General features: G+C 39.7%; 9 protein-coding genes across 15 annotated transcripts in view; 4 read left to right on the top strand and 5 right to left on the bottom strand.

Moving 5' to 3' along the window:
* Nucleotides 1-806: 806 nt before the first annotated feature.
* LOC144063966 (large neutral amino acids transporter small subunit 1-like) lies at nucleotides 807-15,648 on the bottom strand. The gene is made up of 11 exons (XM_077586054.1): nucleotides 15,142-15,648; nucleotides 13,895-14,410; nucleotides 12,538-12,663; nucleotides 11,109-11,214; nucleotides 10,816-10,860; nucleotides 9,598-9,721; nucleotides 9,381-9,484; nucleotides 9,090-9,186; nucleotides 7,547-7,696; nucleotides 5,237-5,411; nucleotides 807-3,551 (listed from the first exon to the last, which is right to left on the bottom strand). Exons 1-11 carry the CDS (start codon nucleotides 15,203-15,205, stop codon nucleotides 3,472-3,474), a joined length of 1,587 nt encoding a protein of 528 aa, XP_077442180.1. The 5' UTR covers nucleotides 15,206-15,648; the 3' UTR covers nucleotides 807-3,471.
* Nucleotides 15,649-20,546: 4,898 nt separating this feature from the next.
* Nucleotides 20,547-39,909, bottom strand: LOC144063971 (N-terminal EF-hand calcium-binding protein 1-like). Its single transcript, XM_077586068.1, has 12 exons — nucleotides 39,640-39,909; nucleotides 36,637-36,661; nucleotides 30,015-30,123; nucleotides 29,527-29,552; nucleotides 28,830-28,927; nucleotides 26,473-26,731; nucleotides 25,884-25,963; nucleotides 23,339-23,392; nucleotides 22,813-22,925; nucleotides 22,658-22,735; nucleotides 22,461-22,552; nucleotides 20,547-21,626 (listed from the first exon to the last, which is right to left on the bottom strand). The coding sequence occupies exons 1-12, from the start codon at nucleotides 39,763-39,765 to the stop codon at nucleotides 21,598-21,600; spliced, it is 1,089 nt and encodes a 362-aa protein (XP_077442194.1). The 5' UTR covers nucleotides 39,766-39,909; the 3' UTR covers nucleotides 20,547-21,597.
* A 761-nt stretch (nucleotides 39,910-40,670) lies between these two features.
* On the top strand, nucleotides 40,671-47,110 carry LOC144063959 (5-aminolevulinate synthase, erythroid-specific, mitochondrial-like). 2 transcript variants are annotated; one of them, XM_077586041.1, is made up of 11 exons: nucleotides 40,672-40,804; nucleotides 41,275-41,500; nucleotides 41,871-42,222; nucleotides 42,303-42,398; nucleotides 42,662-42,884; nucleotides 43,084-43,268; nucleotides 43,771-43,950; nucleotides 44,595-44,759; nucleotides 45,996-46,264; nucleotides 46,410-46,572; nucleotides 46,664-47,110. In XM_077586041.1, the coding sequence occupies exons 3-11, from the start codon at nucleotides 41,892-41,894 to the stop codon at nucleotides 46,825-46,827; spliced, it is 1,776 nt and encodes a 591-aa protein (XP_077442167.1). In that variant the 5' UTR covers nucleotides 40,672-40,804; nucleotides 41,275-41,500; nucleotides 41,871-41,891; the 3' UTR covers nucleotides 46,828-47,110. The 2 variants fall into 2 exon arrangements, with proteins under 2 accessions (XP_077442161.1, XP_077442167.1); XM_077586035.1 differs by lacking the exon at nucleotides 41,275-41,500 and having other exon boundaries at nucleotides 40,671-40,804.
* A 1,999-nt stretch (nucleotides 47,111-49,109) lies between these two features.
* On the bottom strand, nucleotides 49,110-57,030 carry ttc34 (tetratricopeptide repeat domain 34). The gene is made up of 7 exons (XM_077586009.1): nucleotides 55,385-57,030; nucleotides 54,482-54,707; nucleotides 54,005-54,197; nucleotides 53,765-53,931; nucleotides 52,057-52,330; nucleotides 51,722-51,936; nucleotides 49,110-50,539 (listed from the first exon to the last, which is right to left on the bottom strand). Exons 1-7 carry the CDS (start codon nucleotides 57,028-57,030, stop codon nucleotides 49,994-49,996), a joined length of 3,267 nt encoding a protein of 1,088 aa, XP_077442135.1. The 3' UTR covers nucleotides 49,110-49,993.
* A 7,425-nt stretch (nucleotides 57,031-64,455) lies between these two features.
* znf362b (zinc finger protein 362b) lies at nucleotides 64,456-72,575 on the top strand. Of its 3 annotated transcripts, none has more exons than XM_077551282.1 (9): nucleotides 64,456-64,603; nucleotides 65,722-65,785; nucleotides 66,070-66,316; nucleotides 66,445-66,549; nucleotides 67,350-67,668; nucleotides 68,082-68,306; nucleotides 68,383-68,461; nucleotides 68,572-68,730; nucleotides 69,913-72,575. In XM_077551282.1, exons 2-9 carry the CDS (start codon nucleotides 65,723-65,725, stop codon nucleotides 70,027-70,029), a joined length of 1,314 nt encoding a protein of 437 aa, XP_077407408.1. In that variant the 5' UTR covers nucleotides 64,456-64,603; nucleotide 65,722; the 3' UTR covers nucleotides 70,030-72,575. The 3 variants fall into 3 exon arrangements, with proteins under 3 accessions (XP_077407408.1, XP_077407400.1, XP_077407391.1); XM_077551274.1 differs by lacking the exon at nucleotides 64,456-64,603 and adding an exon at nucleotides 64,917-65,015; XM_077551265.1 differs by lacking the exon at nucleotides 64,456-64,603 and adding an exon at nucleotides 65,039-65,582.
* A 64-nt stretch (nucleotides 72,576-72,639) lies between these two features.
* Nucleotides 72,640-88,716, bottom strand: ccdc30 (coiled-coil domain containing 30). 2 transcript variants are annotated; one of them, XM_077579564.1, is made up of 25 exons: nucleotides 88,636-88,716; nucleotides 87,833-88,012; nucleotides 85,988-86,170; nucleotides 85,234-85,354; nucleotides 84,849-85,039; nucleotides 83,331-83,487; nucleotides 83,087-83,158; nucleotides 82,463-82,578; nucleotides 82,267-82,391; nucleotides 81,997-82,189; nucleotides 81,703-81,801; nucleotides 80,709-80,837; nucleotides 80,486-80,623; nucleotides 79,949-80,127; nucleotides 79,578-79,833; nucleotides 79,241-79,411; nucleotides 78,337-78,546; nucleotides 77,325-77,482; nucleotides 77,077-77,221; nucleotides 76,670-76,791; nucleotides 75,495-75,636; nucleotides 75,238-75,374; nucleotides 74,977-75,094; nucleotides 74,782-74,831; nucleotides 72,640-74,697 (listed from the first exon to the last, which is right to left on the bottom strand). In XM_077579564.1, the coding sequence occupies exons 2-25, from the start codon at nucleotides 87,845-87,847 to the stop codon at nucleotides 74,502-74,504; spliced, it is 3,423 nt and encodes a 1,140-aa protein (XP_077435690.1). In that variant the 5' UTR covers nucleotides 87,848-88,012; nucleotides 88,636-88,716; the 3' UTR covers nucleotides 72,640-74,501. The 2 variants fall into 2 exon arrangements, with proteins under 2 accessions (XP_077435690.1, XP_077436523.1); XM_077580397.1 differs by lacking the exons at nucleotides 84,849-85,039; nucleotides 85,234-85,354; nucleotides 85,988-86,170; nucleotides 87,833-88,012; nucleotides 88,636-88,716 and adding an exon at nucleotides 83,912-83,975.
* Nucleotides 88,717-91,581: 2,865 nt separating this feature from the next.
* Nucleotides 91,582-95,057, top strand: emp3b (epithelial membrane protein 3b (MAM blood group)). 2 transcript variants are annotated; one of them, XM_077575540.1, is made up of 5 exons: nucleotides 91,582-91,648; nucleotides 93,517-93,605; nucleotides 93,678-93,780; nucleotides 93,853-93,993; nucleotides 94,518-95,057. In XM_077575540.1, the coding sequence occupies exons 2-5, from the start codon at nucleotides 93,528-93,530 to the stop codon at nucleotides 94,691-94,693; spliced, it is 498 nt and encodes a 165-aa protein (XP_077431666.1). In that variant the 5' UTR covers nucleotides 91,582-91,648; nucleotides 93,517-93,527; the 3' UTR covers nucleotides 94,694-95,057. The 2 variants fall into 2 exon arrangements, with proteins under 2 accessions (XP_077431666.1, XP_077431655.1); XM_077575529.1 differs by lacking the exon at nucleotides 91,582-91,648 and having other exon boundaries at nucleotides 92,248-93,605.
* Nucleotides 95,058-95,562: 505 nt separating this feature from the next.
* On the top strand, nucleotides 95,563-107,612 carry zmynd12 (zinc finger, MYND-type containing 12). 2 transcript variants are annotated; one of them, XM_077576572.1, is made up of 8 exons: nucleotides 95,563-95,865; nucleotides 99,510-99,639; nucleotides 102,703-102,874; nucleotides 102,948-103,117; nucleotides 103,195-103,317; nucleotides 103,390-103,483; nucleotides 104,248-104,393; nucleotides 107,020-107,612. In XM_077576572.1, exons 1-8 carry the CDS (start codon nucleotides 95,726-95,728, stop codon nucleotides 107,140-107,142), a joined length of 1,098 nt encoding a protein of 365 aa, XP_077432698.1. In that variant the 5' UTR covers nucleotides 95,563-95,725; the 3' UTR covers nucleotides 107,143-107,612. The 2 variants fall into 2 exon arrangements, with proteins under 2 accessions (XP_077432698.1, XP_077432707.1); XM_077576581.1 differs by having other exon boundaries at nucleotides 99,478-99,639.
* Nucleotides 107,613-109,289: 1,677 nt separating this feature from the next.
* rimkla (ribosomal modification protein rimK-like family member A) overlaps nucleotides 109,290-117,030 on the bottom strand; it is a 26,147-nt gene continuing 18,406 nt past the window's right edge. The window contains exon 5 of the mRNA XM_077586024.1: nucleotides 109,290-113,690. Coding sequence (XP_077442150.1) covers nucleotides 113,188-113,690 — 503 coding nt within the window. The 3' untranslated portion in view covers nucleotides 109,290-113,187. The remainder of the gene's footprint in view (nucleotides 113,691-117,030) is intronic.

The following is a 117,030-nucleotide window of genomic DNA, read 5'->3' as shown; positions in this document are numbered from 1 at the left end:
AAAAAGGTTTATGGGATTATGGAAGGGCGTCATTTACTCGTGTTCTGAGCTATTTACTGTAACAAGGAACTGAGCCACCTGGCGAATAGCACAAATGTGGGGCATCAATATATCCTGAACAAATAATGATGATCCTCTCTCAGTTTACTCACAAATATACTGTAAGTGTAAAATATTTATTTAATTGTCCATTCGTCATCTATCATTTGTGCTTCCTCACTACTGGACCACTTAAGTAGCATTGGATATAAGAGTGGATGTGTGAATAGTGGCCTTTATGGATTGTCTTTATTATTGTACTTAATAAAATACAATTTAAAAAAAAACCGGTGTATTTACATGCAGTGTGATGTCAACTGGAAGAATTCCAGTTTATTTCCCATGCTGCATTTTCCTTTATGGTTATTGACTGCTACTTCTGGTAACATAAAGCTAGCAAGCCTCCAGTATCCCTGTACTTGAAATAGAAAGTCACAAATAAATACAAGTCCTATGTCCTATTTCTAATATTGTTTCAACCCACAGTGGTACTGCTTCTATCAGCCGCCATCAGATCTTTCATTTCCCCCTCAGGCGGATATGAGTTCTCTTGACAGCTGCAGACACGCACGTAATAAGACGAGACAAGAAAGAAGCAAGCATTTTACACCAGTTGTTGTCTAACACGTGCACAAACAATGGCTCATCAGTCTCTTTTGAATTTAGATATACTGTACAGTAAATCATTTGGAGGGCATTGTATGCAATCAGATATTATAGCCTTCATGTGATTTCCTCTTTTGTGTATGCTTGATAAAACACAAATGTTGCACAAAAATAGCTTTATTGTCACATGTACCTGCCATGGTCACTGCCACACAATCATTGGACAGAAATTGACTGGAGGCATTTTTAAGTCATTCACTGCCATTGACGGTTATAGACGTCATAAATTCATTTGAACTATTTCTATTAGTTTCGCATTTTCCCCCAAATTTGTTAACAAGAGTATGAAAACCTAGAGGGGGGGGGGGGAATGATTGTGCATATAGAACAGATACATAATTTGTGATTAATCTTGAGTTTAAATAAGTAATTAAACAAAAAAGAAAATGTTTAAAAAAAAATTGGGGCATCAGACAATTACATTTTTTTATTGTAATTAAGCGCATGGCTTCAATAGTTAACTCATGATTAATCACAAATTTTATATCTGTTCTAAATGTACAATAAAAATTTCTAGGTTTTCATACTCTTGTTAACAAAAGTGGAAAAAAATGTGACACTAATGATTAAACTAAATGATTTTTTTGACGTTTATAGCTGTCAATGGCAGTGAATGAGTTAATTACGTCTGATTGAGAAATAGTCATCATACAATTACCATCAAAGGCAGTGTCGATAGGGGTTGCTATAGAGGACAGTCAATAATTTACTGTTTTTTTTTAAAAATGTATATTCTCATCCAATTTGTTCACTGAAGACATTCATCATTCCTATTTATCATTATCCAGTTCAAAACGAAAGCTGGCAGTGTTTTTCTGCTCACATTAATGTTGCACTTTCCTTGAAAATTTGACAATGAACCCATGATGGCCAGTACAGGAATACCTAGTAAGCATGTTCAATGCTCATAAGCAGGCCAACAGTGGAATAGCGTAGAAAGTTTGTTTCAGTAGTTCAATTCAAAAAGTGAAGTATTATACAGGTTCATTAAACAACAAAATTAAATGAAGCAATTACTTTTTTTCTCTTTTTTTTTTTAACCCTTGCTCTCACCAGGATTGCATGTGTAGTAGTCGCCAGTCATTTGCACAGCTAATTTCTGTATTTAAAAAAATATTTGAATTGTTTTTTGTGTAGTATTAAATTTCTTGAGATGGTAACTTTGGAGCGTTTGTTAGCTGTATGAAATAATATCAGTACAGAACCGTATATGAAATATTTCCTAGTGTGTTGTGAATCAGATACACTTGAATGAGATAAACTTTTTCAACCAAACTACTGAAATCATCATCTTAATTTATTAAGATGAACTTGTATTTTATAATTATCCATCATATGAGAATATGAGCAAGATGTTGTTTTCAAGCCAAGAACACTTCCTAAGATGCAATAAAAATGTTGCATCTTTTCAAGGCGCTTCATCTTCTTATTTTTTTTTAGAAAAAGAAAGCTAAACAATATGGTAGAATTCTACTCGTTACAAGCGCTTAACTTGTCAAAAAAAATCCCGCTAGATTCCCGTGTGATTTTGCTCAGTTGGGACATTCTGTCAAGTCGGGAAAATATCAGCACACATAATAGGTACATGCGATCCAAAATACAAATACGACAGACTGACATTGATGCAAGTCTTTGTAAAGCCTTCTACACAGAAGCTCGTCCAGCGTCGTCACTCGGGATGGGCATAATAATCCGTTAGTTGAATATTAATTGACTGGCGAATTATTCTTGTATTCATCTTGAAGCAATTGAGGCAAAAAGGCAGCCGGCGCTTGGCATTACATAGAGACAAACAAGCATTCACACGCACATTCACATTCGCACCTTTGGACAATTAAGAGTCTTCACTGAAGCTAACATGTATGTTTTTGGAATGTGGGAGGAAGATGAAGAACTCAACTCCCCCAAAGGAAGGCCAGAGCCAAGATTCAAACCCAGAATCCCTCGGCTGAGCCTGAGAGACAGATGTGCTAACCCGCTAGGGCCATCGTGCACATTCCAAAAATTTCAACTGTAAACTATTTGTTGCTCATTTCATTCAAATGCCCATCCCAAGTGGTCGCGCAGAAAAGCTGTGCCTTTTTCACGCAAAACTTACAGTGAACAAACACAGCACGCGCGCACATTTCATTTCACCGGAAAAGTTTGTGCTTCATGTACAAATGGATACAAAACAAAAAATATGGAAATGTAACACGTACATCAAATTAGTGGCGTGTAAGTACCAGCTAACCACTTTCTTTCCAATTCTTACTACTTGTATTATTCTAGTCACACTAATATTACTGTACAATGTGTGTTTTTGTGTTTTTTATCTAAAGAAAACATTCTGAATATGCTCTCACAAAAATGTAGTAGGAGTTTAAGCATTTTATCGCCACAAACATGGCTGACGGTTATATTTGGCTTTGATTTAAAAGAGAAGAGGGACAAAAAATTAATTCACCTTCATTTTGTGGCAAATACTAAATTTGTGTGAGAGCAGCAACACCGAAACGTAACCGGGTACGTTTGAGGCCACTATAGTGTGTGTTGTATGCAGCTTCTCGCAGTCTACAATGATCACAATTAGTAACGCACATTTGAAGCATGTGTTTTAGCCTATGCACACTTTGAACTCAAGTGCATACGTTTGTGTAAACCCTCCTTGACCAAGATTGCAAAGCTCCACCGCAAAAGAAAAATAAACAAAACGCCACATACAGTACTACCAAAGATGCAAACACGTTCAAGTAAACAAAATGCTGAGTTGATGATCATCCGGCGTTATTCCGATTCCTCGGCTTCCCCCTTCTTCTCCTCGGGGACGGCCAGGAATATCTTCTGGCAGAACATGGTGAAGATTTCTGAGGACAGCGCATCATCATCACCATCATCATCATCATCATCATTAGTAAATGAGCTACAGCAATATTTTGGGGAGAGTGTTAATGAAATGACACAGCTTTTAAATAGTGTATAATTTTTGCTGTCACATGGAATCAGGCTGTGGTAGTAGGAAGAAACTAGTTTTCTGAATGATGTCAAATATTCATTTTCATTATTTCTATTAGTTTAAAAAAAAATCACTTTTACTTAACAACAGTATGAAAACCTACATTTTTTAATTGTACATTTAGAACGTATACAATTTGTGATTAATCGTGAGTTAACTCGTGAAGTCATGCAATTAATTACGATTTAAAAAATGAATCCCGACACTCTTATTTTTTAATAATCTTTTCTTTTCTTTTAAATCGCATTAGGCGATTAAAATATTTTATTGTAATTAATCGCATGACTTAAATTGTTAACTCACAATTATTCATAAATTTTGTATGTTTCTTAACGTACAATAAAAAAATTATACGTTTTCATACTCTTGTTAACAAAAGGGGGGGTGAAAGTAACTAATAGAAATAGTTTAAATGGATTTTTGACGTTAATAGCCGCCAATGGCAGTGAATAAGTTAATTATAATTAATCGCATGACTTCCAGTTAACTCGCGATTAATCGCAAATTTTATATTTGTTCTAAATGTACAATAAAAACATTTTTTCTAGGTTTTCATACTATTGTTAACAAAAGTGGAAAATAATGTTAAAAAGAAATAGTTCAAATAAATTTTTGACGTCTATTGCCGTCAATGGCAGCAAATCAGTTAAAAGTAGTGATATACAAATGAAGCATCAAGAAGCAAATTTTTGACTCCTCTAGACGGCACTCTTGGTTTAGGAATACAGTGGACATTTAATCTTCCATTGCAACTAGCCTTGATCTTTAAACCAAGAACACCATCTAGAGGAGTCAAAAATATCACAAGTGCTTCCTAACACTTCATAAAGCTTCATTTTTCATCACTAAAATGAAAACAATATCAATTCCATGATCAGAACAAAATGCAATGAAGCATTCCGCCTGCTATTCAAGATTCAAGATTTTTATCATAATTTTTTTTTAATGATTTTCCGCTTGCTATTCAAGATTTTTATCATAAAGATTTTTTATGATAAAAATCTTGAATAGCAAGCGTAATGCTTCATTGCATTTTGTTCTGATCTTGGAAGTGATATTGTTTTCAAATTAAGCTTCGTGAAGCACTTGTGATATTTTTTGACTCGTCTAGATGGTGCTCTTGGTTTAAAGATCAAGGCTAGTGCAATTGAATCAATGTCCACTGCATCTTTAAACCGAGAGTGCCATTAGAGGAGCCAAAAAATATCACAAGTGTTTCATGAAGCTTCATTTGTCCATCACTGATTCATTTGTCTCCAAATAAAGTGAAGCAGGTGTCTAAAAACTCCTCGTCCGTTCAGTGAGCTGAGGGACGGCTACACGCCCTGTTGTTGACTTTTGCCCCTTTAGAACCGATGGTGTTGCGAGGTGAAAGCCAACACCAGACTTTGGACTCTACACAAACCCACTAATGGCAACAGAGCCCAGCTGATCTTCCTCGCACTCATCTCATAACAAAGTGTCACTGATGCCTCCCGGCTTACGCCTGGACAAATCCCCTCGTTGTCATTAGATTTCAAAATAAATCCAACTCACCGAGCATCTTCTTGACCACACGCGGCTTCTTCCACTTGTAGCCCAGCAGGTAGGCCGGGATGCCCGTGAGAATGATGCTGCAGCCTATCAAGCACTCGATGGGAGCCGCCCAGAAAGACACGATGATCATGAAGACGCAACCCAGGACAAAAGCCACGGGGATACCCAACCAGATCTGCGCCAAAAGAACACGCTTATTTGAACATGACCAAAAATTGACATATACAGTAAGAAGTATTATTTGATGACTAACTATGTATCCATTTTCTTTAGTGCTTGTCCTTATTTACAGTCATGGGCATAAGTGTAACTCTGTGGCAGACTCCTTAGTTCTAAAAAAAATAAATCAATAATTGATCGGTAAAATATCTCTCACTACATTCAATCTAGATGAGCGATGGGCCTAAACAGGGTTGAATAGTAGTTAGCATGTCTAACTAAATGTTATTGAGACGTATAAGGGGTCACGTAGGCCCCGTCTCAATTCTATCAAGTTTTACACAATGCTTTAAATTTAAATATAAGAAAGTGACTTTTTCATGAACAGTTCCCTCACAAAGAGAGAGGACAAACAAACAACTGGAGAATCATTTCATGAATAAACAGCTTGAGGGGCAATTTGTCTCAAAGCAAAGATGAAAGACGGCACACAAAGAGACAATTCAAGCCATATCCAACCAGAAGCAAGGAGGCTATCATAAAATTTATATTAGCCTACATACACTAAATTAATATGAAATTAAAGCTGTTTCATGAAGGGACTTTTTGAAATGTAGATGTGTCAAGTCTAGACCTGTCACATGGTTTCAGCATTCTCACATGCTCACACATAGGAGTGGTTCTCATAAAACATACTCCGTCCATTTCACAAAGCAGGTTAAGTGACAAACACGAGTCAGTTAACCCTGAAACGTGGGAAACTCTGCGTTTTCCGTTTCAGAAAGCAAGGTAACTGAAACCAGAGAAAGAGAGGTAACTCTAGCCTGTTTCATAAAAACAGGTAACTTAAGCTCTTGGTCAGTTACCGTAGTAACAGACTCTGAACTTAACCAGGTTTATCACGATGAGGTTTATCTCCTCCTCCTTTCAGCTACACATGACTTTTTATTTCCTCATTCATTCAGTCAGCTGGCTAGTTTGGGCGTAAAATAGTTCTGCCGTCAGTTATTTAAACAAAACTAAAAAAAGGGCAGCGCTGCCCTCTGCTTCCTCGTTGCCATGATGACTCGTCAAATCGGGGCTCCATTGATGCGGCCTTTTTATGGTGGTGGTTTATGCGCTTAACTCCAGGTGAAACCACTGTGCATTGATCAAATTGACTCAAATCAGCTGTCCTGGAACCGAAGTTTCCTATCTCAGGGTTGGTCAACTCACAGTTCAGGATTAGTCTCAGAGTTTGTTGAACCTGCTTTGTGAAATGGACCTCAGGTCATGTGAGACCAAAACAGAACTTGTGCCTAAACCAATTAAAACATATATAAGCTTTAAATCAAGCCTACTATCTACCACATAGTGTGTGCAATTAGCGTGGATAAATGTTTCCATCCATTTTATTGTACGCTTGTAACCAATTAAACTGGACACCAAGCTCAATGCATAAACTACTCAGTCGTCGCTGAATAAATAGGAGTTTTTTTTTTTTTATCTAATTACATTGTATTTTAAAGTGAAACCATTGAATTTCCAATTCCAAAGTGGTTCTTGCACAAGCATAAGTTTAAGTACGGTTTTAAATCCTCGGAGGCACCTGGTGGACTCAAAATGTAATGACCGCAATAAAACTTTTGCTGCCAACATATTGTCACATAGCGAAGAGCGTGGAACTCGATTAAACGGCATTGTGTTGTATTCTGTCAGTTATTGGTAGCAAATGCTTTTGAAATTGGTACATTTTAATTGTATAGCAGGCTCTCATTCACACGGGAGTATAGGCATGCCACGAACAGGAAGTAGTCGTGACGGCTGTTTTTCACTGCTCAAAATACATTCACGTACATAAAACTAGCGCAAATCTTAGTTGTTGTTGTACTTTCAGCTTAGTCCCTGTCAGTTAGAGGTTGCCCTGACCGGCTTTTCGAACCCCAACCCCCCGTGTCTGAAGTCAGCGCTGCTATACTCACTGATCCATCCAGCCACCATAAACAGCGCAAATCTCTGTAAGGTTGTTTATTTTATCTCTGTATTATACTGTATATACAATATTGCAATCAGTCAAATATGGCGAAGAAAATATTGAGTCTCAATCTGGGTCACCATCCGCAGCCCCGTCGGAACCTTGTTTTCTGAGAGCCACCCATAGACAAAGTGTACCTTTATCGGCCTTCTGAGGTTGGGCTTTCTAAATCGGAGCCAGACCATCCCGGCGATGGCCATGCCAACGCAGAGCCAAGTGAAGAAGCTGAACAGGTTGATGACAGAGAAGATGTCCGTGGAAATGGCGTAAAGCATGGACAGCAAACACTGCGAGGGAAGACGAAAGATAGATCGGATCAGATTAGTCGGGTAAAAGTAGACAAAAGCAACTGCATTTTGTTTGTGATTTTCTTTGTTTGTTTTGCTTTTAGCCTCTGCCTGCAATTCAACATACATTTAACAGTAACGCCAAATGAGAGCTATCCTTGCTGGTTTAGCAGCAAAGTAGCTGACTGTCGGTCGCCACGGCAACAATAGATTTTTTTTTTTTGTCCATGCTGCAGACAACACTGTTATTTTACGTCTGTTGTTGTTTTGACCTTTTTATGATTATGTGCTGCTACAATTAATGTAGTCATAGTTATTACCACTATAATTGCTCATCATCATAGCATTATTATTTTTGCGAAGACGTCCTTATTAATGGTGCAATTCCTCCATTTGATCCTTCTCAGATGGCAGCCCCGTACCGAGAACCGGTTCTGTTTTTCCTTGTTCATGCAGGGTTGACTTGGTCTCTTACTGTGTTGGGAGCATAGTTCTTGATCCGTTCCAGATGTAAACTAAGTGCCTTAAGATTGCCACTATAGGGATTTGTGCTCTCGAAATAAAATTGAGTTCAATTAATCTGATCCACAGTCAAAATAATGAAACTAAATTAAATGGATTATAGCTTTAATATAGTATGCAGTCACGGTCTTTACATCTATCACATGGTCCCACTCAAATTGGGCAATATATTTATATTTACTGTATGAACACTTTTAGTAGATTTAATTACATTTTCTACCAAAACAAATGAATAGAATTGGACTGAGGCCAACAGATTTGTACTAAATGTTTGATGTGGGTAAATAAGTACATTTTATTTATTGTGTATTGCTGTTTTTTAGTTTTGAATAGTTAGCATATAGAAAACAATTTATATTTTAGTTAATTATGAGAATACGTTTACAAAAAAAATAATAAATCAAAACAAACTAGTTTGACTTGAATGCCTGCCAAAGCAGTTGTGTTTTGAAATGTTTTTTTTTTTTAAAAGGAACAGCTCAGATGGGATAACATGGCTCCAGCACCTTTGAGTTTTTAATTTTGTGTAAGTGTCAATAAGCAAAAGGCAGTTAGCAGACCACAGTGACCTAACAGGACAATCACATGACATCATCACATCCGCCAATATGTTACAATCTGACCATTGTTGGGTCTGCTTTTTTTTTTTTTGTTCTGTGCATTTTGTACTAAAATCCTAAAATGAACACAGCCAGTGCAGTGACAACCTAACGCTACACTGTGGCTAAACCTACAGTATGAGACGTGTATGTTTCCAGTGCAGGTGTTTGGCCTTTACCCTTCAACCTTTCCGCGGGTCAAATTCCACATAATTGGGATTGTTATGACTCGAAAAGCACATAAGCAGCGCTGTTATCCTAGCTGTTCTTACTGTGAAGATGAGGGATGGCACCGGTGTGAAAAGGTCTGTGTGGACCAGGCCCAGAGCAGCAGGAAGCTGACCCTCGCGGGCTCCAGCGTAGAACAAACTGGAACAAATAGTACGAGTTACATTTATTTATTTTCTCACATGATCCACTTGGCCTATATCAAGTGCGCTAGCAATAACAGTCAGTCGGTTGATGGAAGCTCTTGACTGGACATCACATTAAGATTTAGACAGATCTCTCAAATAGTAATAATAATAAGAGCAATAATAATGATAGTAAAATTTTTAGTTTACCGTGCTGAAGTAAAGAGGGATCCATTCACGGCTCCAAAACAAGACAGCCCCACAAACACCGGAATGAGCCAAGACATCACACCGAGATGGTACTCGCCAAAACTCTGCATACAGCCACAGTACACAGGTTACATGTTTATAAGAATAAGGCAACAAGCCAATGGCAGTTATGTTCATTAATAGCAACAAGGCTATTGTTGTGCGGGCAATAACTCACCACGGCGACAGCCTCCGACTCGACCATGTCTTGAGGAGAAATGGTTGTGAAGTAGGCCAAGTTGGTCAGGATGTACACAATCGTCACAATGGGCATAGAGATGATGATTGACAGGGGCAAGTTTCTATGGTGAAGAGGAGAGGAGGTGTTCATTGGAACTTTTCGTATCAGCACACTTCATAGTGGCATAAACAGTCATTATTAAAATATATTATGGTAATTAGGAAAAGTGCAATCTTAAATTGAATAAAGTTGGAATATTGTGAGGAAAAAGTCAAATATTTCATTTCAAGTCATAATCTTATGAGAATAAAACTGTAATTTACAAAATGTCATTTTTTCTTATTTCCTTTGCAAAAAAAATCCCAATATTGCTAGATAAAAAATTGTAATGTCACAAGAAAACAAACAGATTTTTTTTAAGAAAAAAAATCATACATTTATGTGAAAACAGACAAAATGGTATGAAAAAAGGTCTGTTTTTTAATGAAAATGACTCAATCTTCTGACAATAAAGTCAAAATGTTTTGACAAAAAAAATCTGAAGAAACAAATGTGATATTACTAGAAAAGTAATCATATTAAAATGTCAATTTATTTGTGAAAAATTTGCAGTTTATTAAAGTAAAAAATCTAATATTTTAATAATTTTTTAAATGTAATATAAAACAAAAAAGGGCGTCTTTATCAATATGATTCTGTTCTCTTACATTCAAAAAACTAATATCACGAGAATACAATTCTATCAATATGAGCACAATAAGTATTTTGATTTGTAACCTTCTGAGGAAAAAAAAAAAGTTTTTTTAAAAGTCAATTTGTTCTGGAAAGTCAATTTTTTTATGAAAATACTGTTGTAATGTGATGAGGAAAAAATGTCAGATTATTTTCATGACAAAAAGGCATGCGCTTATGCAAATAGCTTTTATGCTATTCAAGAGAAAAAAGTGTGATTTAATCCAAAACATATTTTTTTCAAGAAAAAAATCATAATAGCAATACATTATGATAAACATTAGACAGAGCAATTTTTCATGTACATTTAACATTATATTCATTGTATAATATTTTGTTGTTTGTGTATATGCTGATTGACAGTCTGCATCATGCAAATGAAGGATGACAAGCATGCTCTTTCAGCTCTAAGTGAAGTCATGCTATTGGCAAATACTAACAGGAGGACCCTCCTCAAAACAACCTCCATCACATTTAAATCACCTCTCTGGATTGATCATCTCCTCGGTTACGTAATTCAGGTAATTCCTGAGAAGAAAACAAAGAAAACGCATTGCTTTGAATTTTAAGCATCAGATTTAATGGACAACGTCAGGAAGGTTCACAAAATTCTGGCTATTGTGATGGCATTTTCTGGTGGTGTGGAACTGCATATCATACTGAGAGCAATTTGTAATATTTTGTGATAGTATTTGAAACATGATAGAAAAACACATGTGTACACTAAGAGGAACTGATTCTATTTCTGATCAGTAGTTCCCTCACAAATGACTTACCAGCCTCCAAAAGCAAACAAACCACTGTACAGGGCCAAGACAATATTGTCAACACCCAGTTTGCTGCCTTCAAATGAATTTTCTGGCTTCAGGTAGGGCACATCACCTGCAAACAACACAGAAGACAGAAATGCTTTGACTTGATTCATTGGGTATCTCCATTAGGGGCTGTACAGACTAGTCCACTAGCTAGCTGACTTTACTATCCCATAATAATGTTTTGAGCCAAGTGTCGACTAGATGGACCGATTCTGTCTTCATCCTGTGAGAAATTAGTCTGACTAATGGCTGATCGTATCTTTTTTGGCTTGAACTCTCACTTTGTGATCATCTGTTTGCCTACTCCAGTTGTCATTACCCTAAAGCAAGCATACCCGGTTTAAATGTAATCAAACGGGCGCGTCCATGTGCGTTTTTTGGTTCCAGTTCCCGCCTAAACCCGTCTTCTTCAGATGCTAATGAGGACCACCGCGGTGCACGTGCCTCTCACATTCTGTGCTTTCTTTTGGGCTCTCTGAAAGGGCTCAGTGTGCGCGTGCGATAGCAGCCGGCGAGCTTAGCTAAGTCGTCACCATGGCAACGCAGTGACGAGCACAATGCTTGCGGGCGTGGCCTTGCATAAATGCTGTTTGCCTGCCTGCCTCGTGCTTTATATTACTGTGTTATGAATGGGCCTTGACTGGATGCCAATCAATAGAGAAATAATAATAATAATAATAATAATAATATTTTTTACAAAATATTATTATTTATTGTTGTTTTTATTTATTTATTTTATTTACAACTGTACAGAAGTAGGTGTACATAGTGCTATTTGAAGACAAATTAGCCGCAGTGAAGTCAACATTTGTTTTGTCGACATTAGAGACGCCACATGTTTTTAACATGATTCTTTCATTGTTTAGTTACATGAATCTTTTTTTTTTTTGCTGTAATGCGGCACATTTAAAATGAGGCATGATCTGACATCAGCAATCAATTGCTGAGGCATTCAATCGTGAATTGCTGCATTGCTCATCCGAGCAGCACTTTGTCGCCGTGTACGCAAACATGCACGTCGCAGCGTTCACGCTCGGCATCAGCGCAAACAAGATGAGCTGAGGGTCATCTGCTCGGCTTCACTCGTTAGTGATAGTCAACAGTTTGTGTATCGTTAGACACAAAAGAATGAAGCCTCCCTGATGATGATAAAGTATTAGACCCAGCAGTGGACTTGCATTTGATACCCAAAATATTTAGAATATTTTAGATGCAATAAAAAAGAGAGATCTACTGTGCTTCTTAAGTTCTTTGTTTACCGTACTTGCAAAACATAATGCTACTTGCATTATAAAATCCACCTACAATATTGAATATTATTTCAGATCATGAAAAATGTGTTCCGCTAGACATGTCAAGTCAACGAATAGATTGATGTTGTGGGACTTACCTGTGAAGATCTGTATGAAGCCAAAGAGGATGATGATGATGAGCGCCAGCAACTTGGAGATGGTGAACAAGTCTTGGACCTTGGTGGCGGCTCTTACGCTGATACAGTTGACGAAGGTCAGAGCGGCTGTAAAAAGGGAGCAGCAATGAGAAAATGGAGGCTGAACCAGATGTGCTACAGTTGTCTTCTCCAATGGACAAATACTTTGTGATTTGGAGGTTTTTCAGGTGTCTGTACGAGGAATGGTCGATACCACTTTTTTCTTTTTTTTTAATGCTACCAGTATGAGCAATCAACTCTCGAGTAGTCACCAATACCAGCACCCCTTGTACTTTTGATGTGTAAAGATAATTTAAAGACCTATAGACACCAAAGTAGCATTTTTCCTTTAAAATGCATGAAATCAATGGCAATTTTCTATTATTCTAATTTATAATGTTTATTTCCTGATCATAAAACGACCTTCCATCGCAAGTACCAAAACCTTGAAACAAAACCGGGTATCGGCTCAATACTGCTACCTGGTATTGGTACTTGCCCAAACGCCCATCCCTAATCTGTACTATACTTGAGTATGTATTTTTCTATTAACGTTTTACTCCAATGGTTTTAAACCAGGCTTTGATTGAATCCCAGGGATTTTGTGAGCCAGTCTCAAATCACACAGAGAATTTCATGCGATCAGTAGTTGACTTGTGACTGTTGTGATGGAACGTCGCGTGATTTATTTTTTATTTTAATCCCTTCATACGGTCCATGTCCAGAAAAAAAAGGGAACTTGGTCAGACAAATGGGTGCAATATGAATTGACATGTATAATGGAACATATTGTCCCGCAGGGTTCAATTCTGGGGCCTCTGCAGTTTTTAATGTATCTGCTGCCCCTTAAGAAAACAGCAGTGGTTGTTTTAAAGTGCTCTATAAATATAGTTGAGTTGAGTTTGTAGTCAGCGTACGAACTGCACAAAGAAAGCAAAAAGATTTATTTTATTTTTATTTTATTTTAAAACATATCTGTACTTTATATTTCTTAATTGTCACTGCTTAAATGTATGTCTTATAAGGTGGGAAAATGGGATGAAACTAATTACTGTAATACAGTTGTTTTCAATTTAAAGTAATCATTGGTTTAGTTTTAAACCTACACACTTAATAACATAAAAATGCTTCATTTATCATAACTGTTTTGATGTGTGGAGCGGAAAAGATGAGGCGAGAAGTTCTTGTAAATAACTGACAGTATATAAAAAAAATCTGATTTTTTTTTTACTTTTATTTAGAGTTCAATCAGGACTTCTACCTCACCAGAGGTTTTTTTTTTTACATAGATATCAGTACTTCAATGTAAGATACTCACTGAGACACAGGCAGGCGATGAGCTTTGCGGCACTGTCGGGCACACTACAGCTTGGGTAGATGGGTTTGAGGAGGTACGTGGCAAACACCAGCGACACCACGTACTGCGACGACGGCCGGATGATCAGCATCTCCACCCACAGTTTGAGGAAGGCGGCCAGCTCGCCGTACACCTCCAGTATGTACGTGTAGTCGCCACCGGACTTGGTGATGGTGGTGCCGAGCTCGGCGTAGCAAAGCGCCCCCATGGTGGAGATCACCCCGCAGACGGACCAGATGACCAAGGAGAGTCCGGCAGAGCCCGTTTCTTTCACGACGCCCGTCGGCGTGACGAAGATGCCCGAGCCGATGATGGTGCCGATGATCATGCCCACGCCGTTGAAGAGGGTGATGCTGCGCTTGAGTTCGATCTTCTCCCCTTTGCCGGGTGGTGGCGCGTCGGACGGGTTTGAGGGGCCAGCGACCATGGGGGAGGACGGAGAAACTGTCTCGATCATCTGGCCATCTTGGTCTGAGTCTGGAAAAGGGTGGTGCCCAAGGGTTTGCAGGTAGCACAGGCATTAGTGGGAATGGCAGGGGACAGAAGATGGTGCTGTTTCCTTTTTTTCTAATTTCTTTTTCATATAAACAACAGAGCAATAATACATCTAGAAGTACACTATTCTAGTTCTACATACAATTTGTGTTTTTGGGGGAGAATTTTAATAACCACCTATTATGTGCCTTGGAACAGAAAGACCTACTTCCCTACTGTATAATGTAAATCTCACTGCTCTGTGTCACTAATGTGTGTAATATGTTAATTGCCCTACATTGTGCCATCATATATGCAATGTACATCAAACTAGGGAGGACATTTACGCTTTGCAGTCACTTTGTTTTTCTTTCAGAATCATTTTCAAATGTGAGCATGTGAACAAACTGTAGTAGTCGTCACCCGACTAAATGGCCCTCGCAAAATGATTCAAAGCATCAAATGCCAGCTTTTGTGTACATATTTACAGAGGAACAAAACTGTTATTCAAACGATCTTCTTGTGTGTGTGTGTGTGTATTAAAAGGAGCTCAGAGGAGGAACAAAGTAGAGTTCAGTTAAATGCAAACGAAGCACACTTTGAATCCACCTGCACATACCGCCCTGAGGCATCACCTTCGCCTTGAAACATTGCGTCAGCCCACATGGAGTATTCGTACAGCCCTGTGCCATGTGCAGGAGTGTGTTTTGTGTTATGGTGTGTAATGTACCTACCCCCCATCTTCTCTTTGGCAACGCTCTCGCGACTGCTCCGTAATTTCAGCTCCGGCTCTGCCATTGTTTCCCCTTAATCGGGGTTCCCTTGTTTTATAGATTGCTGCTCCTTCTTTCCTTCTTGCCTTTGCGTCCTCTTCCTCTTTCTGTCGGTCTTTCTTCTCTAACACACACTCAGACACGCGCACTCTCCTCAGTGCTCTCTCCCTCCCTTGTTTGTTCTCGCTCATTCATGTGTACACACACACACGCACACACATTGCCCTTCACTGTAGGCGACTAGACCATCTGACCCTGATCCTCTCTGCCTCACCCCCTGCTCTCCACCTTGTGATGCTGCGGTAGCCTACGGCCACTCCTGCTCAATGATGGCCGAGCACCGACGAAGGAGGATGATGGTGGGGGAAGGTGGGGATTTGGCAGTGGGTGCTAGTTTGGGTGGGCGGAGCAGACACGGTTTATAGGGGGCAACGTGTGACACTTTAATCTATTTGTGCGCTGCTAGCTAATCCAGACGCCCACAATCTGCTGCTGCTGTGTGTGTGTGCGTGCGTGCGTGTGTGTGCGTGCGTGTGCGTGCGTGTGTATAGGAAGGATGCTGCTGGACCAGCGCTTCTTCTTATGGTGCCAACGAGTCATACTTGTTCACCGTTGTCGTCAGAGGAAATGGATACCTACTAGACCTGTTTTTGACACAAAACACAAAATACAGAAATGAATGTGATCTCTCAGTTCCTCCTTGCCACCTACTGTATAATCCTAGTGTTGGAAAATTACATATAAATACTGAACTGTACTATGTCAGCCTCTATTTTTCTATCTATCAATAATCTCTAATGTGAACATTATAAAAATAATCTTTTAATATGTATAATCAAGTTGACTATCACATATTGTATTTTTATTTATATCGTATTGTATTGTACTAAATGAGATAGACAGAACATTTGCTGTCTGGTGTTTGCCTATAATTCCCAGCATGCATTGCAACATTCATGGCTCCATGGTGTTGAAGCATTTCGTCTTAACAAGACACACTTACATAATTAGACACATGCAAGAAAGAACAAATTCACAACAAAGGGAATGATCATTTAAATATATTACGTATACATACACTGGCAAAACGGCACCGTTGCACAAAAATGTTGCTGTATGCGTTAGTGATATATTCATGTGGTGTTCCGTGAATATTTCCGTAGGAGGAAGCTCATTGTAGAGGTCACGTGCTGAGTGCTCATCACTCCACCAATCACCTCGGGGAAGGTCTGAGACAAGAGCCAATTGCCGTCCTTGCAGGGCGTCACCTGACACGGGTGAGCGAGCCAACAGAAAATACTGGTCAATGTGCTGTCGTAGCAGGAGAAGCTAGAGGGCGCTCTTTCCCAGCGTTCCTAGTGGATGTGGCGCACACTTGACTTGGAACGACTCGCGGCTGGCAGATGAGTTCGATGTATGAGGTGGAGCACGACTCCAGAACCCAATTCAGACTACTCTCCTCCCACACTTTTGTGTTTGTTTTAATGCGTCCGGAGGTGAGCTCATGTTAGAAAAATATTTCTTTGCACTTACAAATCGTTTGTAGCATCACATGAACTCTGCTCTAGTGTGGATAAAAAAAATAATAATAAAAACTCTATGGAGGTAAATATGGTGCAAAACTAACTTGTAAAAAAAGTCTAAATTTGTATCTGTAAAAGTCGTGATTTGTACCTCTAAAAAAAAATGTGTACCTGTAAAAAAAAAAATGTATCTGTAATAAAAAATTTTACCTGTAAAAATTTTTGGGGTATCTGTAATAAAAATTTGTACCTGTAAAAAAAATGTCTATGTGTAAAAAAAAATTGTATCTGTAAAAACAAATTTGTACATGTAAAAGTCATGATTTGTACCTGTACAAAAAAAAATTGTACCTGTACTGAAAGTGTAAATTTGTATCTGTAAAAGTTGTGATTTGTACTTGTAGAAATGACAACTTGTAGTCAAAGAAGTCGCCGCTAGGAGTCACAAGTGGTTTTTCTGCTGCTGTCCCGTGACGTGAGTTTTGCACCAAATATATCGCTATTTGGTGCAAAACTACAGGTACAGGTACAATTTTTTTTTGTACAGGTACAAATCATGACTTTTACAGGTACAAATTTGTTTTTACAGATACAATTTTTTTTTACACATACACATTTTTTATTACAGATACAATTTTTTTTTTTACAGGTACACATTTTTTTTACAGGTACAAATCACGACTTTTACAGATACAAATTTAGACTTTTTTTACAAGTTAGTTTTGCACCATATTTACCTCCATAAAACTCACCTTGCTCTACCTCTTTGTGTCTCACACTGATCACAAAACAGACAACACATATCTTTTTCAAGACACCAGTTCTGAAGGGAAAAGATAACAGTCTAAATAATATTCATACTATTCATGTTTGTATATACAGTACTTGCACTTAAAAATTGGTAGGTACTTCTTTGCAGCCACACACCTGTTTGTGATCTTGTTAACTGATTTAATGTAAATGAGATTAAAATGTTAGTAAAATAAACAATATTATTAAACATATTCATTTTGTTTGTCTTGTAGATTTCAATTGATAAATATGGTGTACGTTATTATTATTATTATTATTATTACGTAATGAGAATCATTTTCAAGTAACAGACATGAGCACAAAAGAATGTTGTTGTAATGTGACATTTAAAATGTGCATTCGGAGATTAAGCCCCGTTCAGTCAATGCATAGTAGCACTCTTGCATTCCTATGAAAGGTGACAAGGTCGGCTCGACTTTGCTAAGCTCAGTTCTTTCCGAACGTCTTCGCTGATTCAACGTATCGAGCCAACTGCCGCTTTACGCGGTGCACTTTCTGCTGCGTGTCCGGGGACTTTCCCCTGAGCATATCGATGAGAAACTATGTTCTCTGCTAGTAGCTCAGAGTGCAAGCCTTCTGAATGCCCGGATGATAAACAGGGGGGGCGATAAGTACAAATAGAACGGCAAATCAAGACTAATTTTACTCGCGGTCCTTCATGAACTACTTGGATTATGAAAGTCAAATAACAACTGAAGAAACAAACCGAATCAAATGTGACTTTTAATTGCCCAAAAAAAAATGCCGACAGCTTTGAAAGAGACGTAGTAAAACGCAGAGCTCAAAATTGACCGAAATGCATTGTGGGAAATCAGACACTACTTTTTCGGTTTTCCGTGAGGGGTGTTTGCCATTGTCAACATATACATAGCACCTGAACTCATTACAGTACAGTATAAAGTTAAATACTGCATACAAAGACGCCTCATTGTTGGCCTATATCCGTATATTCAAACCTCGCATGGGGCGCCTCAGCGCATTGCCTCAATACGTCAGCGCGTCCGCCATTTTGAAGGTGGCAGATCTGGAAAAAACTAATGTAGGTCAGTGAGATGATCGATACGAATGACAACCAGGGTTGGGGAATCCAGGTCCCGAGAATGGCTTTAGTCACCGGGTGCTTCTACTCAACTAGCAGGTAAAAGAGCTCGTCTCCACCTGTTGAGTAAAAGAACCTGTGGCTGCAAACTGTTTCAGGGTTTTTATTTTTTTTAAACTGTATACCCCAAAAGCAGGTAGGCACCAAAAGCAACGTATGTAATTTTTTCGATAATCGTCATTGTGGTGACAATTTTAGCCATAACCACGCATGCACATGAGAAAAACACATATCTTGGTTCACTCATATTCTAAACATAAAATTAGAAACATTTATAGGAGGCGAGATAGTATTTTCCTGATGCATTGGTTTGTGTTTACAGTTAACTATATGATGTGGTTTTATAATACAATAAGGTGCATGCAACTGACTTGAATTAATGAATTTTAATGAAATCATTTTGAAATTCAGTGAGACTTTATCTGCAGAAATATGATAAATAAGTAACGCACAAGTACAGAGTAGTTAGTAATTAAGGACAACAAAAGACAAGCTTTGTGTAGCGGCTGCCTTGGCTGAAAGAATTCACAGTATTATGCACATATGGCACTTCATAGTTTCCACCACTAAGTCAGCAAATTCTATTCAAATATTTTTTTTAAAATAATGGACAGATACATTCAATGTTCAGACTATGTACAGAGCTCTGACTTTCGAGTGTTACACTTACACCAAATGATGATGAATGAGGCATCTTCACCAATCTGTATGCTGTGTATTGTTAAGAGTCAAAGAGTGAAGAAGCCCTTAGATGTTACTCTTTTCCTGTGAAAATATAGTATAAATGCACTCAGTAAATTAATTTAATATACTACTACTACTACTAATAATAATAATAATAATAATACACACTCGTGGAATAGTGTGAATAATGTCTATTTTATATTTGTGTATTGTGTAAACAGGATAAAAAAAACACGCCATTCGTTTTAGGATAAAATACAATGTATAATATAATGAATGTATTTTTACTATTTAATTGTGTACTGGTCCAACGTGCTCATAATTCCCAGCATGCATTGTAACATCGACAACTTCTTAGTACTGTATTTAGTATTACGATTAAAAAATAAGACAAGTGTACACAACAAGAGAGACATACATAAACATAAGATACAATGATTATTACAATAATATTGGATGGACACAAACAATACAGTACCGTAGTAGAAAAGCATTGCTGCGTACGCCTGTTATAAATACAGATGGCCAGCCTTCGTCACTTCCGTGGGAGGAAGCTCATTGTAGAGGTCACGTGCTGAGTGCTCGTCACTCCACCAATCACCTCGGGGAAGGTCTGAGACAAGAGCCAATTGCCGTCCTTGCAGGGCGTCACCTGACACGGGTGAGCGAGCCAACAGAAAATACTGGTCAATGTGCTGTCGTAGCAGGAGAAGCTAGAGGACGCTCTTTCCCAGCGTTCCTAGTGGATGTGGCGCACACTTGACTTGGAACGACTCGCGGCTGGCAGATGAGTTCGATGTATGAGGTGGAGCACGACTCCAGAACCCAATTCAGACTACTCTCCTCCCACTTTTGTTACATCTTCATACTACTTGTTAATCTTAATTATAATCTTTGTTATTAAAGCTACAGCTCCAGTTAAAACAGACTCATTCTCAAACCTTTTAGATGCCCTTGCATAATCCTAACACCAATTAAAAGGATCTACTACTTTGTGCACACACTAAATGCCATTGGGATTTTTTTTTACGACCTCTGAACTATGTCGTTTGCATTCCTTTTGCCCATTAATGTGTTTTAAAAGGCAGTATGTCAAAATTAACATTTTATCCATCATTGTAAATATTTAACAGTAAGCATGTGCCCGACTTAAAATAGATTATTTGAAGTATTTCTATAGTGTTGCACGATTGCATCATTAAAAAAACAAAGTACCATTAAAGACAAATAAAGTGACCAGTGAAACATTTTGTGCATGTCATTAATTTTATTGCATGCCAAAAAACAAATATAACACATTACATATACCAAGCTCACATTATTGCTAAAGGGGGAGGGGGGGACAATTTGAGTGAACAATCCGTGCATTACTTGTTTTATGCCACATCACCGTGAGAATGCTTGTTAGTCACATTTAATAGTAGCAACCATTACACTGTACAAGGGACTTGTTGTATCTTCAACTATACTATTTACGTCTGACGACTGTACACGATAGACTTTTGTTGTCTTGCGTCATTACACAGAATACTTCCTGCTCCAAAATATAAACAACACATTTTTGTGTATGTTTCTCCTGCCTGCATGGATGCACACGCAAATGTCAAATACTAACCTTTGACATTCATGATTTTCTATTTCAATTGAAATTCTTCAAAATACATTTACAATCTACAATAAATGTCCAGGTAGGTCCGGGTTTACTAAAGTGCAAGTGTGACACAGAGATGTTTAGAGTTGGACCATTTTAGTATCACATATCAGGTTACATACTTCTATTCTTGAGTCTAGACCAGAGGATGTTTTACTTCCCCCACCAGCAGGACGATGCGAGTTAGTGAAGGAGACAATAGCGCACAACATCACAAAGAGGACAAAAGGAAATTATTAAGTTAATGCGTCATTTACTCTTTCTGTTGTTGCCTGTATTGTGCGGGGAAAGTCATGAATGGTCTGTTTTTGATGCATTGACATTTTGTCTACTTAAATTGTAAGATGAGAACGATAGGTACAGTATAAGAAAATCATGCTATTCTTTTTCCCCCTCCCAATATTTTGTGCTTCTATTAAATCAGGAGTAAGAAAAGTGCCACATCAACATCAGCACAGATACTGATCGCTCCATGGAATATTGCATTGCATTCTATTCAAGTTCTTCTCTTTCTTTGTTTTTTGTACCTTGAACCTCTCTTCCGGCCATTATGCCTTATGGGAAATCAGAATTTACAGAAAAGTGCAACAACAAACAACAATAATCCCCTTATTTCATTCGTGCTGATCTGAAGAAGCCTTGTGCCGTCAGTTGTTGTTCATAATCCACCAGGAAGCTGATAAAGACAACGATATCATTTGTAATATTTGAAATAACTTCAAATAGTTCACATGTCTCCAACATGTCTTTGACATGCTTTTGTTAACTATTTCACTGCCATTGACGGCTATCGACGTAAAAAAATTAATTTGAACTATTTCCATTAGTTTAACATTTTTTCCCACTTTTGTAACAAAAGCATGAAAACCAAGAACTTTTTTTTATTGTACACTTAGAACAGATATAACATTTGTGATTAATCGTGAGTTAACTAGAGAAGTCATGCGATTAAAAATTTTAATTGCCTGACACCCCTAATTTTTAATAATCTTTTCTTTTTTTTCTTAAAAAAAATATATATATATATATATATATATATATATATATTATTTTTTAAAAGAAAAGATTAATAATTAAAAAAGTAAAAAAAAAAAAAGATTATTAAAAAAAAAACAATATTAAAAATTAGGGGCATCAGGCGATTCAATTTTGTAATCGTAATTAATCGCGTGACTTCACTAACTCATGATTAATCACAAATTTCATATCTGTTCTAAATGTCCAATATTTTATTCCCTAGGTTTTCATATTATTGTTAACAAAAGTGGAAAAAAATGTTAAACTAATAGAAATTGTTAAAATGAATTTTTGACATCTATAGCCGTCAATGGCAGCCGTCAATGGCATTAATAGAATTATTTAATTGAACTGAATTGGTCCAACAATTATTATCTATTTGCTACAAAAACACATTTGTTCTTCTATCTATGCCAGTGACATACAGTGACTTTCTATGTCCCTTTGCTTAAGGTTGCTGTCCACGTAAATATTTGTCATTGTTTTGGATTACCTGGGAGGAGCATGGTGGAGACGATCTCTTGCTCCTCCAGCGAGTCGATAATGCAGCGCTGGAACGTCTTGCTGATGGACGACTGCAGGAAGCTATGAGGGAAGACGCCGAAGAGATGTATTGCATTTCTCTTTGAAAAGACCCCCCCTCTTTTTGCACTTCACATTTGACATTTATAACACCTTTTTGCTCCTCACCTCATCCAGGAGAGACGATCCTGCCAAAATTCGTACATGATGAAGCACGATCTGTCAGGCAGGTTCTGGACAGAAATACTTGAAGGAGGAGAAAGACAAGTGAGGAAAGACTGCCGTGTTAAAAGCGAGGTAAGAAAGTCGACAAAGGGACTGACTGCAGGTTGTTTTGCTGTCCGCTGCTGGCCTCGGTGTAGATCTTCAGAGCTTGCTGGAACCGGTCCACATCACACTCCTTCACTGACATTTGTCTTTGGACCAGGAGAATGTTCTAGATGCGAGCAAGCAAAAAAACTAGCATAATTATACACAACACCCTGAACTGCTGTGTGTGTGTGTATTGACGCTATATAATTTAACATCAGTGCTGATTTTTATTAGCATGTCTGGAGTTTACTGTATCTAGCATTTAGGTAGCGGTAGTTTGACAGTAAATTACATCTGGTAGTGACTCGTGTGCGCTCCTTGACATGTGACACAGTGCGGCTGACGAAAAAAAAAAAAACTGCAACACAGAAGGTGAGTGACTTAATAATCGTAATATGAGTTTGCCTTGGCAACAGCAAATATTCTCATTGTCACATCACACGGCAGCATGGTTGTAATTGGAAGGTCAAATTGATGAAAATATTGTTACTTTTAGTATCGTTTAAAAACATCCAGCCAGTGAGCAGGCTAACTCACCGATTTATATGTCCCAGCCAGTGTATCTTCTTTGAGAGGTTCAAGTTGTGGACTCTGAAGGTGTGAGCAGAGATAGGTGAGTCATGCGCAAGCAGCAACACTATTATGACTTGCAAGACAGCCAGACACAAAGATTTTAGCCCTAAAGGAAGAAATCTGCTGAAGTCTGGTACACACATAAAGACAATCGGGCTGTTTTTGTCACGATTTTGCCCCTTCGGACGTCAAACGGCCGACAATCTTATGTTTTATAAGCAGGCTTGGGGAGTAACGGAATACATGTACCGCCATTACATAATCAGATTGAAAAAAAATGGAACAGTATTCCATTACAGTTACAGGAAAAAACATGTATTCAGGTTACAGGTACATTTATTAAAAATGGGGATTACTTCGAGGGATTACAATTACGATGAGAGACAGAGCGAGAGAGAGCAAGTGCACGCCCGCGTGAGTAGGACCGTTGCTACATGTCGGGAACGAACGAACTAACTAGTCGTGTCCTCCACACGCGGGCAGTTTGAAAAAGCTTCACGGACGGGAGGAGGAAATGGCGTCCGGTATTCACTGGAATTTACTCGGAGCGAAAGTTTGAGCTAAGAGTCCAGCGGCATGCTACGCGCTGTAGCTTCTTGCTAGCTAGCCCGCTAGCCTACAACCATAATGTGAGTTACACCTTCCAAACAAATCTTCCTCCCACCAATTTTACTATTTAAACATCTTGCACAACATATACACGGCTAAACTTGTGACTGGGATAAAAGTTCATTTTGCAGTTGATGTCACGCATCATCATCTTCATTGGATCTATCTATCTATCCATCCATCCATCCATCCATCCATCCATCCATCCATCCATCTATCTATCTATCTATCTATCTATCTATCTATCTATCTATCTATCTATCTATCTATCTATCTATCTATCAAACTGTGAGCTGTGTTTGCTTTCAGTGACAGTTCGCAAACAGCAAATGGCCTTCAATCAATCAATTAATCAATCAATCAGTCAATCAATAGCCTACATGCTTTTTAATTACACAAGGATTTTTGCTATTTGTAGGCTGCCCGGGTCGCTATCACCCGCAAATAGCAGGGGCACATTGTACAGAATATATATTGTGGTAATATTTATTTTTATTTTGTCTTCATGAGCATACTCAATTTTGGAGTAATCCAAAAGTAATCCAGTTACATTACTTTAATATTATGGTACTTGGATTACGTTACTAACTACATTTTTTAGCAGGTAACTTGTAACTGTAATGGATTACATTATAAAAGTAACCCTCCCAACCCTGCTTATAAGATTACCTTTGCGTGTGAGCTGTGCTAAGCTGATTTGTCCCGATAATTGGATCCAAAACCTGCTGGGGCCGATAATCTTAAATAATGAACATGTTTAATATTTACGACGAAAATCTTGGGGGATAACGAGGTTCTCCCGAGCCAGCTGACTCCGCAGACTGTGACGTGAACGGAATGTAGCCAAACAAAGAAGCTTTCTGACATGACGAACGAGCGCTCGTACATAAAACATATGTTCATTCACTGCCATTGACGGTTATAAACGTCAAAAATTCATTTGAACTATTTCTATGAGTTAAACATTTTTTTTCCACTTTTGTTAACAAGAGTATAAAAACCTAGATTTTTTAATCGTGAGTTAACTATTGAAGTCATGCGATTAATTACAATTAATAACGCGACATAGAGATTATAAAAAAATCGGGGCGTCGGGCCATTCAATTTTTTTATCGCAATTAATCACGTCTTTACTAGTTAACTCACAATTAATCACACATTTTATATCTGTTCTAAATGTACAACAAAAAAATGTTTTTTATACGCTTGTTAACAAAAGTAGAAAAAATGTTAAACTAATAGAAATAGTTCAAATAAATTTTTGACGTCTATAGCCGTCAATGGCAGTGAATGAGTTAATATCACATACCTGAAGTTCATCCAACCATTTTATGAATACCAAGTGGTTACAACAAGGAACCAGGCTCCTTTGCCGTAAATTGCGTGACGACTACAGGTAGCATTTCTGCTCATAAAATTGCGCCGTACTGTGTGGATGGATGTTAGTGCTTTTACCCCGCAAGCGTGTGGTCACGGGTTCGAGCCCCGCTTTCTGTGTTAGTTTTTTTTTTTTTTTTACAACAGCCTATTTGCCTACCTAATGTCATTTTTGTATAAACGCAATTATTTCCTTGCAGACATGAACACTATTTAAACTGCCCTCGTCTCCTGTCCCTTCGGACACATTCGGCAAACATCAGCGCATACCCGGAAGTGCCTGGTCGTCTTCGTCTTTGTGAAGTCACGCGGGAGTACCCCGCACACAATACGACCAAAACTGTTAAATGCCCAATTTTCTATCTTTATGTGTGAGGTCTAACAAAGTTAAAAAAAAAAATCTTTTAATATTTAAAAAATCCTTAAGTGTTAACCAGGGTTCATGAAAAAAAAAATGCACATAGTAAAGATAAGGAATTATAGGAGAATTTGCATGCAATCCACATTGTAATTCCATACAAACCTCACACTCCAGCTTGTCTAAGAGCTGCTCCAATTGGTCGACCTGGGATCCCCAATGGTAGTCAGACTCCACGCTGACCCCTGAAACACAACATCAACACAGTTCAACACTGAATTAAGTATTCTTATTAGTTTCCCCTGTAGTTGCACATCCTTTTTTTTTTTCTGGAGAGCTCAGTATTGTTCATTCGGTAATTTGACCAATTTGACATGTCATCATCATTGCTCTCTCTTTTTTAAAAAAAAAAAATATTTTATTTTTTTAATTTTTAATTTTTATTTTGTATGTGCATGTGTGTGTGTGTGTGCGTGCGTGTGAGTGTGTATTCATTAGTTCACCTAAAACCTATTAAAAAATCCCATACCGTTCACCTAAACCGAACACTTCAGAACCCAGCCAGAGCCATGAGGCCGTCAGGAGACCCGAGGAAGGACCAAAGAAAAGAAAGGAAAGTGAAATCCAGCACCGACCAGACACCACCCACCACCCACCAGGCCACCAACCAGAGTCCTTCACCAACCCCAGAAACATCCAAATTCCAACAAATCAGGGTAGTTGCACATCTTAATGGGGGGGTGGTGGTACCCACCTGTGGTCAGCATTCCAGAGTAAGGGTCCGTAGGGGAGAGACACATGTTCTTCTGGATGCGTCGGCCCGGACGTTTGGAGAGCCTCTGGATGGGCAGGTCCTCGGGCTTCTTCACTGATCTTCTGCCTGTGCAGCCTTGGTCATGGACTGCCTCCATAGCGCAGTCTAGTGATGATTGCAGGGACTGCAGCTGGGTGGAGGTCTCCCTGAGCAGGAAGCGCGTCACAAACTGGCCTAGCACAGAGGAGCCCTGATACTCCTGCGAGGGGGAAGTGAAAAATGAAGAAAAGGGTTCGATAAAGAATTGGCATCATCACTCTTAATACAGCAGCTTTATTATGGTTGCTAGCACATCTGCCTCACAGTCCATTCAGTTTTGGATTTGAATGTTTTTGTTTTTGTTTGAGTACACCAGCCTCCTCTCTGGTGTTAATCTTCATGTGCTTGACTGATGACCCATCTGTGATGTGCCTTTGCCTCAAAGTCAGCTGAAATCGTCTCTTGCTCCATGACAAAAAGCCTTAACCTTCACAGCAGCGGCAATGCATCATCAGCAGTACTAAATCCTTGTTCCTCCAGACAAGACGAGTTGCAACAATACAGTCAATATTTTTCTTTTTTCTGTTTACAATCTATCTGCTAAAATTGAGACTGAAATCCATATCGCAACGCTCAATGCTGAAGGCCATTACACACTACACTGGGAACATATTGCTAGGATGAAAGAAGTCTTTAGCTAATATCACTGACAGGAAGAAAATGATGTGATAAAGCCTCAAATAGTTCAAGGACAAGGTAGCAAACAAAAAGTGAGGCAGGCAGATGATGGTGGTGGATGAAGGCTGCTCGAAGGAGTAGTAAAACGAAACGGAAAATAAAATAAAAAATTGAAAATATAATCAGAATTAAGTAATGCAAAGTAGTGGGATGAAGTATTATTACAAGAATATACTTGAAAGAAATAATATCACAAAACAAGCTTGAATCTTTAAGAGAATAAAGTCCTAATTGTTGCGGTGCAAGATTGATCGGACCTAAAAAATTTATTCATATTAGTTGTGGGAATCTTTGAATGTCTCACGATTCGATTCCGATTTTTGGGTCTGCGATTCGGTTCAGAATTGATTTTCGATTTTTGATTCAAAATGATTTGATTGACAATGATTTTTGCTTCAATCTATAGATGTGCAAGGAATTGTAATGATCTACTCCAGTCTGACCCGCTAATGCTAATTAGCGCGCTACTCGCGCCACTTTTATCACTCAAAAGAATGGCTCCACACTGCAAAAAAAAAAAAACTTTTATTGGAATAACTTGATCATGACTTTTTCCTTCTACTCTCTAATGTGGCTACAACTTAACAGTGTATCAGACCGCGTGGAACCACACTGCCCCTAAGTGGCCAAATCGGATACAACATGAACAGCGCTCCAAATAAAGGCCCACACAGACAAAGGCAAGACAGTATAAAATAATTGAAATTAAATCGATTCTGAATCGTACTAAATGAAAATCTCGATTCTTATGAGAATTGATTTTTGGGCACACCCCTAATTCATATATTCCAACATTACTCTCGCAACCCATTTAGTGATTGTGTGTTTGTGCATGAGTCGGAACTTTGTCATCTTTTGTTAATGTCATTACGACTGTGGTGCAGAGAATACAGCACACTAGTGCTGCATGATGCATGCATGATCCGCACCCTCTGGCAATGAGTGAAAAAAAAATGTGTGTAATGAACATAGCTTTGCGCTAGGTAAGGAGGACAAGAGTGCTGCGCTATTGATTTTGTTTCAGTCTAAGTTCTTTGAAAGTGTTGCATGTTTATATGATCGGTTTCCTAAATATTTCCATTTGTTTCCTTACTTGTAAATATTTTAATTTGTACACAGTATTTTACAGAAAATATCATGTCTGCTCCAGTGTGACTTTATTAGTTCAGCAGACTAGTCTACTGAATAAAGAAAACCAAGTTGACAGCAGATTCCACCATCCCATTAAAATAGTCACTAAAATTATAATTTAAAGTTTGAAGCAGAACTTTTTAAAAAAATCTCTTGAAGAATTAAAGATACAGTATGGAGGGAAATAATGACCCGACCTATGGTTGCGTCGTTCATTATCACCAATGATTCAGTCTAGGGTGGCATGGATCAGTGGTAGAGTGGTCGTCTCCCAACCCCAAAATTGTGGATTTGATCTTCGACCTTGAGCAAGATATTGAACCTGGACATGGCAGCAGCCTCCCATTGTTGTGTGAATGTGAGCCTTTGTAAAGCGCATGCTATGTACTCCATTTGCCATACGGTATGCACAAACAATTATAATGAGTGCAAAGTTCAAAGTCACCCACCTCTTTAGTTTTATCCATTGCCTTTAAAATCGCCACATTTAGCTTCTCAAGCGCAGACAGCACGTTGATGTACTCTCCCACATGTGGACTGAAGTACTCTGGAAAAAGGACACATGGACACGCGTATACAGTATATAATAGGGGTGTTAGAAAAAAAATGATTTGGCAATATATCGCGATCTTACAGTACACAATTCTCAAATCGATTTGAATCAATTTTTTATGGAAATATTCAACAAAACGTCTTACTTAGGGTTAGGATTCACACATTAAGCATGGAAGAATGTTATATTAATGGAACATTAAGCCTTAATATTTTATTTCAGTGCTGTTCAAACATGAAACAGACTGCAACCTGTTTGTCAAATGCAGAGGCTCAATTACAAGCCAGAATTTTCAGATAAATAAATATATTTTCATACAAATCTTACAGTGTACATGTACAAGTTTACTGATTAGTATTTTCTAAATTTGAGTTTAAAAAAAATCTCAACAATCAATTTATAGTTTTGCATCGGGATTAATTGAATCGAATCGAATCGAATCGAATCGAATCGTGATCTATGAATCGTGATACGAATCGCTAGGTACTAGGCAATTCACGCCCCTAGTATATAATGTTTATGGGGGGAAAAAACACACCAACATCCAGTCAAATAAGATTTGTAGAAACAGAAAGACCACATAAAAATTGTACCTGACAGTTTGTCGATATCCATGTTGCTATGGGGAAACAGTAAAGACAAAAGTCCATTGCAATTGAGCACGCTGATGGAATGAATCTTGTTTAACAGAGCAGACAATTTATTGGGTTAAATGACATCCAGTCGCAGTGCAAAGCTTATGTTTATGAACTGTCTGTTTTGACTGATATTCTTACTTCAATGGTTGTAGTTTGTAATATGACATCAATGTACCTGTAGCTGTCATTCAAAATGACACGTTATCATCGCTGTAAGGACAGTGTTGCTTTACAATCATGTACTCTTATAAATTTGAACCTAGAGATCATTGCCAAAGTGAATCACATCATTTATAAAGCGCAGCGGCAGGCCATTGTTCATCAGTGGGTTTAGCAAGCTGCCGCAAACTTCACATAAGGGAGGCTTACGTATAACATGGACATCATCTTGACTTAATGAATGTGTAAGTGGCAGGCGGGCTGCAAAAACGAGAAGAGCTCACTCTGCATTCTGCCTGTCGATGGAGCGATAAAGCTCCTGCATCTGCTCGTCTGTGAGGACCCCGTCACTGAAGTACGACTGGAACTCCTCCAAGGACAGCTTCCCGTCATCTGAAAGCGCACAAGACCGTGACAATGTCAACAAGAGCTATTTGGTTAACTGAGCGGCACATTCATGAAAACCCAAGTTAATTAAAATGGAGTGAATAAACACAGAGGGAATATGTAAGAGGCAGCGAGCTAAGCAGCATCTCAGGGGAACCAGAGAGCCTTATATGAGTCTCGCTAGCTGGCTAACTACACCATAACACAATCTCGCTGTCATCTTTCTTGTCTCGGGATGCTTGCCAGGCAGTAGAATTCTGTCTGCTGGGTCTGAGCACTCAGCAAATCATCCGCTAGTTGATAAAAGCAGTTTTGACTTTCTGCCAACACGCAAAGTGGACACGATGCCGTTTTGCAAAAAAAGAATAAATGTATTTTTTGTGCGCGTGTGTTTTTTCTCATTCACTGCCAGCCCAGTAAAAATTTATCTTTTCACGTCTATAGCCGTCAATGGCAGCGAATGAAATGAAAAGAAACAATATTGAAAATATTGTTGATGGATGGATGCAACAGGGATGATTCATTTGAGTGAGTTTCATTAAATATGGCTCACATATGGAGATATGTAAGCTACTAAAATAATCCATGACAGACAATGATGAAAGACAATTATTTCAAAAGTGGTTTTTTTTAAGCTACATTTGATATCTACTATGTTTTTTCTCCCATAAAAACGCACGCTTGTTTCCTAAAACTCATTTTGCTATAGGTAATATTCATTGTAGCGTATTTCATTTCTATACCAAAGCTTAAAGTTTAAGGTATGATTTATCACTGGACTGCAGATTTTGACTTGGCTTGAGACCCGCCCACCTTCTTTTCAGTTCACTTTATTTCAGTGTAAAAAATTTTTTTTTAAATAAACCTTTGTGTCTTCAGCCTAAACTTTAAGCTTGAGCATCTGCTCTGTATTTAATGCCGCAAGACGTAGGAGTAAATTGGATGTGACTCATTTGCCGCTTTTCTCCACCATCGGACTCTCGTGAAATTCAACTCTAGACCTGACAATACTTTACACTAGCACGCTAAAACAATTAGCCTATGAATACAATGTTATGCATAATTTGTCAAACCCTTGTGAAGTCTTCATTGTAGTTCATGCATATTGTGAGATCCAACATGCACATTTGATACACACAACACTGTGGCTATTTAAAGAGCCAGCATTCAGGAAGTAAATACATCAAGAGGCAAAAAGACGCATTGAGCTCGCTTCACCGTCTCATGTTACATTCACGCAGAATATAGCTGCAGTCCAGAACATGTATTTTTTTACCAGGAATATGTTTTCTTCAGGGAATCATAAATCATATGCAGCAGCAATTACTCATAAAGAATCTCATCTGGGCGGTCAGGATCTAAAAGTGGGTTGTAGACCCATTATGGGTGGGTCGTGGACAGCTAGTAAGCAATTACAAGAGGGTCCTTGGTTTACGACGGTTTAGAGATTACGAAAGGCACTCAATGAATTACTTGGGAGAAATTGAGCATTTAATTCAACTGTGAAGCAGTGAGTCAATAAAGCCCAACGAGGCAGTTTGCAAACTGGAGAAGAAAATGCCCAGGTTAGCTTAGCATTAGCTAGCAGCTAGTATGACACTAGCGGATAGATTCAAATGTAGTTAAGGAGGTTAAAGTAAGTTATTTTAAACTAAAAAGGAAAACCTTTCTGAAGGTTGAGGCGGCTGCATTAGCCTGACGTTGTACAAGCTAATATGTTGAAAAAAATAAAAATATATATTGGACTTGGCAGAGCGCTTTGGACAATGAAGACATTTAACATTTTCAATTAATATTTTTACTGTTTATGCATTTACTAATAAGTATATAGGTGCCATATAACTGTGTATTGGAATGAATAACACTGATAATGTTGTTGTGAAATGTATTGGAACTTTTACTCCCTTCCAGTTCTCAAGAAGATAAGAGAGAATGTGGAAGTTCTCATGGAGATAAGAAATGTGTGTCTGAAAGGGAGGCAAGTTCTCATGCTATTACTCATTATGTCGTAAAAACTGAAGGTCCAAGATCATTACCTGCCTACATCATATATCCGGGATGGTAGGAGAGCTGGAGTAAACATGTCGGTATATCACATGTCTGCTTATTATAATTACTAACCCTTTGTCCAGCCTGAGAGGGGGAGTATGCTTTTAAAGTATAAAGCAACTGTGTGTTTTCATATTCGGACACACTCGGGGCTTAACATTGCCTTTGAATGTAAGCATTTTCTCCTGTGTCTTTAAGAGCTCTTAAATAAATCTTTGCAAAGGAAACTTCTTCATAAGATCCCAATGCAATTATTTTGAACACGCAAAGATTACACTTAATATAGTAATCAAATAATACCTTCAACAATAAATGGTGTATAAGTGCATTCCATATACCATTATCGTCAAATGGAATTTAAAAAAAATTTAGACTATGACGTGTTTTAAGTATTACCGGTCTGACACTTATTCTCCCATATTAAATATATGTTGGTCAGCCAGTTGGTTTATTTAGATTTTTTTTTTTTAATTAACTCCAGATTTGGTTTCCTCTTACAATTCAGAATGGAATTGAAGTCATCACATCTGTCTGCAGTGATACACTTGGCAAGCGCACAAAAGCTTCCAGCTTGTGTTTTATATGAAACATGCAAGTCCGCAGTCTCAATATTGCAGCGGGGGAGCAGTGCAGTGTGTTGATATGCCGATCAAAACACCTCCTCATTAAGTAGAAAATGTGAACTGCTCCCAGCGACTGACGGGCATCCCACTTAGTACTGACTGGGGGAGGACGAATCTCCCTCTCAGCTCCTCACAGACTGTGTGCACACAAGCTGTGAAGTGGAAGATAGCTCACACAAACTCTCTTGTTTAACCTTCCTTCTGTTCCACACAGCAGGGAACCAAAAGAGGCGAGATGAGGAAACAGACTTGAGGATCCACAAAAGTGTGTCATGTTCTAAGCTACACAAGTGAAGCCAAAATCACTTTCTGGGTGCGCACTCACACTAGGGCTCATTGTACCGTGCCCAAGCACGCTTGCGAGTCCGGTAGTGTGAGCGCAATCCATCCGCGCCTGAGTACGCTTCGGATCCTTAGCACGATTGGGAGAGATGGGCCAGAAAACGCTACGGCGAGTAGTCGCCGCGCGAAGTGTAACCATGACGTATATAGCGAGCGACCTGAACTGTTGACCATACGACAAACAGAGTGTCCCTAGTCGGGAAAGGCGGTCTTAACGCTATTGATTAACGCGGTTGTGGATTCGGGGCAAAAGAAACCACCAGACGCAGCAGATGGCGACAATAACATGGTAATATTCCTGCAGTTAAGGAATATAGCAGCACTGTTGGTCATTTAGTACTCACCTCTGTCCTGGTTTCTCAGTATAATATGGCTGTCAACATTCGACAAGAATAAAAGAACGCAACGTGTCAGTGCCGGTATAAGGTTTAGTATACAATTTGCTCTTACCAGTGGTTAACTTCTTTTAAACTGTATGTTTGTTAAATTGGATAGTTAGCATTTAATAAATTCATGTGTATTAATAACAATGACTAGTGATGGCAGTGCGACACTGAAGCTTCGATACAAGCTTCAAACCCTGAACTACAATTCCATAGAACCACTGCTTCAAAGCTTCTTTTGGTGCGGAAAAAATCACGTGACATATGACGTCCGAAGCAGCGACTGATTCGTTGCCCGAATGAATCACATGCCTGGTTCGCGGTCCAGTCACGTGATTCTCGATTCTGACCGGTGACAGGTTGAAACAGTTTTGAATTTGAGCGTCAACCCTTTATGACCGCTCTAAACAATGTACTATGCGTGGGTTGTCGGTGTGTTGTTGGTGCTGTTGAATTGTCATTGCCTTGCGTTGTTACATTTGGTCATTCATGGAGCCAGCCAGGAAGAGAGGTCGTTCTGAAATGTGGGAACACTTCAATCTGATCACTCCTGATAAGGTAGGTGTGCTGGCTGTTTAAAGTTATGTATATAGATCAGAATCAGAAAAAAACTTTAATTAACCCCGGGGGACAATTATTTATTGATTAATTTTTTCGAAGGGCTTTTTTTTTTTTCGAGGCGCAAATTAAATAAACATTTTGACTTGGACGGGAATGGAACCCAAGTTACCCGAGTGGCAGGTGCCAGGCGCTATAGTGGAGGCGCAGCATTATTTGTCTGAGCCACCCCTGGACCGATCAGCGGACCCACTGGTTTACTGGCGGAACCACCAAAATGTGTATCCTCATCTGTTTCAGCTTGCAATACAATTTTTATGCACGCCAGCATCGTCGGTCCCGTGTGAGCGAGTTTTCTCTAAATGTGGAGAAGTTGTGAGCAAAAAAAGAAACCGGCTCAATCCAAAAACAGTGGAAAAAATAATGTACCTCAATAAAAATCTTTGAGTGTCCCCCATGACCCCCTGTCAGTTACACAAGCACACCCAACCTATGCCATATTTTACCAGCACTTTCTCCTCAATAACAAAATACACACATTCATCAGTCTTTATTTGTCAATAGAACATGCTATTTGGTCTTAGTGTGAGTCCATCAAAGAATTTTCAAAGCAAAGATGCTTTAAATCCACTGCAGCCTTGCAGTTTACCAGTAGAGGTCACTGTAACTGAAGCTTCGAGTAATGAACCTATTTTCAAAACAATTGGCTCAAGTGGTTCAGTGCTTCACAAAAGCTTCATTTGCCCATCACTAACAATGACCATCATTAAAAGGACCGTTTTTTGAAGTCAATTTCTTAACGTGCACATCTAACAGTTTATCCTAAACTGCAAAAGGAAATATCAATGACAGGCTTGTTCAAAATGATTTTTGCTTAAATTAAGGGCACCAACAATTGCTCCACATGAACTCTGCCTATGTTATGTTCAGGAGTTGGATCCCAAAAACTCAGACACAAATAATAGTTTTGACATTTTTTTGTAAAACAAAGCTTCAACTGAAGGTGATGCAATCATCTAGGCTAACAGTTACTTGACAAAGAGAACAAAGGCTCTAGCATCAGTCAGCGCCAAACGCTAAACATGGAATGCCCAGTAAGTCATTAACTAAGCAGTTTGCACGAAAAGTACTCACGACGAGGCAAGGCAATGAAAGCTAGACCAGAAACGGCGAGAAGAGAGCGTGGATCAAGAGACGTGGAGCGAGGTAGCTAACTATCATTCACTGGGCTGTGGAGGCGAGCAGATGAATCGTCCGACAAACGGAATGTGTCTTCCGCTGTTCCCTTTATAGGTTGCGGATGACTCTCATAAGCTGCTGATTACATCAGGCAGTTGCAACACAAAGGACACAGTCAGAGAGCACAAACATGACAGCCTAGCAACAAGTGGTTAGGAAAACGAGCAGAGATGGAAAGTAACTAAGTACAAATACTTTGTTACTGTACTTGAGTAGTTTTTTCCAGTACTTTGTAATTCACGGACTATTTTTTATTATTTTTTTGAATACTTTTTACTTTTATCCGTTACATTTTAAAAACAGTATCTTTACATTTTACCCGATACATTTTCAAAACAGACGGTCGTTACTGGTTACTTTTGTTTTACGTGCACGACAACGATTAAAAAGAGGAGCGCAAAAACTCTGTTTCATGAGGCGATTTAGTCAGTTTTAAGGATTTGTTAAGTGATGATCTTTTGAATGTAATGGTTTGCAAATTATATGACAGGAGGAAACATCCGGTAAAAGTACTTTTTTCTTTTACTCGTGAAGTACATTTTAGAGCCTGTACTTCTTTTTTTTTTTACTTTTACTTGAGTAATTATTTGAATGAGTACTTTTACTTTTGCCAAAGTCATTTTAATGCAAGTAATTGTATTCTTACTCAAGTACAGAATGTCAGTACTTTTCCCATCTCTGAAAATGAATCCAAGTAATTCTGTTGATCTCTGCCATTTATATTGGATGTGTCTGCTTAAAAGCAGAATTCTGAATTTAGGCTTATGACAGTAATGTTCCGTGTGTGTTTGTGTGTGTATGTGTGCAAAGCCAAAAACAACTCATCCATAATTTACAAAGCAATTTCCTCTTCTTATCTGAAGACCCCCCCAAGCCAAAAATATGTGCAACTCATCACAACAATGTGGCACTATTAACACGGGGGGCTGTTATGTAACATAATACATCCTCCTGAGAAGACTAAATGCACAAAACACCCATTTAGCATTCTGAATGTAATTACAAGCATGAATAGAAGATTAAGAGGGAAAACATTTCCCTTTTTGTCAGCATTGTTGTTATCTATCCTTCTGACCCAATGCTATTGTCAAGTTAAAAGGGTGCTCAAATGTAACACGCGTTTCGGGATTCATTAAATTCAAATCACATGCAAGACTTCAGGTGAATTGACAATCTAGGAGGGTTTTTTCTTCCTGAAAATAAAAGAGTGCTAGTTACATTAGTGTGAGCACACCTGTCTGGTTTCCCTAATGAAGTCAAATCATCTTGCAGCATTAACATCTAAACAGGAGCACAAACCAATTATCTGTGCTTTTCTTACTCACCATTTTTGTCCGCCCGGCGGAATATCTGGAACGAAAGGAGAAGATTGAGTTAAAGATACTGATAAGAAAAACAGTAATGAACGTAAAAAAAAGTTCACAAAAAATTTAGATATGGAGGATCTCGTCACAATTTACAGTACTCACAAATTTACTTCCTCACTTGAAGCTGGGCGTGATTAGTTGAACACAAAACTCTGTATTATGTTGTATAAATAGCAACGTGGGTTAATTGTTCTGCCTGTCACTATCATCGTTGGCACAGATAATGTAAATAATTTAAAGATAATATAAAGATATATTATTTTTGTACTTAATAATTACGGACCAATAAACGGAACTGAAGAATAAGACAAGGTAAAGTTACAATCAACGTAGCTTCTTCTATTTCTTGAATTTCTTCTACTACTACTCTTTCCTTTGTACTTCCTGACATGGATACGCTATGGCAAAGTGCTGCCTCTCACAGGTCAGTCCTGGTACTAGTACAAAAATATTTATAGATGTGGCTGCAATGCTGCCTTTCACTTTTGAAAATGTGTTTAAAGATGTTTAAAATCAGTATGAGAAGTGGTGTGGTGCTTTCAACAATGTTTAAGCCACCAAACCACCGTACTGCGGCACATTAATGCGCTGTGAGATATTGTATAATAATAATAATTTGTCATAAAATATTGTTTATTTGCTACAAATAATGTTTATCTTTGTTCATTTATCTATGTGAGCAACATACAGTGACCGGCAGGAAAATTAAATGCTCTTCCACTAGATGGCAGAAGGTGTGTTGAGAATAATAGCATTGTGTTCAACTAACCAGGCGCACATTTTACCACAAGTAAAAAAAAATTGTAGCAAACTGAGATAACATTATCATTATTTCCGAGAATATACGATATATTTCATGCTATTTATGACGTTTCTGTTTGTTGATGTTCTATGACATTTTTCTAACACTGGTTTAAGCGATGTTGGCACTTTCAGAGGATGATGGCGTGATACCTGCAGGTTGCGCCATTTTTGTCAAGTATTGCAAACCTTGAAGTGCCAATCGTAATCTTTTACATCAAAGATGCCTGCAAGGGAGCCAACAGCAAATTGCTCAGTTGAAGAAAAAGCGATAGAAGTGAGCAGCAGCAGCGCCGCACATTCACATGCTCATTTCTCCTCTGTCTACAGAAGCGATGTGCTCCTACAGCCTACAGAGCTTATGAAAATCTTCTAAAAAACTTGCACACTGTCGAAAAAAAAAAAAAATACGCTTCCGCCCCCCCTGGAGACACTGCATGCATCACTACTGAATCCTATTGAAGACAATAAAACCGCAGAAGCAGAAAGGGAGAGAGTATGGGCAACATCTAAGAGGCACGATTCCATCAGCCTATGGAGAAATGAGCGTGCAGTACACTTAATAATATAATAATAATAATTCATCGGATTTATATAGCGCTTTTCTTTCTAATCAGATACTCAAAGACGCTTCACAATGTATACATTATTCATGCACTTACACACCCACACTTGTCGCAGATGTACAGCATAAGCCCTGCACAACTGTGTGAGTCGATTAAAACCAACAACGAAAGACTGCAACCATAAGAGCTGCCAGACTCTACTAATGAGTGTGAAGAATGAGTGAAGAAGACAAAGTGCAGTGTTATAACTTCACAAAGACAGCAGAATGTCATTACATTATTAGATGTGGGTAACCAAAGGCTTCTCCTGGATTAATTTGCGCTTTGACTCTAAATGACACGCCGTCAAGGCCCAACAATGCTAATTTGACACAACTTCTGCACAGCAACTGCATATGCTTACATTTTTTCCAATTAAAAATGACTCAGAACAGGAAAAAGGGCCTAGACATAATGCTCTGTGCGGCACTGTGGCTGAGTAGGTAACACATCAGCAATCACAGTTTTGAGGTTCAAAGTTCAAATCTGTGCTCCAGAGTGAAGTGTGCTTGTTCTCCCTGTGTGGGTTTGCTATGACTTCCTTTGTATTCCAAAAACATGCTTCGTTGAAGACCCTAAATTTGACACATGTGTTAGTTGTTTTCTGTATGTGTCCTACTTTTGACTGGTCAAGAGTCCAGGATGTACTAGTTTGTAGTGTACTCTTGCCGAAAGTCAACTGGGAAGGACTCCAGCCTCCAGGTCACTCTCATTCAAAATGAGGACAAGCACTATAAAAAAAATGAACTGATGGATTTCATGGGCTGTTCAGTTACTAAAAAGAGCTGCGATCACCCATGAAAACATAAGCAACTGTTAGTTACTGTAATATGTGTTTTGTCAAGAGAGTTATGTTAACTTAATAGAAAGATTGCATGCCTCTGGGAGAATTAACATTTTATCGGAGGCTCAAAATCGGTTTGCTTTTTTTGGGGGGGTTTTCATAGAGCATCACCTCCATAAATCACCAGGAGCCATAAAAGCTCCAGAGATGATTTGAAAAACAGTCATGTCAATATGCAGGCATTCACATGCACATTTTTCATCTTACAAAAAGAACAGGGAGCAAGGAAGAATGAATAATGGCAACTGGGAGCTTTTTCTTCCTTTGACGTAGGGATGTGTGTGTGTGTGTGTGTGTGTGTGTGTGTGTGTGTGTGTGTGTGTGTGTGTGTGCGTGTGTGTGTGTGTGTGTGTGTGTGTGTGCGTGTGTGTGTGTGTGTGTGTGTGTGTGTGTGGTTGAGAGAAGGCAGTAATACATTCAATTAAACCACGTTTAAGGGTACTATGACCAATGGTGTGACCCTACCTTCACAATACCTAAAACATTGGGAACAAGCAGCCAACAACTACCTTTCTTACATAACGGGGCTGCTGCTGTGCATGCATCAGCTCCACATCAATGGAGTCTGATGGATTCACCATTTGCACCGTGAGCAGCGTAAATAACCTCCCACCTTCACCTTCCATTTTTACCTATAAATAGTGACCTTGGCTATCACGGAGACATGCAGTGATGGCAGCAAGTACACGAATGAACTCAAAGTGTACTTACGTCGTGGAAAAGGGACGCGGTGCGGTTGTGGTTGTGGTTGTGATCACACTCCTGCTGCTGTTTGCTGAGGTGTTGCAGCTTGGCTGATTGAAGACACATCGTGATCATCTCTGTACACGCCAGCATTCTCACACTCGCCCGCTTAGGTGCTATTTTCCCCGGGATGAATGACTGGATAAATGGATGGATGGGTTTGTGGGTGCTTGGGTGGATGGAGGAGGTCCGCTGTCAGGATGAGATGAGACCGACGGAGCGAGGCTGAGTGTAGACGCATGCGCAGTGCACACTCAATAAGCTCCGCCTTCAGAACGTTCAAGCAAGACGCCCTCTGCTGGTCACGGCACTCGCACACATTATGACCGTGAGTTGGAGTGATCACTTTTCATCTGAATGCAACCGATGTCTGTATATCATTGGTATTTATCTAAGTATGAGCTATCTAACTATCTAGCTTGCTTCAACCAATCAACTAGTCAATCTAATAGATAATAGGCCATGTGTTTATTATTTAAGTTATAATCAAATAACAAATTATTGACATGTTTGTAAACTTTTTCAGAGTTTTCGCAATAAATAATCAATAAATGATTTGTGTTTGGTTATATCAATAACAACAATGCAGCTGTGGCATCTTGCTGATGTAATGTGGGCCGGATTGAAGAACAAAATGAGTCGTATCTAACTAAGGCAACCAAAATATTAGAAACACCTTTCAGTAAGATGTAATACTGTGCTACTTCACTCCAGACAACAATTTAAAACACACTCACTGTTTTATTATTGTTATATTTATTATTTATTTATTTATCTATTATTGCACTAAGTTGCAGTGACAGTAATGTTTTTCCACACATGCAAATACATGCAACATCTATATTTCAAGTGATGAGACACATATCATAATCATGAACATTTAATTGTGTGTGTTGTTGACGGCCACTGTGTCTTTGCGCTGCCACGTGATACACAATTTATTTACTGTGTGTGAGTGTGTGATGTGTTGCTACTCTTGGATGTCATCATCTTTACAGCCCACCCCCCACCCAGTGACAATGTGCATGGGTGGGAGCAGAGGTGATTGCTTAATGCACCAATAAATGTGTGGACACTTTTGACCATCTGCCTACTTGCTCTTTTGAAGTTCGTCCTCAGTGCAGGTCAACAGGTGAGTTTCGAGTAATTATAAAATATTATATTGTGGTCATTGTTTTGATGGGAATCTTAATTATTTTGCATGTCATAACATATTTTGAAAATGAAAAAAAAAGATTCTGCTGGGCTTGATATTTAAAAAAATATATGTTTTACATTGTTTTAATTACTACAGCATACTCTATTAAATATATTGACGAGCAGTAGGAGGCCAAAGGAGCGTAGCAATTTTAAATTCTGTGATGTTTAAACATGCAAAAGTGTACCAAAGAAACAAATAGAATGAGGGTTAAAATAATAGTGTATATGTGTAAAAATGCAAGTAATGAGAAGGTTTTCAATAGGGGCATTGCTTGTCTTAATGCGCTTTTGTGACTTGTATTGTTTGTTTTTCAAGCAACATATTAAGAAGTGCAGCAATTGTTTCATTTACAAGCTAGAACTCACACAAACGCGGGCTAATTTGTTGCTATTGATCCACAGTCTGCGATGATTGGCACCAAGTCCAAATGAATTTTGACCCACTTTGCTGAAAGGCATTTCGTTGACAGCCCAATGTCAAGATAGACATCTCACCACAAGAGGAAGCCTACGATCCTAAGAATGACCTTTTTGACCACAGGCCAGGACAAAGTTATCTGAAAACATTGCAGATGTATAATAAAAGAGCTGCATTAACACGTCAGATGAAGATGTTATTGATCATGTAGTATGTTAATTTCCTGTCATAGAGGGCTTTCTGAGCTATGTCCAATATTTTCTGTATGAAAAAAAAATACAGAATTACGGATAGAAAACTGGGGTGGATTATTTGATAGGAGTCTCTGCTGATGACGTCTGTCGCTCAGCACCAGAGCGGCTGCAGTGAGAAGATAAGCCCCACCCTGAAGGAGGCACCTTCAACTCTCAAAACGTCATGAGTAGAAAATTGGCATCAATAATGTTGATAGCAAAGCTTTACTCCGTCCCCAACTTTTCAACCGTAATTATCTGCTAAAAGTAAATTATCCATACTGTATTGCAGAAGCTGAGCAGATTTCTAACATTGATTAAAACAAATGTCCTCCACCTTCTCACAGAGCAAGAACAGCTGGCTCAACATGGCTGCCTTCCTTCACCACTGCCCTTTTTTCAAGTCTGCCACAAAACCAGCTTTGAGGAGATCAATCCCGTTGCTGTCTCTGGCCAATCAGTGTCCCATCATTGCACGTCAGATCAGCATCTGCCGGTCAGCCGACTTGGATGCCAAGCTAAGCACTTCCTCTGCCAGTCCCGACTGTCACCAGCTTCCCACGCTGCAGCAAAGGAGGACGTTTGCTCAAACGGCTCCTCAGGTGGCGGAGCCGGTGGTGTCGAAGGTTTGCCCTTATGTCACCTCTCGTATTGGGATGGTCAAAGCCAGCCCTGAAGTGCAGGAGGATGTCCAAGAGGGTAGGAAGCAGCATAAAACATTTGGAAATGAGTTTGAAATGATGACACTGAAGTGATTAACCTGCATGTTTCTTTGACAGGCATGATGGTTTCTCTGTTGAAAGATTTAAAGGAGTCCATTTTCCCCAAATCAACTCAAGACATCCCCATCAGCCACCTCCTCAAAGACAACATGGGTGTGTATGCTGATGTTAGTTAGGTTATCGTTAAAACGTCATTTATACTCATGAAACCTAATTATGATTTACAAATTAAGGCACAGATCATGGCATTTATCTTTACCTTTACTGTTACTGTCCACGTGCGTTGGGGCCAGGTGGGCGCAGTGACCCCAGGAGATGAAAAAAGCTTTCTCGCACCTACCTTGTAAAGCACCTGTTTAAAATGGTTGAGCCTTTTGTGCCATCCTAATATACTTCAACTGATCTTACCTATGCAGTTGGGCCCAGCTATGATTACGACTACTTTTTCTCTGAGAAGATCGCAGAGAAGAAGAAGGACCACACTTACAGAGTTTTTAAGACGGTAAACCGGAGCGCCATCTCATTTCCTTTCGCTGAGGATTACTCCGTGTCCGACCGCGAGGGCTCCCAAGTGTCTGTGTGGTGCAGCAACGACTACCTGGGGATGAGTCAGCATCCCCGTGTCCTCGGCGCCATCAGGTAAAATAAAGATCACGAAAAGATGATGTCGTCGAGAGTAGGATCACATATGGAGCACAATGTCTCCTGTTAATTGCGGCGTTAACTACTGCAGCCTGCTATTACACAACTTTTCTTGTCAAACATAACTACTTGAGAAATCCCCATCACATTGTGGAAATCGGTCCTACCTTCTGTGTTATCTTATTTTATTCCTCAGTGATGCCCTATCCAAACATGGTGCAGGAGCAGGAGGCACCAGGAACATCTCAGGTACCAGTAACTTCCACGCTTCTCTGGAGAAGGAGTTGGCCCAGCTCCATCAGAAGGACGCCGCTCTGGTCTTCTCTTCCTGCTTTGTGGCAAATGACTCCACCCTCTTCACTTTGGCCAGACTGCTGCCAGGTATAACATGACCACCATCTTTGATAGATCAAAACAAAAACGCTGCTGATTTTGGATCATAGCCTGCACAAAATGATCATAGTACGATGATGCCGTAGCCGCAGCACTTGATTAATAATAATAATAATAATAAGAAGAAGAAGAATCCAAATTCTTTAATATAAAAATATTTTCTAAAGTAGTGAAAATAGTTACTTTGCCTGGTAATGAGTTACTTTTATTATGAAGTAATTTGATTACTAACTCAATTACTTTTGAGCACGTAATGACTAACTATAACTAATTACTTTTATAAAGTAAGGTTCGCAAGAGTGTTAATTACTGTGGTTCCATTTATCCATTGTTGTCTACAGTACATATGCCATGCGAATGACTGACATGCACTCCAAGGACCTCTCACCCAAAGTCAGCTGGGATTTGATTCAGCTCACCCTCCCTGAAGTGGTAGCAAATGAATGGATGAATGAAGGAACTGATTAAGTGTTTGCTATCCCACACACAGGCTGTGAGATCTACTCTGATGCCGGGAACCACGCCTCAATGATTCAGGGCATCAGAAACAGCGGATCCAAGCGCTTCATCTTTCGCCACAACGACAGTCGACACCTGGAGGAGCTTCTGCAGCGTTCAGACCCGAAGACGCCCAAAATAGTCGCATTTGAGACGGTGCATTCAATGGATGGTGAGGCTCGCAAAATGTTGAAATTGTAGACAGTCACCACTCCCACATCCTATATCTGCACCATATAATTACTAAGTGAATGAGAAATTAGGATGGAAAGGTTGGAAGTTTGTAATTTTCAAACACTTCAACAATCTTTTGTCATCCATCATTGTGTCTCATGGGAGGAAATTGCCATATGCTACATCTCAGTTTCTATATCCATTATCTTTATGCACATAAATGATCTCATTAACTCATTCACTGCCATTGACGGCTATAGACGTCAAAAATTTATTTCAACTATTTCTATTAGTTTAACATTTGTTCCACTTTTGTTAACAAGAGTATGAAAACATAGATTTTTTTAAATTGTACATTTAGAACAGATATAAAATTTGTGATTAATTGTGAGTTAACTACTGAAGTCATGTGATTAATTGCAATTTAAGAAAAATTATCGCACGACGGCCCTAATTTTTTAACCTTTTCTTTTTTTAAATCGCGTCAAGCAATATTTTTTTTTAATTGTAATTAATTACATGACTTCAATAGTAAAAACATGTTAAACAAATAGAAATAGTTCAAATTAATTTTCGTTAAGAGAAATGTTGATTTTTGCTATTCAATTGTTCTTTTGATTTTCTTGTTCTGTGTGATATCAGGTGGCATATGTCCCTTAGAAGAACTGTGTGATGTGTCCCATCGCTACGGAGCTCTGACGTTTGTTGATGAGGTTCACGCCGTGGGCCTGTATGGATCCCATGGAGCCGGAGTTGGGGAGAGGGACAATGTCATGCACAAGATTGATATTGTTTCTGGGACTTTAGGTGAGCGTCTTTTGTGGCGATTCCCGTCCTTTTTATTCACTATTTATATTTATTTTCACTGTCAGTAAATGGATGGATGGATGGCTGCATTCTTCTTGGCTAAAGTCCCGCTCACACCCACTTGGTCTAACTGACACTGTCCTAGTGCCAACTTAGCTATGATAACTCACACCTAAGGGCCTGAAGAGGAGGCGTTCACATCACAGGAATAGGAGGGTTATCAGCAAGACGCTGCCGCTACTCCCACTGTGGCTCTGCTGATAAAATAACATCAGAGGTTGTGTTGACTTTTATGGCAACTTCAAACTTTTAGCTAAAAATGTACTGGCAAAACCACATTTGTAGTCAAATAACGTATACTACAAGTACACAATATTGTACTATATTCTACTCATAACACTGTTGGGAGGTATTCATACATGAGAAGCTTTAAAATACATACTGAAAATCATACATTACATCTTTTGAAATAATCATTCTGTGGTCTGTCGTTTTAAGAAAGTCAAGTAAAAAAAAAAATCATACAATAATTTGTTCTAAACATGTTATTTTGATTGATATTGCGTTAATGGAATATGAATTAAGAAGCAAAATCCAGTTGTTTTTATCTTTCTCAGGAGGCGGCCATTGTGTCACCACTCACAGCTCACCTGTTTTCTGAGTTTGATCATGTGACGTTTGTAAACTGAGCCGTGATTGGTTGTTATCTGAGCCCTGAGCAACTTTGATGTTATTTTCAGTTGACAGCAAGTGGCAAAATGGCTGCCACCTTGAGATAGCTAAAAACAGGTGGATTTTTACTGCTTAATTCATATTCCACAAGCACAATATTAATCAGGAATGCTGTGTTTAGACTAGTGGGGGCACATAGAACACATTATTGTAAAATTGACTTTTTTAACTGAACAGATGAGATTAAAAAAAAATGTTTGTAAAACATATGATATTGATTTGATAATAATTATTGTCTTATTATGATTGTTTAGTATGAATTAACTATTAACTATTTAATCAAATGACATACATGTTAAATGTGTATGTAAAATTGTTTATTCTACTAATGTTTATTTTTTCAATTACTCAATTACCAATTATTTAATGAGGAAAAATGAATTTAAAAAATGATTAAACCCGTTATGGAAATAGAAAATTTTTGCTTCAGTGAAATCTAAATATTGTATCTAAAGAAAAATGTGTCTCTTCACTCCTGACCTCATAAACACTCGGCTGTTCCAGGCAAAGCCTACGGCTGTGTGGGAGGCTACGTCGCCAGCAGCGCCGCCCTGGTGGACACAGTGCGATCCTTCGCGGCCGGCTTCATCTTCACCACCGCCCTACCGCCCATGGTCCTGGCCGGAGCTCTAGAGTCTGTGCGGGTCCTTCAGAGCCCCGAGGGGCAGTCCCTGCGCAGAGCCCACCAGAGGAACGTCAAACACATGAGGCAGCTACTCATGGATAAGGGCCTGCCTGTGGTTCACTGTCCGAGCCACATCATCCCCATACGGGTATGGAGATTTGCAAACAAAATTAAACATCATGTGTCACAAACTAGAGGTAACATGAAACAATGACTCAGTTGAGTAGCTCATCATGGCTGTCCAGCCAGTTCTGATCATCACTGTTGCATTTTGTTGTGGTTTCGTTCTGCAGGTGGGCAATGCAGAGCTCAACACCAAAGTGTGTGACACCCTGCTGGAGAGACACAACATCTACGTGCAGGCCATCAACTACCCTACAGTGCCTCGCGGAGAGGAGCTGCTCCGCCTGGCTCCGTCTCCTCATCACCAGCCCGCCATGATGGAGTACTTTGTGGGTGAGTGACGTGTGCCTAGAAATGCCTCCAGGACCCCACTGCAGATGTTGCTGTCTCTGTGTGAGTATTAATTAATTAATTATATTCACAGAGAAACTGGTGGACGTGTGGCAGGAGGTGGGGCTAAAACTCAGCAACCAGGCGGCCGTTTCCTGCACCTTCTGTGACCGCCCGCTGCATTTTGACCTCATGAGTGAATGGGAGAAGTCCTACTTTGGCAACATGGAGCCCCAATACATTACCGTGTCTGCATAGAGGACATGGAATTTCACCAGCAAAAAAAGCAGGATTTAAATTGTCTTAAATTAACTTCAAACGCATCTTGCTTTCTATGTATCAAGAAGAATATATGTGCTAACCTTCTTACTTGTCACCATTAAAAATGTTTGTTTTATTTGTGACTGCTTGCTGGTTGCTGATGTGTATTTGAAGGGAATTGTGTCTCCTCTAATTTAAAATAAAGTATAAATCCTGCACATTGGGCACTTTCCTATCTAGATGTGTTGGTTTGAATTAAATAAAGTTGTGGTACTTCCTTCGTGTTGTGTGGTCTGTTTGGCTTCCACGTATCAAAACTAAACCAGTCCACATAAGACTTTAAGGTCTTATCTAATTGCTGTTCGTTCATGAATAAATTAAAAGCTGCAGCAAGTCTCTCTAATAAGCTCTATTAATCTGTATTATGCTGCTGCTGTTTTTTTTTTTTCACAGGAGCTTGAATGTGCATAAAATGATGTATTAGAATTTGCAGAAAACAAGATAAATAATCTTCTGCCCAGGGGACATAGAAATCAAGATGTGTTTGAAGTTTAAATTAAAATCCTGCTTATGTTGCTGGTGAAATTCAATGTCCTCTGAAATAGGCCCCGAGTTCCTAAAGGCTCTGGATGTTGTTGGGCTGTCGTGGTTGACCCGCCTCTACAACATCGCGTGGATATCGGGTACAGTGACCCTGGATTGGCAGACCGGGGTGGTGGTCCCCCTTTTTAAGAAGGGGGACCGGAGGGTGTGCTCCAACTATAGAGGGATCACACTCCTTAGCCTCCCTGGTAAGGTCTATTCAGGGGTGCTGGAGAGGAGGCTCCGTCGGGAAGTGGAATCTCGGATACAGGTGGAGCAGTGTGGTTTTCGTCCCGGCCGCGGAACAGTGGACCAGCTCTACACCCTCGGTAGGATCCTCGAGGGTGCATGGAAATTCGCCCAACCTGTCCACATGTGCTTTGTGGACTTGGAGAAGGCGTTTGACCGTTTCCCTCGGGGAGTCCTGTGGGCGGTGCTTCGGGAGTACAGGGTACCGAGCCCCCTGATACGGGCTGTTCGGTCCCTGTACAACCGATGTCAGAGTTTGCTCGCAGTGCCGGCAGTAAGTCGGATTCGTTCTCAGTGAGGGTTGGACTCCGGCAAGGCTGCCCTTTGTCACCGATTCTGTTCATAACTTTTATGGACAGAATTTCTTGAGGGGTTCCGGTTTGGTGGCCTCAGTATAGCATCTCTGCTTTTTGCAGATGATGTGGTGCTGTTGGCTTCTTCAAGCCGTGATCTCCAACTCTCGCTGGAGCGGTTCGCAGCCGAAGCGGTTGGGATGAGGATCAGCACCTCCAAATCCGAGACCATGGACCTCAGTCGGAAAAGGGTGGAGTGCTCTCTCCGGGTCGGGGATGAGATCCTGCCCCAAGCAGAGGAGTTCAAGTATCTCGAGGTCTTGTTCATGAGTGAGGGCAGGTTGAAGCGGGAGATCGACAACCGGATCGGTGCAGCGTCTGCAGTGATGCGGATTCTGTATCGGTCCGGTGTGGCGAAGAAGGAACTGAGTCGAAAGGCGAAGCTCTCAATTTACCGGTTGATCTACATTCCTTCCCTCACCTATGGTCACGAGCTGTGGGTCGTGACCGAAAGAACAAGATCCCGGATACAAGCGGCCGAAATGAGTTTCCTCCGCAAGGTATCCGGGCTCTCCCTTAAAGATAGGGTGAGAAGCTCGGTTATCTGGGAGGGACTCAGGGTCGAACCGCTACTCCTCCGCGTTGAGAGGAGCCAGTTGAGGTGGCTCGGGCGTCTGATTCGTATGCCACCTGGACGCCTGCCTGGAGAGGTGTTCCGGGCATGTCCCACCGGTGGGAGACCCCGGGGACGACCCAGGACACGCTGGAGAGACTTTGTCTCTCGGCTGACCTTGGAGCGCCAGTTGAAGTGGCTGGGGAGAGGGAAGTCTTGGCTTCCCTCCTAAAGCTGTTGCCCCCGTGACCCCACCCCGGATAAGTGGTAGTAAATGGATGGATGGATGGAAGATAAATAATAGTAAAATAATAAATTTTAACCCCAAACATATAATTGCCTTTGAAACTATAGCAATTCACTTTATTTTATGCCAAAATACAAGCATTTTAAGCATTCTTCTACATGGAAAATCAGTCATTTTACCACAACATAAAGCTTAATTTTCATGGGAACACATTTATTTATACTTACCCCCCAAAAATTTTGTGTCCAATCTTTAGACAACTACTGAATTCTTTCTAAATGCTATCCAGATAAATACCATGCACATCATCTCTAAATGTCATGGAGATGTTTTTTTTCTTTCTTTTATTTTTTTTACTTTTAAAGCTAAATATTTATGACCTGTTCAATAGGCAGGCATATCCAAATTTGGTTGAATTAAATTCAATATTTATTCTTGTTAGCTGACATACACCGCTTACTTAGTGCTTATACTCACACCAAGGCTGCAAACAAAAAGGAGTTTACAAAAGCACATCGGTGCCAATTTTTTTGTGCTTTGGTTGTTATATATAGCGACTTCTATGACCACTGTAAGAACTAAAGCGTTTTTCATAAGAAGCGCCTGATGAGCGGAGCAGGGCACTTCCGTTAATCATCACTTCCTGCCTCGAAAAAATACACAGACTGAGCACCGATTGAAGCACGTTTAGGTCCATCAATTGAGGTGAACTCTGCTGATGAGTTTAATTCCCACTAAGAAACAGACAACAAGAGAGGAATCATTTTCACATTTTGTTCCATGACAGGAAATGAGCCTGGTGGAAGGCAATCACTGAGTCATTCTCGCTGAACATGATGTGTGAAAGCAATGACTTATCCACGTTGGAATCTTTTGACTGGAGGCACTGTATGTCCTTTCAAGCTACCAATATTTTGTCAAGGTCGCCTTGTCAAATTCTACATGACAAAAGAACGTGAGAGCGAGAATTGCTGGTCAGATGCATCACAATCATATCAGAACTTTACATTGGCCAAAAGCTCTGGTAGGAAGTTATTAATTGGTTTAGTATAGGCACTTTTTTTTCCCAGTATAATTTATTGCAAATAATTTTGCAGGCCCCAGTTTAAGAACCACTGTCCTGAAAGACACTCCACTGAATCATTGGATCACCATTTTTTTTTACTCTTATTAGTCTCACTAGTTGACATTACAAGGGCTGGCCACTTCTCGTTTGACCTTTGCCCTCAGTCGACGCAGTTCTGCATTGCCGGCGTCCAAAATAAGGCCACACTCTATCAAGGCCCAAGCTTTCCTAAGCTGTTGCTCGCCATAGTTATGCAGCGCACCCCTCAAAAAGCACTCGGAAACACGTGGCCTCCCGAGACCTTCGTCCACACATCGGATGGTCCGCTCCCTGTGGAGCTCAAGGGCTCTGCTGTAGTCCTCCAGAGCAGGTCCTTCCCTGGAACACAGTATCAGGCTTTGGCCGCGACGACACAAGTCTTCCGCCCAGACTTGGGGATCGTCAGAGCAGCTGGCGTCAGAACAGCCGTGCTTCTGGATGACTCCATCGAGGTCGGCTATGGTCTGCTCGTGGAAGCCAAGTCGTGCGAGGCAGGCTGCCCGCTGGCGAAGATACTGAAGTCTGTGTTTGTCTGCTGCTCGTACCGCCACCGTCAGGAGAGGAAGGGCCTGATCCCAGTTTCCATCTGAAGACACGCTGCTGGCTTCCTCTGATGCTGCCTGCCAGAGGAGTAAGATTTACAACATCATGACCATTTTCAAAGAAAATCATTCTCAGGTTTGACTAACACAGTCTGAAAATGATTAGTTTTCCCTTTTCTCATTTACCACAAAAAATAATGGGTAATGGAATAATGCTTAGACAAGCTTGTGTTGAAATCATTTTATTGTATTGTCAAATGTCAAACCTTAAATTTGTTGATCATCTGATTAGATTTTCCTAACCTTATTGAGTGTTATATTAAAATAAGTGTAGGTAGCTTAGTGATATACAGTACGGTACAACAATTCATTATTTAACCTGTGGTTATTTTTTTTATTTATGTTTTTTTTTTTTTTGTAAACTTGTGGTATTTGAGCCCAGAATGGGCTCTCCTCTTGAAATGATATATTTTTACTTTCAACTATTCTAAATGTTCAGTAGCATCTAACCTATCCATACTTATACAGTTGTTTGTTTGTTTGTTTGCTTGATGCCCTCTATAGACAATAAAAGCAGTATTGTTCAATAAACAAAATTAACTATGCTGTATACTGACTGTTGTGTAATATATACATATTTTTTTATTCAAATTGGAATATTCACTATGACATAATTACAAACAATATATCTTAATAGCATATTTGTTTATGCATGTCTGTTTTTTGACAATGCTTACTACAGTATAACAAAAAATAAGATTTATAATGGGAGTCAATGTGACCAAAATGGGCATTTTATAAAGAAACATGGTATAAATCTCCCTCTCCTATTTGCAATAATTTAGAAATGACCACATGGTTCCATTTTTAACCTCTACATGTTATCACAATCTCTTGAATTTTTTAGTTTACTAGTGTGTGTTTTTTAAAACACTATTTCTTTGATATAACATATCATATAAATGTTTTTAATGGCTTGACTTACAACTTAGAAATATATCTTTTACAGCCCTGGGGAAAGAAAAGGTTCAAACAGTCACCTTGAAGTCCAATAATTCTCCTTATGTGGTACTTTAGCAGAGATTGTACATTGATGGGAATAAATTCCACTGCCTAACAAGGAACATCAGTTTAACTTGTGACACAGAGAAATAAGTTTTAGTATTATGTAGTCTATTTCCTAGACTTGGACAAGTGGACAGTATGCCTACTATTGAAAATTCTACAAGTACTGATTATGGATGAATAAAAATGGTGCACCTTTGCTACATGTTTCCTCTGATTGGGTGGGATCAGAGACAACAAGAGGTCCAGACATGAAGGCTCTTTCTCAGCGAGCTTGCAAAGTCTGCGAGCTGCACTGCAATACTTGTGCTGCCAAGACTCCATCACACCTGCCCTGGCCTGGGCCGCGGCATCTCTTGGCTCCTGGCTGAACACCTGGCTCAAATGGGCACCTGCTGCCTTCACTTCACCTGAAGCAGTTGGACCACAACAGAGAGTACTGTATACGAATATCAGTGCAAATCTAAGCAGAACATTTCACGGGAAGCCACACTGCGTATCCAATCAGCAAAGATTTGTCCGAGTCACACCTTTGGCTAAAAGTAGGTCAACACAGAGGAGATGCCATCTGAGGGCTGCGCAGTCGGTCCTCATCAGAGAAGCACAGATTATGGAAGCCTCCCTGAGCCGATCCTCGTGGCAGGGGACAGCATTGGCGACCAGGACGTCTGACAGGCTGCTCCTGCAAAACTCATGCAGCCAATCACAGACCACCTTGCGCGCCCTGTCCTTGAGTGACAGAAGGTCTTTGGTGACCTCATCAGAGTTTATCTTCAGTGCCTCCAGGATGTCATGAGTGCATTCCTGCAGTAGGAAGAAAGGATGACACTTATTTTGCACGAATGGAATCTAAATTTTAGGGAGTAAAAGTAAGATGTAAAATATCATGTGGTTCAATACATTTGAAAATCATGGAAAAGTACATTTGTTTCAGTAGTTCAATTTAAGAATGTGAAAGTCATGTACCGTATACAGAGTGAAATATTTCATGATTTTTATCTTATCACATTTTGAATACTATGGGGTAGCTTTTCATTTCATTCCACTTTTCCTCATTAAGGTCACGGATGAGCTGGAGCCTGCATGAAAATTAGGCAGAAATTATTTTTGTGTACAGCATTTTCTATATTAAATTAATATGTATTATAGGCTATATGAGTTTAATTTTTTTCATTGAACCATTGAAATTCATAAAAAAAAATTACATATTCTAATTCATTAAGAGGTGCTTGTACACTTGGAGAATGAAGAGGTTTGGTGCACTTAGCAATTACACCTATGGTGAGAATGCAAGCATATATGTATGTATGCTTTTACAGACCAGCCGAGGTTATGACAGAAGAGACTTGTTGTTTTTTTTACATTGTCCATAGTGATGTCCAGTGTTGTTCAAGTTATTTTTGAAAAGTAAAGAGTTAGAGTTAGAGTTGCTCACTACTCACTTTACTAGTTATTCAATTATGAAAGTAACTACTTTAAGTGGCTTTACTTTAAAAATAAATAAATACATAAATAATATAAAAAATGATTTAAAAAAAAAGAAGTGTTTTTTGTTGTTCTGTCGTACCGTAAGAGAAAAGACAACTCCCTCCTAGCACTATGAAATGTAATGGAACAATAAAACGTGCAGAAACTTTGACTGGCATCTTTATTTTTTATCAACTTACCTTCAAAACAAAAGTTGCTGTGCAATATGAAATAAATAAAACAATAATACACACTTGCCATTGCAGCAGGTGTTCGTTCTACCGGAGTTTTGTGTGTGTGCGTAAGCTGGGTTTGTGTGTCCGTGTGTTTAGTACAGCTACAGCCATACTAGCAAGACCCGCCTACTCTGTCAGACTTTCTCTGCTTGGCTTACCCTGACATCTTGCCCTATGTTAGCCAATCAATAAACTCTTCTGGGACGTGCTGTGTTCACTTTAGAGTGAGAAGAGCCATGTGGACTCCAAAGATAGCATGAGAGCACAAAGCTGTCAACAGAGAACACCACAGATAGCGCTCTCACGTATGTACTGTACAATGACAAATAGACTCAGGTGCCACGGCGCTCCATGGGGACATTTTTCACTTGGATCACGTAACATAAATAACTTGGGTAACGCTCGTACAATAATTATAGGGCCGTTACAGAATGGGAAAATGTTACGTTAGAAGTTACAGCAAAAAGTAGTTTTGCTATGTGACGTAATGAATGTAATGGCGTTAGTTCCAACACTGGTGATGTCTGAGTCGTACTTTTTGCTGGTTGAGCAGGAGGTATGTGAAGCCTCTTCCACAGAAGGCTTGAACATGTTTGGGGTTCTCCTTCAGAATGGCACTGAAATCAAAGATGGCTGTCTTTCTTTGGCCGAGCAGAGCATAGCACCTTCCTCTCTCCAGCAAAGAGTCTGCTGCTTCACCACCTGAGAACAACGGAATCACTTGGTTACTCCTCATACCACCAGCATAGACTTTTTTTTTCATTTTTTTTTTCACCAGCGATGATGATGGCGATGGAGAGGTAGGCTACAGCCTCCCTGATGGCTTTCTCCTCCGTCGTGCACTCCAGGATGCGTTTGGCAGCTGAGTGGCAGCGTGCCTGCAGCAACGCCCGGTCCTTCTGCTTCGCCACCGTCAACAAGGGGCGCAAGCAACTGGTGTCGCCACATTGAATGAGCTTTTTCAGGAGCTGTATGAAAAAAAAGAAGTAAAATCAAATATAGTCCGTTTTTCTAATCCTATCACAGAACAGCAGTTTTTTTGCTTTATTTCTGTAATAAAGGCTTACAAATAAAAGCAAGCCATTAAAAGGGGTCACTTTAGAACAACCCAGTCTTTTGTAACAATGAAATGAAAACAGCACAGAAAGCTTAGTTAATGCATTTAGATATTGTTGGAAATTCAATGTTGACCAATAAATTACAAAAAGGAAAAATAGTAAGAGAACGCACAACATGTTTCAAGCTTCTCTACCTGATTAGTGTCATAAAGAAACCCTCTGTGCAGCTGCAGCAGTGCGAGTCGGGCCAGGACGGGTGCTCGAGGACCGGCAGGCCCGATGGAAAGCAGCAGCAAGCGATAAGCCTCCTCCACTCGTCCCAGCTGGTACAAGGCGTCTGCTGCTAAGATCTGAGGTCCATCAGTGCCGGGTTGGAGCTCCATGAGCAGCACAGCGAGGGAGTGAACACCAGCAGGAGATCTAATGCCAGAGGGGGAGGAAAAGGCACTATGGAAAGCCATTTGAACCTAGACAAATATTGTGTTATTGTACTTAAGTTGTTTTTCCCCCCAGATATATGTTATATAAAGAACAAGGGATGGGCAAGTACCGATACCAGGTATCGTATTAGGCCGATACCCGGCCTTACTTCAATGTATTGGTACTTGTGATAAGTAAGGTGTATTTTTCAAGTTGTCATTAGCAATTACACATTTTATGTTAATTTACAATGTTAGCAAAGCTATGGGCATGTTGTTTTGATAGCATTTAAGCTACGTTACCTAGCTACCTTTTTCCCAATACATGCGCTAATCAAGCTAATAAAAGAAGAAACTATTTCATGTGCAGATTAGATTTTTTGTCTTATCAAAACAGCTTTTTTTCCCTCTTTTTTTTAAGTACTTAGTGTTTAAGTTGGGGTGACCATTGGACGATTAATTGAGACAGTCCTGGTTTTAAGCCTTGTGTCGCTAGTTCCAGCGTATTTTGCCAGCCCCTTATTGTCACATTTTAACACAGATCCTGTCCCGGCGTCCTGTTGTTTTTTGTTTTTTACAGTAAGCCAATTGTTTTTATTTTGAAACTTTTGCCACGTCTGGACGTTTATCATGAAACTGAGAATGCAGATTTTTGAATGAAAGTGAGACCCATAATACCCTGCTCTGTGCTCGCCTGGCTTTGATGTGGCAGGCAACTGACCCTCCTGCTGGGGTTGCTGCAAGCCTCCGGCGCCCTCCAGCATGACTCGGCCCTGCTCCTGAAGAACAGTCAATAGAAGACCTCGGAGGTTCCACGGCACTAGACAGCGAACGGTCAATGCTGTCTCCTGTGGGTGCAACCTGCTGGCTGTCACATAGTCGAGTGCTGTGAGATAGTTGAAGCCCCCAGTCGTGCGCAGAAGCCCCCTGCCGCAGAGTGCCCGCACACAGCTGGGTGGATGGGGGGCGTTGTGTTCAATAACAGCCTGAAAGTCCTCTAGAGCCCCCTTGTGGTCATCTGTGAGAAGACGAGCATAGCCACAGAGAACCTGCACAGTGTTCTGATAGCTATGCTGATCTTTGGCAGACGCCAGCTGGCTACAAATGGAGAGGGCCTCCTTATGCCTCCCACTGAGAAGAAGACATTCGGCCAGTCGCACCCGCAACTCTCGTCCTCCACCGCAAGGCTCCAAATGGCAAAGGGCTCGTAATTGAGTGATCGCAGGGTCCAGAAGTTCCACTCCCTCCGAGGATCTCAAGTCCGCTCGGATGAGGACCACCTCGCGGAAAGCAGACAGACCCTTTTCAGCCTGCTGACGAAGATGGTTGCGAGCAGCCCCTCCTGTGCCGAGATCAGGGAGGAGCTTTTCGAAGTAAATTCGGGCACAAGCAGGGTGCGCATCGAAGGCTTGGCCCAGATCCGTACAGGCTTCGGGAACCCGGCCGCCCGCCGAGAGGTTGGCGGCTGCTCGGCTGATTAAGATCCTCGCTCGCCTCTCAGGTGTGTCATGCACCACCTTCAAGATAGCCGAATACACATCCGCACTGTCTCCGAAGCGGCCCGCGAAAAACAAATGTGCCGCCTGGAGCTCTTGAACGTGCCTGTCATCTGGTGAAAGCTCCAACAAGAACTCCAGCAGTGCAGAAGCGGCCTCGACGTTCAACTGTGCGCTGCCCTTTTTGGACACTTCACATTTGCTATCCAGCATCAGGGAGGGATGCCAGTGATGCATTTGCTCTGAGAAGGCATTTACTATTTGGGGTATCTGAGAAGCTTGTCTGCTCTTCACCAGTTTGACAGTTTCGCATTTGTTGCTTCTGTACGAGTTGAGGTAAAGCTCCAGACCCTTCGACCGGCGGGGCTCTGACAACAAGCAGGCCAATGCGCGGGTTATCTCCAGTGCCACACAACAATTGCCTTTCGGATTTGGCTTTTGTTTGCCCTCAAGCAGAGCAGTACAGCGAGCAAAAATCTCCTCACAACCTTGCCCGCCACACTGAAGGAGGGACTCCATTTTGAAAACAGTGGCTGACAGGTTATTTGGGCAGAGCGTGGACAGAAAGACGGCGACTAAACCTTTACTGAGACCTTCGGCAGGCTGGATCTCTTGGTGGTGGTCGAGCCAACTTTCTAGAATCGAGATGACCCCCTGGAGGTCGGACAACTCCATTTTGCGCATGTGGGACATGGTTGTTGCTGCGTGAGCACTGAAGGCAGACATGTAGAGGGAGGTAGCCCGCACTGGGTCTCCTGCCTCCAGGAATTTGTCTGCGTCCTCGCAAAGGACTGAAACCTTGACAGCAGGTCTCACCAGGGCAGTCATGATCACTGATTATCTCCTCTCAGATGTCAACTGCCAACACATAAAATAAGATGCCATAGAAAACATGGCTTGTTATGAAATGAAAAAATGACACTAATAATACCACAAAATATAACAAATAGACTAACCTTCTCAACCTTACACCAAATACCATCTCAAAAATACTTACTTACCAAAGTACCACCATAATGACCAACATTTAACAAAACAGTAAAATAGTAGGCCCATAAATGTTAAAAAATAAAAAATAAAAACGATGCTGAGGTAAACATTAACACTGCAATGAAATGTATATAAAAAAAAAAATCTACTTTACAATTAATTTAAAATTGCACATGAATGTTAAATAGACTAACCTTCTCAACCTTACACCAAATACCATCTCAAAAATACTTACTTACCAAAGTACCACCATAATGACCAACATTTAACAAAACAGTAACATAGTAGGCCCATAAATGTTAAAAAATTAAAATAAAAACAATAAAAACGATGCTGAGGTAAACATTAACACTGCAATGAAATGTATACAAAAACAAAAATAATTCTACTTTACAATTAAATTAAAATTGCACATGAATGTTAAATAAAGCCCGTGCTGAAAAAAGAGAAAAATAATAAATATACTAGATAAGAATAAAAGTTTAAATAGGTTATACCTACAAGCTTCAGTAACGTTTACATGTAATTCATGTTTCAAACTTTCTAAATTGTTTTAGGCTTTAATGACTGACTTGAATCTGTCGCATACCACAAGTAATACTCGTAAAACACTTTGACAAGCACTGGATTAATTGGTCAAGGTATGTGTAATTAACTGCATTGGTATTGTGGGAATTTTTGTACCACCCTACCTGTTTCTTCCCCATGCAACTTTAGTTTTCATGTCCAAAAGTGGACCGACGAAAACTCGCAGAATCCCAGACTTATTCAGCGTCTTCTAAAACAACAATAAAATCCGAATAAATATGGCCAGTGTGAGTTCGTGTCTTGCACCAGGCCGCCCAGGGAAAACACGACGTAGGGCCCTTTTGCGGTAATTCAATAGCGCTCCGCTCTGCGTTGCCATGACAACTCAACATGGCCGTTGAGCAACAAAAGCTGTAAATGTTAGCACAGAAAGAAACAAAGACGTTCAAAATAAAGTCAAACATATCGTGTAGCTTTTTGTTTTCTCCTCCTTCCTTTCGAGACTTACCAGCGCGTGAGTTGTGGTCCTCGTGAGCTCCAGGCATGTTGCCATGGTAACAACAACGACAACTTTGCCTGATAACTCACCATTTTACAGCATCTGTTGGGATTTCAAAAATTTCGTTTCACAAAGGTGCAGCACAATAATTGGAAGCTGAGCTGTTCATGTACAAAGTTAAAAAATAATCTTTATTATCAAATATATACAATACTGTTGATGTTTTTGATAAATTGGCACGGGAAAAAAACTTATCCGCAAACAAAATTGCCTCCCCTCTTTTATTAACTTCCAAACCGCTGGTGCTGAGAAGAGTAAGAATGAAAAAAAATCAAGTTACGCCAGCAAGCTTGCCAGCTTTGGCTCGAGTTCTGTGCTATCAAAAAACTGTAAAAATACACATTGCTCACAAATTTTAGGCTGGTACAAGTAAACACTTCTACCAACACCAAACAATTCTCTTAAATAAGGCTACAGATTCTGACTGTACCGCTTCTCCAAATCTGTTTCAATTGTCAATGAATGCTCCCTGGTTCAATCAAGCTCCTCCATGATGTTGTTGTTCCCACAGTTTTCTACAGCCGTATGGAGGCGTGCCCCTTCTCACCAAAAATTTAATGGCAAGATGTAAGTCCACGTCCCTCGCCTTGAAATGATTTGGGATTTGACAAGACTGATGTCAGTCAAAATGACATTATAAGCACGACTACCGCCATTGCCTCAATGTATAAAAGTTGGCCGGATGTTCGATATTTGCTTAACATTTAGTTCTTAGACGCTCATATTATGCATCATACTACATTAGCATGATAGCGGGTACAATTTGCTGCAACTTGTAACAATCCGCAGTATGGCACCACGCCACAAGGTGGCGCCTCTTTGTTTTTGTCATGTCTATGCAGCACTTTTCAGTGTTTTTTGATGCCTTGGACTTGTACTGTATGTAATCGTGATGCGTGGTAGCGCCAAGACCTACCGTCCCCCCCCCCCCCCCTATTAATAAAGTAAGCCAATGGACTTCCAGTCCCTTTGTTTGCTCTCCATTTTTTTTGCTATCCAGCAGCGCCGTCCTTGGCTACACACTTCAAATGTGTATGCAATAACTCCACTAACAGCTGTACTGTATTTATTTATTTTCAGTCTGACTGCTATAGTAGCTGGATTTTTTTTTTTACTTGCATTGTTGAGAATACTTAAGATAAGAACAATTGGCCATTTAATTGGTTGGCCCTACAAATCTGTACTGGTGGCCGTCACATGGTTGTCACGGGCCATCAGGCCACCGTTAATGTTGAACTGAACAGTTCTTAATTCCTTGTGAAAAAAAAATAGAAGAAAGTTGTGATACTGCAATTCCAGTTTGTTGTTCCTCGTTGTGCACTGTGCAAATGCAGTCTTTCCTGTTATTTACCGAATCTGTCTGCGAATTCATCCTTGAGCCGATCCCTCTGCTCAAGTCTCTCCAGCCTCTCCCGCAGCATGTGAGCAAAGCCTGACAAATCCATGTCATGCAAAGCAGAGAAGATGTGTTCAAGGCTGGCTGAGGGGCGCTGGCTCCACAGGCACAGCAACAGGTACAGCAACAGGTACTGCTTCTCCAGGAGGCCGAAGCCGGCCTCCAGATCCATGCGTTCCAGCTGGTGGTCTGCCACCGAGAGCATCCTGAGAAACTCCTTCCAACGACCAAGCGGGACCTCGCTAATGATAGAGTAAAGGACGCTGGGTGTATATATATATATACATAAATATATATATATATAAAACCAATATTTTATTTATAATTTTCAATGTTTCAATAACAAATGGAAAAAACAATACAAAAAAGAAAACAAAACAAATTGTACAAAATAATAATAAATTCGTTTTTTTTTTTTAAACAGCCCTCTCTCCACAAAAAAAAGTTATACAAGTAAAATGATAAATGATAACAAAACACAAAAATCAACAATCTGAAATCATATCAAGCTGGGTCACCATATTCAAAAAAGGAGTCTAAATAGATCCAAAGTCTACTAGTTTTCCTTGAGTTGAAGTTAAACATAAAAAAAATTCTGGTGTATAGTATGATATAGATAATCCAGTGTTTTTCTTTAGGTGGATCAACACATAACAACCAGTTATTAAGTATGCATTTCTTAGCAGCAGTTGCTGCCAATAATACAAAATGTTTTTTTTTAAATTGAATTCAGTTTCTGTAGTTACATCTCCCAGCAACCGGGTACGGGGATCAGGTTCCATGTCTGCCCACAGACCCAAGAAGTTGCTGCAATTAAATAAGTCCAGTATAACTTCAGATGCACACAGCTCCACAACATATGCACAAGAGTTCCCGTAGACATAGTACACCTCTGACATTGGTCAGACAGATCATTTCTCATTTTACTCAACTTATAGGGCATAAAATATGTCCTGTGATAAATGTTAAATTAAATCTGTCTGTGTTTGGTGGACACTAATTTTGTTTGTGCAGAAACCAATAACCTGCCCAAATTGTCCTCTGTATAACTACATCCAAGATCAGCCTCCCATTTAGATTTATTTATATATCCACCATAAGTTGGTAAATGATTAATTATTGTTTTATAAATGGTATCTTAACCATTTTACTCCATTATATCTATCCTCAAAAATACATTTTTCAAGTAAAGATTCCTGAGGTTTACATGGAAATTTGTCTTTGGTTTGACTTCTAATCCAACTCCCAATTTGCAAGTATTTAAAGAAATGACGTTTAAATATACTGTATTATAAGCTTTTGACAAATAAAAATAAATCGGAAAAGTCATTATTAGAATAAAAATCTTCAACAACTCTTGTACCTATTCTCACCCACGTTTGTAAAACACCATCCGTTAAAGGTGCTGGAATATTAGGGTTATTTATTAATGGTGAATTACCGCCGCTACATAAAACATTGATTTTATTATTCATTTTTTTGTTTTTCCAAATTCAGTTTGTTTTACGTAGTGTCGGGTAACATGGACGTTGAGTGACATAGAAATTCAATTTAAAAGCAATGCTTATATATATATATATATATATATATATATATATATATATATACAATGCTTATATATATATATACATATATATATATGGATTTGGAATTATATGTAGAATAAACCTAGTGCCTCAAAAAATAAATAATAATATTAATAATTTTAATAAATTGTTAAAAAATAGTGACCACCCTGCCCCCCGGCTCTATACTAACTGCCTACGAGTTGTATTTGTCTAATCTGTACATATACCATATAGTTTATACAGTAGTCTGCTAGCGACATGGGAGGGACAAGATGGCCGCCCTGTCGCTTCAATGGCTTGCACAGGTGTGTATGGGCTATCGGCTATCCAGTCATATATTCAGATCAGTGGTTTACTGTAATAGATGCAACTTTCTTCTGTCTCAAGTGTGTACTCAATGCATGCATGGCACCACACTGCCCCTATGAGGCCAATGTGCGTATGAACAGTTGGTATTTGTTTGTTTGTTTGTTTGTTTTAAATTGCCACTATGAACTGGTTCATTGTTTGGAATTATGTGCTAAGTTAAAAAATAAAAAAAAATCAATTATGACCTGTGAACTGAACTGGTTCATTTTAAAATTTGTGAGCTGAACTTTGAAGTAGTTCACATAGAAAATGAGCTTTCCCAACACTGACAGTAATTAATAGACAGTTGAATTTGTTCCGTGACCACTCTCATGAATCAAAAGACTTACAAATAGACAGTAATGACATACTCAAATAGAATGTAAAAGCACTTTTGCCCCCCCACTTCCATTCAATGGAAATTGTGCTGCTCCAGCTGGTGTGTGCGCCTTGGCCACCAGGAGGCAGTATTGTACTGAGCTGTAATGAGCATTCTGACCACTTTTGCAAAAACAGACAACCTTTTTTTTTTTTTTTCCTAAGGAGAGCTCAGTATTGTTCATTCGATTTGACATCATCATTGCTCTCCTTTTTAAAAAAAATAAATAAATAAATAAAGTTTTTTTCTCTTTTATTTTATTTTTATTTTTTTTTAATTTCTTAAATATATATACAAATATATATACACACACACACATATATATATATATATATATATATATTTTTTTTTTTGTATGTGGGTGAGTATGTGTATGTGCGTGTGTGTGTGCGTGCGTGCGTGCGTGTGTGTATTCATCAGTTCACCTAAAGCCCATTAAAAAAAATCCCATACTAATAATATAATATAATATAATAATGAATTGCCAAATGCAGAAACATCAATGTAAGTTATCACGATATAGTGGCTCTCGCTAACAGACAGAATTAAGTAACCAGAATTAGGTTAAAAAATTCTATATACTGTACGTAGACCATGTTTCTATAAATTTTGATATTTGGTTTTTATTTGAGGCAGATATTTTTTCCATTAAAATGTGATTTATGAGGAGGTTAGACCATTGGTCGATATTCAGAGTTTGTTTATTTTTCCAGTTAACAAGAATTGTTTTTTTAGCGATAGTAAGGGCTACAAGTGTAGATTGAAATTGTTTATGTGGTAAGTCAGTTGTTGTTAGGTCACCTAGCAAACACAAGTTTGGAGATAAAGGTATCCTACAGTCTAAAATAGCGGAAAGTTTTTCTAAGACTTTAGTCCAGAAATACATAACCGGAGTACATAACCATAAAGCATGAACATAAGTGTCTGTAGTGTTTTGTAAGCATTGGAGACAAATGTCGGAGTCTGAGAGTCCCATTTTCTTCATCATATATTGAGTAATGTATGTTCTGTGAATAATTTTATATTGGAAAAGTTGTAAATTTGTGTGTATTGTCATTTTAAATGCGTTTTCACAAACTTGAATCCAAAAGTCAGATTCCGGTGCTATAGACAAGTCTGTCTCCCATTTCGAGATGGGTAAAGACATTTTATCAGTATATGAAAGTAACTTATATATTTTTTAAAGTTTTTTTGTTGTTGTCGGAGAAAGTTTGTTAATATCTTTAGCTAAAACAGGCGGTTGGAGCATACCCCGAAGTGTTGGAATTTTTTTCTTTATCATATTTTTAACTTGTAGATAATGTAAAAAACTTCCGTTTTTTATATTGTATTTTTGGAGCAAGGATGTATATGATATAAACATATTATCTGAGAAGAGATGGTGGAGATGTGTAATTCCTTTCTGCTCCCACACACCTAAATAAAACGGTTGGTTGTTAAGTTGAAAGTCGGGGTTATGCCATAGGGGAGAAAGCCCACAGGGCTCCACTTGGGCTTTTGTCAATTCTAGTGCCTTCTACTAGGCAGTCACGGTGGCGGAAATCATTGGGTTTTTAAAACAATTATGTCGCTTAATCGATGTTGTAATAAAGAGTAAATCTCGAAGTCTGAGGTTATTACAATCCTTCTGTTCTAGTTCCAGCCAACAGTTAGTCTCTGTTGGGTTGTGCCCATAGAACGATATATTGTAGCTGGTTAGCTATATAGTAGTACATAAAATTTGGTGTCTCTAGACCACCTTTGGATTTACTTTTCTGAAGAGTAGATAGACTAATCTTTGCTTTTTTTTTATTCCAGTAAAATTTTGTACCGGCTGAGTCCAACAACTGAAACCATTTAGCCGTAGGTTTAAATGGAATCATTGAGAAAAAATAGACATACTTAAATAGAATGTAAAAGCACTTTTGCCCCCCCACTTCCATTCAATGGAAATTGTGCTGCTCCAGCTGGTGTGTGCGCCTTGGCCACCAGGAGGCAGTATTGCACATACATACACATACAGTCGGCTACACATGAAGGAAATGGTCAGATATTGCCATATTATCAGTCTACATATCAGTTCATGCAACTGCACCAGCAGTCTAAACTAAGACGTGTAATTTTTCCACTGGAGGTCAGTGAGACAGTGGAAATCCAATGTATGTGCTAAGTAAGCGCTGTCAATAATGAGCATTCTGACCACTTTTGCAAAAACAGACAACCTCTTGACATGGCTCACATTATTAGATGTAAGGGTTGAGTGGGACAGCATATATTTTCTTTGACCAGTTCTTGCTTTTTGCATAATGATTTTAACGACTTTTGGGCATTTGCACATTTCCCGCTGCAATACAACACAAGCCCCCAAACTGTAACAGAAACACACTGGCGGGCTACTCTATTCTAATCTAACGCTATAAAAGTAGGTCAGAGTTAAAAAAAAAAAAAAAAAAAGCCTAAAAATGATTTCCTTAGTCTGCGTGCGTGCGTGCGTGCGTGCAGCTCCGTCGAGGCTGCAGCAGTAGTGGCACCCAGAAGTGAACAAAGCGACCCGGAAGCGTTGCTCGGACTGGAGGCAGGCAGAAAGAACATCCAGCCTTTTTTTGTATATGAAAGCTGTGCTTGCAAGACAATACCTGCAGTCAGGACCAAAGGTATTTATTTGTGCATGTATTTTTGTACGATTGTCTGCTTCAAACGACTGCACCGTGCACGAAAAAAAAGCCAGCAGCCGTCCCTGTCCAAAAGTTGCAGAATTTGAAAAAAAAGAAAAGAAAAAAACAGCACTCAAAGTGGTATTTCGTTAAAATGGCACGTCGCCCTTTCACTGCATAGTCGACGGCGTTGTGTTGAAAAAAGGAGAGGCGTTCGTATATGGACCGTTCTGCTCGAGACCGCATCTTGTCTTCTGTTTCCGCGCTGCTTTTTTTTCTCTCTCCCCCCTCGACGGGGCATGGTTGTTGTAGGAAGTGTCAGTTTTTTTAAGGGGTGGGGAGGCCGGGCTATTCAAAGCTGCAAGGGGCCGTAAACAATCCATCATGCTAACATGGAGGCGATAAACACACGGTACATTCTCTACACGTCCTCGACCACAATGCGCTCACTACATTTTTTGGGAAGGGGGGAGGGAGAAGAAGACTGCAGAATATGGCGTCCCGCCTTATAAAAATAAGGCTGCCATTTTTGTTTCTCTTTTGTCTGGGAATGTTTTAAGATGGACCGTCTGGCTTTGGTCGAAAATGTGAGCCGCGACAAGCTCACACAGACAGATGGGCGTTCAGAGGTGGTCGAACACGGGCCAAAGGCAAAGTTTGGAATAATAAAAAAAAATCCAAAACGTTGACTAACTATTTCCTGCACGGAGGCATGAACATCACAACAGAAAGGACAGATGGGCCAGATGAAAGGACACAAAGGCTACATTTAATATGCTACCCTTACGGCTCAGAAGTGCAGTATTTCTATTTAAATTTGGATGACATCTATGTAGATGTTTGAACTGCAACTCGTGGCGGCAATCTTGCCACACGCACTTAATTAGACGAACTATTATTATAACATGACGCCTCTATTTGTCACGTTTTCATTTGTTTTTGCTCATGAAGATCATAAAAACCTAGAATTTGAACAATGGTGTGTAGACTTTTTATATCCACTGTAAAGCGTAACATCAATAATGTTGCACCCCCTCCGGCTCTCTCGCTCTTTTTATTTAATGTAGAGTTGTATCTCTGATTCCCATTCTTATCTGTTTGAATGTTTTGAATTTTAGGATGGCAGAGCCTCGATTTAACAACCCTTATTTTTGGCCTCCGCCGCCATCCATGCCTGGCCAGGTAAGTCAGCTTTTAACTTGCAATTTGTGACAAAATGCTACTAGATCAAGGGTTGTTTCAGATTTCTGAAAAAAAAATCTGATTCAACAATGAAATGAATGTTTATTATGGAGAGATAAATGTTTTGGGGCTTTTTTTTCATACAAAAAAGTGAGGTTCTATTCTTTTAGAATTGCATATATGGTGGCTGCATCAAATGCTCTTTGTTTGTGTTGTCATTATTTATCGCATGTAGATACCATGTCCGTTTTCAGTTGTGCATGACCTGTTAATAACCCTTTCAGCTGGATAACCTGGTGCTCATAAACAAGATCAAAGAGCAACTGATGGCCGAGAAGATCCGACCCCTGCACATGCCGCCTACCTCCATCGCTTCCCAACAACCTTTGCTGGTGCCCACCTCGTCCCCGGAGGGCGGCGGCTCCCAACATGGCATACCGGTTCAGAAGACGCAACAGGTGCCAGGCCACCACCCGCAGCAGCAGTCGGACATCACTTTGCATGCCCGTTCAGGTTCCAGCTCCGGACCAGGTAGCAAACTTTTCTCCTCTTCTTTAAGAATGTAATCCTTAATTCCTCTCATGGAATTCGCTCGACACAAATCTGTAAATGATCTGTCAAACATATAAGTAACGTCTGGTATCCTCCCTAACTTCCAGATGGAAGTATGGACGACAAGTCTGCTGTGAAGGCCAAAGGATTATGGGAGGACTGGCACATGAGGCAACTGAGCGAGCAGCACGCCCGTGCCAATCATCGCTCAGGTACTGCAAATTTTACCTCTAGAAAATTAAAAAATAAAACTGACACACAAGCTAACATTTGCTTTGTCTCTCCACACTTTTGGTGTTTTGCCCTTACACACATCCTTCAACCTGTAGCTCACACTACACGATGGACATGTGAGCTAGGGCTGGGCGATAAATCGATTTTTTTTTAAATGTTTTAAAAAGTGAGTGTTTTGTTGTGTATAACCACTTTTTTTTTTTTTTTTTTTTCCCCTTTCGTTGCGCCGCGCTCGCGGCTTTCGCCCCCATGGGCTTCCGTAGCTTTAGCTCTGCTAGTCGTGTCCTCACACACTCCAGACTCAACAGCAAACAAACTCCCGCTAAAAAGAAAACAAAAAACAAACAGTGTACCATGTTACCGTGGAGGAGTCATTAACACAAGGAATTAAATATGCATCCTTACGCAGCATAATCTCAAATTTATAAACATATATTTTATTTTAGATAAGTGGGATTGTTAGGGAACTGCTGTTTTGGCTAAAATACTCAACCCAAAATTTATTTTTTAAAAGCAGTCACTATAATGTTAAAAAAATTGACTGCATAAAGAGGTTGATACTTTGCCGTCCTTCAAAATGTAAATTCTGACTTTGGTATCCTTTGATTCTAGTTTAATATATTAATTGAACAAAATGTGCATTGTCTTGTAATCATCCAACCTTAATTTGAAATTACTGATGCTATCCGCCAAGCAAATAGCATTTCAATATCGGCATTTCAGTTTCAGTTTATAGTCCATGCTTGTAATCAAATGGTCCTGCCCGTCACCACCACAGGTCTGGCCCCCACATCCCGACCCGAAAGCCACAGCACCTCTGAGGCGTTAACCCCCACGACGCCAACCTCCAGCAGCCACAACCGCCTGGGCGGCGCCCCCTCTGTCAACATCATCTCTGGCCTGGCAAGTGGTCCGGGCATGGACCACATGAAGGTTGGAGGCTTGGCGGGACTGTTGGGCCCCCCACCCCGGGCGCCGCGGGGACGAAAGAAGATTAAAGCTGAGAACCCGTCAGGTCCTTTGTTGGTGGTCCCCTACTCTCTTCTGGCAGAGCAAGGTTGCATCACCGTGGCACCCAAAGAGGGCAAAACATACAGGTTGGACTCTCAAAGCTGTTGTTCTCTCACCCAAGATAGTTGTCACGTATTTACAGTTGTGCTTAAAAGTTTTTGAGCACTGGCGTTTTGATAACATTTTAAGCAGCAAAATTGCCAAAACAACAAATGCTGCTGCAATGTTTGATAATGCTATCGAACACAACTGCGCGAGTCGATGTCACACACACACACACACACACACACACACACACACACACACACACACACACACACACACAGTCTCAATTGAGGCAGGGCTGAAATCTGTTATTCATCTCCTTGTTTTTGTAAAGCTCACATTCATATTGTCTTTATAATGAAATTCTACAACTGCAATGGTAGAGGCAGAAAATGAACACAGACATTCTAAAAGTGTTCAACAAGCTGACGCAGGCTGGGCCTTCTTGTTCCAGATGCAAAGTGTGCCCACTCACCTTCCTGACCAAGTCGGAGATGCAAATCCACTCCAAGTCCCACACGGAGGCCAAACCGCACAAGTGTCCTCACTGCTCCAAGACATTCGCCAACGCCTCCTACCTGGCCCAGCACCTGCGTATCCACCTGGGCATTAAACCCTACCATTGCTCCTACTGTGACAACTCTTTCCGCCAGCTCTCACATCTGCAGCAGCACACCAGGTCAGTCCGTCGTCAGGGGCCGTTCAAGAGAATGATAGCAAACAAGTTCATAATGACTTACTTGCTCTCGGCGCAGAATCCACACCGGCGACCGGCCTTATAAATGCGCTCACCCCGGATGTGAAAAGGCTTTTACCCAGCTGTCCAATCTCCAGGTCGGTTTATGTGTGCTGCTCTAGCTTCGATACACAGACAGAGATAATAAGTCAAGGGCGCCGATGATGGCGAGCGCTTCTCAAATGCTGATCATCAAATGTCTTTCCAGTCTCACCAGAGGCAGCACAATAAAGACAAGCCGTACAAATGTCCCAATTGCTACCGTGCCTACTCCGACTCGGCATCGTTGCAGATCCACTTGTCGGCGCACGCCGTCAAAAACGCCAAGGCCTACTGCTGTAGCATGTGTGGCCGGGCGTACACCTCAGTAAGTACATGCATACTTGGACCTCTGCGTACCGATGATTCTCATTTAGAAGTGACCAATGTAGTGCAATGTGGAATTAGGTACATTTGAATAGAGTTGTATTGGAAATGCTGTCGACTATTTAGTAAAACCTGTAGCTATGCTAGAGTGGCAAAATTAAATACAGTATGTGTTATGTCAGTCGTTTTTCAAGCTTCGACTTCCACAACAAGAATAGAGCAACAGCAGTCGCGACGTCGGCCATGGTTGCTTGCAAAATGAAGAAAGTGGTTATTTTGTGATATCTGCCTTTTCAAAAAGTGGCAGGAATTTTGGGAATGCTATGATAAGTTGCAAAGTCAGCGACTCAGAGCAGTCTTTATTATTATTATTATTATTATTATTATTATTATTATTATTATTCAGCTGCAGCATCATGTCTTATTTTTATCTTTTAAAGCCATGACGTGTATGAGCTATTGTCCCGAAGTAGTTTAAATTTCTTGTTTTAATCATGGAAAGAAATGTATTGATGTGCTGTACAGTGATTACTACTAGAGATAGATGGATGTTTTTTTTCTGGGGACGATACGGATTAGTAGTCAAGGATGCCGATAACCAATATGTGGAGCCGATATTAATTTTCACTAGAAGGGAAAATATTGGCACCAAAAATTTAAAAAAAAATACAAACTCCAGCTATTTATTTTATTTTTTTAAGTATGTGTTTATTCAACAATGTTTAGGGTTCGTAAAATATTGGAGTTAAAAAAATCTTGTTTTACAAATATAACAGAGTTAGAATCTTCCAGGGGCAGTGGCACGTCTTCAAAAGTTAAATAAAAACTTAAGTAAATAGCTCCCTGTTTGCTACAGTAAATCGTTTTTAAAACATTTTTATTTCAAAATATCTGAAGTATTGAAATTGTACTTATGTTAGTTTTAATGTCAAACAAAGACAAAAGGTGCAGCGAGTTCCCAGTGTCAGAAGCATCTATGAAAATTTAGATAATTAGGTTTTTCCCCTGAACTTTTTTTTTTTGGATCTATTATCGGACATATGATTCTTCAAAATGACCGATGCTGATATTTGTCAAAATGCTGAATATTGACACGGATAATCTGTGTATCCCTAGTAACTACTGTCCGTGTGCTGGTATTGTGTAAAGTGAGGCTCACAATGTATGTCGTGTGTCTTTGCAGGAGACCTACCTAATGAAGCACATGTCCAAACACACCGTGGTGGAACACCTAGTGAGCCACCAGTCCCCCCAGAGGACCGAGTCTCCCACCATCCCCATACGCATCTCCCTCATCTGAGCTGCCCGGCGCCGAGTATCGCTTCTATCAAGAGAGTACGTGTTAGGCGCGGGGCCTGCACCTGCGGTCATCTACATAAGGCTTACATTAGCATTATGACAGCTGACGTAAGCATTCAGCGCTAGAGTTGAGAACGAGGGAACCTTTTTGTGAATGTAACAATCCAGCTTAGATGTTGTCCCGAAGACGGGCTGGCAAAGAATGCCTTGCGTCAGATTGACTAAGCACTTTCGTAAGCATCATGTAAACAGCCTTTTCATAAAGAGTCCTCTCAGAGAGCAGATGATTTTTTATGAATAGGGGCTCAGATAAATTGGCCATCAAATGTTTATCACCCCCCTTCCTCTTCCATTAAATGGGATTTCGACACATACCAGATGATAAATTCCTCTCCGAGAAAAAGAATGGATCAAATGTTTGCTGGGTGTGTTCTAGAGACATCCAAAGAGAATCTTGAAGCACTTTTTAGGCCTCGTTGCTTTGGCTCAAATTGTTGAAATCTTGTTGGTTGGGAAAATGCCAAATGGCGTTATTATCTGTGTGGCAGCTAGGAGCAGTGACGGTGTAGGACACCCCCCCCCCCCCAATTCTGTTTGTGTTTGTTTTACTCACATGGTTGTACAAGAACACGCTTACATTACAGGGTCATCCAAATTTCGAGAGGCAATCGTAGATGACAATGGAAGCATTTAATGATTGTATTGTTGTATTGATGTGAGGAGGGAAGGAGTCGAGACGCATAAAGGGAAGCAAAGTTCTCACCCCCACTTAAATCATTTACTCCCTATTTGATGGCACCTTGGTGATTATGTCATGTGATCGCAGTAACACTGATTTTATAAACGACCCCCCGCCCTGCAAGCTAGTGCCATATGTTGAAAGCCAATCTTGAAATATGAAGCTTTATTTTACAAGTAATTAGTTGCTGCACACTTAAATAGTGCCGGGTCTAATCAGCCATACTTACAATGCCTACTAAAAATTAAAATGACACTTAATTTTACTTGAGTAGTGAGCATTAACTCTAACCATTGGACCAAAATGTGATGTAACTGAAGCTTTATCCATAAGGAATAAACTGCAGTATAAACAGCCACAATAACTTCCGGAGAGTCTTCACAGTGATTCACTTTTTCCCATATTTCATGTTGCACCCTTTTTATAAATTTGAACCGGTTACTTTTTTTTCTTTGATTCTACACCCATAATGATAACAACACAAACAAGTTATTTTGAAATGTTTGCCAATGCATTGACATACTTCTGAAAGATGAGCCATCACCTCAGGACCAAATCAAGAGCACTCCGGAGTAACTTTTCATTCAAATTTCTCTGGGCATTGTTGCATTCATCTTTCGCTCAGTCCTGATTAGTCTCCCAGTTCCTACCACTGAAAAAACATTCAGAATTGTCAAGTAAGATTTGAGAAATGTATTTCCTTTTTTTTTTCTGGAGAGCTCAGTATTGTTCATTCGGTCATTTTACCGATTTGACATGTCATCATCATTGCTCTCCTTTTTTTTTTTTTGAAATGTATTTTCATGAGTGCAATTGTCATAGTCAACCCACCTCTGACGTACTGTACCACATGGCACCACACAATCAACCGGTTTGGCACATTTTCTCTAGGGCCACAATCTTTTTTGCACCACAAACAGGTTTTACTCGATATAATTTGATGACCGTCATAGCCACTGCATAGCACCGAATGGGAAAAGTGAAGTGCAGTGAACACTTTCCAAATGTATCGTACATGCCAAGATTCATGACACTTTCCTCTTTTACGTTCTCTCTTTAGTATTATTTTCACTGCACACAGTATTCTCCGTTGTGTTTCCGTTGTACTTGTAAGCCGCTTGATGGTACTAATAGGATACGCTGTATCCTTCAGGGCACTTGTGGAAAGGCGCCACAGCGAGGCGTCATGTTTGAGAGGGAACTGCAAACAATGTACAAAAGTAAACAAAAAAGTCCAAGTGCAGTCAAGTCAGTGGGCTGGGCAACTTTTGAGATTTACGCCAACAACAAACCCTGCCTCTTCAACTTCACTGTCTTTGGAGATAACGGGCAGAATGTTCATGTTGCTGTACTGTATAACATGTTGCTCATTTATAATATCTATTTTTAAAGGTTTCATAAATATTTTCTGTTTGGAGATTAAAAAAAAAACTATTACCTTTGTATGTTATTAATCTTTTCTATCTGTTATTTTACATGTAAGCCTTAACTGTTTTCATCCCATTTCCATTACTCTGTATTGTGTTCTGCAGTATTCAGTCCTGTAAACATTTTTTTTCTCTCGTTCTCTCCTGCATGGAGCTGTAATCTGTATAACTGTTTAACCTGAGTTCTCTATGGAAAATATTGAGTAGATTTATTAAACATTTTCCTGTCTTGCATTGTGGCTTCATATACAGTTTCTAGACAATTAAATATGCACAACCAAGACTGAAACGTTAACCCATGGGTTCAAACTTTAAAAAATAAAGAAGAAAAAAAAACTTTGTATCTTTACCTTGTTTAATAAAGAGACTGTTATAAATGTAGTGCAGTCTGCTTGTTTTGCTGAAATGGAGATTGTCTGCATGCAGAGCGAGATGCAAAAGCAAATTTGTGTAAGTTCTTTATTTATGACAATATTTGTGTAAAAAAATACTAGTTTCAAGGTTCTTTTGAGTTTCATGCACACATCTATTTATCAACCACATCACACAGCAGCGAGACAAAGTCACACTTTGTCATTTTGGCACATTTAAGACAAAAGTTTCTTTTCATTGTTAATAATAAATGCAAATGGTGATGTGGTAGTACAAAACAAACCTCACTCTTAGTGTTTGGTTTACTGTAAAAACTTTTCTCACAAAGTGTCCCAAGAATGAACAAATAAATCAATCATATGCTTGGAAACGCCGACAAAAAAAAAAAAGCCTCCACTTTATCTTTTGACGATTAAAACAAGCTTAGTGTCAATACTGAAGTGGCAACAGCAGTGGAGAGAGACCTGTTATTTACTGACCAGCCACAACATGACCACCTGCACAATAAAGAGCTACATAAAATATATATTTTTACCAAGCAACTTAAATGTGTCAATTAAAAACATAACTTTACCTGTAGCGTACTGTAATTTGTCTCCTTGACAATCTCCGGCTGCACTGACACCAAAGATCATTTACATGCATCTGATCTGATTCTTGATTTCACGAGAAAATTGCTTGATAACAGGAATGCAATCACACTCATTGGATTTTTTTTTCATAGTTTGGCTGGTTATGCAACTTAGACTCAGATGCAATTTGTGTACTAAAATTAGAGCTTGGACTGGCACCCAAAATTGAATTGTGTTGACTTTTGTTTTGTGGTTGGCAAAAACTTTTGGTGCAGTACTACTGGTGGCCTGAACTGCCAAAAGAAAATAGTAGAAGAAATGGAAGAAATATAAGTAGTGGTAGTAGTAGTCATGGCAACTAATGTGTGATGTATTGTATTGATAGTTGAGCATAAAGCTTTCTTACGCCCCAAGATTTATGGTAGCAAAAAGCTCAAAAACAACCACAATTTTACTTTTGGCGAAGCAGTACTCTAGTTAAGAGCCATTTCAAACAAAAAGAAAAAAAATATCCTTAACACCACTCAGAGTGTGTGTGTGTGTGTGTGTGTTGAGGGTCAGAACGTGCTCCCCTCCCACGAATTTACGAACACAGCCTATGTTAAAGCAAACAGAAGCTCATGCTTGAACTGTTTCCATCTGTACTGCCACAAAGGGCTCTGGCATTCCTTTTTTGGAGCACTCTGAATAACCAAAATGCACATTTGAACAACGCTCTGAGTTTCCAAACAATCAGAGGGAAGCTGTGTGCAATCGGAGCGTACACACCCATGATTATGGAATGGAGATTTTCGGTGCGAGTCCAAGCTCTACTGTTCTTGATCTCAGTATTTGTAAAATTCATTTCCTCCAAAAATGTGACTTCATACTCCGGAGCTGTAAATATGGTAATGACAGATTCACACTACATACATTTGTACACAATATTTGACGTAGCTCTTGTATTGGCTATCATTATATTGTGTACGTTGCTTGGTGCATATTATGGCATTGATAGATAACTATTGACTACACAGACAAAGTCTCCGCAATGCTATTAATAAATGTAATAACATTGGCAAAATAACACAAAATTGCAAATTGTCGTTAAAAACTCAACAAAACAATTTACTCACATCCAACAGCTACATTTCCCTAAATGTAAACATAATGAAACGCTTGATAAAGTGCTGTTTTATATCTCAGTCAAATATCATTTCAACATTCATTGGCCTGATGTACTTTGTCCTATCTTGTAATACCCCCTTTTCACAAACTGCAGTAGAATACCTCTGTTGGTATGCTATCATCATCATCATCATCATCATCATCATCCTAGTCTTTTGATTCCATCTATATTTTACCCTTTGTCTTTTGGTGCCTCTCACGCATCATCACTGCTATTTGGACTCCCCAGGGTAGTGTCAGGAGGAAACAGTGGTGAGACAAGGTTCAGGTAGCCTTGTTCTGATGGCTGCTGCGTGGAGACAGATGCTCGCGTGCCATCCGATACATGCTCAAACTTGGTGCGGGAGACTGCCTCCAATAACTCCCAGGGGTCATAGGAACCGGACGTGAGGCTAGTGGACACAGATGTGAGACGTGTCTGGTGATAGAATCGTGGCAATTACAATAATGATTTCGCTCCCTTTTTACATTCATACCTTACGTTTGATGTTTGCATGATGCTGTCACAAAGAACTTTCTTGGAAGTCTGTTCAATTGAGATCATGAATGTGTTAAAAGTATTTGTAAGCAACGGATAGACACGCTGACACATGCATTTTCGACTGGTCAGAGGTGGGGTGAGGACAGTTAGTTTGTGTGTCTGAGTGTGAGCACACACAAGTGTGTGTTACCTCGTTGTTGTTGAAGGACTGGGCGTTCCTCAAGGCACGCTCCAAGGAGCTGACCTGATTGGACAGCCTCAGCGTTTGATCTTGTAGTCGCACGTTTTCTGCTTCTAAGACGATGACCCTTGGGGAGACACATCATTCAGTGTGTGCTTAACTACTACTACCACCACCACCACCACATAATTGCTCTTTAAGGGAGGTGAAGTCCTTATCAATGGCAAGGACGGTCAATATGTGCATTTGGTTGAAAGGTCAGACTGACACCTGTGTTGAACGGTGGATGCCGCCCTCATGCCATTGCTGCCCACTTCCTCCGCCTCACTTATCTTCAGCAAGAGCCGCCTCCTCTCCTCCAGAAGCTTTTCATTTTCCTCTATCACATTCTGGATGCTCTCCTTTTTCTGTAGGATTTTGTAGGTATTTGTTTGAAGTCTTACACAATTCATGATATACGTTTAAACAAGGACATGCTTCTAAGTTGGCTACACGTGATAGTGGCATGTGACAGCACAACACTTGACCTTGTTTGAGAGACTGCTGGCCAGGGCTAAGTCATTCTCCAGTTTCTGGATGGTGGTGTCCCGCTGTGCAGTGGCTTGGAGATAGACCTGCTTGGCCTGATGTAGTTTCGTCTTGTGTCTACTGTGTTTTTCATTGTACTTCCTAGTTGGAGTTGCAATGACGCTATTAACATGAAGTATTGCCATCTGACATCTCAGATCTATGACTCATCACAGTATGATCTTATATGGCTGTAAAAATGTGCGTGCTGAAAAATCGATCATGTATGGAGGACCAAAACTGCCAAAATAAAAAATGAATGAATGAAGGATTAAATAAATAAATAAATAAATAAATAAAGTGGAAAAAAATCTATCTTGTCAACTGTCACCACATTATTCGCCGACCCGCTCACTCAACCATTGAAAGGCAGTTTGCAACGGCGGAGTCCCACCCAAGACACGCTTTGGACCGCCCCCTCAATTGAGTAATATTTCAACCTGACAGAACGTCTGCAGGATGAAATAAATGAATGTGAGAGCAGAGTTTTTTATTGATTGATTGATATTTATTTCTATTTATATATTTATTTTTGTATTTATTTCCACATTTGTTTTTATATGTATTTTTATTTTTTGAATCTCATTTTTTAATTTATATTACTTTTATTTATTCATTATTATATTATTATTATATTATTATTATATTTAAAGGTGTATTGTTAAAAAGGTAATGTTAAATCTTTTTCTACATCATGCATGCTCTACCAATGCCCAGATGAGTACGAAGAGCCCTGAATGTTTTACTCGGACTTCACCTATCAGCTTTTATCTTCCCTTCCTGTGCGGACCCTCACACTCCACAGTTTCTTTGGGGAGGGGCAGAGTTTTTCTTACCTCGTTTGATGTCATGTCTTCAACTGTGGCTGTTGCTTTAAGATCGTGCACCATGAATGAGCCTGACACAGATGTTGCAGTTACGCTTTGGGCCAGAGGTGGCAGTCGCAAGCAAAAAAAAAAAAAAAAAAAAGGGACAAACTGCACAAAGATTCTTTAATTTTTTAACATTTTTTTTTATATCAGTTTTTATTTTTTCATTCATTTATATATATATTCATTTTTTTAATTTTATTTCGGCAGTTTTGGTCCTCCATAATAATGTTGCATTCCATGTAAGAAGAACATTTTGGTCTCACCTGACGTATGTATTCAGTTGCAGGAAAACCTGCTTGAGCTCTCCCTGCATTCTGTCACATTCCAGCTGACTGGCTGCTAGATCATCCTTCAGTCTGCGACAACAGGCTTGGTCATCTCTTATCTGAAAAACAAATAAGCATTTTTATCAGTCTGAACTGGACGTAAAGCACATTAGGTTTCTCCAAGAAGACACACTCGAGCGCATATATTATGCGGTACAAGAGTAATAAAAAGTGAATCAGGGATCCCGGTATTGAATAAAAACAAAACAGATGAATGAAAAAAAATGAATATGGTGACATTTTGTTTGACTTTTGGACTATAGTTGTCATTAATTGTAGGTCATGTTTTTCAAGCACAGTTCTTTCAAGGGTCCAGTGACCAATAGAATGACGATATTCCGTACCTCCACTCGGGCCTTAATAAGTTCCGCCTCCATCTGTTGTGCACGGTGGCCGAGTTCAGCATTAGTTCTGGTGAGCGAAGCCTCCTTCAACCTCAGGGAGCGTACTTGGTGCTGGAGCTCCTCTTCTCGCTGTTCTAAGAGCTTCCTGAAAAAGACATATGGAGGATGAGCCTGGTCAGTTTAGTTATGGTGATAAATGACATGTTCAAACAAGGCATTATGTTGGCATTCCTGCACTTTGTTAGGACCTTTTGATGTGGTCCTCCTGCTGCTGGGCTCTCAAGGAGGACAAGGTGTCAGATAGATCTCTGCTGTCCCGTTCCAGGCGAATGCTTTCACTGGCTCGAGCTTCCTCCATGCGCAGCTGGTGTTGCGTCGTCTTGAGCTGTTGCTGCAGCTCCACGACCTGACGTTACAATCAAATGCAACTGACAACAAGCCGGTGCTGCTCATAGCCTACCTAAAACTACAAACAACACCAGACAGAAATAGCTTTTTAGATGATGATAACCTATGACATACATTTTAAAATGAGCTCTTAGAGAGCAGAGATATCGACAGTGAAACGCAAGGTTCTGAATAGCTGAAAGGACCCAGATCCAGATCTTCTGGATCCAGGGGAAAAAGTGTAATATAAGTGTAGATATGCCCAGCAAATACGATGATCTGATGAGAGGGATTGAAGCATCTAGATAATATTAAAAATTTGTTTCCCTGTAAAATTAGTGCTAGGCAGCAAGAGTGAAAAAATGGTTAGCATGTGTGCCTCACACTTCTGACGTTTGGATTTGAATCTTGGCATTTGCATGTTCTCACGGTACTTGCGTTGGTTTTCTCCAGGTACTCTGGCATCCTCCCACATTAAAAAATAATAATAATCATATTAGGTTCATTGAAGACTTTATCCTGGATCAGGCCTACTTACCTTGCTTTGTCCATCTCTTTCAAATTGGTAGATTTAACAGAAAGCTTTTTGCCCATTATTAAGGATATTAAGTTAAAAAAAAAAATACCGTACTGATCTTAATTTCCTCTTTTTTTATAATAATGTGTCATGAAAAGTATATGAGAATATTCTTTGAAGAATAACATCACTAGCATCATAAAATAAAATCTAAATTAAAAATTGTGGACAGAAAGTTGAACCAACAAACAAATAGAACAACCCGACACTAGATTTACCCATCATCAGGACAATCACCTTTATTTGTCTTAAAGCAAAATATAGTGATCCAAAAATGGGACGCACACTGCCAGTACCTTTTTGTCAGCAGTAATGACCCGTGCCCTCTCGGCCTGCAACTCCTCTTGCAGACTGTTGGTGACGCTGCGGTTGGCTGAATTGCGTGCCAGCTCCAGCTCCAGCTCTCTGATTCTTTGTTGCTGACGTTCTGAACCGGCCATCTGAGTCTGAAGACTCTGCTCCACCTGGGCCAGCTTGGTCTGCGCCTGGTTCAGCTCTGCAGAAAGCTAAAGGAGACAATTTTATTATTAGCAACATTTCTTTGCATGTGGCATCCTGCATGCTACAGTTTAAGTGTGGGTACACACAAAGAAAATCGGGTTGTATTTGTCCTGATTTTGCCACTTTCCGATGTCCAACATCCGATAATCTTATGCCCTATGAGATGATCCTTAAGATTATCCTTGTCTGAGGTATGTTAAAAGTGGATTTGTCCCGAGAATGGGGCTAAAAATGAATTGGTCCGACAGGCTCAAATATTAAACGTGTTTAATATTTGTGATAAAAAATCTTCACGTATGTATGGTAAGCCAATTACACTACAGCTGTTTCACTCTGTGGATTGTGACATGAACGGAACGTAGCCATCATTTATCATCGCCATTATACAATGTGCCTGCATTCGCTCCTTCAGAAACACTAAGCAACCATCGGAGCCTACCCGGAACTTCAGAAGTGTCTTCTCGTCTTTGCGTTTGTGAGACCAGCTACGGAGGTTGACCGGTGCTTAAGCAGGATCTTTATGCGTGTGGTGCTCTGTGTTGAGATAATCGTATCAGACTACACACAAAATGACCAAAACTGTTCATTGCCTGATTTGCTTTTTTATGTGTGGGGCCTGTCACAGGTAAAAATAACTTTAAATTTGAAAAATCCCAGGCCTAGGGTAAGAAATAGCTGTCCAACAAAAACAAAAACAACCTTAAGTTTTTCATTGTCCAGCAGGGTGTTGTGCCTCTTCAAGTCCACGTTCTTCTCCTTTTCATAGCGCAGTTCTCGTTCTGCGGAGGTGAAAAGGTTCTGTACTCTTTGCAGGTCCTGCTTCAAATGCTTAGCCTCCTCTGCCCTCTGACTCAGGACTATGTTCAGGGACTAATGAGAGAATGATAGACATGGATGCTTGAGATGAAAATCATACAAATGCATTATTAGCGAGATTTTATCAGAGATCAAAGATTTCTTTATGATCTGATATGAATCGTTCATTATCGCATCAAAATAACTATCAGCTTTAGCGGAGGAAATTCAATGCAGTTACCTGATCCAAGCATTTCTCTTTGGTCTTCTCCACTGGACCAAAACCTGAGTCTAATTGAGGTGACTTCAGGTTGCTGCTAAGCGCTTCATTAACCAAACGGAGATGTCCCTGATGCTGCTGAAGTTGTTCTTTGATATGTTGAATCTCAAGCTCCAGTTTCTCTCTTTCAACTTCAACCTCCAGCTTCTTCTGGATGCTGTCGCTCAGTTTGGCTTGCAGCTCAGCAGTCTGCCGCTGCTCAGAGGCCATCTCATCTCTGGGCAAGCCAATATATGTAAGGCAAACAAGAAAGCTTTGCTGAGCCATCCTGTCACGTGCCAGTCCTTTCTCTACTTTCAGCATTTGCGAGCCATACCTAAAATTCCACCAACCTGAGTGTGTTGTGTTCTGTCTGAAGGCTGCTTAGTTCTTTGGTCAGCCGGTCAGCCTGCTCCTGCAGCTGCTCCACCTGTATTCTGTTATCCTGTAGGTCCCTTTGGGTGTGATCGCTGTTTTTGTGACGCTCCACCTCACTCTGGAGTCGACGGTGAGCTCGCTCCATCTGGGCTAACTGACAAATTATAAGCATGGTAATGAAATATATATTATGTTAAATATTCAATGCTAATGCTGATTTGATTGTTTTAAAAGAACTTTGTACTCAATCATAAATTAGTATGTGAATTTTAGCATAGAATGATATCTCAGTCCTGGTGCCCATTTGTTAATTTGTAAAAAATTAATTGGAGGAAGAGCCTGTAAACAGGTTATGCTGTGCTCATGCAACCTCCTGAACAGATGGGTTGGTTATAAAAGTTAGGTGGGAGGCTATGTTCTACTGCAGTTTCTTGTAAAAAAAATAAAAATAAGAATAAGAAAAAAAGCAATACTCAGACCACTCTACAGTACAAAGACAACAGCTGACAAACCTTCTGCTCCAAAACTGCCTTTTCCCCCTTGACCTGGTTGAGACCCTTGATCAGAGTTTTCCCTTGTTGACATTCAGTCGTGAGACTGTTGACCTCAAGTCTTAACTTCTTCAGCTCTCTCTCACCGATTTGCAAAGCCTTGGTTGGAATAAGAAAATGTGTAGTTTCCGTTTCAATTTTTACACAGTAAGAAAAACACAACACATACAACAAAGCCATTTACCTCCTTGTCTTTTTTCAAGGCAGCCTGAGCTGCACTGAGGTCTAGCTCTAGTTGTTTCCTCCAGTCTTTTTCCTCTGTCAGACGAGCTTCCAGCAAAGCCATTCTCTCTGGCCCACTGTCCCGTAGGTGCTTGATATATAGCAAAAAAGGAGCATGACACATTTGCTTTCGTTTTATTACAATATTAACTTTTCTACGCTAAACTGTCTTGATTCAAAGCTTGTACAGTTTCCATAACTTTATGCGAGAGGGTATATTGACATAATCAGTAGTGATTCAACTTTTAACCTTTAATTACAAGTCAGTTCATCACTTTTTACACAAATGTTTACATGTTGTCCCTCCATTAATCTTTGTGAAGGGATGGGGCAGAGGAAGACCCTGTTAAATTTTGGACTTGGATCCAGGATTTTGTTTTTATTTATTTTTTTACACTGTCCACAATTTTTTAGTAAATGATGTTTGCCGCTTTATGCAAAAGTGTCCCGTACAAAGAAACAACCAAATACACTGTATGTACATGCCCTCATTACAGAATGCAATTGTCCATCCATCCATCCATTTTCTTAGCCGCTTTTCCTCACAAGGGTCGCGGGGGGTGCTGGAGCCTATCCCAGCTGGCTTCGGGCAGTAGGCGGGGTACACCCTGAATTGGTTGCCAGCCAATCGCAGGGCACACAGAGACGAACAACCACACTCACAATCACACCTAGGGACAATTTTGGAGTGTTCAATTAACCTGCGATGCATGTCTTTGGAATCTGGGAGGAAACCGGAGTACCCGGTGAAAACCCACGCAAGCACGTGGAGAACATGCAAACTCCACCCAGGAAGGCCGAAGCCCGGACTCGATCTCACGTCCTCTGCACTGGGAGGCGGACGTGCTAACCAGTCAACCACCGTGCTGCCAGAATGCAATTGTAGTATATTTAAAAGCCTCAATGAGACTCATGCTCATGTACCTGTTGTCACACAGACATTAAGTGTTTCTTACCAGCTGTAAGAAGGATTCTGTGGATTTGACCTCTTCGCCATTCTTTAACAGCTTTTCTTGAGTTTCCTGCTTCTTCAGCTCTCCCTCAAGGTTTTTGATCTGCATAATCAATTCACATCTATTACTGACCCTGCAAGGAAAAGGCCCTAGACACCAACCTAAACTCTCTCACATTAACTAAAGGACTTGCATTACTTGGAAAACTGACTACCTTCCACTAAGTCCGTTAAAATATTAACCATCATTCTAACAGTATACAGTATTTTGCAGGTAGGATTTAATGCAGCTTGTTACCCGTCGATGTAATCCCTCCAGTTCTCCGTCATTTCGAAGCCTCTCATCCTTGCTGGCATTCTGGGCCTCGCCGAGCAAAGCCTCCAGCTCCTCGTTCCGTTCCTCAAGCTCCTCCTGCTCTTTGCGTAGCCTTTGGAGTTGACGCTCCAGCTCTCTCACCTGAACTAGTCTGTCCTCCATCACTGCATGACAGCTGACATAGAATGGTGATAGGGTGAGCCAATATAATACTATTGACAGAGAGACATTTGTTAAAGAGTTGATTTTTACCGTTTGTGAGTTGAATCAGATTCTTTAGTTGAAAAGCCAGACATGCTGTGTAGTTCACTGCAACTGTAGTTTTCCCTGACATCCTCTTTCAGGATAGCATTTTGGCCTGTGTCTCTTGTTTCCAGCTGGACAAACACAACCTGCTGTATAATCTCAATTTAAATATATTTATAATACAGTATACTATAATACTAACCTGCTCAAGAAGACTTTTCTTCTCAGACTCTAAAGAACACACCATCTCCCTCAGACTTCGGTTGTCAGCATCTAGTCTGTCACTTTGCTCTTTGGCCCGTTGCAGCTTCATCATATCTGGAAAAAATGACATCACCATGAACACAGCAAGGGTAATTCAAATGAACCAATGTTTTTTTTCTTTCTTCCAAATTTAGTTCCAGGACTGGTATCATCCATCTATTTTCTTCCACTTATCTGGAGTCGGGTTGAGGGGTATAAAAATATTCTTATAAGCGTGCCCTGGGTTGTCCCCGGAGCCTCATGCTCCCTGTGGGACCTGGAATTTTTGTGTCATACCTTGTATACATATTAGTTAGACTGTTGATATACAGTATTACTTCGATAACATTCATTATTTACAAGATCAAAGAATAATCACCCCCCCCCCCCCAAAAACAAACAAACAACAACATCGGTTTGCTGTCTAGTAACATTTACATGAAATAATATTAAACTCTCATGAATACAAACTATACAGTTTAAAACAATTGAGCACCAGATCAATGAAAAATACTCAAGTATAAATAAATGCCTATCTTGTTGCGGTAGCTGAATGTCAGTTACAAAATGTTCACAATCTCACCGCACTGTTTCAGTTTGTCCACTTCTTTCTTCAGAATTTCTAGTTCTTGGAGTGTTTCCTGAAGCTCAGACCCTGAGATGAAAACATTTTAATTTGTAAGGTACAAATACACTTCCTTTGCTTGAAGATGACTATAGAGACAAAACAGTTACAAATAAAAGCAGCCTGGAGAAAGGTACATTTGCTCAGCAGCTGGACAATCCGCACATGATGAAATGCAATTCATAGAGTATTTGCAACACACCACAGGGGTCTAGGCTGTTGCTTTTGGCCACATCCAGCTCATTGTTGAGCCTTCGGATTTCCTGATGAGCCATCCCGAGCCTGCTCGATGCCTCCTCCAAGTCACGCTCCAGCCGCCGGCGTTCATTTTGCTCGTGGCACAGCTCCTCACTGTGTGCCTGTTGTTGGACAAGATAGGCATTGACGAAAGGTGGATTAGACATTAGGCTTGGGAGGAGATGAAGTGGGTGTTGTTCTTAGAGACATGCATTTTGAAGATTGAGTTCATCATCACTGCACGCCTGCAAAGTAGTGAGGGCTATCAGATAACATGTTGTATTAGAATTGACCTGCACAAGTGCAACAACAAACAGTTTTTTCATGCTGGTGATTGCGACGTGCCCCTGCAGCCCATCAGTTTCCATCACTTACAAAATACTTCACAAGGACGTGTTAGTGAGAAAACCATTACTGTGGTCATGCAGGTTCCAGTAGTAACAAGCAATGCCACAGCGAAATAAGCCACAAAAGCTACTGCTCACGTGGATATTTTAAATCATACGTATGTTAGTTGAGTTATTTAGTCTTGAAGGGGGAACCTACAGGAGTAATATTGTTTTTGTTCTGAGCAGACCTGCGCATCCCAAACAGCTTCTTCCATGGAGTCTGGGATGAACCCTGCTGAGAGCAAAGACCAACGTGTACAGCAGCACGCCAAACAATAAATACAATTTAAAAAATGACAAAAGAAGTCCGAGGGAGGCTCCACACTGGTTTCTTTGACCAGCAGAAGAAGTTAGCTAAGTTCACGAGGTATCTGCGCCTGTACACATTGATAAAAAGACATGTGATTCTTGACATACCCACTTAAAAGGATCCAAATCGTGTTTGAATGCTGAGAAATGCTGTTTGAGAGCCTCAAGACAACAGGATATTGTAAAATATGAAGATAAAAAACCTTTTACAATTTATTCTAAGTAAAAGAGGAGACTACATTTAAATGCGTTTTTTTTTTTTTTTTTTTACGCAAGACTAGAACGGGCCCCAGATGACTGCTGGCTACACCTCCACTCATTGGTCAAAGAGGTTTACTTTAACCATAAACGTGACATACACATCTACCCACTTACAGAGATTAACAAGTAATTGTGAATTGAAATTGAGTGTGTGACTACTCAGAGTTGTTGAAATGCAAACAAAAAAAACTAATTTAAGAATAGAAATGCTGGTTAATATATAATCACACATCATAGACATTTTAAGATTTCATGCAAAAAAGCTCCAATCTGACGAGACACTTTGGATTACAGTGAAATGGTGTCATCTGATTGCATGATTTCTTGTCTTTGGTTGTCACGGCTCCATTACTTCAAAACGGATTTGACTGTATTCTAAATGGTACTTCTATTATGCACCATAAAAATAAGATGATGATAACAATAATGTTTTTAGTGCCTGGCAACTGTGTAAGGGTGTGTGTAAGAGAGTCACTAAATATACAGGCCGTTAGCAAAACTTACAAGTAGTGTGTTTTCTTCACCTGTATCGGGACATCCTTTACGTTGCTAGACAAGCTCTGCCTTTCCAGCATTCTTTCGGCAGCCTCGAGCCTCTCCAGGAGTGTTGCCCTCTCCACCAGTAGGTAAGCCACTTGCTCACTTGGGCTGCTCAAGCCTATCTCGCCAAGGTCTTCCTGCGCCAACATCTCTGCCAGCTCCTTGCTCTGAATCTCTAGAAGACAGGTTTTGTCGAACGTGACTGGGAAATAAGACTCACAGAGAACAGCAAGTTCTGCAAATAGTACTGAAACACTGAACAGTTGGACACCAACGTATTTTCAGGCCAATCCAGAAATTTCACCTGAAAGCTGAATATCCCTAAGATTTTTTGTAAAGAGTGTATGTTCACTGAATGAATGGTCTCACCTTGTTGCTGTCTGATGTGGTCGAGCTCTTGTTGCAGTTGTTCATTGTCTCTTTCATAGCCAGCTGTTATGCACTCACGCTGTTGAAGCAGGCCACGTATATGCGCAACATAGTTGTCCACCTCACAAACCAAAGGACACATTTCAACAAAAGTAACAAAAGCACTCAAGAAAAGCAGGCCTCTCACTAATTAAGATTATTTAGGGAATCTGTCCTAAAGTGTCAAACATAACAGCAAATAACTAAACAAAAAAAGTTCCTACAGGAAGAGGTAGGCATTGGTGGTGGTGGGGGGGAGGGGGGGTCAGACTCATTGCTGTTTGGACAAGCGAGACAGTCCTCCTGCTGAGTGGACGAGAGGACCGTCCCTGTTGTAGTCCAGTCAGCGATGAGTCTGATCTCCCTTACCAGTATCTACTTCTTCCACTAGGTTTGCACTTCAAAGCCTTGAACATTAACCTAACCGAAGAGGTAGATAAAATAATCCAACATGAACATTTACATGTGCAAAGTGCATTTCTGAACACAAAAGTGAGTAGGAACATAACTGCAAGTACAAAATGCGTAAAATAAATAAATAAAAATGTTTGTGTATTTGTGATGCGGGAAATCTTTTAATAAGTTACATACTTTCCATTGAAGAACAACGATAATGAAGTAAAATTGAAGAACAGAAGTCAATAATGTGCAACCAATCTGAATTGGTGATAGACTGAGAATGAACATGACAGTAACAAAGTAAGAAGAGTCTCACCTCCTTCATCTCGTTGGCTTGTTGGGAGCGCAAAGTACGCAGCTCCTGGGCAGACAGCTGCAGCTCCGCTTCAGTGTCGAGGAGCCGCCGCCAAAGGTGGTGCTGGCGCTCCTCCGGACTGGCCCCTGGTGGCAAACCATCCTGCTGGAGCCGTGCGGATATCTGGTCCAACTCCGTATGTACCTGACGAAGAAGGATGAAGCTGATTTTTCAGGATTCTTTTACTTAACTTTATAAAAAAAAAAAAAAAAAAAAAAAAAAAAAGCACATAATTCTGGATAAAAACGAATGCAATAACTTGTAACTGTCTAGTTTGTATGTGCATGATTAAAATAGTCAATTAACAAATTCACCCTTTTTTTCTGTACACTGACAAACTCAGCGTATAGACATTTTCTGTGCACTTTTAATGAAACCCTAAGATAGCAAAAGATGCCACCCAAAAGTTATGTCTAATTGTAAAGAAGTAATTGGGGTTAAGGAAGTACTGTATGCTGAAGTGATAAATTGGAATTCTAAGACCTCTGCATATTGGGTAGGAGCTAAGTTTAACCCAAATTGTTAGCGGAAGAAGTTACTTGCATTTTTGCTATGTCTGGTTGCTTTTAGAGCCTATCCCAGCTGCTAGCAACTGACAGAGGTCTTGTTATTTATTGACAAATGCAATTTTATGGGTTGGTAAGAAGAGACATCCTGTCCACATAGGGCTGTGCGATAAATCAATATCAATATGTATCACGATAGAAGACAGATGGTTCATACTAATTTTTTGAAAAAATGCTCGAACAAAATCTGCATAAAAAACCTGAGGGAAAGATTTCTCTCAAAATTATTCACACAAAAATGTTTTTCAAATTCACAAATATATTCGTGATTCACACATTTGTGTGCATTTTACCATGACTTATGAATTGTAAATATTCAATTTTGCTTGTGAATTGTTTAATATGCATTTGTAGATCAGCGGGTGCGCACATTTATTTTTGAGACAAATTTCACGCAGTTTCTCAATATTATTATGATTTTCACATCACACGCAAGTTACAAACATTTATATGTGGAAAGGACCGTCCCTCCTCCGTCCACTAGGAGGCAATGTTGAAAAAGAACAAGCCATCTCCCGTTTTTACATTTAAAAATTGGAAATTTATAAACGGAAAACAAGCTTCTATCTGATCATCTATCATGTGTTTATTTAACAAAAATCTATCATGTGTTTATTTAACAAAAATCGGGAAACTCCTTGATGGTTTGTTGTATATACAGTTTAAACTAACTATTAAGCAGCGCTAAACAGTTTTAGGAGGGTGCTGTGTCATTTACTGACAACTTGGTCTGATTCACGAATAGTGGGGGTTTACTGCACTGTATATTATCTACATCGTGGGGGGGTGGGCGAGTGTTCAACATAAGGCTGTCAGTGTTGTGGGGAGCTGATGCTGCTTTCAGGGAGTACATAGGTGATGACTACAACTTCAGGATGGCGTGCCAACACTAAACACCTGTTGCTGAACTCAATACTGTACTTCACAGGCCTTGTAACGCAAGATGGCCCCTCATGAGGCCCCAGTGACATGCAGCATATTGTCACAAGCTGTGTATCAGGTCTCAGGGGCTTGTTGTACTTAAACACTACACAAACGATTCTATATTACTGGAGGAAGGAACCAAATGACACGATAACAAGAATACAATAGTAACTAGACGGTCATGGAGGTGATGATATTCTTAAAAGTAGTAAAAAGATACAATGAATGTCACAAAAGTTGAATCAGTTACATGCATTACAACAGCCTAGGCAGTTAGGCAGTTAAAAGCAGGCACATCAACAGTTGAAATGTTTACCTCTTCGTGGTGCATCGTGACACATTAAGTTGTATGGAGCAGCATCTGGCAGGGATGGAATTTGGCTTCTGTGGTTGGAGGGGGGTGAAAAGCAAGATGACGATTTTTCCTAGCAAGTCAATTTAATTGGACGTCATGTTCCAAAGTGATCTTCAAAATTCCTCTTCTGCCCCATCGTTGCTGCAAATTATATGAAAGTTAACATTAATGTATGAATATGCGGTCCCAAAACCTGTGATCATTGTTAAAGAGGACTTGATTTAATGCAAAGCCTAAGAAGATTGAGATTAGTCCTGAAAGATCTACCGAAATGCTGAAGTAAAATTTATAGACCCAAGTAATCTCTATGATAAAGGCAACATGTATTGAAAGGCCTCATTTACCATTATGCACTTCTTGCAACCAATATGCTATGGGGTTAATTTATTTACTAACATTTTAGAATTTAGAAACGAGGGGGAGCAGGGTTTTCCCCCCAGCAAACTAACACACCACTTGCATTCCTTTTGCCCACGCAAGCTCAGCCAAGATGTGGTTTCACTCGGAAAGCACATTTTAAAACGTAACATTCCTGTGTTCGGTTTTATGTAGTACTGACACTGTACACGCATTCGGTGTAGTTAAGTGCTAGCAAGACGGTAAAGTGAGTTCCAAAGTTTGAATGCTGAGCTAAAGCTAACCCAGCTAACGACTCAGACTCCCTGGAGTCCGGCTGTCGACCGCCGTGGTAACAGAACACTTGGAAAATAAATACAACACTTGGGAGACGTGTTTTGCTAGCTGATGTGAAACGTTGTACTCACCATTCAGCGACAACTTTGAGCAAACAGTTGACGACAGGCGTGCTAACGTGAAGCGAAGTCAACTGGCTTCCACGAGCACCTTGGCAACGGAGCGTACCATTACTTGTCCGAGGGGAGTACTTGATTTTTTGTAAAAAATAAAAATAAAAAATAAAAATAAAAAAATGGCTCCGGTGCAACATGGCAAAAAATAAATAAAATATAAAATAAAACTATATATATATATATATATATACAGTACACGTAATGTTGATACATTTTGTTACATGTACATTAGTTGATATTTTTATTTATCATATTTATTAATGTGATGAAATATTCAACTGATTTAAATAAATTATATTAAATAAATTCTATAACATAATTCAAATTAAATTTGGAGTATTTTTTTAATCATGTTGCTTCTCAGTTTCTTAATGTGCTCTGAAATTAAAGGGGCAGTAAGCAGTTTTTTTTCTTATGAAATAACCACACCTGAGGTCATCAGAAAAATAAAGCATGATCGATGAGGTGTCATTTATTTGCTGTGCACTCTTTGGCACATGCTGGTCACCAACGCACGTTGATGTAAGCTTGGGTTTAAGGAGCTTTGCTGACTTTTTGGGAATATCCATCTCTGGAAAATAAATGAAATGCCCATCTCTCATTCTAGAATAGCTCGGCAAGACTATCAAACAGAAGGCAAAGAGACCACAGGCAGCTTAGAGGATTCAGAAGTAATGCAGAATTAGCAACATTTCTGTTTCTTTAGATTTTTAATTGTTTGTATTTTCCAAAATATACAACTTTAAATCAATAAATGTAATATTATAGTAACACTTTTATGAATAAATCATGCTACCAACATAACAGCCTTGTTGACATGCTATTGTTAGCTTAGTATTGCTAGTGATGTTATTTTGTTGAAGCTGTACATTTTTTTTTTATACAACTACTGGTACACATTTTCATAGTTGCACCCCATGAATCAAACGCGACAGAGGGATCGGTGAAGTGAAGTGAGGCTAAAGTAAACTCTGTAACCTCCCCCTTTAACGTACTTTGTAGTATAAATATTTACATTTATGATGGACAAAATGGCATACTTCCCATTTTTTGAACACTTAATAATAATAATAATAACTCTTTGACCGCCAAAAACGTTAAATAATGTTTAGTAAAATCCTACGGAGGAGTGCCAAAGACGTTAAAAGACGTTCACCAAGTTTTTTGGGTTTTTTTTTGGAAACGGGTGGAGGAAAGCCTTGGCCAGCTGTGCTGAAAGTATCAAGCAGATCTAGTTCGTATGACTATTTTGGGCCCCTAGATGGCAGCGATGACTCTCTTTGGACAAGATCGGGTAGGCGTCAGTAGTAGAAGACGTGAGGCGGAGCTAGAGTGTTGAGGGGACAATGGCTGAGAAAGCGAAAATGGCGACCGGTAGCAAGCAGCTCACGCTTGATCGTTTTTTTCAAAGAAGAGAAGCATCAACCAGTGCTAAAGATCACATTGATGACGACGATGATGATGATGGTGACTCCGAGGTTGACGCCGAAGTTGGAAGCGTTGACGCGGCGGCTATGATCACGTCATAAAGCCTCACCGGTTAGCGATGCTAACGCCGGAAAACGCGGAGCACAACCGAACACTTCTGCTCAGGCGGACGTTCAATCGGACGACGAAGAGTGCCCCGAGTCCAATGCATATTCATCGGAGGAGTGGGTAGTCTGATCACGGAGAAGACACTGGTTATGGACTACAATGCCACCATGAATGGAGCGGATAAGATGGATCAGAACATCTCTTACCACCCGGTATAGGAACTGAAGGACATGAGGAAGTCAGACGTAACACCACCGTAACGTCACCGTATCATGTTCCTGAGAGTAGAGTTGATGGCAACATGGCCAAACTGCAGTATATACTTGCTATTCCCCGGAAAAAAAAGCCAGCAAGAAAGTGTAGCGTCTGCACGCGAAAGGGCCATCGCAGTGAAACTAATCTGTTATGCAAATCCCGCTGCGTCCCCTTGCATGCAGGGTAGTGTTACAAAAAGAAAAACTGTATTTGAAACATCCACACAATTGTAAATATTACCACGGTTGCACACATTTGTAAATAGTTTGCCAAATTGTTTTGTCAAATTGTTACACTGTTGAATGTAAATAAACGTATTTTGCTATCAAAAAACACTTTTTCATTGTTGGTGGTAGTGTTTTACAGAAGCAAAGCACTGTTTAGGTGTTTGTGGCATCATTCATGGGGAAAAAAGGTGTCAAATTCACTTGAGTGCATGAAATAATATCGTTTCACAAAAAGCTTGATTTCTCCGTATTTTGTTTCAAAACAGAGCATTTGGGTGAAACTAACCATTTTCTATTGTTGATTACTGAAAAACGGAATAGGGTAGAAACAAACTTTTTTTTCTGATGAAAGATGAGAGTCCAATCTTTCATTTGGTAGTATGTGTGTTTCCATAGTCCAAACACAACATTTTCTGTGGACCTTGAAAGATCAGTCAAAATGCTTAAATCGGCTGGCACCCACGGCATCCCTTTTCTGAAAACGTCTGGCAGTCAAAGAGATAATAATAATAATTAACAAAAAACAATTAGTTTAGATTCTGGGCCATTGTAAAATGTGTGAGATAAGTGGATAACCATTTATTAACCAGTTATTGCAGAATATAGTGTACAGTAGATTGAGCGTGATACCCACTGGGCACTATTCTAAATCGAGTTTTGTGTTTTTGTGTCATTTCTACATGCTGCCAAGTGCCAATGGGTGTGTCCAGCTGGAGTCTTTTTTTTAGAGGGCGTTAGAGTTATCCTGTGGTGTATATCGAGGCGGAGAAAAAGGGAGCTCTGTTGTGCACAGAGGAAATGGGCGTTTGCCTTGGAAAGTTTGGATGGAGTGAGTGGGAAAAGAAAATGGGTGTGGCAAGCCCAGAAAAGAGAGGACCACCTACTAGACACAAAATCACAGCAGAAAAGCTGCTCCTAAGGTCTGGTTTAGGGCAAGAGCAATAATCAGGGTAAGGAGGCATGGTTTAGTTTTGTTTTTAAAAACTTTTATTGAATGTTGTTTGTACAATTTGACATATTGATTTTTTTTAAAATTCAATCGAATCGAGGGGCGTTTGTTGCTTTAAGCAAAAATAGTCCCAGTTTTAGCCCAGTTTCAATCTCACTTGTTAGTTTTTTATCATAATTAGTTAACTTCATCTCGTTTTTATTTAGTCATCTCTTTTAGTCAACAAGAGGCCGAGCATTTTAGTCTTTATTTTAGTCTAAGAAAGTATTATTTTATCCGTCTAATTTTAGTCAACAAAAACTGTCAACATTTCAGTCTAGTTTTGTTATTTATAGTTTGATTGTCAGGACAATAATTTGATACTTACATACATTTTTTCTCAGCAGATATTTCCATCTAATTTAAAACTACTTCACATAACATTTTCTCTCATTTTGATGAAAAACAACTTCACACACAATTGCAGTATATCAACAAGTGGCTATTATGACTCTATGCTACAAGCTAGTAAGTATAGCCAGCATGAATTAACGGTTGGATTAATGTTATTTTTGGAATGTTAGTTTATGCTTGGAATGTGTTGGATTAATGTTACGTTATAAACAACCAACACCAAACTTTCTGTGAACTCACCACATTTTTGTGGTGAACTGTGACGTGTCTTTTCAGGTTTGTTGTTATTTTTTGGCTACTTTATGGCCACATACATTCCTTCCAGACTAAAATCAAACATAGAGTTTTTCTCCACTTCAGTGTACGAGAATGTGTTCATATATCAAGTATTCGTTCTTTCAGGCAAAGCAAAGCATGGCTTTTACCTTTTCAGATTTTTTTTAACCTTTCATCCGTGAGTCCACCTCCTGTCTGTCCAAAGTGTTTGTGCACGTTGCTCGCTAGTTGCTGATTTGAAAGGGGGTGTGTCACTGTTTGTTATTGACAGATTAGCAGAGACTTGATTTACAAAATCATAATTTGCGTCTTGTCTTTGTTCATGAACTAACATGCCCCTAGATTTTAGTCCAGTCTTTATTAAGTGAGGTACATTTTCGTCTCGTCATCATTAGTCAACAAAAATGTATACTGATTTAGTCCCAGTTAATTGTTTATTAATAGGGGGTTTATTCTAGTCTAGTCTAGTTTCCATCCGGTGAAAAATGTGTTGACGAAAATATTTGCATTTAGCTTTTGTTGATGAAATTAATACTAGTGTGTTCCCCCATTAAATTAATATTTAATAACCATTTAGCTTTCCTGCATGTTTATTTCTTACAAGGAACCTTTTCATTCCATTACTGTTTATCTGTTCGTTTCAGCCATATTATCACTTTCCATTCCTTGTCCTTTGATGGATGAAATCAGTGTAATGACATAATTTCACTCACCACCCACTCAGAGGGGCCTCTCCTATGATAAAGATCTGCACAAACAATTTCATCCAGTCAGAATGTTTTTCTTTTTCTTTATATTTTCTCTTACTTTTTATTTTGTTTTGTGAAAAGAAAACCAAAGTCATCTATGTCCAGGTTTAATCAAACCCAAATATAAGTCCAGTCAGAGGGGTGGAGGGTTAAACTGGGTAAATATTTTGGCTTCGCATAGAGTTCTATGGGCCTGCCACAGTTTGGCCAACTCACACACCACACACATTGACGTTACAGTAATGAGTGATTGCACTGTTTCCTGCATAGACCTACACAACCACTTCACTATGTTCATCTCTTCACACCTTCCAGTTGATGTTTTTTCCAAAACAGGAAAGTCCCCAAACTGATATTTACTGCAGAATCAACAGGCACGCTACATTGGTCACACTTGTGCATGCCGAATGCTTTTCTCTGCTTGTTGTTATTGAAACGATGCTGTTTGCAGACAAAAACAAAATGGCCCTCCTGCTCATGTTTGTGACTTTGCTGCATCTCGTCACCCTGGCCATGCTGTTCATCGCTACCATGGAGAAGGTAGGTCACAATGTCAATGACTGTTGATGAACCACCAAGTTTGTAAAACTCACCAACTCTTTTCTTTCAAAGTCCTGGTGGGTGTGGGACGGGATGGAGAACTCAGATCTGTGGTATAATTGTCGATACGATAACATCTCAGGAACTTGGTTGTGCGCGTCTTCCAAAGAAACTGGTAACAATATCTATTTTCTTGACCTTGTTCATTTAAAAAGATGAAAACAAAACATCTGTTTGGGTCTCTCAGAGTGGCTTCATGCAGTCCAGGTCTTGATGGTCCTCTCTCTGGTCTTCTCCTCGGTTTCCTTTCTGGTATTTCTCGGTCAGCTTTTCACTATGTCCAGGGGTGGACTCTTTTACTTCACTGGGCTGTGTCAAGTGTTTGCAGGTAAACGTGGAGAGATTGCGTTTTTCTGGGACAAATAATCAATAATGCTTGCATTTTCCACTTTCACAATGGGGACAGTTGATAAGTCTTTGGATGAAAAAAGCAGCTACTGCTCAACGGGAAATAAATAAATAAATAAACAATACATGAGGTCTGTCTGCCATTGTAAATATATGTGTGTGCTTTGTGTGTGATCTTGTTTTTGTTACATAGTGGGGTCAACATTCTGGGATTTCACCCATTTAGATTTAGATTAGATTTAGACCTCTTTTTGAGGGTCAAGACTTGGTTTTAGAGTTTAGGTTTGAATTTGGTTATGGTTGAGGTTAGGGTAAGGAAAAGGGGTAGGCAATCATTTTTGATGGTTGGGGTTAGGGGGAAGGGGCTAGGAAATGCATTATGTCAATGAGATGGCCCCACAAAGATAGTAAAACAAACGTGTGTGTGTGTGTGCCAGGAAACGGGAAACTACTGGTACATGTATAGACACTACATACTTTACTCATATCAATATCTTTTTTCAGGGCTGACGGCTTTGTCTGCAGTACTCATCTACACGTTACACAACAAGGAAATTCTCCAGGACAACAGAGAAGTGACTTTAGGACACTTTGGCTACTGCTTCATCCTGGCCTGGGTGTGTGTGCCTCTCCTGCTGTGCAGCGGCATCATTTACATCCACTTGCGCAAGAAAGAGTGAACAGGCAAAGTAACAGAATGTATGTAATAATAGAGAGTACTGATTGTTCACAAATTTGTATTTTTTGCTTTCTGTGCTTTGGTCAATGGAATTTATTTTTCTGTGACATAAACACAATTATAACTTAAGAGTCTATTATATTAGCAAGGGTCGGGATCATATCCTCAAAATGTAGGCTACTCTTAACAATATTGCAGAAGACTGTTTGAAAGGCTGTTTTTGGGGGGAGGGATAAGTTTTCCATTGATGAACATATACCAATGTGAAAATATCTCATATGTAGCACACTCTTTAGAAAGATGCATGCAAATATCTATTTTTCTACCTATAGATTTTTTTTGGTAGTAATAAATATCACTCAAAGAAACAATGTCTTTAGTGTTCTCTTTTGACAATGTGTTACCACTTACAGACAGTTACGGTCCAAAGTAGATATAAAATAAGGCCACATTTTGATATAATCACAAAAAGGAATGAAAGGAAGGAATGGATTGGGGGAAAATGGAACGTTGTTGATTGTAGTAAATTAAAATAAAACACTATAGTCAATCTGAGATTCCATGCACATATAGTACTATACATGAAATGGATACAGTAAGTTGAAAGAAATAAAGCGTGGTATTTAAGTAATTATTTAGAAGAAGAAGAAGAAAGAAAGAAAATGTAGTAGGACAGCAAAAGGAGAAAGCATCAGTTGGAGCAGGAAAACAGAATCAGACAGACAGTGACACTATAACGTGTTGAGTTGTGTTGATCGTTACCACGACGACCTCAGACAACGCGCCCACTGGTGGCCTGTTCAAATACACAACAAAGAACACGCGTAATGTGATGACGTCAAACGCGAGAGCATTGTGGATTCAGAAGCAGATAAAGCCGCTAAAACAAACCGGCATCATACAAACAAAAGGAATATAATTCGACATCGCATTGACCATTCATTTGCACAGTTCATTTTGGAAATTTAAATTGAACTCGGGGGCTCTCCAAATTGTTGATGTGCGGACGTGTTTTTGGGGTCCTGAACGAATCATGGAGTCCAAACCGCAAGACGTCCTACCTTCAACCGAGATCATCCCCCTCGCCTTGCCCAAAGGAACCGAAAAGTTGTGTGAACTGTGTCAGAAACGAGCATACTTGCAATGCGCCAGGTGTCGAGTCACCTTCTATTGGTAAGACCGGCAACTATCTGAACATCATCACAAGTAGTGCCTGAAAGCGACACTTGAGTACAAATTCAAATATCTTGACAGAAAATATCTTTAGAGAGTGGTTAGAATTGTTTAATGTTTTGAATTAGTTTACTTAAGTGACGCAGTTAAATATAAAATTAACTATTCTGCTCTTTGCTTCAAGGTCAGGCTGATTGTGTAAGTAACATAACGAAGACGATTATAGGGGACACGCACTGGAGTAAAATTAAACATTTTAGTTCGGAAATGTAATGGGCTGAAAAAAATAGTTTATAATAAGACATATAATGACGTAAATTATAGCTACGGGAAATTTATATTTAAGAAGTAAAGAAGCATTATGCATTATCTACTCCGTTACATTACAAGACTGATTACAGCAGGTACAGTAAGGTTGTGACACTAGGTGGCAGTGTTGTCCACGTGGAGATCTTCGTGTCATGTGACTGTCGTTGCCAGAAAACAACTGGAAATGAAATTAGCTCTTCTTCTTTCTTTTTTTTTATCCATGTGACTGCTTGCCTCGCCGAGTTTTATACTGGCATACGCTTCACCCGAATGTAAGAGTCCAACTCTAAACTAATTAAATGCAAGCATGTAAATAAATACATGTGAGGTCACAGTACATTAGCGTAGTTGTTTAGACTTGTACAACGTTGGCAATTATACAAATGAAAGTGTTATGAAAAGCTCGACACATGTAACCCTCTAATTCAGTCATAAACGTAATTTGTTGGATCATTGCATCACATTTTTTTCAAAGATTTACTGTTCTCCCATGGAGGATATAAAAACTTACATGGGCCCTTCGCACCCCACCCCTGCTTTAGTTGTCTCCAGTTGTTATGATGCCCTCAAGTGCACCCTTAACCCTTTAGGGCAAGGTCGCAAAAGTGCTCCCATTCTGTACAAGTGCAGATACTTGCACTTACTCTGTACCACTAACAGTTTGCTGTAGCCTATCCACTGTGATGGACCAAACACAGAGGTCAAATTGCATGTACACACAGTTTTTGCTATGGGCAATGTGGGCGACATCTTGAAAATTTACCATAGCCATTGAGATCTTAGCATCAAATGCCTATTTTGGTTCCTTTAAACTGGAAATTTGAGATTAAATAAAAAATTTAAAAAAAAATGAAACATTTCGGTTATTAATGGATGGATGGATGGTTCATCATGAAACTTAAACCAACCCTGACATGTGGGCATACTGTAGTTCCAACAACTGGAAAATCTGATTTATAACGTCTGAAGAACAATTCTAGCATACGTAAACTGAGTTGCCAGAGGTGCATTTTTCATTGGTCCATTCTTTGCATATGTGACAACAAACCCCAAAATTACTGAGATAGGTCAGGTTTGGACAACTGAACTTCTGGGTGTGTTGGGAGCCATCTTGAATCTAACCTTTACTCTTCTTCCACTACTAAAAGGCAGTATGGACTCCTGGACTGGCACAAAAAAAAAATCGGCCCAGCCCAGCCTGACTCTTGCCTAATATGTACTTCTTTTTTCTTTTCTTTTCTTTTTCCTGAGAGAGAGCTCAGTATTGTTCATTCGGTAATCTTACCGATTCGACATGTCATCATTGCTCTCTCTTTTTTTTCCTTTTCTTTTTTTCTTCTTTTTTTTATGTGCGTGAGTATGTGCGTGTGCGGGTGTGTGTGTGGATATGTGCGTGCGTGTGAGTGTGTACTCATTAATTCACCTAAAACCTATTAAAAATCCCATACTGTTCACCTAAACCGAATACTTCAGAATCCAGCTAGTCGTGAAGTTGTCAGGAGACCCGAGGAAGGATCAAAGAAAAAAAAGGAAAGTGAAATCCAGCACCAACCAGACATCACCTACTAGCCACCGTGTGTGTGTGTGTGTGTGCGCAGTGAACCCCCGCACACCAATCCCCGCACCCCACCATAGTCAAACACACACCGTGGAATTGTGGATAGCGATGAAATGCTTTATAGCTAAGCATTGTTTTTATATTTAGCTTGGAAATGACAGAGCTGTAATTACTTTTCCACTTTATATGTGCTTCAAGCTTGTCAGTAGCACACACTTTCTGTTATTATTTTTTACAACTTTGACCCAAATAAATATTCTATGCTGAGTTTGTTGACATCAAGTCTGCTAGTACCGCAGATGGAGGACACCTGCACAGTCTTCAGTGCTGTCAGCGAATGCTGCTTTTGCAAAGATAGTATTCAGTTTTGACTGGGCCTGCTATGAATGATCAATGTTTCCTGTTGTGAATGCAGTGTTGTGTAACTATGCTGCTGCTGCATCTCGATGTTTTTCAAGTTTGCTTACCTTAAAGGGTGAACTCTAGAGACACTTTTCAGTGATTCAGCCCAGTTCTATACCATTTGACATGTTTTAAATTAGACTTCATTGTCCCTGTTAAGGCAGATTAGGAGTTACTTTTGGATGTGACGTGGCCAAAGTATTTTGCCTGCTGGCTTCTTCTTCTGTCTCCGGCACAGAGACCGCAGCCCATGTGCTCCTCCAGCGGAAAGAAACACGAGACGCCAAGGCTAGTTGCAGCAGCCTGAAGAAAATTACAGCAGCCGTTCGGCAAAAGCATGCAATTTAGTATGATGATACATCTAAAAATGACTCGTGACTCACACCTCGTGACTCTTAAAGGGTTTATGCAAAATTGACTCTTTAATTGCGTTCCCCCGCCCGGGTCTCCCATCAAGGGTCTCCCATCCAGTGTGATTTTTTGATTCTTTATTTTTTTCTTTTAGAGAAAGCTCAGTGTTGTTCATTCGGTAATCTTATCGACACGTCATCATCATTGCTCTCTCTCTTTTTTTCTCTTTTTCTTTTTTGTTTGTTTGTGCGTGAGTGTGTGCATGTGCGGGTGTGTGTGTGCATGTGTGCGTGCGTGTGAGTGTGTACACATTAATTCACCTAAAACCTATTAAAAATGCCATACCGTTCACCTAAACCGAATACTTCAGAATCCAGCTAGAGTCGTGAGGTTGTTAGGAGACCCGAGGAAGGATCAAAGAAAAGAAAGGAAAGTCCAGTGTGATTTTAACAACCAAGTTAATCTTTTGTTATCATCCCATTTCTGAAAATCTGTATGAAAGTTAGCAGTTCTGCCATTTGCTTGCCTGTTCTATAGCCAAGTTTCACCCTGGTTGTCATGGGGGATAGTTTTATACTTGCCGTTTGTCCAGCTGTATTAAATGTGCTCACTTGCATGACACAGGGCCTAAATATTGGCGTTGGAGTTTGCAGTTTGTTTTCACCATGTCCGAGAAAGAACAACCTATCAGAAACCAAAGGCGTGACCTACAAAGTCTTAAGCCTTGCACTCGGGCACACCCTGGTCACCGGCGTGCACCCGCAGCCTCTTGCTAACGTGTTAGCTTGGGCTTCAGGAGATTTTTTTGACGACTTTGAAAAATCCACCTCCATCTTCATAATCGCATGCCCTTATGAATAGTCATAGTGATGTTTGCAGCTCTAGTCAGACTTGAGGAGGTTGGGGACAGCGGTTATTGAGGCAAAGCTAAAAACTGTAAAATTCCTCTTTAAAATGAGCCTTGAGTCATGTTGTACAACCCTAACCTGCAGGTCTCCTCTCCTGGTTTGCTTTCACTTGACAGCGATGAGGAGCACCAGCAATCCGACTGGATTGGAATCCACAAGAGAATATGCCAGTTGCTCGTTCCCATTCGGACCCCATCGCTTTTTAGTATGCAGCGTGCCCGCCGCATTGAAAATCTACTCAAAACGGTGAGCCCATAACATGCACCTTGAAATGTGATCTGATGCCAAGTATTACATCCCTAGGCCATGAAAGATGTAGCATCTCCTGCCAGAAACTAGTTTTCTGTTTTTCTCTACACACACACACACACGCGCACACGCACACACGCACGCACACACACACACACACACACACACACACACACACACACACACACACACACACACACACACACACACACACACACTTTTGTTTTACTATCTTTGTCGGGCCATCTCATTGACATAATGCATCTCCTAGCCCCTTCCCCTAACCCCAACCACCAAAAATGATTGCCTACCCCTATTCCTTACCTTAACCATAACCCAATTCAAACCTAAACTCTAAAACCAAGTCTTGACCCTCAAAAAGAGACTAAACGCTAACTCTAAAACCAAGTCTTGACCCTCAAAAAGAGGTCTGAAGTTGTGGGGCCCAGCAAAATGGCCCCACAACTCTGTGAAATCCCTGAATGTTGGCCCCACTATGTAAGAAAACAAGACAACACACACACACACACACACACACACACACACACACACACGCTTTTCTTCACCTCTGTCCAGTACTGTGGAACCAGTAAATGTCTCCTCACTAGTTTCTCTTGAATTTTTCTGTTTACCTAGAAGTGAAATTTGTAAGGTCACTGTACAAATCATTGATTTTTTTTATAATGGTTCATACACCTGTATGTATGTATGTAAACACTCATTAACCCAAATCATATGTATTTTAATGCTAAAATGTGATTTTCATTGTTAGTAATATTTTTTAACTACCCTCACAAATGAAAAAAAAAAAAGGTAAAGTATATTATTAGGCATTGGTTTGATTGTATTTGTTATTTGCAATTATAATTGCTGTATTTGCAAACTGAACAGAAACTTTTCTTGTTTTGGTTGATTTGTGAGCCAGCTCAAATTTGTGTCGAGAAAGAAACAGAATGTCATTCTGTTTCTAAAATTTTTTTGTGAGAGGTTGTCCGTCACACTTTTTTTTTTTTTAGCATTTCTGCAGCAGGCGACATTAAAACACACACTTTGTGTCCGTTGTCTTGTCAGTATGTACTGTTGAAATATCCTTCCATTCTCTGAAGCGTTAATCCTCACTAAGGTCACTGGTGTGTTCCACCTACCAGTAAGAGGCAGGATACACCCTGAACTGGTCGCCAGACAATTGCAAACTGTTGAAGTAATTATACTGTACTCTCACAAGTTTTTCTTTCTTTAAATAGAAAACTTATTTTCAACGCACTCAAAATGTATTCAGGCCACCTTATATTTCTTTCTCATTTTCGCCACCGGCCTCAACTTTTTCTGCAGTTGTACTGCTTACTCTGCAAATTTAAATGAGAGATAATGAATGGATGTGATAAACAATGACAAAAGGTTTATGGTGGCTGCCTGCCCAATGCTTGCTCCTTTCATAACTAGAGCAAAAGTGAGGTTGACTTGTATCTCTCTGTCTCCATGAGTTGTACCAGTCTAGTTCACTTCCATCACTAAAGCCACTTGACTGTTTTCCACTCTCAACTTCGATTCATTACTTGTGACAGCTTCTCCACCCATCATTGCAATTTATACAGAATTTGGGATGGGCACATACACCTGCTCGACGAGACACGCATTGGCTCATGTTGCTTGTTTTGAAAGGCAACAAGTGACCGTAGATTAGCACTTTTAACTGGTCATAATAAGAACAACAAAAAGTTCAAATGACTCTTAACTTAAAGTTATGTTTAGAAATATGACATGCTTTCAAAGGGTGTTTTTGAATAACACATTAGTGAATAACACTTTATTGCGTTTAACATATTTAAAAGGTGTTCCTAGATGGATGGGCTTTGCTATATTAGGAAGATTTTTTTTTTAAACTCATTCACTGCCATTGACGGCTATAGACGTCAAAAATTGATTTGAACTATTTCTATTAGTTTAAAATTTTTTTCCCACTTTTGCTAACAAGAGTATGAAAACCTAGAACTAAATATATTGTAAATTTAGAACAGATTAATCGTTAATTAACTAGTGAAGTCATGTGATTAATTACAATTAAAAAATTGTATCGCCTGACGGGCCTAATTTAAAATAAATACAAAAAATAAGGGGCATTTAATCGTAATTAATCGTATGATAATTTTATTTCTGTTATAAATGTACAATCAAAAAATTTGCAGTTTTCATAAAAAATGTAATGAAATGAATTTTTTTTTTAACTAATAGAAATACTTCACATGAATTTTTGACGTCTATAGTCGTCAATGGCAGTGGATGAGTTAAAGTTCCTCCGACTAAGCCTGAATTTGGTAAAGCGGGTTTCGGTTTTTCTGCTGTAGGAAAATCCACAATTCCTGTAAAAGTAAGTACCCAAACGAAGCAATCGTATACATCAGCAAGTTATGAATACCCCATGTAGCAGGCCCCCCGAACAAGGATGAAACTTTACTGATGATTTGTCGTTTTATTTTTAGCACTGTGAATCATCATGAGTCACCGTAATAGCTGAAAGATATTTCAAACCCATGCAAACAATAATCAAAACCGTGTACATGTGCAAACATAAGTGCTAATAAACAAACTATAAACATAATGTTCGGAGGGGCTACCAATAAAAAACAGGACATTCCTCGACACTGCGCAACAAACTTTTCCAGCGTACTTACGCTATCAAGTTATCGTATGTACAAACAGCACTGAAACCGGAAGCAACTCTTCAAAATAAAAGTGTTAGCCCAAAACCGGAAGTGAATATTTACAATGCAAATTTCAAAATAAAATATAGCCAATATTCCGGTAAGAAAATATAACTATGTTTATTTACACCCCACTTACTTCACTTTACTGCAATTGGACAAAGATTGATTTAGCCCAACCGAGTTCTCATAGTGGCTCAAATAAATGAGAGTACCGTGAATTCTCGTTTATCTGTAGTGTGCGCGATTGGCTGCCGACCAACCAAAGGTGTGCAATGCCTCTCGTCCAAAGTCAGCTGGAACGAAGAACTATAAAATGATTTGATGGCTGACGAATTGAATTGTACCTCCGTTGCAGAAAGAGCTGATTGAGATTTGCAGGTTGGTGGCGGAGAGCAAGCTCTCTGAGGGGAAGCACGAAGAGGCTGTGCCTGCCGCTCAGGCCTGCCTGCGCTGTTCCGTCGACGTGTACGGACCCAACACGGTGCAGCTGGTGCCTGCTTACCTGCTGCTGGCTGACGCCAACATGGGTGAGGAGTTTGCACCCCTGCTCGTCCCATGTCTCGTACGCCACATTTGTATTTGTGTGATTGTGTCACGCAGGCATGGGTAATGTGGCCCTGGTGGCGGAGCTCCTGTCCCAAGCGGAGTGGGCGGTGTTGAAGAGTCCGGAATGCGGTTATTCCGTCCACCACCGGCTGCACAGGAGCATGGGCTGCCTCCACACGGCTACGGGTCACTTTGAGGCAGCTCTTTTTCACTTTGCAAATGACGTGCGTGTCATGTAAAGTCAGTTGATGCACATTTTCCAATCGTTTCATGCAAGGCTTTATGTCTGACATGTTTTCAGATATATTTTGCCAGTGAGGAGTATGGTCTGGACAGCACTGTGACGCGCGGAGGTTACTTCCTCATGGCTGATGTGTTTGTCAAAAAGGGGGAGCCTTCTATTGTTCATTCCTTGTACACGGAGGTGATATATAAGCCAAATATGGTCAAATTCTGTTCATTTCCTCTACAATTAAATCCAAATGTTTCTCCTTAGGTGGCAGAGACCTGGCACTCTCACCTGGCCAAACTTCTGCAGAGCCACATCCAAATTTTGCAGAAGAACCCCGACATGCTGGAGCCTTCATTTGGTGCGTCAACGTATGCTCATATGACAACATTTATTTACTTGTATTTATTTATTTACGGCCAAAGTCAGCTGGGAGTCAAAGAGGATATGCTGGGAAAAAAAAAAAAATCGTAAATAACACTGCTCTGTATTAAATATAAAATTCATGTAACTAAGAAATAAAAATAGCTTGCAATAATGCTACGTGATGCAAAACAGAAAAACATGTTTTATTTCACCTATGTTGTGAACAACACACAAATTGGATCCATACACGGTCAATGAAATTCAACATATGACATCACAATAACCACACTCCTTGCGATAACCAGCTTCATTGACGTATCACTGAGAAAGAAGGTCAACAGGGGCTAAATTTAGCTGAGCCGACTTGCTGGGCAACCGGAAGGCTAAAGCTCAGCTTCCCGGCACGCATGCTACGAGACCGCCGCTGACACAACTTGGGCTGTGCGGCATCCGCACTACTAGCCTCTATCACAGCTGCTGCCCTACATACTGTATGACGCTAAGCTTGTTAGCTGCCATGCAATTTTGCCAGTGGATGCTTCACATTAGAGCAGGACTTCCCAAACAGTTCAAGACCCCAAGGGGAAAAAAAACACACAATATGAAACGCATTGTGTATTGATTATAGATAGAGCATTGGGCATAACATTTCCTAAATGTAATCCATAACAAAAACAAAGTTTTTAGACCCACTGTATGTGCCCTGTGATTTTTCTGAGAGAACCTAGTAACCTAATAACCTAATCATCCTTTAACCAGATAAAGGTCAGCAAGTGGAAGTGGACAAAATGCTGAGGACCATTTTAGAGTTTGAGCAGGATGAAAGCCAAAATGAACCCGCTCACGTGGCTCTGGTTGCCCACTCGTTGGCCATGCTCTCCTTCCTGGGTGGGGATGCCACCAAGGTGAGTCGCCTGCCAAGGTGAGCGGGGAGTCAACTTACTACTAACACAGTGACACAGTGGCCTATTTAGCCCGTGGCGTACTTCCTTTAGTCGGCCGTCTCCATGTGAGATTATCTGTGATTGTTAAAGCTTTAAAGATGAAGCAGGGATTTAGTGGAAGCTGCACTCATGCGACATACACGTTGGGTTTCATGTGTTTGAAAACAAGCAAGCGATCTTTGCTTGGATACAGCTCAATTGTTGATTTTACATTCTTTATATTATTGTGGTGAAGAGTTTATTCTAATATTTCATTTTGGTTTTGATTTTGTTGTTTATTGACGCTAAATAAAATGGGAAAAAAACCATCCCATGAATGTTTAGTAAGTTTTAACACCTTAACTCATTCACTGCCATTGACGGCTATAAACGTCAAAAATTCATTTTAACTATTTCTATTAGTTTAAAATGTTTTTCACTTTTGTTAGCAAGAGTATGAAAACCTAGATTTTTTTTGTACATTTAGAAAATATATGAAATTTGTGATTAATCGCGAGTTAACTAGTGAAGTCATGCGATTAATTACGATTTAAAAACTTTAACTTTAATTGCCTGACACCCCAAATTTTTTATCATTTTTTAATGATTTTTTATTCATTCACTGCCATTGACGGCTATAAACGTCAAAATTTAATTTGAACTATTTCTATTTTTAAAAAAAATCCCCCACTTTTGTTAACAAGAGTATGAAAACCTAGAATTTTATTATCGTACATTTAGAATTGATATCAAATTTGTGATTAATCGGGAGTTAGCCTCTTGCCCCTAATTTTTTAATGATTAAATTTTTTTTTTTATGTCAGTGAATGAGTTAATGTTCTTGTAACTGTAAGGTAGAATCATAACAAAATTAGTTATATAAGTGCAGGAAAAAATCACGTCGAGTTGCATTTCTTGAATTTAACTGCTGAAATAAATTGTATCCATAATATTCAAATTTATTATTTAAGTGCCCAGTGACTTGGGAAGGAAATTGTTTGTCTGCTAAATGAGGACGTCTACAGAGCTCAGCACACATTAGAAATATCTCGACCAGACGTTTACACCTTGGAAAACCTCGTCTGCATCGCTAATTTCCATTAAGCCTAAGTAAGTGTCTGGCACATCTTGCACACAAGGATATAGATGCCAGCCGCACAAATTGAACACCTACAGTTATCTGTTTGTTGGCTATTACAACACTTTAGTTGAGTGCGATTCACTGGGAATTTAGGGTAATTTAATAGTAAGGTATCATATAACCCTAGGCAGTATTGTGATCCTTTTTGGGCTTTTAAGCCATTTCAAAATAAAATACTACCCACGGGTTAAACCTAAATATATTGTTTTGTTATTAGTCAACATCCATGTGAAATAGATTGATCTCCTCAACCCAAAAGCGAGGGCACTACACTACTGCAATTTTTTCCCATTTCACTCAAGTGGTGGCATATCCAAAGCTTGCTGGGTCATTCTCCCGTCACGTGTGTGATATTTTCAGAACAATTCTGTTGTTCTTCCGGGCTTCAAGCTTAGGCAATAATTGAGACCTTATAAATGATAGGATATTTATTGTGTGTGTCATCATCATATATCAATAGTTATTTCGCTCCCCTTCTCAGTGATACAGCTGTGCTGCGTCACGTGTGACTCACAAACACGTGACATAACCCTAAACTTGCAAAGTGGAGCCCTCGCTAAGTCAAATTTACATTCTCCCTTAATATGGTTCTTTTAGTCAAGATTATGCTTAAATGGAATTTTCTAAACAATATTTAAGATCCTTATAGCCAACCTTCAATTTTGTAAATTTCTTGTTTATTTGCATAAATTCCCATTAATTTACAAAAAGTCACATCATTTCCCATGGAAAGTTTCCAACTTTGAAAATCCTTGTTTCGTGGATGAGGGGGTGCGCACACTCCAACAAAATGTTGAAGTGTGTATGGGACCTAAAAAAGTTGGGAAAGAGTTTTATTAATTTTTTTACACTCCCACACACGTGATTGAAGAAATAGTTATTTGATTACAATTGTGCCACTGGTCTCAGTCTTATTTCCACGTGTCTCTTATTACTCCTCTGCACTGATCTACTTTGGAAAAAACAGATGACATGCTACTGTGCTATAATGACCACTTTTCTCCTTTCCAAGTATGATGACAATGTTGGTCCGAGTGGGACTTAAGACGCCGTGGTCACAGTTTGCCTCCATGTGTAGGCTGCGGTGCAGGAGCTGTCATTTGAAAAGTATAGTGTAGCGAAAAATGATGCAACCAGATTGAGGATTAAAGTCCGAATTTTACTGGACACTGAATCCCCTACAGACATTTGAATCCTGAAGTCTGTCTGTGTGTCTGTCTGTCTGCATACATCCATCCTCTGCGTGGCATGCAACATAAAATTTGTACAGCGGTGTGCATTGTAATTAGTAGCAAGCAACCAAACAAATACATAACTAGCTGAGCAGGTCGTGTCATCTGAAGGGTAAAAAGTGGGCTGAGCAAAGCAGGCTGGGTCGGATTGCAGTTGATATTACATAAATCAGCTTTCCCTTTCTAGAGTGTGACGGTTGCCGCTTGTCTTTGTGTGTGTGTGCGTGTGTGTCAGGCACTGGGATTTGGACGCATGGCGCTGGAAGCCAGCCAGCTGATACCAAACCATGACCTGACGGAGCCCATCCGGGCTCTGCTGCAGCTGCTGAGTAAAGACCCGCAGCTGACTTCTGCCTAGCCTCTACAGCTGACCCGCTCAATTCTTTAACTCGACCCACTGAGAATTGACATTGTCAAGAGCCATGTGCTATATATTGTATGTGTCCCTGAAATTGTTGTCCACCCTGTCAATATGGAGTAACCCCTACTATAAATATGTGGACTTATCTTTCATAATTTTCATCACATTGTGTGTGGCTGTAGTTGGATGTTGTCAAACTTAACATGTTCACTCTGTCATAGTGAAATCTAAATTTATTTATTTAAAAAAAAAAGGGTGTTAGCATGTACATTATCTTTCTTTGCTTGTAGTTAATTTCTTTAAGGAGAAGTCAACCATACACATTTCTTGACATTAATATGTTATATGTGACTTCACTAGTCTAAACATGACATTCTGAATAATATTACATTTGTGGAATATGAGTTATGAAGCAAAATCCAGCCCTTTTTCTCCATCTCAGTGGGCGGCCATTTTGCCACTTGCTGGCGACTAAAGATGACATCATAGTTGCTCAGGTTTCAGGTAACAACCAATCACAGCTCAGCTTAAGAAAACAGGTGAGCTGTGATTGGTCGTTGCTTGAGCCGTGAGCAACTGTGATGTCATCTTCAGTCAGCAGCAAGTGGCAAAATGGCCGCCTTCTGATAGAAAACTGCTAGATTTTGCTGCTTAACTCATATTCCACTAACACAATATTAACCAAAATACCATATTTTGACTAGTGGGGTTGCATAGAACATATTATTGTCAAGAAATTATTGGGGCGCTGAGTTCACCATTAAATAAAAACAGGCTTGAGAAATATGCAAAATATCTACTTACTACAAAGATAATGAAGCTCAATAGAGAATCTCTTGTGTGATATTGGCAAGTCTCATGGCACCTTGTTATGGTATTGACCCATACACATTTGACTTATAACACAAAATATTGTGATTATTAATATAATAGGTGTAAATCCACATCACTGTATATTTTTTAGCAGGTGTTTTCATATTTGCAAACAATTGTTTTGGCGGTAGTTGAAGTGAAAACAGGAGGGACACTTTTTTGGTTCTGAATAATGACTTGTCTTTATTTTCATCTAAAAAAAACAAAAGAAAAAGAAAGAGGGAATTATTTACACCATTTGCAACATTTGTTGACAACTTTTGGGAGCCTTTTGTTGAACATTTTGAGAATGATGGACAGTAAGTTCCGGTGAGGGCTTTCGCTTTACATCTCGTACCAGTGTAGCACTTCCCAACATCACACGACCTTTAGCTTATCTTAAAGTCAGTAATTGTAGACGCTACACACCAACACAAGAGCTCCAGCGTGTCACCCAATCATAAACATTGCATTGTTGTAAACCAAACAGTTCAACTCCAGACGACTATTAATTCCTCCCAATTATTTACATGTAAATCATCATCCTGCCACTATGTACTCGTATTAGTGCTCAATTATACAGCATGTTTTTTTTGGCATTCAAATTCATTTTGAGGAGGCAGTAAAACAATGCAATGAATTTACTCATATTCCCTTTTTCTCTCTCTGTTTGTTTGTGCCAAATACACATATTCATCTGTTGGAATGGAATAATGAACCTTGTGCTCTGCAGTCCTGACACACACTTTTAAACCCTAAATGATTGATAAACTAGCCACATTTTGAGTTCAAATATATTCTGTCTGCTGGAACTGGCAAAAGAAAGTGTCTGTAAAACATGTCTGAAAGATGTTATGCTTGAAAATGTTTGACAATGTCAGTGTTTTTCACATTAGGAAACATTCATGGCTTTGATGATTGTGAGGAACCAATGGTTTAGACTATTTGAAAAGATCCTGATAACTTGCAGTGTTATTTAAAGCAGGGGTGGTGAAAATACAGCCTGTGGTCCAAATGATTAAAAAAAATAAATAAAACATCACAAATGCTCACAATCTATAATAAAAACCCAAATCTAGTTTATCTTAAATATGCCACCAATTGAAACGAATCATAATCCTACTGTAGACCAGCGATTCTCAACTGGTGGAAGGGGACCCAAAAGTAGGCCACGGACCCATTATGGTCGGGTCACGGTATCAACAAATGTTTTGAGATTATGAACAGTGCATCATGAACTATTTTGCGTAATACGTGGCACGTACTGTAAGAATTATGCAACACAATCAGTGTTCATCCCAAGTCAGTGTAGGCCTTTATTTGGGAAATAACAATTTTGACAAGCATGTCTTAAATAGTATACCTCTGTACCCAAACGCAACACAATAATTAACGGACTTTCCTAAAGAAAAATCAGTGCCGAGACATTTTTTGCCCATATTTAATGTAATTGCCATTTTGAATTTTCATGTTTATTCTCAGTTTCTAGTTATGTTTAAAAATATGACATGCTTTCAAAGGCTGTTTTTGAATAACACATTATTGAATAACACTTTATTGCTTTTAACATATTTAAAAGGTGTTCCTAGATGGATGGGCTTTGCTATATTAGGAAGATTTTTTTTTTGTAGTAACTCATTCACTGCCATTGACGGCTATTCATTTGAACTATTTCTATTAGTTTAACATTTTTCCACTTTTGTTAAGAGTATGAAAACCTAGAAAAAAAAATTATACATTTTGAACCGATATAAAATTTGCGATTAATTGTGATTTAACTATTGAAGTCATGCGATTGATTACCAATTACAAATCAAAATCGCCTGACGCAATTTAAAAAAAATAAAAGATTAAAAATCAGGGGTGTCAGGCGATTATTTATTTTTTATTGTAATCAATCGCATGACTTCACTAGTTAACTAACGATTAATCACAAATTTTATAGCTGTTCTAAACGTACAACAATTCCCCCCCCCCAAGGTTTCCATACTCTTGTTAACAAAAGTGAAACAAATGTTAAACTAATAGAAATAGTTCGAAATAATTTTTGACGTCTATCGCCGTCAATGGCAGTGAATGAGTTTTAATATGGGCAATGTTTGATAATCATTTTGAGGATTTGTCAGGAAAAGGTGGTGCTATTCTTACTCTCAACACAGTACCTTTTGCTCGTTTCCAGCATTCAACAAAAAAAGAACTTTGGCCAGCCCATGAATCATTTTACCATTAACTGTATTAAGATATGATTAGCGGACTTGTCAATGAAGGATATGCGCTAACATTTGATGTCAAATGATGGAATGATATGGGCGACATCACGAATCCAAATCAAGAGAACGACAACAAGTGGAGAGAGTTGACTCATACACGTGTGCTGACCCTGGTGATGTGACTCGCTTAATGGACGACATCACAGTAGCGTGTGTGTGGTGTTGTGTGTGTGTGTGGTGATGGAGGATTTGGGGAAAGCTGCGTTTCCTGGTGTCTCATGAGTTGTTAGCTTTGGCTACACTCCACAAACTTGCTTCCGCAAAAAAAATAAAATAAAAAAAACAGGCTTCACATCGGCTTCATTTTTTGTTTTGTTTTTACACATACTTACTTCACACAAACTACTTGTTTTATCTTTTAAAAAAATAGCATAAATTAGGAATAAAACAAGGAACAATACAGAAGAAGCAAGGGGGGCAAAGTGCATGTTAGCCATGATATCCACCACATCCTGCAATACTTTTTCCTCATTGTTGCTTGTGTGATGTTTTTGTCTCGTCTTTTTGGATATGTCTGGTATTTTGAAGGTTAGATCCAGGCTGCTTCCCTGAGTTATCCGCAAAACGCACAACAATGTCAACACCAAGGGTTACTTTAGTGGAACAAAGTCGCAATTTGATCGCTGCTGGGAACGGCCGCTTGGACGGCGGCAATAAACTATCCAAATCCCTGGAAAATTCCTGGGGGGAAAAAACAAACAAGAATGGAAAGTATATTGTATTTTGTGTCTGTTGTAGCCTAAATGATGCTTTTTTAATATTTAACAGAAATAATGGATAGAGAAATGAACACCATAACAGCAATTACCACCAAAGTTACATTTAAAAAGCACAACAGGGGAAGCACAGCAGGCGTGTGAGGTGCAGCATCCTGCCTGATATGTGTTGTATTTTTTTTTCTCCCAACAATTGTGTGTCATTCTGTGGCAGTGACAGGTCACTTGTTCTTGAGGTATATTTTCTCTTGTAAAGACAAAAAAAAAAGAAGGAAACAAATGCATCTGTTCATCATAAAGTGCTAAACACGAGGGGATTTTTCAAACTTGGCAGACTGCTGCTGCTGGTACGGCTAATTAAGACACTACATACAAAAACAAAAAGCTCTGCAAATGTTTTTGAAAATTACAAACAGACAAACGTACTTCATGTACTACTACTTGAAGAACTTCAACATGAGAGTTAAATGCTTATTGCGTCTTGGGCTTTACATACCATGTGTAAATAGTTCTTGTTTCTCCACTTATAGTTTGTTATGCGTGTTGTCTTTTGTACTGAATTGGGGTTTGGGGGTAAACTTATATTCTAAACACATTATAGATATAACTATCCCACAAAATTCTCATTTGTGATTTTTTTTTTTTTGTGCTGGCCCAAACACTTTCTAGGCACTGACCTACATTTACTTTTTTTTTTTTTTTAAAAGGGGAAGTCAACCTTAAACATTTCTTGACAATAATGTGTTATATGTGACCTCATTGGTCTAAACATGACATTCTAATTAATATTACATTTGTGGAATATGAGTTATGAAGCAAAATCCAGTCGTTTTCATTAACTCTTTGACTGCCAGACGTTTTCAGAAAAGGGATGCCGTGGGTGCCAGCCGATTTAAGCATTTTGACTGATCTTTCAAGGTCCATAGAAAATGTTGTGTTTGGACTATGGAAACACACATACTACCAAATGAAAGATTGGACTCTCATCTTTCATCAGAAAAAAAAAAGTTTGTTTCTACCTTATTCCGTTTTTCAGTAATCAACAATATAAAATGGTTAGTTTCACCTCTGTTTTGAAACAAACGTATTTTAACATCTTTGGCACTCCTCCATAGGATTTTACTAAACGTTATTTAACGTTTTTTAGCAGTCAAGTATGAAAGTAGTATGAAAACCTAGAATATTTTATTGTACATTTAGAATCGATATAAAATTTGTGATTAATCGTGAGTTAACTAGTGAAGTCATGCGATTAGTTACAATTTAAAAAAATTAATCGCCTCTTGCCCCAAATTTTTAATAATCTTTTTTAAAAATGAATTTATGGCAGTGAATGAGTTAATTTCAGGGGCGGCCATTTTGCCACTTGGCGTTGACTGAAGATGACATCACAGTTGCTCAGTCAGGCAGCGACCAATCACAGCTCACCTGTTTTCTGAAGCTGAGCTGTGATTGGCTGTTACCTGAGACCTGAGCAATTGTGATGTTTTCACGCGACAGCAAGTGGCAAAATGGCTGCCTTCTGATTTAGATAAAAACTGCTGGATTTTGCTGCTCAACGTGTGTTGCAATGGCAACCTTATCTGCCTTCACAATCTGTACTAGCTATAGGACTGTTGAACCAAGTTTGGATATAGTACTGCACAGTATTTTCAATAGTGAGTACTTCATAAAATGCTTTATTTATTACAGTACAGTACCTCAATATGGTTTTGTCTGTGTTTTGAATGGTGGGTACTGTGTGGCGAATTCATAATGGATTAAGTTGATGCATACCCTCCTACCCCCCTCCTATTGACCTATATTGGGGGTGGGCGAAAAGTGATGGAACACTGTATTTCTCTCCAAAACACTTGGAAAAACTACAACTTCATTCCACCATATCTGACTCATGTCTAAGAAGAAACATCGCCAATCACCCTCCTCCCCCCCCTCCCAAAAAAATAAACAAAAACAAAAAAAAACCGCCGGGCTTGGGTTAATGCAAACTCTAAGCCCATTAGGGTGTTAAAACCAAGCAGAAGCAGAGACGATACTTGAATCACCCCTTAGGACTGAAGGGGAGTCAGGGGAGCAGCCACAGATCTTTTGGAGGGAGAATTTCTGTTTTTGCATTCATCCACATGTATTTGGAAAAGGAATGTGTGTGTGTGTGTGTGTGTGTGTGCGTGTGTGTTTGCTGGTGCGAGCAGGCAGCTTGCATCTCACTCAGTCAATAGCTTGATCTCGTTGGCGAGCAACGTATTGAAGTTGTAGGCCGGGTCGGGGAGGACCGAGCCGGAGGCTTGGCAGGGGGGCGACTGTGAGGGCTCGGCCAGCTCGGGGTCGCTCTCGCTGGAGGTGGAGCCCACGCTCATGTTGCACACAGCCTCGGGCAAGGAGCCCCCGACGGCGGGCACGGGGCACACCTCGGGCTCGCTGCTGGTCTCGCTGGTGCTCGACACCACCGACAGCAAGGACATCTTGCGGGTGAGGCGGTTGGGGAGCATGGACAGGGCGTAGTCGGCGACGATGCCCGCCACGTCCATTCCGCACGCCTGGTCAAAGGCGATGAAGCCCACGTTGGCGTTGGCCTCGCACACCACAAAGGAGCCGTTGTTGAGCTGCAGGAGGTCGATGCCGCACACGTCCATGCCCAGGATGTTTGACACCTCGGTGGCCAGCTGCTTGCCCTGCTCGCTCAACGGGCACATCATCCCCACGCCACCTGGATGACAGCGATAAATCAACAATGATTTTTTTATTTCAATTTCCAAGGATGCCCACTTCTATGCCTTTCTGTTAGTCGTACAGTCGCTATCTGTGTTGCAACGTGGTGATGACACGCTGGAGCTCAGTGGCGATTTCTATACGCTGAAACAACAGCTCACTATTTTTATTTGAATAACCCTGATCTAATAGCTTGTGGAATTTTTTAATTATATGGTGCTAATGTCTCATGGATTAATTTAACAACACTTTTTTATTTTTTTATTGGGATGACCAAGAGGAAAAGAATGATGACAAACATAACTGGAAATGAGTGAGTAAATGTGACAATATTTTGACAATTGCTTTAATATTAACTGTTACACTGAGAAACAATTTGGAGGGGGGGGGGGAGATCTTTTGAGTTAGATTTTTATGCTGATAAAAACTAAAAGTGGCATTCTGATTTCAAAATTGCAGTCAGCCTTTTTTTCTATCACACCAAGTTTTTTTCCGACATCTTACCCTCCAGATACACAGAATTCCACTGATTAGCTGTAGAAAGACTGTAGTAAGAAGAGCTAATTATGATTGGACTCATCTCCACCTGCTTGGCAACTTGTTTGTGAGGTCCATTCGAGACACACAAAGCCAATATAGTAGCAATTAAGATATATTAGTGCAAGTTTTTCTCTTGACCTTGTAGAACTATGGACATACATTGTAAGTTATATTTTAGTTTTCACAGCATGTAACTATTCCATCTTAGTGTTTTATTTACATAAAATATACAATATACACATATATTCATACATTTAAAGAAAATGGGGATCCTATATAACTTGCTGTGATAAAGAAAACTTGACATCAGTTTTGGATTCCTCACCCAAAAATTAAAGGGATACTTGACTCATTGAGCAATTTTCAGCAGTAAAAAGTAAATATTTTGTCCTGAATAATTTTTACAACTTCATTATTTTTCATGTGCAATTAATACCTTTAAAAACACATTTTTCTACTTGATGACATCACCTGTGCTGAGGAAATAGGTAACAACCAATCACGGCTCACCTGTTTTCTGGGTTTGGTCAGTGGACAGCAAGTGGGAAAAAAACTTTTTTTAAAGTATTAATTGATGGATGGTATTAATTGTTCATGAAAAATAATGAAGTTATTAAGTTAATTAGAGACAAAATATTATCTTCTTACTGTTGAAAATTGCTCAATGAGTCAAGTATCCCTTTAGCTGCCAAACGTAACTCAACATGAAATGTGTTCCCTAGTGTTATAGTTGAGTGAGGAAGGTTAAAAATTGTAGCCTTAATGAGGTAACTCATAATAATAATAATAATCCCATATTTCATATACCAACTAAGTATTTTTACATTTGTATGACTGACTGCATGCCTTGTTTGTTAAGAATCTTAGAATTATCACTGAGAAATTACCTCCATAGTTAGCAAAAGTACACTTGAACAGATTAGCAATTTGCTATCAAATCTAAAGTTGCCCATAATGGATTGAGTTTAAAATGTAAGATTCTGCTGTGTACTCAATTCTATGAGACAAGAGGATTGATGCAAGATAGAGTCATTTAGAACTTATATTGAATGTCACCAGATCCTCATGCAGTCAACAAAATGTCTCATGTAAACACTAATAATCTGATGACAAAATGCCCCAAATATGTCACAGCACATTACGACTCCGACTGGATTCCACAAATTCCCCACGCTCTGGCAGCGGAAATCACTTGCGTAGCTAAGAGGCAGCATCTTGTGGGTAGATTCAGGCCAGCCTTGTTGATCTGGCCTTGCTTCCGAAAAACATCATGCAACAGATGGATCATCATGCTTGATACAAGAATTGGAATGGCAGCTTGTAAATAATTTGATTTGGCACTGATGCAGTCACTGAACAAAATCAGATCAATATTCACCAAGCATGAACTATAATCAGAACGGAAGAGTTCTCCAAGTACATTTTTAAACAAATATTTGACTGTGTCAATAATTGATTCGAAGAATTAATTTGTTGAGAGTAACTTTTCCGACCCCTGGGGCGACTATTTTGGAAAAACGAGTGAGTTTGAACACCCGCTAAGAAACAAACAACATGAGCGGAACTATTTTGATAGTTTTCTGCACACAAAGATAACATTTGAAGGGCATTCTGTACAATATTGCCTACCTCTCCCAGAACTATGTCACAATTCATTATCACAACTTGAAACAGAACCCAGTGCATTATAAAAGTAGTCGCGTTTCACTTGAGGCAACATACAGAGAAGATCTAAAATGGAAAAAAGTGCCGAGACTTATGGGCTTGCCATCTTGAAAACACAGAAAAGGTTCCCATATTGGAGCCGGAGAGTAAACAAAAATCCATCATCGTAACAACTGAACAAGATGAGAACAAATGGGATATTTTTTTTATTTACCTCTGTTCAGAAAACTAATTTAACTTCAGTTGTACCACTGACAAAAGGCACTGAGACATGTTAGGGTAGCGAGCGACTGCCCGCATGACATCGCTGGGAAATTTTTGTTGCCGTTGCTCCCAAATTGGCTGAGAAAAAAACCAGAATGAAGATGATCATATGCTAGCAAAAACAATGCATTGCTATTGTTTGTTGTTGGTGCATTTAATTATAGGAACATCCATGCCGGATTGCTTTTGTGGAAAATATTCAGCTTAGCAAAATATCTCTGGCAAAGGCACAAAATTGAATCGCCAGAACAGGAATTGCCTTCAGTTTCTCCTCGACTTCAGCCTCGATCAAAGTTTGAGGAGTACTGCAATTCAGGTTGATAAGAGGGAATTTGAGGCACGTGGATAAGTCATTAGCACAGAATGCACTGCGCACAAGCCATGATACTTAAAACTCCTACACTTGTAGCAGAACTCCAACTTAAACCCACTTCGTGCAATGCATTGTTTTGTGTCAGAAAACCAATGTCTCATTCTTGGATACGCTGATTTTCTTTACAGCAGCTGTCCTGATCACAAGTCCATTAAGTCAACAGCACTTCATCTGACAACAATGCAGATGTTGTCCTCAAGACGCCCTCCGTATATGCATCTTGAATTTTTGTTATTATTATTAAACACAATGACAAGACACAAACCTGGCTGAATTCACCGTAAACTGGGAAGAGTTAGTTTAAATGATGCAGACCAACCTCCAACTCTGTACAGGGCCTGAATGCCTTTGATTCTGGAATGCATCAATGTATCCTCTAGCACCCACAATGGTTGCCCCAAAATCAACAGGAAGTGCCCCGTTAATTCGCCAAAATCAACAGGAAGAGCCCCAATTGAACAGAAGATGACCCTTAACTCATTCACTTCCAGCCATT

Source organism: Vanacampus margaritifer, chromosome 1 (genome assembly GCF_051991255.1).
Source record: "Vanacampus margaritifer isolate UIUO_Vmar chromosome 1, RoL_Vmar_1.0, whole genome shotgun sequence".
NCBI classification, from domain to species: domain Eukaryota; kingdom Metazoa; phylum Chordata; class Actinopteri; order Syngnathiformes; family Syngnathidae; genus Vanacampus; species Vanacampus margaritifer.
The sequence above is the reverse complement of the archived record's forward strand: the minus strand, read 5'-3'. Positions and strand labels throughout refer to the sequence as shown.

Bases quoted from the DNA above. Each gene is read 5' to 3' on its own strand.
- LOC144063966 (XM_077586054.1), bottom strand. From the start codon at position 15,205: ATGGCAGAGCCGGAGCTGAAATTACGGAGCAGTCGCGAGAGCGTTGCC. The intron at 14,411-15,141 runs GTAGGTACATTA...ACCCTTTTCCAG, and splicing joins TGCCAAAGAGAAGATGGGGG to ACTCAGACCAAGATGGCCAG. The intron at 9,187-9,380 runs GTAAACTAAAAA...TATTTGTTCCAG, and splicing joins TCCCTCTTTACTTCAGCACG to TTTGTTCTACGCTGGAGCCC.
- LOC144063971 (XM_077586068.1), bottom strand. From the start codon at position 39,765: ATGCTGGCGTGTACAGAGATGATCACGATGTGTCTTCAATCAGCCAAG. The intron at 25,964-26,472 runs GTGGGTACCACC...GTTGTGTTTCAG, and splicing joins CTCTGGAATGCTGACCACAG to GGGTCAGCGTGGAGTCTGAC. The intron at 22,736-22,812 runs GTCAGTCCCTTT...TCCTCCTTCAAG, and splicing joins GGACAGCAAAACAACCTGCA to TATTTCTGTCCAGAACCTGC.
- LOC144063959 (XM_077586035.1), top strand. From the start codon at position 41,892: ATGGCTGCCTTCCTTCACCACTGCCCTTTTTTCAAGTCTGCCACAAAA. The intron at 42,399-42,661 runs GTGTGTATGCTG...TTACCTATGCAG, and splicing joins CCTCCTCAAAGACAACATGG to TTGGGCCCAGCTATGATTAC. The intron at 46,265-46,409 runs GTATGGAGATTT...TTCGTTCTGCAG, and splicing joins GCCACATCATCCCCATACGG to GTGGGCAATGCAGAGCTCAA.
- ttc34 (XM_077586009.1), bottom strand. From the start codon at position 57,030: ATGACTGCCCTGGTGAGACCTGCTGTCAAGGTTTCAGTCCTTTGCGAG. The intron at 54,198-54,481 runs GTAGAGAAGCTT...TTTTTCATACAG, and splicing joins TTCTTTATGACACTAATCAG to CTCCTGAAAAAGCTCATTCA. The intron at 51,937-52,056 runs GTGTGACTCGGA...CAACTGCTTCAG, and splicing joins TGACCTACTTTTAGCCAAAG to GTGAAGTGAAGGCAGCAGGT.
- znf362b (XM_077551265.1), top strand. From the start codon at position 65,509: ATGACGCCTCTATTTGTCACGTTTTCATTTGTTTTTGCTCATGAAGAT. The intron at 65,786-66,069 runs GTAAGTCAGCTT...TAACCCTTTCAG, and splicing joins CGCCATCCATGCCTGGCCAG to CTGGATAACCTGGTGCTCAT. The intron at 68,731-69,912 runs GTAAGTACATGC...GTGTCTTTGCAG, and splicing joins GTGGCCGGGCGTACACCTCA to GAGACCTACCTAATGAAGCA.
- ccdc30 (XM_077579564.1), bottom strand. The intron at 81,802-81,996 runs GTAACAAGCTGC...TTGATTATGCAG, and splicing joins TGGAGGGATTACATCGACGG to ATCAAAAACCTTGAGGGAGA. The intron at 80,128-80,485 runs GTTTGTCAGCTG...ATAATTTGTCAG, and splicing joins AGGCAGTTTTGGAGCAGAAG to TTAGCCCAGATGGAGCGAGC.
- emp3b (XM_077575529.1), top strand. From the start codon at position 93,384: ATGTTTTTTCCAAAACAGGAAAGTCCCCAAACTGATATTTACTGCAGA. The intron at 93,606-93,677 runs GTAGGTCACAAT...TTTCTTTCAAAG, and splicing joins TCATCGCTACCATGGAGAAG to TCCTGGTGGGTGTGGGACGG. The intron at 93,994-94,517 runs GTAAACGTGGAG...ATCTTTTTTCAG, and splicing joins GCTGTGTCAAGTGTTTGCAG to GGCTGACGGCTTTGTCTGCA.
- zmynd12 (XM_077576572.1), top strand. From the start codon at position 95,726: ATGGAGTCCAAACCGCAAGACGTCCTACCTTCAACCGAGATCATCCCC. The intron at 103,118-103,194 runs GTGCGTGTCATG...ACATGTTTTCAG, and splicing joins TTTTTCACTTTGCAAATGAC to ATATATTTTGCCAGTGAGGA. The intron at 103,484-104,247 runs GTGCGTCAACGT...TCCTTTAACCAG, and splicing joins CATGCTGGAGCCTTCATTTG to ATAAAGGTCAGCAAGTGGAA.